Below are 144,179 nucleotides of genomic sequence, written 5' to 3' on the forward strand. Positions count from 1 at the left end.
TATTTTTTGGATTTAAGGTGAATTTATAATGAACCCACTATAATAGTTCAGAATGGAATTTTCTACTTTAAAGCAAACACTTCATTCAGTAAAAATCAGTGTTTATTTCAAAGACACAAACATTGCCACTTTAAGAGCTTATGCATGTGTCTAAAGGAATAAAGCATCCAGTTTCTAAGCAATCCATTAATATTTGCAATTAATTAGCGCAAAGAATAATGAGGTGACTGAGACCAGAGTACCCTTGCCTTAATTGATTGCCAGAGTTCCTGGATTAATAAAATCCAATTATTTTTTATGTAATTGGCACAAAGTTTATTTGTATCCCTTTTTTAATAAATTTCTAATGACATAAGAAAGTAAACAAAACAAACTAATTGTAAATGAATACCAGTTCAATTAAATCCCAGGCCTAACCAAATATCCCTGTATACAGATTAGTTCAAAATCCCTATTTATCTGTAAAACACACACCAAGTTAATGGCCCCTGTTACTCTGACTAGTATGTTGTAGTGGGAGCAAAATGCATTATAGCTTTTTAAATAGAAGTGAAAAATCATAACACTCTGGAATTAGAGAAAGGTCAATCAGAAAGAAATTCCTAGCTTTTCAGGGACTGAACTTTAACTAAGAGACTACAGTGGAGTGATTTTCTTGAGATTGATTTTAAGATGTCTCTCAAGTGACTCTAATGGTTCCTTCTGGAATCCTATACCAAATCAGTCCTGGTTTTTGCTGGTGGGCCATGCTTTCCCTCGTTGTCAGATTTACATACTCTAAACTCAGTTTTGACTATTTTCATATCGCTTAAGGTTGTAGACACGGGACTTGTCATCCAACATATGCCTGGAATCATTTGAGTTGGGGTGGTCCTAGGCCATCTCCATGCTTAGTGATTTTTTCATCAGCCCATCATTATCTTTTCTCAGCTCCTCTTACTTGGCTTCTGTAGCTTTATCACACTCAACCTCCATTTTCACTGTTTTAACAGCAATTCTTCTTTGACCCCAAGCCATTGGTTGAGGCTTAAACAAAGTTATAAGTACCTTATGAGATGTCTAAGAATTGTGAGGAAGTATGCTAGATATTATATGCGTTCTAAGCCTAGAAGACTCTTAAAAATAATGAGTGAACTATACACATTTATTTAAATTTAATGAATCAGTGTAGTATACTAGACCAACTGTATTTGAGAACCGTGACCTGTGTGACTGTAGCATTAAGCGTCATTCATACAGATGACATGTATTTATACCCTTGGCTCACACCTCCCCACCAAACTTTAGGCTTATTTACATGATTAGTCAATCATTGATATCTCCACTTCGAAAACATTCACAACAAAGTTCCTGGTTGTCACCAAAAGCCTAACCATTTCCACAGTTTTCCATGTCTAGCAATGGTTGCTTCTAAATCATAGTTGCTCAGATCAAAAATTTTGAAGGCAATTCTTCCCCACTCCTCTATCTCTCATCCAGTCTCTCAGCCAACCCTGTCAATTCTCCCTTAAAATAAATCCAGTCGATGATAACCATTCTAATAGATGTGAGGTGCTATCTCATTGTGGTTTTGATTTACATTTCTCTAATAGCTAGTGAAGATTAGCATTTTTTACTATGTCTTTTGGCTATTTGTATGTCCTCTTGGAAGAAGTGTCTGTTCAGGTTCTCTGCCCATTTTTTTAATTCGATTCTTTTTATTTATTGTTGAGTTGTGTGAATTCTTTATATATTTTGGAAATTAGGCCCTTATCGGAGGCATTGTTTGCAAATATATTCTATTTAGATGGTTGCCTCTTTGCCTTATTCATGATTTCTTTTGATATGAAGAAGCTTCTAAGTTTAATATAGTCTCATTCATTTATTTTTGCTTTTACTTTCCTTGCCTTTGAGATCAAATTAATAAAATCCTCTCTAAATCCAAGGTCTATCATTTAGTACCTATGTTTTCTTCTATGCAATTTATTGTTTCAGATCTTCTATTCATTTTGAGTTAATTTTGAGTTAATTTTGATGTGTAGTGACAGATAGCAGTCTAGATTCATTCCTTTGCATGTGGCTTTCCAATTTTCCCAGCACCATTTATTGAAGAGCCTTTCTTTTCTCCATTGCATGTTTTTGGCTTTTTTGTTGATCCCATCTCACACCTGTGAGAATGGCTATCGTCAACAGGACAAATAACAAGTGTTGGAGAGGTTGTGGGAGAAAAGGAACTTTCATACACCGCTGATGGGAATGTAAATTGGTACGGCCACTATGGAAAACATTATGGAAATTTCTCAAAAAAACACTAAGAATTTAATTACCATATGGCCCAGCAATTCCTCTTCTGAGTATTTACCCCCAAAACTTGAAAACATTTATCTGCAAAGATATATGCACCCTGATGTTTATAGCAGCATTGTACACAGTGGCCAAGACAGGGAAACAACCGAAGTGTCCATTGATAGATAGATGTGGTATGCATACAATGTAATATTACTCAGCCATAAGAAAAGTTGAAATACTGCCATTTGCAACAATGTGCGTGGATCTTGAGGTTATCATCTAAACAAAATAAACCAGACAGAAAAAGTTGAGAACCACATGATTTCACTCATATGTGGGATATAAAACTAAACACAGCCATCAGACATGATGATCAGAGACTCGAGAACACGGACAGTGGATTAGTAGTTACCAGAGGGAAAATGGGGAGTGGGGATATAAATAGGGGTAAAAGGAGTCAAATATTTGGTGGCAGAAGGAAATTTAACTTTGGGTGGTGAATAGACAATGAAATATACATAAGACATATAATTGAATTGTACACTTGAAACCTATTTGATTTTATTAACTAATGTCACTCCAATAATTTTAATAAAAATCAATCAATCAATCAATCAATATTTGGTCAATCTCTCACCACCACCACCACCACCCCTACTGTGGCCCAAGTCCAAGCCGCCTTACTACCTTTTCTAAATTATCGCAATAATTTCTCTACTTACTTCCTTGCCTGCCTACGTTCTATTCTCAGAACAAGCAGAATGAGTTAAAATTTACATCTCTTCATGTCACACAAACTTTAATTTCCTTTACTCTCACTCAGAGTAAAAGTCAGTCTTACAGTTGTTTATAAAGTATACATATGCTTTTTCTCCATTCACCTGATCTCATTTCCTGGTGACTTACCTTTTTTTGCATAACTTGACTGGCTCTGTTTTGGGGTCTTTGTATTTTACTGCTTTCTCAATTCGTAACATTAGCTTAAACCCTAATTTTTCTGTAGATACTGCCCATACCTCCCTTAGGCCTTTAGTTAAATGTCCTCTCCTTACTGTGTCTTTCTCTTATAATTCCATTTAAATCATTATTTCCTAATACTACTCATTTCCTTTCTCTGCTTATTTTGTTTGCTACAGTGTTTGTCATAATCTAAGTAATTATATTTTATATTCTCTCTCCCTCCCCTAAAATATTAGCTCTGTGAGGCCAGAGATTTTTGCATTTTATTTCCAGCTGTATCCCTCTGCCCCTATATAGCTTCTGCCATTTGTTAGTTGCACAATAACTATCTGTTAAGTGATTACTATTACAATTCTCCACCGCCTTTCAGTAACAGGATTAGCCACCATATCTTTTCTTATGTAAAACTGTAGTGTTCTCTTGTTTTGGTGTAAGGTGAGGGGATTTTCGATTCCTTACCCAAGGGCTTGACCATGTAATTTGCTTTGGCCAATGGGCTTTTAGTAGACACAGTACTTGAAAAGCTCTTGAGCAGTCATGCAGTCATCACTTACATCTCATCCAATAGCACATGAGAAGAACATTCCTCAGGTTAGTCACCCAAACCCAACTAAAAGCATCAGAGCTGCCCAGCTGAGCCTAGCTTACATCAAACTACCCCTAAGAAACTCCCAGACACATAAGCTAAATAAATGCCTATCATTTAAAACAATAAGCCACTGAGTTTAGAGGTATTTGTTATGCAGCAATTTAAAAAGTGAGCCACATGATAAATTTTTTAGAGGCCAAAAATGTTACCATGCCTTTCTAATGAATTAATGTGCTATATTAAATAAAACAATAAAGACTAAATAATAAATCATTTCTATTTTTACATGGTTATTATTATTTAATATCATACTTAAGAGAATTTATATGTTTATACTACAACATAAGGCTTATTAATCTTTAACCAATGTTATAGAGTCCACATTCTAGTCTATATAATATTAAGAGGCTAAATTCTATCATCCATTTCCTGTATCTTAATAGCTTAGATTTGAGCTGAGCAATAAAAAGCTCAAGACCTCTGAAATGAAACTAAATTTGTTACTTACCTTTAAAATTATTAATTTTCTAACTGGTTTCTATATAATAGTAGTTAAATTAGTTCCTATGATGATTAATATGATAAAACATAGTGTGACTGCTTGAAACATTAAATTCTGAAAGGAATAATAAATTACCATATGAAGATCTGTCACATTAAGCCCTATTCTTTTATGTAAAATGAGTCACAAATTTCCCCAAAACATTAGTTTAAAATAGCAGGCAGCCAAATGTTGCTAAAATGTCATATTAGCCTTTATTTTCCACAATTAATTCACAGCAAGAATTTCTCTTTATACACATCTCTCTCTGACTCTTTCACACATGCACACACGAATTAACTTTATCCAAAAAGAGGTTTTTGAAATTTCCTTCTTTTTGTTTCTGATTGATTATTTCTCTCCTAGCTATACTGAATAAATCTTAAGAACATATACAGAATTATTCTTAACTGCAAGTATATCCTTCATTTCATTCATTATATCAGCAGACTGAATTTGTGCATGTACAATATAAAATTCAATTCAGGAATTAAAAAATGAAGTTAATTAAACCAAAGGACTGAGTCAAAAATTTGAACCAAGTAACATATTATTATGTTGACTTTTTTTCAATTTAGTAATAGAATTTATTCACTCATTAAAAGTTTTTTTTAATTAAATTTACTGGTTTTGAACTTATTTTTAAATTCAATTTTAAGTTCAAAGTCAAATCCACTTTGTTTCTAAAATTTGATCAACCTTGGGCAGATTCTTTCAATTTGTAATGATCCATCTTCAGCATAGAGATTAAATGTACTTGAACATTTATATAACTCTTATCTTCTGTGTGAGTACTGAGCCCACATTTATGAATTTTGGTGGAAGTAAAAATGAGGCTGGGTAAGAGCAGACCTGAGGAATTGAACTGGAAATAGAATTGACCACCTAACTGTAGCAGCCAGGAATAAAACATATACACCTACATGAAGCAACTGGTGGAAGAGAAATAATGGCAGAAAATTCAAGATAGCAGTGATGCTCTAACTTTGGAGGGTGGATTCTCTATGCTTCCAAGTAATCTCTCTTTGGAGCAGGATCGCAGCCAATGATGTGATTAAAGAGTTCATGACCTAAAATGTGTTCCGCGGAATTTAATGTTCTACCCTAGTTCAGGGTTTATAGAAATAATAAAGCCCCAGTGGAAAACTGGGTACTAAAAGAGAAAACAAGATCTTATGAAATACGGAAGTCTAATTAAAAAGACAGGAACGACATGGTAGGCGGAAGGGTGGATCATGACAGAGTTGACATAAGTTGGCTCATGTCCTTCATTGGTGCTTCTTTTTATCTTGTTTTGTTTTTGTCAGTGAATATTTAATGATTGCTCAGATACAATGTTGAACAGCATGTCCATCCTCAGCATGATAGTTATTAAAGTTACTTGGAGTATGATATATACTGGTTCTTGATAACAGCAGTACTATTAGTATTAGATCCTTTTCAGTGTTGAAGTGGAAACTCCTAAAGCACTCTTTACGTTCACAGCCAGGAATTGCTCAGGAATTGCTCAGGAATTGATTCAAATAGAACTAATCTGGCAATGGTTCTATTTACTAGCCTTGGTAAATAGGTAACTGCTTTAACCTCAGATTATCTCATTTATAAAATGGTTAACAACATTAATTACATAGTTGAATTGCTGGTGATACCAAGTAGTACTGTGCATTGAGATGGATTAGCAGAGTGTCTGCACATTTTAATTGTGCAATGTTATTAGGATTACTATTTACAATATTATAATAATTTGCTGCAATTGAAAAAAGCTAAGGAAAGAGGGGTTCATGTACAATAGAAAATATTGTACATAAACTGCCCATATAATCTGGAAGGTAAGAGTTAAAAATTCTAAAGGAGTTTACCGTAATTCACATGAATCTCTTCAATGCTACAGAACAAAACTAATATTCTTCATAACCAGATCACAAAAACATCAATAAACATTTTACCATGGATTTGCATCCTTTATGTCTTTATTTAATTTTAGATTGCATAAACTATGCAATTTACTCCAACCTCTTTTCCCTCATGAATAAATTCATTCCCTATTTAACTTACTTCACATGATACAGCATATTACTTTTTGGAAATATGAGGTTCCAGAAGTGTCACACAAATATAGAGCTCTAATGCTTTCTGATCACCCAAAATCCGTAAAAAAAAAAAAACCCTAAATAGAGATGGATTGATACTATGCGAGGAGATATTGCTGCTGCTAAGTTTAATAAAATATGACTGACACGCTTAGATTTATCATGGGAAAGATCACACATTTTTATAACAATCCAAAATGACATAGAGCAAAACTCGCCGCCAGTGAGTGGAATGAGAAGCACAATGCTCTGTGTTCTACGGCAGAGCATTAAAAAGCCAGCATAGGAATAGACAATGTGTGTTTGTTGCAGAGGCCTCACTCCACCTTTCATGAATGTGGCTCCCAGGACTTGTCCTGATTGTCTAAGCCCCTTTGCACACTGCTTTGCACTCTACTCTCTCCCTTCCATTTAGGCTATTATAGCATTTGCTGGTAGAACATTTGTTCTGATTCCTAAAAGCTTTCAACTCAACAAGTCGATTTACAGAAAGATTACAGAGGGTTGAAGTTGCCAAAGATTGGAAAATATTTTGATGGAAGGTAGATCAAAATGAAAAGGAGAAGTCTTCTCTTTTCTCTTTTTAGTGTTTATGTTTAACTAAGAGTTTATTCTCTACTAATTCTTTATTTCCTAAAGGGAATGGAATTTAAAAGGAAAAAAAAGTGAATTCTTCCTAACTACACTCACTTATTTACACTTTACGCTTTTCACTGATAGAAACAGATCATTATCCCATCCTTCTCCTATGATATTGGAAATCCGACAAGAGTATTATATTAATTGTTCAGCTTATTATTTGGAGAATTAGATTTGCTGAACTTTTCTTCTTAGTACTTACTGAGAACTATTGCTGTATTTGCTGCCATTAAATAATTCTTAAGTGTAGGAAACATTTCAAAAATAGAAATATCTTCTGGTCAATTATAATAATAATTATAGGTGATTGATTAATAGAAGAAATGTAGTTCTTTAAAACACAGACTCTAGAGACAGAATGAGTTTTAGATGAATCACATTTGATTTATTAGCTGTATGAACTTGTACAAGTGACCTAATGTTTCTGACCCTTGTTTTCTTCTCTTCAAAAGACATTGATAATGGACAAAAGATCTGAGTAGATAATTCCCCGAATAAGAATGAGATATACAAATGGTCAATAAGCACATAAAAACATATGTGATATCATCAGTCACCAGGAAGATTCAAATAAATTTTATAATGCCATACCATTTAACATCAACTAGGATAACTTTAATCAATAATGTCATAATAACTTTTAGTGAAAATATAGAAAAATTAGAAACTTTACATATTGCTCGTTGAAATATGAAATAATTCAGCCAATGGGAAACAGTGTGGATGTTCCTCAAAAGGAAAAACATAGAGTTATCATACAACTCAGTAATTCTATTACCAGGAATATACTCAAGAGAAATGAAAACATATCCACTAATGTTCATAGAAGTATTACTCATGATAGTCCCAAAGTGAAAATAACTCAGATTTCAATCAACTAATGAACAGATAAATAAAATGTAGGATATCCATAAAATGGAATATTATTAAGCAATAAAAATAAACCAATGCTACATGCTACAATATGGATAAACTTGAAAACTTGCCAAGTGAAATAAGCCAGTCACAAAAGATCACATGCCGCATTATTCCATTTATATGAAATGTCCAAAAAAAACTGATCTATAGAGACAGAGAGTAGATTAGTGGTTGTCTAGGGCTGAGGATGTGTGTGGCGTTAAAAACAGTGATTGCTAATGGGTGTGGAGATTTGGGGAGGCAAGTGATAAAAATATTCTTGAATTGATTATGGTGATGTTTGCACAACTCTGTGAATATACTAAAAACTATTGAATTACACATTTTAAATACTGAATTATTTGATAAATAAATTATACCTTAATAAAGCTGTTATTAAAAAGACAGTGATAATAACTAGCCCCATTACTTTTAGTGAAAGTAAACAAGAGCATTTAAAATGTAGCATCATGTCTTATATATAATATATATATTATATATGTTATTATATATATATATAACAAATGGCACAGTATTTTTCACTTCTTTTCTAACTTCCTTGGGGATTTCCTTAGAGAACTCCAAGATAAGAAAGCAGTGGTTATATTTTCTTAAGGCTCTATAAACTGAGATTCATTGATTATGTTGTTATGTAGGGTCATGGAACTACCACATAATGGAAATTGATCTTTAATCACTTTTTCTGATGATACATTATTTGCTCTTTCCACTATACCATAATAAACCAACTCTAATACAAATGATTATTTTTTATCTCATGATTTTCTTATAATCCTAAAGACTGGTTCTTACATTAGTAATACAAATAATATTTTATAGATTTTCTACATTTCTGAAAATATGTACACTGCTTTATACATTTTCTCCTATTTTGCCCCAGATTTTACTTTAATAAATTATAACTTTTCTAATTTTACAACAGTAGTCCCCCCTTATTTGGACTTTGAGTTTCTAAGGTTTCAGTTGCCCATAGTCAACCTCAGTGCAAAAATATTAAATGGAAATTTTTAGAATTAAACAATCCATGAGTTTTAAATTGCACACCATTCTGAGCAGCATGATGAAATCTTGTGCAGTCCTGTTCATCTCTCCCAGGACACGAAGTATCCCTCTGTCCTGCATCTCCATGCCGTAGATGCTCCCATTGCTCTCTTAGTAACCATCTTGGTTATCAGATCAGTTGTCAAGGTATCGCAGTGCTTGTGTTTAAGAAACCCTTACTGTACTTAATAATGGTCTCGAAGCACAAGAATAGTAATGCTGGTAATTCAGACATGCAAAAGAGAAACTATTAAATGCTTCAAGTTAAAAGGTGGAATCTGAACTTAATAGGAAAACAAAAAAATCACATGCTGAGGTTGCTAAGATCTACAGTAAGAACAGATCTTCCATTCGTAAAATTATGAGGAAAGGAAGAAAAGGAAATTCATGCTAGTTTTGGTGTCGCACCTCAAACTGCCAAAGTTATGGCCACGGTGTGTGATAAGTTCTTAGTTAAGATGGAAGAGGCATTAAATTTATGGGTGGAAGACATGAACAGAAAATATGTTCTGATTGATGGGAACATGCGGCACCATAAAGCACTGAGCCTGTACAAAGACATCAGCAAAGGGTCCCCTGACACAAGTGACACAGAGCCTTTTCTTCAAGTAAAGGTGATAACACAGATCGAGGATTAGGTTTGGCATTTTATCATTTCACATCATCACTAGAAGGGCAAGTATTGTACAACAAGATATTTTGAAAGAGAGAAAGAGAGAGAGAGAGAGCACATTTACATATATTTTATTATAGTACAATAAGTTTTCACTTAAAATCATCAATAGGTTCTTGGAAACTGCAACTTTAAATGACATATAATAAAGTCAATTTTTTTCACAATCTAATTGATAATAAACAAGAGTTAAGTTCTTATAATTAAAAGACAAAGTTTAGTTTTAGATTATGACTGACATCTTCCCCTAAAAATTAAAATAATTCCCTAATGAAAAAACTGTGCAAAAGCTATTTAGCTTCTACTAATGTGTTATAACAATAAAAACAAAATTGAGAATTAAAGTACGAACTGCCATTTTAAATGATTTACATAAATTACCTTATTTAATTCCCCAAAAGTGCTATTGTCGGTCACTATGATTGTACCAATTTCAGGAAAAAAAAAAAAGAGCCATAAAGAGCTAAAGCAAATTGTGCAAGATAATTTATAATTAGTAAGAGGTGTATCAAGAATCATACTTCTGTTTGATTCATTTCAGACATAAAGTCTGTCATACACAGAAAATTGGATGCATGATGCTTCATGTAAGTCACAATTATAAAAAATTATTATGGGAAAACATCAAAATAGAATCATTCACCTATTAAAGAAAAACAAATATTTGCAAATCACCTTTGCACATTTAACTTGAAATTTTATACCTTCCTAGAATACAAAATATTAATAAAAGTTGTTACAAGAAGCAAACATTATTACTAAGTGAATATTACATCACTTTATGTTTTTTTTTCATTGAAACTATCAGTTACAAGCCATCGGTTTATGTGTAACTTTGATTTTAATATATTTTACCTGATATTCCTTATTTTTCATGTAAACTACTTGAGATATAAAAATATACACATTTTCACCTTTAACACATGGAATTTTTTAAAAAAATCTAAACTATGCTTTAAACCCTCATCTTTAAAATGGAGGATTAGTGAATATACTTACTACTTTTTAGATTTGTTGGGAATAGAGAAAGTTCAATCAGATAGCATATGTGAGGATATTACACAAGAATCTAAAGCGTTATGTTTGGATTCCTATGATTTACAACTCTTGCACTTATTTTCAGTTCACTCTGTTTCACTGCCCGAAGTGCTATGGTATAAGTAATTGAAACGATGTGTCTTAAGTGTCCACTGATTACTCTTTTAAGCAGCCAAAATATTCTACAGTTTCAAAACATTCATCCCACAACAGTACAAACAAATCCATGTTAGCAGTCAACTCTTACACACACAATTGCACACACACATGCAATTATAACTCATTGATTCATGTATATATAATTCTAAGTGAAATATTCAGGCAACAACAAATCTAGCCAATTTGACAATAGCCCAATAGCTAAGAATAACTAAAAAGTTTTATGTTTCCCTGAATTTTATTACACTAAAAATTTAGGCTAGATTTACTTATAAAGATGCAAGTTAAGTGCATTTTAGTGCTTTAGACATATCTTTTTCTTTCCAAGAAATACCCCACTGGGCCATAAAACTCTCAGTATTTGGCTGAGCATGTATAAGTTACACACAACAAGTGATTGCTATTTTCAACCACTAATATTCTTCTAAATAACTCCAACATAAATAGCTTTACCACCTCCAGGATTTTCTTTTTATCTGAATATCTTAATGACTGAGTTTTTAGGTGTCTGACCTAGTGGAAAAGCACTGCTGGAGGAGATAGAAAGAGGTAGCATTTTGGCTAGGATTGTTTCAAAATGACTGTTTTGTTGTCTATAATATGGGGCTATGATGCCTTCCTCAAAAGCCTTTTTGTGACTGGAGTGAGATGAGGTATATGAAAGAGCTCTACAAATGTAATGAGTTACAATGATCATTTTCGTTAATGCAGCATTTGGCAACAAAAAGTAGAAATAGCATGATTGATTAGCTTTTGAAAAAACCTCCACACCCATATAGCATGCCCTTTTATTTCTTTATCATTCTCACATATTCCAGAACTCATGGTAATATTACTTGAAATTGCCACATATTTGGTATAATTATCTTCCAAAATATCATGAAAGATTAGCTTTTTACCATCCTCAACAAACCATGTTTAATTTTTGTTTTCCTTATTCTTCATTTGTGACTTTTGAAGTTCTATAATGTAATGGAGGCAAAAATTAATACGATTGACTCTTCAAATCATGAACTAATTGCTTAAGTCTTCACATATGGAGACTCTCTATTTTTGTTACAGCATTCTACAATGGCTAGTATACTGGACATTCGATCAAAACCATTCAATAACAACTCAGATATAGATGGGAGTGTGGGTGAACACATATTGTAATGAACAAGCTATTCTTCCTCTCTGTCTGAATGTAAAGACTAATTTCTGAATTAAAGAGAATGGTATAATAGAATGAAGTTTAAACTAATTACAGAAGGTCTGGCAAAATAAAGTAGCAACCATGAGGGAAAATGTAAATGGATAATAGCTATATAAAATCACAATAATAATTTCATTTGTGGTCAAAAGTAAAATATGAATTAAAACATATGGCAACAGTTATGAGTAAGGTAAGGATATACACTGGTCCTTTTATAGTATAGGATAATGATAAAATGATTGATTATATTTTTATAAGAAAATATACATGTAATTTCTCAGATAACAATAGAAATAGAATAAATGTATTCTATATTATGGGTGGGTAAAAAAATGAATTTAAATTTTTTCAATCAATACAAAAGAAGGCAAAAGGAAAGAAAAAGAAATATAGAACATGCAAGACATATGAAAAGCACAATATATGATGATAGTTACCAAAATATATGAGAAATTATATAAACTTAAGCGGAGTAAATCCTCGGATTAAAATACAAAGATTACCACAAAGCGAAATCCAACCATATGGTTTTTTTAAGGGACAAATAAAACACACAGACACATACATTTTAAGTAAAATGAAGTTACAATTTAACCCAGGAAATGATAAACGAAATAATGTTGGAATTGTTCTATTAATGTCACATAAAATAATATGTATGGAACATTACTATAAATGAAGAGAATCACTGTATAATAAATTTACCAGGAATATATTACAAGTTAAAAATATGTATAATTTGACAATATCATCTCTGACTCTTTTGAAAGAAAATTAATCAAAATATATTTAAAAGTTGAAAAAATGTCTCCATAATGACAGATTTTTCATGTTCCTCTCTATAACTGACAGAACAAACAACAAATGTAACTATAAATCCATAACTAAAAACAATAAGAAACCGAGCCAAGATATACATTTCAGAAGCATAGCTAACAACCTTTACCTTCACACACACACACACACTCCAACAGCAATATACATTAGGCTGTTAAGAATAACAAGCCAATAGATTTAGAATAGTTACTAAAGTCTTTAGAAATAATTTACATTACATAAGTGATCTCTATTATTATAACTATTCTGGTTTCAAAATACTTCTATGGACTGTTTCCTACTTATTTTTCTAAGCTTTTCTCTTGTCAATTCATCTCTTGACTTAAATATTCAAGCAGATTTCTATAAAGTTTATAGATCTCTGTAATCACATTTTATTTCATGCTCCTTTGACTTTGTGTTTTCAGATCCCTCTGCCTGGATATTCTAAATTACTCCTATTCTTTTATACAGTGTATTATGATTCAGCCTTATACTTCTTTTTTTCCTTTTAATCAGCCTGCTCATGCATACCTTCATAACATTGCAAGTGACTTGATAGAAATGCCCTTTTAATACCTAATTTACCAGATAACTCCTAATAGTAACAGTTCATTAAAGTTGATGCTCAATTGCATAAAACAAGTTTTTTTTTGATTTGCTCCATCTCTGAGCTAAATTTCTATTCTTAGTACCCACGCTGCTCCCAAATTTAGAAAACTTTGTTCACACACGCACACGCACACGCACACTATAATTTCTATTTCCTAGATCCTTCCTTCCCCTCATGTCCAAGCCCACCCTTCTCTTTTAATTAAACACTTGTTTTTTATATTAATTATTTACTTTTCTGTCTTTCCTTCTAGAGCTCAGTAAGTTCACTTCCTCATACCTGAAGCTACCTCTGATTATTTGGAACATTGGCCAAACTAAAATGCATTCTGCCTTTCATAAGAACAGTGGAAAATACACATATACTTTCGTACCAAATACATGAAACCATGTTTAGTGCATGTTTATAACATGAATAAATTACATTACTTGGGCTGCAAATTTCTAAGGAAATAACAAAATCAGCTATACTTTAAATATTCCTTTAGAAATGTTTACTACATATTAAATCATTCAGTAGTTATCTAGGTCTTGTGTGCCAACTGTTTCTTCAGTCATTAGTTTTATCTTTATTCTTCTGATATCTCAAAAAATATAATAATAATGTGGTAATCCCTTTCTCTGCTGCTTATATTATTACCCTGCTTACCTTGTACTCTTTTTCCACGTAGTTTAATTATGATTTTAAGATAGGGTAGGTGAAATTGGAGAAAGTGAAATTTTCATGATTTTTTAAAAGATATTGCAAAGGTATGTCTGAGTCTGCTAGATAAAAGAAGCAAATTCATTTCGATTCATCAATGATAATTACTTCTCTTCAGTTAAAGTATATTGAAATAGTTGGGAACATTTCGTTATTATTCTCAAGTAGGAAATTGTGCTGTTTAAAATGCTAGGTTTTAATTTTAGAAATAATGCCAGGTCCTATGTCTCTGTGAACATTAGGACAGAGAAATCAATAGCTTCTAACAGGGTGATATGTCACCTGAGAAAAGTTATCTTTATTATGATACTGTGCCAAATATATTAACTAATTTTCTTTTTATTTTGGACCAAAACCATAATTAAGTTTATAAACCTATGGCAGTTGGTATGGTTTAAATTTAGTTACCCTCAGGCAGAAGTTTGGAGGATTATTCATCTAGTTGATTTTGCTAAGATATATAAAACATCAATAGTTCTATTTATCCCTGTATTCACTCTTAAACCTCTCTCTCCCTTGACTTCTCCATCACTATAGAGATTAATCATATCCACCCACTTGCTCAAACCAAAATCCCAAGGGTCATCTTTAGTTTTTTATATTCCTTCACATATCACATTCATTAGTAAGTTGTTGGTTCTACCTCCTGATACATACTGTATTTCATAGTTTCTTTTTATGTACTTGGCTACAACTTTAGCACAGGCTACTATCATCTCTCACCCTATTACACCTGACTCTCGACTACTCTCCATGAGCCTCTGTATGCCGATGTAATAATTACCTTTATTTATAAATAATTAAGTCACTGAATGTTCCAGTCTACAATTTTCTAATGATTTAACACATTTAAGATATAATTAAAAACTCCTTATCAAGCCAACAAAAGACTTAACACGACATGGGTCTAGCCCACCCATTTCATTTTATTCTGTCAGCCTCTTGCCAACAACAATTAGGCAAATCACACCGGTGTTCTTTCTGTTTCTTGAACATGTACAGTTCATTCTCATTTATGCCCTTCCTATTTCCTCTAAAGAGAATGCTTTTCACCCAGATATTCCCTTTGCCTGTTCTTTCTCAAATGTTAACACTTCATTTTCTGGTGACTCCATCTAAAGTAACCTCCCAGCATACACAGAGTAGCCCATTTATTTACTACATCACCCTGTTTTCTTTCATACATAGTGTATTTGATTATGTAAAGTCAGTGTCATCCCTCTTCATTGTCGATATCTCCTCTGCTAGAAACCTTGCTGGTCTAGGTACCACTTTATCTGGAAGCCTAGGATAATGTGTTTGTTGCATATGGCAGAAGAGCATCAAACATATCTTTAATGAATGAAGTCCAATATGTTTGATAAAAGTTATAATTTAACTTGATCTTTTTCAGTAGAAAGTGTAGTTATTACATGAAAAAGCTATGATTCTGAAAAATTCTGAAAACATTGAAATCTCAATTTATATATCCCCCCAAATGAAAACCTATAAATACATTTGACTTTTCAGCATAGGAATAATAGACTCTAGGATGTGGCTGCTTCCTTGAAACTTTGATTTCATTTCTATTACATAGTGAAGAAAATCATCATATAATGCATAGCATAACACTTTACTAGATTTGAAAATTGTTAATAAACCTAAAACCTTGGAAAAGTGGCAGAGAGCCTAATCATGTAGAACATGGTAAAACAGATGCTCCCTAACATACAATGTATTGTATACACTGTCACATTTTATTGCAGTGGAGGGCATTCAAATGACAAGTCTTGGCTCTTTTGGAGGTCTGGCAGACGATGACAAATAGGATTATGGGATGCCTCTCTTAGGATGGCGATATGAGTGATTACAGTCCAAAGTTCTGGTTCCCAGTTGTTCCCACTACTAACACTGAGTTCCTATGACACTAGAATTACTCGGTGTTATAAAACAACAGACAAAATTGCCAAAAAGAATCACAGATTTAGCAAATACTGTGAAAATAAAGCTGAGAGATCATGTAAAAGAAAACTTCACTTTGCATGATCAATTGAACTCTAAAGAAACTCAGATCAGGTTTTTAAGCTCTGCTGGTACATAAATGATACACGAAAAATTTCACACATTTAATATATACATCTAGATGACTTTGGACATATGCAAACACCCATGACATCATCACCACAATCAAGATCTAAATGTATCCATCATTTTAAAAAATGTGTGTATGTGTGTGTGTGTGTGTGTGTGTGTGTGTGTGTAGTGGTAGTGGTTGTGGTAAGAACACTTAACATGAAATCTATCCTCTAAACTCATCTTTTTAGCTTTATTATATTATTGACATAATATTTAAGTGTACAACATGATGGCAATACATATGTAGAAAGAAATGATTAAACAATAAGGTGAGTTAACACCTCCATTTCCTCACATGATTATTATTTGTGCATATGTGATGATAACATATAAGACTGATTATCTTAACAGCTTTCAAATATATAATACAATATTGTTAATTATAATCATCATGCTATACGTGATATCCTCAGAACTTATTTTTCCTCATTGTATATGTGTGTGTGTGTGTGTATACATATATATATGTGTGTGTGTATGTGTGTATGTGTGTACACACACACACACACACACACACACATACACTCATCCTTCAATGGACACTTAAGTTGTTTCTATACCTTGGCTATTGTAAATAGTGCTTCAGTGAACATGAGGTTGCAGTTATGTCTTTGAGATAGTGATTTAATTTCCTCTGGACATATACCCAGAAGTGGGATTGCTGGATCATATGATATTTCTACTTTTAACTTTGTTGCAGAACCTCCCTACTGTTTTTCATAGTGGCTGTACTAATTTGCATTCTCACCAACATTGCACAAGTCTCTAAACATATTTTAAAGTATATCTGCTGTATTATTAACTGTAAGTTCTGAGGGGTACAGTAGATCTCTAGAACCATTTATCTTATGTAACTGAAACTTTATACCCATTGAGCAATAATTCTCCCTCTTTTCACCCGCAGTCAACCACCATTCTATTCTTTGCATCTATGAGTTTGTCTATTTTAGGATAATCATATAAGTATTTGTCCTTCTGTGACTAGCTTATTTAACCTAGCATAATGTAGTCTCCTCCCAATTCATCCATGTTGTCACAAATAGCAGAATTTCTTTTTTTAAGGCTGAATAATATTTCATTGTATGTATATATCACATTTTCTTTACCCTTTCATCTGTTGATTGATATTTCGGTTGTTTCTATACCTTGGCTATTGTCAACACTGATGCAATACAATTGAGGGTGCAGATATCTTTTTGAAATCCAGATTTCAATTCATTTGGATATTTATTCAGAAGTGAGATTGCTGGATCATATGGTAGTTCTACGTATAATTTTCTGCAGAACTGCTATACTGTTTTCCACAGTGGCTTTACCATTCTATAGCCATTCTGTATTCCCATTAACAATGAATAGGGTTCCCTTTTTTCTACATTCATGCCAATATTTATCTTTTTGTTGTTGCTGTTGTTGTTTGGATAATAGCCATCCGAACAGATGTGAAGTGATATTTGATTATGGATTTGATCTGTCTTTCCCAGATGTTTACTGATTTTAAGTATCTTTTCATATTTAAGGTATGTCTTTTTGGAGAAAAGTCTATTCAAGTTCTTTGTCCGTCAAATCAGTTTCAAGTCAAGCCAGAATTAGCTTCATTTATCCTATTCCTCTCTTGGTAATGCTTTCCCCTTTCCCAATATGCCACACTCTAATATCTTTGAAAAAAATTAAACTTACAGTCACAAAAGAGCGAAAATAAATTATATGACCCACAGATAATTGGCTCATTATATATTACATTATTACTATAATACAGGGACCTAAAATGTCTTCTCATGTTTTAATTTGCATATAGTAAAATAAGCTAATCAACATGTAAACTCACTGGACTATATAAGTTCATCAGTGCTGATACATTAATTGCTAAGACCAAAGATTTCTTTTTTTCTTTCTCCTCCTCTGCTCATTAGTCCATCTTTCATGGGAATAGGTGTTTTCAAAGCAAGAATTTTAAAAAGTCGTATTTGTGTAAGAGCAATGGAAGTACAGAGAGATTAGATACTGGTGGTGGTGGCGGTGGTGAGGAATTAGGTAATTAACCAGAAATTGTGGGTATTGCAGGGGCTTGGAGCGGCAAGATATAGGTTAGCAGTTTGACCACTTAACAGTAATCCAAGGGAACATAATGATAAGACCAGAGCTTTTAAGAATCATTCTATTCTGTGAAAGTCTAGGGAATGAGGAAGGAAAAGATTATACCAGGAGGCATCATTTGCATATTTCCTTGAAAAGTGTATAGCAGTGAGAGAATGAACAGTGCTATCTAATGATCTGTATTCCTAGAGGATACTTTCATCAGCATTTTTAAGATTGGAAATTACGGAACTCAAACTGGCTTATGCAAAGGAAAATTTATCGATTTATTATGTGAAAAAGTCTAGAGTTAAGCTAATGTCAGAAAAGGTAGACTCCAAAGCCATTGATTATATTTTATTTACCTCAGTTTTTTCATCTACCAAATGGGAAAAAATATTAGTATTTACCTCGTGGCGTGGTTGAGAAAATTAAGTAAATTGATGTCTAGCACAAAATAAATGTTAGCTATATATGTATTTTTTAATTAACACAGATACTTTTTCAAAACCTGTAGAATAATTTTCACATGTTCTTTTTCTTTCAGGAAGGACTTTTCTAATAAGAAACTAAATATTTTAATGAAAATAAAATATAGAGATTACAATTAAAAAAGAACATTTCGAATGAAAATAATAAAATATTTAGTAACTATGCTATCTTTGTGGGATAGGCTTATCTTTCTTTGGTAAAAGTGTTAAGAGAGATTATAGCTCAATTTAAATTTTAAACCTGAAACATATCATCAAAGCATTCCATTTTAAATTATGCTCCCGTTTTAGTATTCACAATCATTGATATTTACAAATATGGAGAAAACAATGTGAATGAAACAGATGTGCAGAACATATTTTACTATACATGTTGTATACAATGTCAACAAATAATACAAGTAATGAGTCAGGTAAAGAATAAAGTACATTTTCAAAGCACAAGCTACAAGACTCAGTCAAGTGTAAAATCCCTTAACTGTCAGCTTTTCTTGCCCTAATCACAACACCTGCCTTGTGTTGATACCCAATTTTCCTCCCTCCTTTTCATTTTTTTGGAAAGTGATTTCTCTCTGCCTGACCAGGTTGGATTCTCCATATGTGCATTGAATCCAGTCTCCTCCCAGTCTCATAAAACATGATCAGCCTTTCTTTTCTCTTTCCCCTTGTCATGTTCCTTTAAATTCTTCCTCTCCATGTACCTTTCACCTTCTGCTAATCATTATACAACCTTTCTTATATTAAAAACCATTCTTCATCCTGCCTATATTGTGGGTATGTCGTTTTCTTTATATCGCGTTAAATCTAAATACATCAAAATATTGTTTATATTCACTCTCTCTTCTGTTCATGTCTCATTTCTCTTTCTCCCACTGCAGTCTGACTTCTATTTCCTCCATCAATCAACAAATGTACTCTGACCTTATACTATTTGCCTAACATCCTTAGCCTTAGTTTTGCCATTTGCAAAGAAAAATATCAGCACTTACTTTTTAGACTTATTGTGAAGATTTAATGAAAAAAATGAAAATGCATTCATATAAAATGCCTGGCATAGAAGCAGAATGCCAATAAATCTTTATTGTTTAATAATGATGTATTTACTGAATAAATTTAAAGTTATTCCTGTGAAATTTCACTAAAAGAATATAAGTGGAAAACCATACATGAGAAAAGGTTAAGGCATAAACATGAAGTATGTTTTCAGGAATGAGTATTTACTTCACGGTGGTGGTTGTAGGGAGACTCTTAATTTGGGTAGGTTGACACTTTATGAACTCTTCAAATTTCCACCTGGGGCAGAGACTAGCACCTGTCTAACAAAGGTTTATATTCCCTTACTGATTCATAGATATAAGTCTGAGAAGCATCTACCCAGGCTGGAACTACTTTAGGTTACACTTAGGGGAAGAATTTGAATGAATTTCTTTCCCAAACATTGAGAGCTAACATGATATATATTTTTTTCTTCTGAACTGACATGATTAAAAATTAGGTGTGCTTCTTCCTGCTCCTTCTTTCTCTTTCCTCTGCTGCTTAGAAGCTTTCTATTGAGAATAGCAGAGCGGCATCATGGGAGGTGTCTGGATCCTTGAATGATGTGCAACATCATCTGACATTCGCCAATATCTGACAGTTGTGGAAAGAAGAGATTAACTATTATATTAAATCTACAGAGATTTTTGGATGTGTCTGAGTAACCATAACTAATACATTCTTTTGATTGTTTTGTGAGAACATCCACATTTTCATGAATTCATATAAAAAGGCTTCTCTCTTTAAGCAGTAAAATTGAAATTGCTCTTGCTATCTCAATTGACCAACATAAGAAAAACCAGTAGCTCTTTGAAAAATGATTGAATCACCCCTTAAAAGTATACACCAATGTTATCTATACAAACTTAGATATTTGGACATTCAAATGAAGCAATCCTGATTTCTCTCAACTTTATTTCCTAGGAAATATTAAATTCATATTGTGTCTCAGCAAAGCCAGTGTTAAGTAGCAGAGACTGAGTGTTGCTTTTAGAAGAACAAATGTGCTTTCTTGAAGGAGGAAATTGAAATGGTAGAAAAGTGTTAGTCTATTGAAAAAATCATCAGAATTGACGGAGTGCAGTGAGCATAAAGCAGCAGACCGTGTAGTGGTTTATCGGCTTTTTTTTTTTTTTCCTAGTGAATTCCTGTTGGTAATAGAAAGATGGCATAAGTCCCATTTAAAAACAGTGAGAAATATGGAAACAAATATCATTTTCAAAATAAAAAAAATGCAAAATGTAAGCTATATGAGTGTATATTTTATAGATTCAAGTTTTTATGTTTTTATATGCAATCAGATAAATAAAATAAACATTTTTTCTGAAGTTAGGAGAATGGCACAGGACTCCTAGTCCCATATGTCATGCTGTTTTTTTTTCTTTCTTTCTTTCTTTCTTTTAATGTAGAAAGATCGTCCACTTGATTGAACTTGGTCAATTTTCTTTTGTGTCCCATATTTACTGGGTGATTACTATTCTGAGAAACAATGAAGAGCTCTATGCTTGCTTTCTAGTTCTGGATTCTCTACAAAATACTTTTTAGAATAAAATAATACAAATAAACAAGAACAAAATACAACTCAATTTGTCCGAAATGCTGTTGTTCACAGAACCTGTGCTCTGAGGAATAGGGGCTTCTTTATCTTCTGATCTTCTGTCATTCATGTGTCCTTTTCACTAGCATTTTGAGTGTATATTTATATACTCATCATGTGGCAATTACCCTGTTTGTTAATTTTGAATTTTGCATCATTGGTAAAATTTTTACATTAATTGTTCATGATATTATCTGCTTTTCATATCTCAAAGATAGACAGTCTGTAAATTGAATATAGAATATTCATCTATCTAAACACAGACTTAATGGGTGATATTTTGAAAAAGCTGGTGCTTCTATACAAATGAAAATATTACCAGACAGGGAATAGAGGGATTATTTTGCTACAGTTTATATTATTACAGGACTTACCATTGGTGAAGATATCAAAAATAAGTGAAGAAAAAACAACATAAAGTAGAATAGAAAAAATAAAATGATAAAGCAAACAGCCAACGAATCGATCAGATGTGGAAAGCTGATGTAAATCTAGTCATGAATGTAGAAAAATTTTTTTTTAATTAAATATGCAATGTTATTATTTAAAGTCATTTTAATTGTATTTTACAACTAATTTTATTATCTTATTTAATGCATAATGAACTATTATTATTGCTAGCATATTGTTATTTATTAAGAAACAAGAACTAATCACTTGGAAATTGTAATTCTGTTTTATTGATACAGAAAATAATGCCATATTTAAAACCCAATATTTAATGCTAAATATAAAGTGAAATTTAGATTTTATTCAAATTAATTATTTTAAAAAACATATTAACTCATCTGTTATTTTATTTGGCCTAAAAGTACGCTCTATGTTTTGTGTTTACTAATTTCTCAAGCACTTTGATTGATTGATTGATTAATGCATGTATTACAGTCTTGCTATATTAAATTTACAAAGTAATTTTAGATCTAGCCTTCAGTTATAGAAAATATAGAAGAATGAAAACAAGTAAAACAACACCCTTTAAAAATCAATGAGACAATATCAAAATATGGGACATTCTTCAAGGCAATTGGTATATACTCTAAAAGGAGTCACTGCCAGTTTAAAAAGTGAGGACTGTCCTAGAATAAGACATGAATATTTGGGGTATCCTGACTGGATAATTGTGGGAAAGAAAAGAAAAGCTTTACAAAAGACATGTGAAATAATTAGGAATATTTAAATATCAATTTTGCAGTAGAAGGCATTAGGGAGTTATAGCTAATATTCTTCATTTTGATACTATTTTATTTATGGAAAATAGCATTCTTATTTTTCAAAGACACATGTTGATACAAATAGGAAAGAAGTATTGTGTCTATAACTTACTTTGAAGTGGCTCAGCAAAATATACACACATACTTGTGCGCACATATACCTGCAATGGAAGAAATTATAGCAAAATACAAAATATTAAATCCAGATGGTAGAAATGTAGGTATATTATTCCTCTATACTTTTATTTTTCCAGGTTTGAAAATTTTCGTAAAAACTTGAAAAATATAAAGCCGCTGCTTAAGAGTTGAAACGAGTCGAAAAAGAGACTCTATATTAAGTACTTCATACAGCATATACCAAATTTACACTCAAAATGTTTGCAAAAGCCATTCTTAAAATTTTAAGATCAGTTTAGAAATTCTACACTAATGAAACTGTAACTGACCTTTCCAAGATGCCTCCTTATACATTATACGAAGGCAAGCTAATCTGTGTGACTATGACAGAGGAGAGGGAGAATTTCCCCTGTCTGCTTTTCTTTAGTTCTTACAGCTGGGCTAATAAAAAAAAAAGACACAAGACCAGATTAATAGGAGTAAAACCAATTTTATATGTGTGCAATGGGGAATCACAACATGATGCTAAAATCATAAAATGTGGCTCAAAAAATGATCAAGCACCTTTTTATACTTTTTAGAAAAAGAACAATAAATATGTGAAATTAGAACAACAAAAAAAATTTAATGGTCATTGGAAAGGTTTGAGTATTCACTAGTGAGGAATCTACACAAAGTTTGGGCTTAAGTAGTAAATTAATAAAGAGGCAACAAGGTTTGTTTGTATAGTCTCTTTTATTTAACTCTAATGATAAGAAAAGGGGTGTTTTCAGATGCAAGGTGGACTCATTCCACATGGGAGATTTAACACCTGCTTGTAGGAGAACAGAGAGGTCAGAGAGTTCTTGCAGTGAGAGTTTCTTAAGTAACTTTAATTTAAAATAAACAATATGCATTGTGAAATATATTGGGGTGGCTTTCCCTGGGCCCTGACACTGTCGTTGACCTTTCTTTAGGTCAAATTCCTCAGACTCTAAAATTTTTAATGTTATTTCCACTTTTAGTTTTAGTTTTAGACAAAATTGTCAGAAGGCATAGCTTTATGAACTTAAGTAATTCTTAAGTCTCTCTTAATTTGAGATATCTTATTTACATTCTCATCAGCTTTATTTCTGTCCTTTGTATCCTAGATGCAGTCTACAGCACTATTTTAGTGTACAGAACCATAAACATAAATGAATGGTTTTTCTCTTTTTTCTTTACAAAGTAGTTGTTTATCTATTCTCTTAAGAGAGACATATTCCTATGTAATTAAGAGAGTTTTATATACTAGAAATGTTAGAAACAAGATTATAAATCAAGCAGGGTATTGAAAATTAATCATGAAGAAGATATATAATTAAAATGACAGTGAACCAAAAAGAAAATCATTATTAAATCTCTCGTGACAGTATTTAAGTATAAATAAAATTAATTTATGTATAAATATAAATATAATTAAAAGTACAACTTTATTAGTTAATGATCAAAATTGGATTAGTAGTTTTATATGCTTATGATAAAAAAGAGAAATAAATACAAAATTATGTAATATATGAAGTAATAAATGGAAGTGGTAAATGAAGTCTATCTTCAAATAGCCATAACTACCAAAATAATCATGTCACTCATATTTATGGGTAAATTCCAAGATTTAATTTGTTTTTCTTTGCAATTTTTCAAAGCTTGACTGTAATCAAATAACTAATTGATTTTAAGGACTTTTTTCTTTAGTTCTCACATTGGTTCATCAATACTTAATTATTCAATTAATATTTGAAAATGCTTTGCTCATGGAGAATATATAGGGAGGAGAGTGTGAGTTTAATTCATTTTCTATTAGAAATTTTTTTTTTGGAAAACTGTCACTTGTTTTCAGTTACATTTTCATAATGGAAATTGGTTCCTGTCCTTAATCTGACTTAATGGAAAGGAAGATCAAGTTCTTGACATATCTGGTAGGATATCAACACAATTTGCTGGAACACTTGCCACTTGATGATGAAACTGTCAGAACTGTACTAATGAGAAAGAGATGCTTTGATTAGATGCCTTGTTGAATGTTAATTATGTAGTTAGGAAAATAGAGAGTTTATATTCTGTCAAAATTTCTGGTAGGATACAAGGGATTCATAAAGGATAAGAACCATTTATCTGATATATCGACCAAATTAATACCTTCCATATGACCTTGAAAAGTCATGTAATTTGCTAATATTAACAGAGGATGTCCATCTAGATTCTAGGTTATATTGCTCTGTACATAAATTTCAAAAATGCTGGTAACATATTCTAAAACTAAGTTGAAAGTTAATGTGGGGTCAAAGATAAACAAGATAAAAAATTTTAGCAAAGATATTACATAAAAATATAGAAAGTAATGTGATATATTTTTCTTGGATACATAAATATATGTTAGTCATCTTCAAATATTTGAAACTCTATCATGTAGAAGAGAGAAAAGGGTTATTCACTATTTGGGTTAAATTCACAAACATAACTGGTACTGAAAATACAGAAAAGAATAGTGACTGCTAAAGAAGAGATTCTATGTTAAAATGGGCTCCACTAAATTATTTCTATGACTTCTTCGAATTTGATTTTTTATGATTTGCTGGAATTAATAATCATAATCTATGTAAATTAAAACTAGATTGATGTTAACTGTTAAAATATGTCAAAAGTCAATCAGTTGACTATTAGCTTCGAGGGACTAGGTTATATATTTACCTGAAATTTTATCTTTACTTCATTCAGAAATTTCTCTTTGGCCGATTAAAACAATTTTTTCTTTTAAAAAGTAATTTAGTTTTCTATTGGTTGTACTATGATAAAGTAAGAGATAATGGTAAGACCTGTTTTACCTCATAATCATTCAAGAAAGACAATAAGATTGTATCTACTGAAAAAATTAGACAATTCTCTAATTCTATTTACAAACCACTTTTTCTTAACATTTTAGGTAACGGGAAAAAGCTATTTTATTTTCAATTTTACTTGTAGAAACATGAAGTCACTTGAATATTCATCGTTCCTTCACAGCTGAAGCTTTAATCAACTTGGATAACTTGATAATATTGTGCCTACATAGGGAGATTTTTCATGCATGCCTGTGAATGTTTTATTCTTGTTACTCTTGGTAATGTCTGAAATCTGAAGGACTATGCAAGAATTCCCATGTAATATCTTCATGTACACCTATTGCAGCAGTTCCATTTACATGTTCCACAAACACTAATTATTTTCATAGAATGCACTTAATTAACTCCATCCCAACTGCAGAAATCTCATCTAGAGGATATGATGAAACTCAGTTAATTGCAATCTGGGAAAGTATTTGCCTTAAACAGGTGCAACCTCCTGCATCTATTTTGTGACTCTGTTTATGAATAAACATAAATTTTAGGATATCATATTTAGTCTCATTCTATCATGTTCTATATACAAATGATAATTTATGGGTGTTTTCATCCAAGCTTTGGGTTTCTGGTGTCAGGTTATTATTAGAAAAATAAGTAAAACTAAATCATGTTACATAACCTATAACAGGTATTAGTAGTATTTTAAATTAAGCAAATTCCCTATCAGTGCCTGCTTTTAACTCAGAGTGAAAAATAATCAAATCAGTTTGCTCTAAAGTCATGGCTGGTAAATTGTTATTGCTCAATACATTTGGCAAATGTCTCTAAATTCCTCGCAGCATAGGACATTTGAAGCAATTGTGATCACTCTTCCACAAGAAGTTGGAAATATTTTGAATGCTTTTCAACATCTATAAATGCTATACCTTATCAGTTTTATAGTATATTCGATATCTTGACTTTATAGTCTGTCTGCCAGAGCAGAGTATATCTACAATCTTATTTATCTGTGCATAAGTGAAAATAAAAAGAAAGAAAATTAAGCATAATATATTTTGTAATATAATGAATATATAGCTTACCTACTGGCTCTGCAACAGTGCTGGAAATTACAATGTTACCTGTCTCCCACATATGTAATTTAAAAAACAAAAAAACAACCAAAGTAAAAGCAAAACAAATTAAAAGCAAGGAAAACCAACACACACACACACACACACACTCACTCACTCACACACACTAAAATAAATACAAAATTCAATAAAATCCTGATATTTCCTATGAAGATAAAGTAGAATATTTTTGACATTTCAAATTATTTCAAAAATATTTGTTTTTTATGCCTCTGCTTCGTTGACCCCATAGCCTGTATTAGCTAACATGGTAGATAGAATGCTAGAATAGCTCCCAAGATTCCCTGCTCCACAGTGTGCATGCCGCACAAATCCCTAGGAGGGTAAATATAATGGATTCAATTAACTACTATGATTAGATTATGTTATATGACAACATTGGCTTAAATATTATGCAGGTGAGCTGAACCTAATCACAAATTCTTTGAAAGGCAGTGAGTTTTCCTTGGCAGATAAAAGCAGAAGAGAAAGTCAGAGACTCAATGTGTGAGAAAGATTCGATATTCTATTGCTGGCTGGAAGTGTAGGTGGTCGTGTGGGATGGATTGTGGATAGCCTTCAGAAGCTAAGTGGAACACTTGGCCAACAATCATTAATTAAATAGAGCTCTTATTTTATTTATTTATTTTTCATTAATTTAATTTAATTTAATTTAATTTTTTAATTAAGTTTATTCGGGGTAACATTGGTTAATACAATCATATAATTTTCAAGTGTACATTATCATTTGACATCTGTATATTCGATTGTGTGTTTACCGCCCAAAGTCCAATTTCCTTCAGCTACCATATATTTGATCCCCTTTACTCACTTAAACCTCCCCCTATCCTCCTGTGGTTGACCCCCTTTACCCTGTCTACCTCCCCTCTCCACCCCTACCACACTAATAACCACTAGTCTATAATCCATGTTCATGAGTCTCTGTTTGTTTGTCCTGTTTATTTGTTGCTTTTAGGTTTATGTTCCTAGTCCTATAACAGCAAGGAACTGAACTCTCCTATTTAAAATGAATTCTCTCATTTAAAAATGATCCTGGGAGCAGAGTTTTCCCTCAGAGCCTTCAGCTCAGAATGCAGTCTGTTCAGCAAGCACCTTGATTTGAGCCTGAGACACAGTTGTGCTCATTGAACCCAGTGAAGCCTCCTATACTTCTGACCTACAGAACTATAAATTGAAATATGGATTCTTTGAGACAATAAATTTTTGTAAGCACACACAAAAAAATAGTTATAAAAATTACGGCAAAAAAAAAGCTAATACAGATAATGTTACAATACTGCAGAATATTTGATGCTATGGGTCAAGCCATTAGTTTTTCAATTTATTTTAATGGCATTATTTACTGCTGAGATGAAAATCTGACATGTACTCTCAATATATATAATAAATAAATGTTCACCACCATAGTTGAATTGAGACATCTCTGTCTAGATAAAGGCAGGCTCTGTTCAATATTAATTTAACACAGCTATTAATTTCACTAATATTACATGCCAAGTCATATTTTATTCCAAAAGTACTTAGCTGGTAATCTGTACAACATTCCCAAAGATTCAGATAATAAATGTCATGAAAAGAATAATATAAAATAATGTGATAAAAAATAATTAACAGTTAGAGGAATGCTTTTGATGGGATGGTTAGGGAAGGTCTGGATGAGAAACTAATATTTAAAATGAAATCTAAACGTGGAGATAAAGCATAACAGACAAACCTGATGGTAAAGCATTCTAGGTAATCTTCCACTCATTACTATGACATGCCTACTGTAAATTCTTCTTTCTTAAAATATGATAGAAAATCACTGGCTTAGGACAAGAAATAATTATAAGCATTAGGAACTATGTGTTTTCCTCTAGAACCTAACACAATGAAGGTCACAGAATGGTTCATCATTGACTATTAAGTTGGTCTCATAAACCAACCCATACATCCTGTCACTCTCCCAATGTTTTCATTGGTTCAGCAGGAAAGGAATGTAGAGGACATTTGACAACTGGAAATGTGTTTACTGTCAGACTTTTGTTTTCCATGACTCAGTGTGGAGCATGAACAAGTAAGTCTACACTGAGGAACTATAAATTGGATAATGTACAGAAAATGCCAGCAATGAATCTAATCTTCTACAGAAAGAGGATTAACATCTTGATGATAACACCATAAAATTTATTTTCTTATACCCCCTGTTCCACTTGAGAGAAAATAGATCATGCTTATCATTATTAGACTTAATGTAACCTTATCATTTTTTTGAAAAAAATGAGGGCTAGGCTCCTGTCATATTCACTTAGTCCCTTCAATGTGGAGAGAACCCATATCATCCTAGAAGGGATTTTTTTTTTTCTGTAGTAAATTCCATTACATATTATGCTAGTGGGAAGGGAAAGAAGGTTTAATAGAATCTCCCTTTTTTCTTTTCTTTGCCGTTGACTCCCTGTGGCTCTTTGTTCAAATGTATATCATAGAATATTTATTATAATTATTGATTTATACAACTGACCAACTCCCCAATGTGACTGTGCATGTTTCCAGGGCAAAGACAATATTAGTTGGGTTTGTTCCAGGATCCAGAATAGCAATTTAACAATACATGTTTGTTAAATGAATAAACCTCATCTGTGCTGTAATGTTATTAGCTGATGAGAGTTCCTTATGTTAATGCTTTCAGAGCCATGGTGATTGGTATAAAGTTGGCCCTTAATACAAATGTATAGACTGAATGAAGATAATGTAGACAAATATGGATCTTCTGTTTTTTTTCCTATCAACTTTATCTTGCGTGACACTTATAGAAAGACATATTTATCTATATTTCTTAGAAAGGTGATACAAGAAATTATGAATAAGCCAGATATAGGAATAAGAAGTGCTGATCATTTGGTATTTGACATACAAACATATTAATACTATACACGCAGAATTATCTATACCTGACTATACATAAATGAACATAGGTTTCTGTGTATTAATAACAATAATGCAATATTTCACTGCTAATCTCAAAGTATATATACAGTGATGCATGTATTCTAGTTTATTATAAGCCTATTTTAATTAATCTCTGATTAGAGCTGGGGTCATAGAGGTAGGGAAGTTCAACAATAGGAAACTATTTCAAATATATTTAGTACAAAATCAATGTAGAAATATTGGGAGAGGGTCAAGGATTCTTTGTCTTATTTTGAGCCAAAGCAGGGCAGATCTTAGGTGTCCTCATTGGGAAAGCAAACTAGGAAGCTGAGTGCTTTCTAAAGATCGGATATAAAGCATAGACTCTGAAATGTTTGCTATCAAAGCATTTATTCTCTTTATAAATAAGGCATTGTGCATGTCATTCATGTTTTTCATTTTCATTTAAAATGTCTCTGATTTCTACTGTTTGCCAAATGTTAGCTTCTCAAACATGTAGTACTTGATAGTCCCTCAAAGGGAATTTCATACAGAATAATCCACTAACCCTGATGCTGAGGGAAAAGTAATACCCATGTCAAAACTATAGAACAGAATACAATTAAGTGAGACAGCCTATGTATTATAAAATGAGAAATAGATTTTTTTCATTATTTTAAATCTTCTCTGTTGCAAAGCAGGATTTATTAGCCACTGTTTTATTTTCTGTGATGACTACAAAATACTGTGGATCAATGAGAAAATAGACAATGGCTTCTGTAACATCAATTTTGGCTACATGTTGGTATTCTAAAATTTCCATTCTTAATAGATTGTGTTAATTAAAAGTGAAGAAATTAGGGTATCACATGTAATTCATACATTAGTATGTTTTAGATCCTCAAGAATGATACCTGCACATGCTAGAAAATGTAGAAAATATAGAAAAGTGTAATGAGTCAGGGTAGGTGAATAAGCTTCAATACACAAACTAAGGCAAGAAATACTTCATTTTTCTATCTATTGTAAAGCAACATCTAGCTCCACAACTCAACACAGTGACGGAAAACATAACCTTCCCCTAGAGTTTCACCACAGTTTCGGAGATCTTTCATAAGATGAAATGGGGAGTGGTTCTGGCAAGTTGTAATCTGTCCATACAAGTTACCACTGAGGATTTTCATTGCCCCATGAGAAGGATTGGCATAGGTCCTGCACTTTGTTGTTAGTTCTCTTCGATCGTTAAACAAAATAATCATTTAAATGGCTGCTTCTTTTCCAGTCTTCTTGTCCAGGCATTCTTCAGCCAATGCAGCCAACTAACCAGTCTTACTGGTAGGTCTGTTGTCTCATCTCATCCACTTCCAATATTTCTTTGTCCTCTTCTAGTTGGGAAACCTTTCTTTTTGCATCAGGCCCCTTCTCTTCTTGACCTCTTTTATTCTACAATAGACCCGAATGGCCCATTTAACTCCAAATCAGATATTTACTGAACATTGTTTATTTTCTTTCCAGAGATAGAAAAGAAGACTTGACCTGTCAATATTACTTAAACAAAGAAAAAAAAAATGAAAAAGTGAAATTTCCATATTGAAATAAATGGACCATTTAGATCTTACCATTCAGGCTGCCTTGCATGTTTAACAACATTTTATTTTTATTCCAGTATTTGCTGCCTGAATCACTTCAAGTCTCCTTCATGGGGCTTGCATGAAGGAGGGACCTGCTTTTTGAATCACATAGGCATCTTTAGAATAGTAATAAGTTCCACATAAAGTGGCACATGTCCCTGTGGCTAGCATTTTCCCAAGGCTCCTGGTATATATTGTTTTATCCTAAGTTATAAATAAATTCTTTTTTCTTTCATCTTCTGGAATATTGACTCCTCTGGGTGATTTTTCTCCTTCTCAGTGTTACTCCATTTCCCAGGAATTTAAAATTTTAGCACAAGCAGAATTTATCATAGTTGTTGATTAGACTCTGATCTGTGTTACATTAAGTAAGGATTTGATTTGAGGCAGTTAGTATGAGCTGGCCCTCCATTTCCTGTTGCACCCTCTTCACACTTAGAGTCATTTTCTTCTCTCCAACTACGAAATACGTAGACTAGGATGCCATCTCTATTATTATTTGGCTACAATAGAGAGATAATCAGTGGCCAGATGTTATACGCCTGTCCATTTTCCTTCAGGTAGATGACACTTTCTGTTTCCTCCACTTCCCAGTTTTCAGGTGTCAGATATGAAAGAGATGTAGTGTCATCAAAGTTTACAGTCTTGTTGAACCTGAGGGATTCCTCTTACGGGTCTATCTATGCTTCCCAGACCAGGCAAATTTTATAAATTTATATAAAATTTGTATTTATTTTACCTTCAATAGTGTAAGAGTGGGTATGAACTGAGAATCTGAAATTTAAATACACACACATATATAGGTTAATTAGCATAATATTTAAAGAAAAGAAAGATTTTCAGATGTGCGTTTTTTTCTTGAAACAAAAAGGAATTAGCAACATCAGATTTGAGTTTGAGTCTTGCAATACTTAATGATAACTGTGTAAAGACAGCAGCCCATTGCCCCGTCTAGTTGGAGCATGTTCCATGAGCTTCCTTGTTTACCACAGTCTCTACTGGTAACATATACTCGCTCACTTTATCTGCATGTCCCATAGAGTTATTTGTATTTCTGATTCTTGTTATTCACAGGTTTCTGTAAAATGAAATATCTTTCATGAAAATGATGTACAGTGCACTGTGATGTCCCAACCATTCTGTAATTTTGTGTGTTATGTATATATAAAGCAGGGTTTCTCAGTGGGGGTTGGGGCATTTTACCTGGCCAGGGGACATATATCTGACAATGTCTGGAGACATTGTTGCTTGTATAATGTGGAGGGTTGTTGGACGATTGTACTAGAATCTACTGGGTAGTAGCAAAGGATGCTGCTGAATGTCATACGAAGTCTGGGACAGCCCACACGTCAAAGAATAATCCAGCCTAAACAATAATGTTGAAAATCCTTAATATAGATTTTGTACATATAGTGATTGAAGTCTTTTAAGTAATAAAGTAGATTCCTATAAAGCAGATCAAAGATTATGGACAGATTATATGTAATTGGCAGCCATTGTCAAATTTCTCTCAAGAAAGGTTTTCCAAAAGATATTGTTTTTATTAGTTTATTTAATAAGACAATTTATAAATAAATACATGCTAGAGTGTAATAGAATTTGATAAAAATAAGATCCCCCAGTATATAATCTTGCCTTGATGTACTTTTGAGCATAAGAATGTCTTTGAAGTACTTTTCCTGTACCCTCTTTATAGTGTTGAGGACACACTTCAAGTTCAATAAATATTTAATCACGATAATGAGACATTTTGAGGTTGCTTGCTAGAAAAACATTGTAGTAAGCAGTTTAGTGTTAATTAGCATTCATGGGCATTAACAATGCCTGGGGACTCCACATAAGCTGTGAAGTTATGACATATTTTAAAAAGTAATTTCAAAATAATATTAAAAGACTTCTCTTTCTATTAGCTTTTTTTTTTGTTTGTTTAAAAACATACTTTATTATTATTTTTTCCTAATGATAAAGTTCTGGATGTTCTGAAACTGGATTTGAGAACTAACCACAGATAAAATTTCAAGACTATGCACTTTACACATACAGGGACATTGAAGGCTAGAGAAATATGTTTCAGGTTCACTATAACCCAAACTTAGATATGGATTCAAATAAATTCAAATTAAACTAAAATGGAGGTGAGTAATAGGCCAGTGTTGGGGACAATGAATACAGCAACAACCTGGCTTGGAGAGTTGGAATTAAAATGGGGTGAGGAGAGTGTAGGGAAAGGGGTGAACAGTGACACTGCATGGCATGCTGAAGCTGAAAAAGGTTGAGGAGGACAGATCTGAGGGAGGGGAGTAGGGTTATAAGAAAGGTATCCATGCAAGTGTGGCATAATAATGATGACCTGGTGACAAGTGTCATAGGCCGAAGTGGAGGGAGATGGGTAGTGTGTTTGGGGCCAGTGGTCACGACTGTCTGGCTCAGAATTGCAGTTCAGTCTGAGTTGGAGGCGTTTACATTTGGGTGTGTGGTAGTGGCAGCAGCAATCCATCATAGTGTGTCACTGTATTGTAGGGTATGGAACTTCCTGGTTCCAAAGTTATTCCCATATTTTTAGATATTTGTTATAACCAAATGTCTAAAATCCGTATTAGTTATATGTTTGTGTGTAACAAGTCACTCTCATATTTAATGGCTTAAAATAGAAAATACTTATTATCTCACAGTTTCTGTGGTTAAGAATCTGAGAGCAGGTTTCTGGGTGTCTGTGGCTCAAGCTTTCTGCTGTAGTTGCAGTCAAGCTGTCAGATGAGATAGTCACCTCAAGAGGCAACTGTACTAAAGGATCTGCCTCCAATTCTCCCATCAAGTTACTGGCAGTCTTCAGAAGATCTGCTTCCAAACTCACTCATGTGGACCTCTACATAGGGCTGCCTTGTGATATGGCAGCTAGTTTACCCAGAACAATGGATCAAAGAGAGACTGAAAATGTGTCCAAAAAGAAAGCCATTACCTTTTTATAACTGAACATCAGCTGAGGCATTCAATCACTTCTTCCCTAGTCTCTTTGTCAGATGTGAGTAAATAAGTCCAGGTATTTATACCTGGAAGCAGGGGTCACTGCAGACCACCATAAGGGTTCCTTACCAATGCAAATTTTGCTACTGAAACATATGCAGATCTAGGTCCTATACTGAACAAATTCTGTCAATCTCTGTGTGTGAATCAATTTTAGAATTTTTACAAATTTGGGAGGACTGTCACTCAGAATGGCTATTTGCCCAATTGCCAATGTGAGCATGTGAGGTAATTTTCTCCAATGACCTAATGACCTCCCAATGAGAAAGAGGCAGTTAAGTCAAAAGGAAAGACTAGAATTTGTAGCCGCTCTCACTACCTCAATTGGTATCAAAAGCAGTATTCAAGTAAATGATGTGATTTCTCAGGCCTCACTAAAAGGATAGAGAATGTAGGAGGGTCAGATATCCTGTCTCTCTGCAGAGAATCCTTTCCATCACCTCTTTTATGCTAGAGAATAAATCTACTTCATATAAGAAATAGACAGATAAACCATGCAGAGAGGCAGTTGCCAACTATGTGGGTTGTGCTTGGGGGATGGAAGACAAAAAAATGAAGGAGAATTCCCTGCTTGCTGTCACAATGTTTGCACAAAGTGTAAGCATATCAGTTAAGAATTAGTTTCCACTGGAATATGAATATATATGTATATATGTATATATATATACACACACATATGTATATATGTATATATATACATATACATATGCTTACGGTATATATATATATGTATATATATATATACACACACACACATATGTGTATATATATACACATATGTATATATATATATACATACACACACATATATACATATGTGTGTGTATGTATATATATATATATGTATATATATATATTCATATTCCAGTGGAAACTAATTCTTAACCGATATGCTTACACTTATGCTCACATATACATATATACATATATATATAATGATTTCTGCTCTCAAATATGTTCTGATGTTCTGTACACTTAATATGATTTCATAAACCATAACTGTAAGCATATTAATGTGGTACACTATACATAGGATGCTTTGGAATATTCCCAACAGAGAGAGGTTGGGAGTTGATGTGGTATTTTAGGAAAAGCGATATTGTTTTTTTATGACAAGGCAGACAATGGTTTAAATTCTGGCTTTGTCATTTATTTTAAATAATGAATATTAGTGTTGGTCTTATAGTATGTTTTTTTGAGGACTAAAGCATAAAATAATATTAGAGTCCCAAATAGTGCTTATTATCTAGAAACCCCTAAAAATTACAAAGTACCTCCTTTGTTAACAAATCATTAAGAAAAGCTGCGTTCCTCTCTAGATGTCAGATTTTATTCATCTTTAAGTTCAATCGTTTTAAACATATGTGATAGTCCCTGAGAGATTTATCATTTAACTTATTTCAAGATTATTTCTATACAAAACAACAGTGCAAAAGCTAAAGAATTCTGAATAAAATGAAGTTAACCATGATTTAATTTCTATAGAAAGAGTAAGTTGGTATGTTTGATTGATTTGCATTGTCAGTGCTGAAAAAATTAAATCTTGGGATCTGGGGCGCTTCACCTGCAAAATAACAAAGGAACATAGATAAGTAAGTGTAACATACTTATTAACATAGATAAGCATGTAAAACACGTTTTTATATATGTATTGAATTATATTTGAGCTTGGATTTAATATAACTTCAAGTTTTAATCTACTTTAGGTTTTGAATAGGTAAATGCCAACATGAAAATGTAGTTCAAGGAAGATTTTCCTAGTAGCTTTGAGTACAATGAATTTGATAAAAGGCAAGAGAAAAATGGAAAGCTGACATATCAATACCTGAAAAAGAAAATAGATATAACAAACTCCTTAGTGCTTAAATCAGTGAGTGATTCATGAGCTTATTTATATCATGTTTAAATTTTAATTTATTGAAAGAATAACTCATATAAAGCATGTATCTAAAGTAGTAAGAACCGTGTTTATGTGTGTCATTTTAATAGATATACATTATTTTGTGATATCGTGTAATTAGGTGTTTTATTGGAAATTCAGTTATGACCTTTAAATTGCTTATTCGGGCAACTCTTTAACAGTATTTTTTATCTGATAAATTCTAAGAATTAACTACACGATTCACATAATCCATAATATATGTAACAGATTTTCAATAAGCAAACTGAGCCATTATTTTTATAGACTTCTCTGAGAGCGATTGTTGGTCCAAATTCTTGGCACTGTAAAACCTCGTTCACTCATTAATAGGCTGCTCTGCTGAATTTTCTACCAGGTTAAACTGTAGAGCAGACAAATGGGAAAAAAAAAAAAAAACAAACAACACAATGGGAGTGGATAAGATTGCAGATGATCAGCTGTTCAGAAAATATGCAAGGCATTTTATATCGTATCCCCTTAGAATGTTTTAAAATCATCTGTTTCTAGAATGCATGAACCTAACATTCTTGGGTTGCTACTCAGCTTGAACTGTATTCTTTAGATCATTATGACTCTGCTGGACATATTCTTTTATGCCAACAAAATGTTTGAGAAGTAATCTTTCCACACTCCCATTGAATTTTTCCATCTGTTTTTTAGCTCTGTCACTTTTTGTTGATAGTCACAAAATTCTCTTCCAGTTCTTTCTGGACAATTTCCAATAGCTCTTGCAAAGTATTTTCTCCTTCACTTGCTCTTGCTTGGCTCAACAGAAAATATCTTGGAGTCCACAATGGTTTTAGTGTTCACAGGAAGGCTTTTCCTTCCAGTTTTGAAAGCAATTCATATTACTGTAGTACCTTCAACCTTGAAAATTTTCTGAGTTATTTTCAACTGGATTTTTTCCTCTGTCTCATTTAGTCTTTCTTTATAAAGGCAAGTTGTAGAACTGAGCCCTTCTCATTCAGACCATAAGAGTAAAATAAGTTTACTTGTTTCCACAGTCCCATTTATTATACTATAATTATCTAGTGAAACATGAAATCATATCTAGATTTAAATACAAGAGCAAAATTCTAACTTTTAAAGAGTACTGTATCCCATCTGTTGAATTTAAGCAACTCAAATGCGATTTCTAATTCTAATCAAGAAACTGACATTTGGGTAAATTCCTTTGGTTATAGTAATGGACAATATTTTCTACTTTATATTATTGCAAATGTAGGTTATTCTGGGGAAACTCTAGTAGAGAATGTAAAAATTATGATCGATTTATTTTGACATAAGACCCTTCATATTATAATGGAAGCTTGGGGTCTAAAGGGACAATGAATCTATAATATTAGACATAAGGGGCTTGCTAAACATACAACCTGAATTAACTTATTTTGCAAATGAGGAAGTGTAGTCCAGTGAGGTTAAGTGATAGCCAAAGCCTATACTATTATTGAATAACACAGGAGAGACCATGACTTTCTGCTGATCTTTCCTCCAGGGCTCTTTGCCTTGAAACTTTTGCTGAGATTACTGTGTTGCAAGTTAGGCTATTATGGCAGTTTCAGTCCTCTGGAAAACTTAACTCTTTTTATTTATATGAAGGAAGACAAAAATCTAGAAAATAGCAGCTTTTGTCTGCTTATATTTATTACAACATTAAAGGGACTTACTTTATTGGCCAACTGCTTACACATTAACTCATATCCTAGTAAAAATGAGACTGCTTTTTGCTGTTTCAAGGAATATTTCTAATAAATCATCTTTTTTCCTGAACTCAAAGTATGGTCCTTAGTGTGGCACCTCTTTGTGAACTGTATGTTACTGGTTCATGCAAGACAAGTACAGAAATTAAAAGAATGCAGACAGAGAATTTATAACACTTTGTAACTTCCAGGTATACTATCAGAGGATTTTTACTGCAGAACAGAGTAAAGAATCAGTTGTCAAAGTCACTTGGTGAGGCATATGTAGTACTCATGTGTTAGAGGTCCATTTTTTTGGTCCATTTAAGATAGAATATTTTTTAAATGGCCCTTTACTGTGTAGTTTGAGCAGCATTGATCTACAGAAATGAGAATTCAGGGTTTGGTAACTTCTCTCGTCACTGAATGCTTAAATATTTATTTGGTTTCAATTCCCCATAGCCTTGTCTTCTCAAGGTAACACATAGTTCAGATATCTCTATAATTATGGAAATCATTGCCTAAAGAACAGAAAATACAATAACTATGGTCTTAGTTTGCCTATGAGTCCTCTGAAGTTACTTATTATTAATGGGTATATTGGGTGGAAAGCTAGAAAACTATAACACAACCAAGAGGATTTTTAAAAATTTTCTTGACTTGAAGAAAACAATGGGAAAAATTGTATTTATTCGCTAATTCCCAAAGAAAAACATACACTTTTTCTTAGAGGTGGGACATATTGAAGTATTTATAGTTTCTTAGCAATGTAGCTTCTCTTAGGGGATAAAAGAATGGAGAGAGAGACACAGAGAGGATTTCCCTCAGTGACAACATGAAACACATTTTGTATGACTCTGGAAATCAGGGAGATTGAAATATGCAATTTCTCAGCCATCTCTAAAAATGTGTTGAGCTAGAGGGATTGTAAAAATTTTCGAAATATGCTCTTGAAAATTAGGAAAATAAATAAATAATATAGCTTATCGGTACCAAAGAAACATTCTAAAATTACTGTGAAAGTCAGTGGGGAGGGTCAGGGAAAGTAATGAAACATCTTCATTGGAGCTGAGAGAGTTGGAAAAAAAATGTTTGCTTGGGCAGCAAGCACTTTAAGGGAGGTTGTTCAAACCGTTTGAGCTCATTGTGAATGTACTCTTAAGAATGAGACCTCAGATTGGAAAATTTAGGATTCAGTCTCCTTGAAATATCCACCTAAAGTTTTCCCAGCTCTGTAAAAGTAAATGTAAATTTTATCATAATAAATTTAATTTTTATGCCTCATTAGTTTGGAAGAGAGTTCACATTGATTTTTCTCATTTTGTGCATACAACAGATAAACAAAGAAAGTTGTTATTTGCATTTCTCAGTTGGAGTATCAGTATGAGTGAAGGAGTGGGACTCCATTTAACAAATTTTGTTTTGTTTTGTTTCCTATATAGCAGTGCCCCCCCTTACTAGTTTTGCTTTCTGCATTCCAAGTTCCCTATGGTCAACTGTGGTCTGAAAATAGTAAATGGAAAATTTCAGAAGTAATCAATTTATAAGTTTTAAATTGCACATCGTTCTGAGTCGCATGATGAAATCTCTCCCCATTCTACTCTGTCCCACCCAGAACATGAATCATCTGTTTGTCTAGCATATCCACGCTATACGTGCTACCCACCCGTTAATTATTAGTAGCCATCTCTGTTTTCAGATTGACTGTTCTAGTATCTCAGTGCTCCTGTTCAAGTAACTCTTATTTTACTTAATGCCAGACCCCAAACATGGGAGTAGAGATGCTAGTAATACATATATACCAAAGAGAAGCTACAAAGTGTTTCCTTTAAGTGAAAAGTTATATAGGTATGTATAGGGAAAAACATCTGAGGTTTCTGGCATCCACTGGGAGTCTTGGGAGGTATTTCCCATGGATAAGGGGAGACTATTGTAATATTCTTGAAGAGGACATAGAATATGATTATAGTTTTCTTACTTCGTCTTCTCTTCTAAATTTTGGACGCATGGCAGGTATTGGTAAATAACAATTCAACTATTCAAAAATACGTAGACTAAACTTGACTTATTTTTTGCTTTCTTATATATTTTTGTCAAGGTATCCTGCTTTCTGTCTGAGAGCATTTCTTCTAAAGACATTCTAAATATATTCAGTTAAACTAAAGAGATTCAGAAGAAATGCTCAAGGAAATATGATTTTGAAAATATCTAGGAATATATCAGAAAATATGTAGAGAATGCTTTTAACTTAGCATTTCTATCTGATTAAATAATAATAGGATAAAATAATTGTTTTGTTTAAAGGTTAATTGGGAAGTCATAAAACTTGCATAATGAAAGTTAGAAATATTTTATTACAAAGGAATTCATAAAACTCTGGCTTATTTTCCACTTTCACTTATATCATTTCTGATGCATCTGGAAATAAGTATTGAATGTGTTCAGAAAGTAACCCATAAGCATAAATAATTTGATTAAAGCCAATAAAATCTAGATGGTGTTTTTGAAATTTTATGTGAGAATTTTTGCTATCTCGCAATTTGTGATATTTTTGACAATCATCAATTGTATTACATTTTTAAAAATTTGCTAATGCTCTAATCATTTCCCTTACCCACTAAATGTATTATTTCAATGTCATTCTTTCTCCCCTAACTATACCAAATGGATGAACTTTGAAATCAATGCTTTGGAATCAACATTACCAACATGCTAACTATTCACAACTATAAACATCTATTACATATTTTATGATTGATTTATCAATCCTCGAGATACATCTCCAACAACTAAAAAATATATGACAGGAGTTTTAATTACCAAATCAGTGAATTTCTTTCTCCCAATAAAACAGAGGAAATTTATTCAGGTCCTTACCCTCATCTCTTCCATATGGAAAGTCAAGGTTAAGCACATTCTATAATTCCTAAGGAATCTTTTTGAAGTCTCTTTTTTATGAAGACTTGCCTGTAATTGTGTCTCATCTGTACTATGTAGAGTTCAGGAGCAAAATCCTGGAGTGGAGAGAGCAAGAAAGAGAAAAAGAATAGTATGTTAACATGACATGAAAGCTAAAGAAGAGTTGACAGAAATCTTTTATATTAAGGTGACAAAGGATGAGGAGGTGGGAGAATGGGGAACAATGGCTAGAAAACTTCTGTCTTCCATTTGGAAATCTCAATTCGTTTTTCCTACAATATATATTCACAGTCTATACTATGCTAAGCATTGTGTTAGTAATGGAAGTCAAGATTCAACACAGCACTTTTCCTCAGTTCTTACATCTAATTCGCATGCATTTATATCCAGCCTACTTTCATCCATTACTTATCATTTCAGTCAGTATCTGATCCCTCATTATCTCTTATGTAGATCATTATTACTCCTTATTTTTTAATTCTCCAGCATCTTCCCAGTTTTAATCTCTCCATCAATGATATTTTTTCTAAAAGACAAATGTAGTCATATTTGGAAGTATCACCTACTTAAATGTATATATCTCTTTATAAGAGCAAGGTCATAACTCTCAGTATTGTATCAGCAAGACTTTAACAACCAATCCTACTAGTTTCTTGATTCTTCTGCAGCCTCATTTCCAGGTATTTACCTCCTGCTGCTCTCATGCTTTGGTCACAGGTACCCTGGTGTCGGTTCCTTAGGTGACATATTGTTCTCTTTGCTGAAAACAATTTTTCCACCATTGGGCTTACAAATCACAGCATATGTCTTCTTGACAGTGAATCTTTTCTGATTCCTCACACAGTTAATTGTTTTATTTTACAGACTCCATAGTAATTTTGCTTATCTCTACTATACCAGACCACATTATATTATATTTACACTACTCGACTACTACAAATTCCTCTGGATTGGTAACTCCTTATTTTCTTTAATATTTCATTATATCTCACTTAGTGACTGATCTTTATCAGATGCCTAATGAATATAAAATAAATGAATGAACATTCCTTAAATCGGTAGCTTTAGCTTTTATGGCTGCATAAGTCAGCATCTCAGAAACAAGAAATTATGTTATTCCTTAAAATTCTCACAAAGTATGTAATTGAGTTTAAGATATAGCTATCATTCTATGTAGAGAGAAAAAACAAAACCAGGTAAAGATTTCCACATGGCTTATTCTACACACACACACACACACACACACACACACACACACACACACTCACACTCATAAGGAGAAGAACCATGTGGGGATGTCAGTCCTCCCAAGTTAAATTCTATCAATCCTGAAGTCTTAGAAGGTGAGAGGATGAGGAAATGTCTTTCCTGGAGAGATCAGTCAGCCCACAACGGTCTTCATCAACTCCTCTCCCAGCATACTTTTTATGTTGCCCTGATAACATTTTGCCATTGCCAAGAAAACAACTAGGCTATTGCTAGTGATTTCCCTGGTGAGGAAGCATGCAGAGGTTGTCTCGAAGTAACAGATGTAAGAGGCAAGAGCAGAAGATAATCATTTTCTTTCAATTCATCTCTTTTTCCTCTATGCTCTATCTGCTCCAAGTGGCAGGCACCACCCCACCTGTCCCCACCTACCCCACACATGCATCAGATTCAAGATAAACTTCAATCTGTTCAATTTGTTGAGTCCTGGAATTCATAATTCTGTTTCATGTCTCTAATTTTTTCTTGGATATATTTAATGAGAGGAGATGGCGGACCAAGCAAGATGTCTAGTCTTGAAAGAAACAAACCAAAATGTTAAAAGAAATGATGTGTGGGTGCAAGAATCTTAAATAAATTCATATATTTGATTTTTAAACAATTTTGCTATTAAGACAAATTATTATTTTTTTCATATTGTGAATTCCAAGGTTCTTTGGGGACTATTGAGTAGAAAATTTCACTTTATAACTAAGCTGAAGGGATAACATTACTTGGAAAAGGTCATTGAGCTAGTTGATGGCTTGAGCTTGATTTGAATTCTTTCCAGCTGGCCAAGAGCACTTTCCACTGCACCTTCTTACTTTCATTAAAATAAAATAAATTCTTAGAAGAAGTAATTTAACTCAGGTAACTAGGTAAAATGTGTTAAGCAAAATGAAGCTGTATGATAGTCTTAGACAAACAGATCCTTTGTGATCAAGATCAGGAAGCTTTTAGCTATCTTAGATTATGCTTTAATGACATCTTTAGGTTGAAAGGGACCTCTTCATTTCAATTAATTCAAATATGTAAGATTATTTATTTTGTTCAACCCATTTTAATAAGATATGAAGATTATAAAATTAGAGCCACTCAAAAATTATGATAAAAGCATCTTTGTTCTTGCAAATTTAACAGTTTAAAGAGACAGTTATCATCAGATGATGAATTGAATAAGCACATGTTACTCATGCAATTACCATCTCTTTGGTTTGATTAAATATTTATATGAGTTCCATTGTGTGGTGAAGCACAATTAGAAATCCTGAACTAGGTTATTCCCGTCCATCATGCTGGTTTTTTTGGGGGGTGTGAGGGGTGGGGGCGGCTGGTTTGAGGGTAATGGGAAATTATCAACTAGCTCTTTTTTAGGTGCATAGACCTCCAGTTTTGGGTTCATTGGAACTGATTATGTTTTATACAAATTACTGTGGAAAATGATTCTTTGATAGGTGATTGCAATCAGGATGATAATATATAATTTTGATTAATCAAGGGAGTTTGATTAATTTCACTGTTGATCATCACATAATCCCACACTAGAATGAAATGCTATTTACTGTCATTTGAAATGATTAATATTCCACAGTGAACTGAACACTTGTTGAAGTTCTCCAAACTTTGAACTGAAGTTATCTAATGTTTCTAGTTATTTCCATTGATGAATATAAATAATGTTTCTGTGTTTTCAAAAGTCCAAATCTCCAAACTCAGAATAATATATAAAAGCACACTAAGATATTCTCAAAAAGATACTAATATAGACCATTCTGTTTCCTTCCTCTCATCCACAAAAAATTTGCCTCTCCAAATTATCATTCACTTCCTAATGATATGATTGGGTTTTCACTCTATTATGTTTAATCAATCCATTATTATTTTTTTAAATCTAAAATTACAGTGCAGTTTATATTTCACTAGCTTCATATGTGACTTTCATCCCTTGAGATTTACAAGTTAAAGATCATTAACCCTAACAACTAATAATTGACAAATCCACTTTGCTTTTATTGCTAGACAATTGTTGCTAGACAATACTTTTATTGGTTTCTGGGTTTAAACTGTGTCAATCACCACTATATCTGTTTCAGCATTTCTTATATTTGTATTTTCATCTGTCACCAGATTCACAACTAATGACTCAATTCCCTATCTTAATTAAAGTAGCTATGCCTTGGAGTATCCCAAGGCCAGGTCTTTTTCAGGTCAAAAAAATTTTGTTGTTGTTTATAGTAAATGCATAATTGGTTCAATTTGAAACTCCGGCTCAAATTTCCTGAACAGGAGGCCTACTTAAGTTATCCAGCAGTTTATTAAGCATGGGGTTCACCTCAGAGTCACTGATACCTCTGCATATACCTGGTGGCCCAGTAGAATGAAGGTTGGACTAGTAGACTGTGGAGAGAGAAAAGTAATGTAAGTTGAGGAAAATATAGGCATGGTGGCCCATACTTTTGCTCACAAGAGGAAGGAAAGTTGAGGAAGAGAATAGCCCTGCACAGAAGGGCTAGAACTACACATTTGGTTCTCAATCTAATGATATAGGGAGAAACTGATGGGCTTCTCTCCATCTGTCTTATATTAGGAGTATCTCTCCATATAGTCTTCTGTCACTTCTGTTCTATCTTCCCAATTCTGTATTCCAAACTATGCAGTTCAAACCCAAGTTCTGCCCTCTGGCATTATTCATCTAAGAACTGCTCTTCAATACCAGAACTCCTGTTGTATTATCATTCTAGCACTTATCACTTCCATAATTAGTGCTTTTGTCAATTTTTTATTTGTTTGTATTTAACGTCTCTTTCTAAATATAAACTCTCTGAATGCAAGAAGGTCTCATGTTGTGTTTTCTGTTATATTTCCATTGGCAAGGGTAAGATTTTATCTATAATAGGTATTTTAAAAATGTTAAATGACTGCATAAATGTTCAAATGCTCGTTTATTAACCTTCACTTTTATTTCAATGATTCTATTAAAGATTCTGTGCTTTTAACTTCTAATAACATCTGAAGATTCTTTCAGACTGAGTTCATTGTACGTGATAAATCCAAATCTCCGAAAATAATGTCATTCATCTCATCTGTTTTCTCTTTTTCATGTTCTTAAAGCTCTCTCTTAATTTTTAAAAGAGTTCATAACATGGGCACTGGAGTCAGATTGCTTGGTATCGGATCTATTATTCCACCACTTACAAGTTAGTAAGCTTGAACAAATTTCTCAAGCTTCCTGAACCTCAGTTTCTCATCTTTTTTGTTGATGTTAACTATACTACCTCACAGGTTTATTCTGAGCATGAAATTAGTTCTGAAATGATCATGCTTAAAATAATACCCAACTTATAATAAATTCACATTAAGTGGGAGCATTTTTATCATAAGAAACTAAATTTTATATGCCTTCAAAAATTCTCAATAGAGAGGGAGAAGCTAAGAGAGTTGGAAAAAGTATATAGATCATTTTTTCATGGTAATAGTGTTCTCCTTTGACCCATCGGCCTTCCTCATTTTTGGATACATGAAATATCCCTGTGGAATCATAATATTCTTTTATTTTTCTAGAATAAACATGATTACTTTTTTTATTTGCAACTACAAGTGCCTAAACTAAACAATAGCTACCGGATTTTATTTAAGGCCCCATCTTTTCAATTTATTATTCTAACAGCCTACATTTTTTTTTACCAAACTTTTCACCCTTAGTCTCACATTCTGGCTTCTTTATCCATCAAATTAATTATTCTGACAAGAGTGTCATAAATATCTTTCCTAAAAATCCTAGACAGCATCCTTCTTTATCCTATCAGGAAGATAATGAGTACAGGTTAATGCATGAAACCACTGGAGAACAAGTCATACAGCTCCAAGGCTGAGAAAGAAATCACAGGCCAGGATATACAAGTGAGGTCCAGAAATCGAAGTAATGTTGAATTTAACTTAGTAGATGTTATTCAAATGGTTTCCTACTCCACATGTATATGAAAGATAGATTTCTAAAATATATATATATATATAATAAGAGTCAAATTAAAGAGCTTCATTGTTTCCCTACAATACTACTGAATTAATTAAAAGGCAAAAGAAAAAAAAAAAAGCTTAGGATGCAGAATAACACTACTGAGACCAAGTTGTAGAATAGAATTCAGATACAGAAGAGACTTCATCCCCAATTCAGCATAGTGACTTTAGCTGGCCTATACTAAGAAGTGGCAAAGAATATTTTACAAAGAATATGGGAACCTGTGGTACAGCCAACTCTACTACTGTCTGAGAGATGGGACAACATCAGCATCTCCTCTCAGAAGTAAATGCTTTGGATTTGGAGCACAAGGTGAGCCAAGCACTACTGTACAAGAGGAAAAATTGCACACACGAGGAAAATTGGTGACTATTTACAAACAAAATCAGTATACTGAATAGCAACATTAAGATGAGAAAAAGGATTGGGATAAGAGTATCCTTGTATTTGGTTTTTGGGCCTGAACTAAATGTAATATTTTATTGTTTTAGCTGTGAGTCTTCTCTTTCTTCCTTATACTTATTCTTTCATGCTGGTACAGCCTGTCAGGTTACTATTTTTCTCTTTCCTTTTGCCTAATAATGCTTTCTGGACTTTTTCTTTGTATTTCTTTTTTCACCTCCCATTAGAACAGATGATTTTTGAGTCCCAGGCCATAATCATTTACTCTTCTCCCTCATGAAAATCAGCCTTCTCTTGCTTCAAGAGGTAAGTCATTCTTACCCCTTAAGAATGACTAGCATGCTTAAATTTCTGACTCTGATGAATTTCTGATTGTATTTGGTATATTGTCAAGAATCTATTTCTTGCACAACAATTAAATATGTCTGATTGTTCTCTCTTAAAGTCATTCCCCATTTTCCCATTTCTGCTAATGGCCATGTTAGTCTCTGTCTTTTAAGTCATAATCCCTTGACTCAATTACCTTACTTTTCTTTCTACTTCACTTGCTACACATGGTCAATTACATCAAATCATCTTTTAGATGATTTCTCAAATTTATCTCTTCCTCTCCATTTTTTTCACTGTTTCGTAAGCCGTCTTCAAATCTGAAATGTCTTCTTCTCTTCTGAACCCAATAAATTCTTGAAATTTTAGTTCATATTCCATTCTTCTTAAATATCTTTCTAACCTACCTCCTAATCTGGCTTCACTTCTTCTAATTCCTTTTGACTTATTGATCGTATTTTTAACTTGTTATTCATGTGCGTGATCTTGTTACTTTTCATACATTGTATGTCAAAAAGAGTGAAAACTTTTTCGTGGGTAGATTTTTTATTTATTTTGTTTGTATTTCTCTTTATATTGACTAATGGATTTCAAAAAATTGCAGTACTTCAATGATTTTAAAATAAGAAAACAGGCAAAGATTTATTTAGGGTCAGTAATCACAATATAAAAAATATTCAAACTCATTTGTTCATTCATTCATTAATATAAATATAAAATATTAATTCATTTGATAAACATTTAATGATTCATTCATTTATTTTTGAAAAAAAATCCTTACCTTGAACACCTGCTATGTATCATGTACTGATGATGGCACACTGGGTATTAAAAAAAATAAATAAATAAGGCATAGATCCTGACCACATGATCTGCAATATCTAGTAAGGAAAACAGTAATTAGAAAAAATGATTTATACTGTCACCGTAATTAATATAATAGAATTAACAACAGAATGTTCTGTGACGGATGCATAGGGAAACTACTGAAACTTCTGATAAACATTTTACAAACTTTGATGATGTCTAATTAAAATAATATTAATAAAATTTATTATTATTTTATTATAAAAATATATGTATAACTGTAGATATCATATCTGTCAATAATTGATACCAATACATAATTGTTTTAGTATATATCTGTACTGTTATCATAAGTGTATTGAGGAAAACTTTACTTTCTATGGAGATAACTTAAAATTCAAACAATTATAAATCAGAGCATTGAATCATCTATTTTACTATAAATATTTAACAATTTTGCTATTATTACTTTTCAAAGTTTTTATTAAACTGCTTGTATTAAATTTAATAATCCATTGAATTAATTTATTTTTCCAATAGAGAATTTTGCTAATAAATTATGGAAATTTTTGAGATGGAAAACAATAGAATTTTAATCTCATGTTACCTTTGTTTTTTTCTAAATAACACCACGTTAATTATAATGATTCTTTACATCTCCAAAACCTTTCTTGGATTTGCACTTATCTGTTAACTTTCACTGAAGCAGCTAAAGGAAATTGAGGCATGTTTATGTTTTGACTCCAATAATGATGCAATTCCAAGAAGCTCTAAATAAATGAAACTGATTCCATTTTTCATTTTTGATAGAGCTAATTTGGAGAACATTTTTGTCCATCATTTATCTTTTTAGACTCAATCTCTTTTTAAAATTATTTTATTTTATGGTTTCTAGTATCCCCATCATGTTACTTTATGAAGATTCATCCTCTTAAAAAAATCGCTAAAATTGTTTTCTTTTGCTCATTTATATTTATCATGTGTGCTTCTAATGCTAAGTAAAACAAAAGGCATCTTTTGATCTTCATTATCTTTTTCTTTTGATATTCTCTTGTCAAAGGTTGTGTTAAAGAAAATGTAATGTATCCTATGTAAACGTTGCTCCTATGATGTCTCAATAAAGAAGAAAAAAATAAAAATTTGTAAAAAAAGTATATCTAATTACAAACAAAGAAATTACCTAGACAGAACAATATTCTTAAAATATAAAAGTAATTATCTTGGACATATAAAAAAAGACTCTTCAAGATAAAAGTGACTCGACCTTGTTCTCTTGTGTATATTATGCTGAATTTAACTACTGTCATCCTCATCTTGAAAATTTCCTCCTTTTTTCTTTTTCTTTAATTGATGAGTGTTAATTAATCAGAACATAAGTAACTCTATGCAGCTCAAGTCCAAGTTTTCCTTTATTCGATGAATCTTAAAGATGTTGGGTTTCATTTTATTTGTTGGTGAACCAATTTGTTCACCAATAGAGATCATCTAGCTACAAATACCCTTATATCTAAGAATGAATTGTTTAAAGAAATACCAGAGAAGACCCTTCCTTTGAGCAAAACTTTATAGAAATTAAATATACTATGAAACCACTAAGAGACACGTAATTTGTTTTCCAAAATATCAGATGAATTTATTATTAGCTAGTTTTATTTTTGGTGTGTTCCATAACTAGGGCCACAGGTCGAGAGTACAGTAAAATTTTACTTTATTCTTAAATGAGAATCCAGCAAAATGGAAGTGTTTGATTGAATGTCATTTTAAGTATATCTTTCCAGAGATAAAATACTGTATTAGAAATAAGTATCACTATCTGAAAGACACATTTTTAGTTGAGAAACTTGTTTTTTGATATAAGAAAAATGAAAAAGGACATAATATTACAATTAAAAAACTAAAATAAGAATGTTAAGATTTTACACACAAATAGATATATCTGTTTTCCACATATTCTTTTTTAGTTTGGAGCTGCTATTTCTCTGAACAGGTGATTGTCAAGCAAGGAAAATAATTTAAAAGGATATTCTACAATTTAAAAAGCAAATTTAATTGCATTTTCACTGTAGTAGTTTTATGAATGTTGTATATATTACCTTAAAATATAAAATATAATTGAACACAGAAAAATGGTCTTTATGACTAAATTATAACTAGAAAAATTGGCAGATGATTATGTTATAACAAAATTAAAACACTGAAAACCGTTTCTCCCCCTCTACACCATGAAATTCATAATTTCAGCGAAAAGTACAATGTCCTTTACGTCAGATGACTTTCCACTACTTAATTTGCAGACAATTTAACTGGAGGAATTTAAAGAATAAATAACTAGAATTGAAAGTTTAAGAAAGTATTTTTTCACATGATGTGTCAATAGGATCATTTTCAGCATTAAGGTAAATCCTCTTTTGGGCAAAAGAGATTTGGTAATATCTTTAGAAACTTCTAAACATATTGTAGTTAATATGTTAATTTCCTATTGTTGCTATAACAAATTACCACAAATTTAGTGGTAATTTGCAAATAATTATCTTATAATTATGGAGGTCAGAAATATGAACTGGGTTTCACTAGGCTAAAATCAAGGTGTTGCAAGCTGTGTTCCTTCTGGAGGCTCTTGGGGAGAATTCATTCCCCTGCCTTTTGCGAGTCCAGAAGTCACCCATAGTCCTTGGCTCTTGGCCCCCTTATTCATCTTCAGTGCCAGCAGTGTATGTAGTATCTTCAGTTCTCACTCTGACATTCCTTCCGTCATCATATTTCCTTCTCTGACTGACTCGCCTGCCTCTTTTTTCCCCTTATTAAGACCCCTCTGATTACATTAGGTTCACCTGGATAATTTAGGATAATCTCCCCATCTCAAGATTCCTAATTTAACTACATATGCAAAGACGCTTTGTCATATAAATTAATATATTCACAGATTCTGGGGATTGGGAGGTGGACATCTTTGTGGGGCCATCATTATCCTGCCTAGTACAGTTACATATGTAGAAAGATTGTTTAAGAATCCTTGTCTGTTTCATTTACTTAATTTTATTTTATGGTAATGCAATGATAAAGTATGATGAAAGGGAATATTGTCATTTAGATTGTCATTCTTGTATTCCTCAGCTGGTGACTGCCATAGAATTATGAATTTTAGTGCTATTTAAATGTCCTTGTAAATTTTCAGACAAATTTTAGTGGCTATTTTAATGCCCTTGTAAATTTTCAGACTAAGACAAGGGAAGGAAATAAGATATTATTATATTAAAAAGCAATTAATTATTAGCATTAGTATTGTTTCAAATAGCTTAAAGAATTGGTAAGTATTGTTTTAAATATAATAAACATTTTTCTGTTATTCTCCCCATTTTACTGATGGTAAAATTGAGGCTTTGTAAGATTAAGGAACTTACTCAAAAACCATAGAGCTACTAAGTGTAAGCCTCTGTCTACTGAACCTGAGTTTTGAATGACTGCAGCATACTCTGTTAACTTGATTTATATCTTCCCTCTGAATTTATTACATGAGTGAGAAACCCTGTCACCTTTGTAATTACGTAGTTTATGATGAGTCAATACATTTGCTGATCTTATCCATTTTGAAATGTTAAACAAATGCCTTAAAGCCCTATTACATTTGAATACTAATGGATCTCCAAAACCGATCTTAAATTAAGTGAGGAGGAGTTGCTCTTTTTAATTTTATGCTTATGATTATTTTTCTAACAAACATCCTAGCTGATAAGACAGAAGTGTATAAAATATGTTAATTTTAGAGTAGAAAAGATGTACTTCCAAATTTTATTATTTCCTAGTTGTTTTATCTTAGGTAAATTAAGATATTTCTAGGCCTCATTTTCCTCCTTGACATATGGCGATAAATAATACTTGTTTTAGAAATGTATTGCTCTTTATAAACTGTATAGTAGCAAGTAGTATTCTGTTTTCAAGATGATGTACTTGGCCATTAATTCTATCCATTCTCCATCCTTAAATACCATTGATAATGTAAACAATAATTAAATGTAGCAGAAAAGTTACTGTAGCAGTGCTGGGAAATAGAAAAGTTAAGCTACATGAAATTATCCTGTAAATAATTTAAAGATGACATTAAGGAAAAGAGATGACTACCAACCAGTTAAGAAAGCAATAACTAATATTGATTGAGTGCTGATCTGTATTAGGCATGTTCTAAATTCTTTGCTTGTACTATCTCATTTAATCCTTAAAACTCTGATGTAATTTAGATATCACCATTTTATGTATGAGGAAATTGAGGCAAAAATAAGTAACTAATGAAAAAAACACTGTTACTAAGAGACAACACTGAGATTTTTAACCCAGGAAGATTGGCTTCAGAGGCCATCATTTTAGTAAATGCTCTCTCACTTCCTCACTAACATATATGAGTGGTCCTGTTGGGTGATAAATGAACAGTATTATCCATCTGACTTGCAGAAAACCTTGATAATCAGAGAAGCATAGGTGAAGAATAAGAGTGTGTCTTAGGAAAATTGTGAAGGTGAGGGCCTTGCCAAACTCAAGAATTTGTGGACTATATCAGTGCCCTGCCTACACTGGACATTCTCAGCATCAGGATTCATTTTTAAGATTGATTGAACCCAGACTTTTTGCTAAGTTAAGTAGGAAATTGGCTGAGATGAAAGGCCTTGTGTAGAGTGTATAGAAAGATAAGAGGAATGAGAATAGAAAAAAAAAAGAGGAAATTTCATGAAACCGTTGTTTATTTTCTTCTACTCAAACATATCTCTCACCGTATTAATTGATAACATTTTTTAATGTATGGCATGAGTTTTAATAGCAAGTAAGGTATTCATGTAAGGACAGATTCACAGACATGCATCTCATAGGTCTCTGAATTCAGAAGAGCCTGACATTAGTTTAAGTTTCTGTGGTTCCCATTGTGTTTTTAATTATTTTACCATTCGATTTGTATTTTGTAAGTTAAGTGAGGTGGGGCAATAGATCATGCAGGTGAACAGAAGAAATCTGTGCAATGTGTGTCTGCTACCAGTCTCTCCAACCCCATTCACATAACATTCACAATGGCCCATGAGTCCAGAAATATGGTGTACTCACAGTGCATAAGGGTTTATCAGGATTCAAGTGAGTACAAAGTAAGTGTGTTTGTACCTCTCAGTGAGTGAGCTAACTCCTCCAAAAGGGCATGCTTCGTGTTATAATAAAACTTGCTAGAAATGCAGTAAGAAGGCAATGGCATTCGGAGAATCACAAATAACAAAGGAACCTTATCATGTTCTTTCTTATTTGTGTTATGTTCCTGTCTTAACCAATCAAATACTCTGAAAATGATGACAAAGGAAAGGGAAAGATAGATCAATCCATAGTTCCTTTTCCCTTCAGTCCTTCCTTATTCATCAGTAAGGCAGAGGTGGAGTATGTTAGTGGAATGTATCTGTATCGAGTGAAATAAAATCTTTGAGTTACTTTTATACAGTGTTTCCATTGTTCTGGTAAAAACAAACAAAACAAAACAAAACAAAAAACCAAAATACCAGTGTGTGTCAGTTAGAAAGATATCACTAAAAAAGAGAAAACCTTTATATTTTTGCACCTTTAATGAGAGTTTTTCTTTTGCACGTTGAACAATTTATTTTGCACCAACGCCCCATAAATTATGTAAGTGGCTTTGCATTCAGGAAATGCTGAGTCCAGGCCCAACGATCTCAGGAGAATACTTAACTCTAGTAGGTCATTCCATGGTCATTACATTATAATGAGTATTCAACACAAGGAATTCTGAATGAAAGAAAATTCTGCATCTATAGCCATTCTCATGGAGAAAACAAAGCGGACATTTGTAGTTGTGGGATTCAAACAGGAGCAGGATTGGGAGAGCCTGAAGTGCAGTGAAAGGAATAGGAGACAAACGGGCTTTCCAGCCACCGAGTTAGTTTAACAAGTTTTTGTTGTTTGGTTAAACTTATTTAAATGATCATCTTTTTCAAATCTATATCTATTTATCTGCATCTATGCCAATCTCTATATGATGGGAGAAGAACACCAGTTTTAGTGATATGGAATTTCATTGAATTAATTCCTTACATTGCTTACAACAAAGTAAGTGTTCAATAAAATTTAGTTATCTTCAATTACTTACTCTCAAAATATCTCTAAGGTAAGGATCATTTTTATCTTCATTTGATAAATGATAAAGTTGAAGATTAGAGAGATTAAGTACCTTATCCATGCCGACATGTCTAGTAATTGGTAGAACTGGACATCAAACACATATTTATGAAGATCCCTTGGTATTCCTTGAATTCCTCATCTGTTTTGATTTTGTCCTTCATGCTATCTTAGCCACTGACATCTAAGTTCATATTGTAGATCTATAGCTAATTGCACCTCCTCCATAGGCACGATTTCAAGCACTTCTGTCTTTGACTACTGTCTTCTAATTGTCTGCTCTTTCACTCCATGGCTAGAAAGTCTTTGAAGCCACTCCACTTAATAAATTTTTGGACCAATTCTATAATTTTTTCTTGTCCATTAGCTGCCTTGTGGTATCACCTCTCTTTTGCATACACTTATGGTTAACTTACAACTTTATTCCTCAATCCCATTCAACCTGACAAAAGTTCAACCATCTTTTAAATTTAAGTCATTGCTGCTACACACAGGCAATGCAATTGCATTTACCACCTCACTTTAAATATATCTTAAATTTCAAATTTCCCCTCAGTAATTCCTGATGATCTAAAGTCCTTGGTTAATTTGTTCTTTCACACTCCAGAGATAATCGGTTTACACCTTCTAATTGCTCTTCAGACTTCTAAAGTCACCTCCAACCTGTTTTCCCTGTTCTTGGTTAACCTTGATTCTTTAAAGAAAATATGAGCAATTGAAAGAAATGTTCTACATGTTACTGCAACTATCTAATCTTCCTACATCTGAATCTGTACCCTGTGCCTCACCTTCTGTATCTGTGGATATTCTCCTTTTCATCCTTCCATTTACTCAAAAGCTTTATTTTTAAAATAATTAATTCTCTTTCTTCATCTTATATTAACTTTTTTTTCTCCTTTTTACCAGATCATTTCTATCACCAAATTGTTAATCTCTAAGATTATTCATTTGATAAAAATAAAAACAAATAAGAACAATTGTTAAGAACAATAACAACAGACCCTTCATTCAACCTCACACCACCCTCCAGTTATTACCCCATAAACTCTTTTTCTATCTATAGCATAAGTTGTCTACATGTATAGGACAGTTGTCTGCAAGTGCTTCATCCACTTTTACTTTTCAGGTTGATCTTGAATACACTATAATCTCATTCGTATCTCCACCGTTCTACTAAAAGAGCTCTTATAAGGGCTATCGATTACCTCCATTTCATTAAATCCAAGGTATATGTTCAATCTTCATTTTTCTAAACTTGTCATCAGCACTTGACAGAATGGATCATTTTCTCATATTGATATTTTCTCTTTGCTTGACTTCTTAGTTTTCCTCATACCTCTTTGTCTGCTTTTTCTCAGTCAACTTTATAGGTTCAAACTTCAAATTGCTGGAGGGCCTGAGAGCTCAATCCTCAGAACACTTGTTTTCTATATATCGCTTATTGCCTAGATAATCCCATCTAGTCTGCTCATTGTCTTTAAAGATTATCTTTATGTTTATAACTCTCCGTTTTCATCTACAGGCTTATCCTTTATCCTGACCTACAGAATAATATATATACTGCCGACTTGATCCTGTGTTTAGATGCCTACTATTTACCTCAAATGTGACATGCACAAAATCTCTTGATTTATGTTCACCCAGTGTGTGGATCTCCTATTCTTACTCATCTCAATGAATGATCTTCCACTGCACACACCCAATTCATATGTAAAGCCTACTGAATCTAGCTTCATAATATGACCCATAGCTAACTACTACTCTCTTATTTCAGCATTTGTGTTAAATCCAATCACCCATAATTTCCTATCTTGTGGCAGTTGAACCACTTCCCTCTAATTATGCTGCACTGCTGTGAGTAGGTGAAGGGACAGAGGGGAGCAGAATGCTACAGAATTTCTTACTGTTTGGGGTGTCATTTTTTAATTTTTTTCTTTTCTGTTCATTACATGTTACATTTTTTATTAATAAGTAGGTTTTCTATTGTAAGGTGTAGTTTTTTCTTGATTAGGCATTTGCTTGGTTGCTTCTAAACTGGTTTCTAGACTTCTCACAAAGCTATTTTGGTCCTTATGTCATTGTTAATTTGGTGTCTCCATAGGGAAATGAGGGCCTGGAGTTTGCTAATTTGCCATATTGATGATGCCACTGTCAGGTTTTTATTTTATTATTATTTTTTTTAGCCATCCTAATAAGTGGTATCTTGTTTTTGTTTTAATTAGCAATTCTCTAGTGACAAGAGATGTTGAGCATCTTTCACAGGATTATTTGTCTTATGTATATCTTCTTTCTGAAGGGTCTTTTCAGATCTTTTGCCTAGTTTTTAATTGGTTTGTTTTCCTATTTTTGAGTTTTAAGAGCACTTTTATACAATTGCTTTATCATGTTTTTTGCAAATATTTTATCCCAATGTGTTTCTTGTCTTTATATTCTTTTTTCAGTGTCTTTCACATAAATTTTTAATTTTGATAAAGTCCAATTTATAATTTTTTAAAAAATTAGTGAGTTATGCTTTTGTGAGTTCCCTGATTCCCTTTAATTCTTAATTTATTATCTCTTGTAATGCTAGATAGTTAATTGTTGTTTGGCTTTCTCCCTCATTAAAATGTAAACTCCTTGAAAGTAAGTACATTGCTCTGTTTATACTATGTCCCTACATCTAGACTACAATGTCACATAGATGTATCCAATAAACAGTAGATGAATACTTTAATAATTATATGAACATATGAATACATATATAAATACCTATATGAATAAATGCATAAATACAAAGTTAAGTTCTAAGCCAATAGTTTCCAAAAATTTAATACACACCTCTATCAATTAAAAATTCAAGCTCACACACAATATGTGGATATGCATATACACCTGATAGTTTTATCTATTGTCGATTTAAATATATGTACTATCTAGTAGAAACCATTAAATCATAATAAAAACTATAAATATAAATTTCTCACAGACTTTGAAATATTTTCTCCTGAAATATCTACTTCAGAAAACACTGCCTAAAGCCATTATGTTCTACTATTTCCAATTTTATATAAAAGAGAGTACTATCACAGTCTTAATCTGGATCTTTCAACAGTGTAATTACAGATATCCCAGGAATAATAATGCTGGGTGAAAGAGAGATGTGGAGCATATTTCTAAGCCTTTTCTATGTAATCTGTTTCTAATTCCATACCTTTTATTTTGACCCCATGGTTTTTGGTCAGTGTGTCAGATCAGATAGTTACCTAGCCTGAGATCATTGGATATCCTCTTCCAGGTCACTCTACACATCTCAAGAATAGCAGAAGTCAACCTAGTACATTCGAAGAGGAAAGAATTAAAATTTGGTCAGAAAATCGTAAATCATTTTCCTTAAGTCTTAAGTCAGTTAAACAGAGATGCTCAGGTGCCTCTGCTTCACAGAAGGTTCTAGTGCTTTGGAAGTTAGAGTTTACAAAATATTTCATAAATTTTTAAACCATGCGTGTGTGTGTATGTGTGTGTGTGCGTGCATGTGTGTGTGTATTTAGAGAGTGTTTTGAGTAGTGTCCACCCAAAACCCATGTCTACCCAGAAGCTATGAATGTGACCTTATTTGGAAATAAGGAATAAGGTTTTGCATATTTAATTAGATATGATAAAATGAGTTTATACTGGATTAAGGTAGGTCCATAATCCAATGAAACTGGTGTTTCTATAAGAGAAAATTTGAGCACAGAAACACAGGCATGCAGGGGTGAAGAGGGAGGCAGAGATTAAATTGAAATGATGCCTCTACAAGCCAAGAAATACCAAGATGCCAGAAGCCACCGTAAACCGGTAGAGACAAGGAAAGATTCTCTTCAGAGGAAACATGGCCCTGCTGACAACTTGATTTTGGACTTCTAGTTTCCAGAATTGGGGGAATACATTTTCTGAGTTTTTAAGCCTTCCAGGGTTGCAAATCTAGACAACTAATTATATATATTAGGTTTAACCTTCTGAGACATTTTTGAACATTAGTTTTTTAAAATTGTTAATAATAGTAATTAGCAATAACAAATACCACTTAATGAATATTAAATTTACCAGGTTTTCAGTGTTTTTGTTGAGTGCTTTTATATGTAAATGTTATTTAAAGGTAACACTGTCCACTAAGGAAGAAGCTATTATTTTCACTTTTCAAGTACTAAATTGAGAATTAAAGTAGTTTAAATAATTTCAGAAAACCAGCAAATGGCAGAGGTAGGATTCATATTCTCAGGTTCCCAGTAGTAATAGCGCATTTGAAGTATGATTTTCATGATGCAGTTAAATATTCGTTTTACTTCATCGTGTTTAAATATATTACCACTCTTAATTTTTAGCAAAAGTTTGGCACATTTAGGCAGTCTATAAATACTTAATCGAATGAATGCATATATGCAGCATCACAGCAGTTTTTATATGATAATATTTCTAATTTTTTCTTTGGCTACAATATGTAGAAGTAAATTTTAAAATGGGAAGAAAAACTGATTTTATGTCATAGCATCTGTCACCCAAAAACCAAGCTCCTTTTCTAATGAAAGCAGCTGCCTCCAAAAGTATAGATATCAACATAAACATTTATAGGAACCTCTAAGAACCATAAACTACTCACTAAGCACGAAGAGCTTTTCTTCCAAGAATGCTCAAATAGATTATAAAACAATGCATTATTTTATGTTCTCATGGCCCATTAATCTTTTTTAATGTAGTGTTCTTTTGAATCAGTAAGTTTTGCATGTGCCAAAGTGGTGGCACTTGCTCTGGTGTTCATCGCAGTGGGCACCATTATCCAAGTGCTTCTATATTTTATTATTGCCTCCAAAAACAGCATTTTTCCTCAGTGTAAAAACATTGAAATAAGAGTATTTATTTTTTAGTAAAGCAAAGAATGGTTTTTAGCCTCACTTCTTTGAAAAGAATGTGAAATCTGACTGTATGCATAAACTCTCCTGTTCAAAATGGCAAGCAGTTAATCAAATGTTTGACTTTCTGAATATCACAGATTTAATCATTTAAAAGTGTCTCACTTGGGAATTTAATATAAGGAAGCATCTGATGGGGGGTGAATTATGTTCCCCGCAAGGAATATGTTGAATTCTAACTCCCGAGACCTACGACTATATCCTTATTTGGAAACGGGGTCTTAACTGATATAATCAAGTTATGGTAAGGTCAGTGTCTCGCTAGGGTGGGGACTTAATCCACAATGACCTGTGTTCTTATAAGAAGAGAAAGCAGGGACATGGAAAAGTGAATGCCACATGAAGACACAGAGATACAGAGGGAAGACAGCTTTCAAGACTCAAGCAAAGATAGATGTTATTCTACCACAAACCGAGGAACGTTTGGGGCTACCAGAAGCTAAGTCAGACAATGAGGGATCCTCCCCTAGAACCTTCAAAAGGAGTGTGGTCCTGCCAACACTTTGATATTGAACTTTTGGTCTCCAGAATAAATCTCTGTTGTTTTCAATCACTTAGTTTGTGGTACTTTTTTATGGCAGCCCTGGGAAACTGAAACAGCACGTAAACTTTTGCTTATAGTTCCAGATTGAGATGGTTACATAGGTCAAGAATCTGAGTGCACATGTTTTCTGTCATTCTAAAGAATGTGGTGTCTTAAATCTAACCAAGAATGTTTCTAGCTGCTGAACAATTTTTAGGTTTTAATCAATGAGTCAGTATTTATTACATACATATTAAGACCTCCAAATCACTTTAGCTATGAGGATGCATATATGTGCCATGGGACATCTTTCTCAGAAACATTATGAGAGACACACATGAAACATTCAAAACATCTAATTTTTCTTTAATCAATTCTCTTAGACAGTTTTCTGACATATTGCATGTGGCATAATGCCCTCTTCTTGCAATCTGGGCACTATCCAATATATTGAACATGCAGTGTTACTTCCAATTCAATTAGCAGAAGATACCTATTGCAGTTATATCAATCATATCATTTGAATGTACCCTTAAAGAAGATGGCAAGGTGATAGTGGTTTGGTATTTCAGGCTGTTTCCTTGCTGTCCAAGGAGGACACAGTATACAAATTGTATACAAACTTCAGTCTGATTAGCTATAGTAGACTCATCTTCCAGAGAATGTGTTCTGTTCCCTACTCTTTGTCTTCATACAACATCTAGGAAGATGGTGAAATGCCCTTAAGTACCCCCCTCCCTTTTTTTTTCTGTAAATGCTACTACCTATATTTTTCACTGTGGTGTCTTCTATTTTATACACCAACAAAGGTGGCATCATGGATTTCTTAGCAGGTTTTCAGTTCATACACCCTGTCACAAAATCTTTGGTGATTGTTGTAAACTCACGCTTGGTTGAATACTAATCTTTCTAAGTTATTTCATGGGAAAAGATGATTTTTTTAAGGTAGCCATTTCTTCTTACTCACATAAAATGGCCCTGTCCTCACACCAAGGTCAAGTCCAGGAATATGCACCAAGTTCAAGATGTCTCCATAATTCTTACATTCACCAGGAATTTGGAATTTAGAAACTGAAATTTTTTCTCCCTTTTGTCATCTAGTTTGGTAAACAGCAAAAGTAGATCTGCTTGAAAAATTAGAATGAAGACAGCATGCCTGGAAGCAGAGAGATGGGAGCAGGAGATACTTTCTGAGACCCAGCTACATTCCCTCTTTTATCCTTATAACGGATTCCTGAGTTAGCTCATGTGAGTTTCAGTAAATTGCAACTGACAAGTCTTAACTGATAATACACTGATTTAAAATAGATTATAGTGTATATTTTTAGCTGCGAGAGGATGGAACCTTACGTATTATTTGGATGTCATCATCTTTTCTCTATCTTTCTCCTATGACACTAGGCAGAAGTCATTTTGGTTACCATTCTCATGGTGGGAAAAGGGGGAGAGAGAGGGAAAATGATTGGTCTCTCTCTTGTTGCTTGTAGAGCATCTCTTTCCTTAACATTTCGCACTTCTGATCTCTCTCTACCCCAATTATCATTTTCATCCAGGATAAAGAATGACACCTGATTGGTAAGTCTGGAAGGAAAAAAAAAAACAGCATCTGTTGCCAACTCCTTTCTTTCCCTTTCTTTTTGTAATACATGATTTTCAGAGAATGCGTGCTCTCTACCAGGCTGTAAATTTCAGAGTATTAGGTCTTATCTTTGGGAGAGGAAGCAGAATACAGAAAGAGGGAGAAGTTGAGCTCAAAAACACCGGCAACTTCTATATTAAGCCAAATACTTAGAACCCTCAAAGGGGAATTTGTTTTTTGGAGAAATTAATAACATTAGGATATTGATGGGTCAAGGCCATTTAACTTTCTTGCTGTGCAATGTCATCAGTGTACATTTTTGGGAGATTTTTATAGGTGTGCAAGTGGTGCTCTGCTTATCTATTACTGCATTACAAACTATCCCAAAACTGTAGACAGTGTGTCCTTATGGCATCATCTAAGGCAACTGGGCCTGGAACATCACTTTCAAGAAAACATTTTCGCACACATGCCCTGTGCCTCCATGTTCCTTGGCCTTCCTCTCTATCCACATGGTGTTTTATCCTCTAGACCTTCTCAATATGGCTTGAGCTTCTTGTAGCACTATAGTCTCTGGTTAGTTATATTTTTTAAATAGTGGCTGGCTTACAAGAGATCCAGGTAGAAGCAACAAGCCTTCTCATAATGTAGCTTCAGAAGTTCTGAATCTTACTACTGTCATACTTTATTAGTTAGGCAAGTCACAGAAATTACTCAGATTCAAAAGAGGACAATTAGACTCTGCTTAATGGGAACATGGCAAGATCACAATGCAGAAGGGCATCTTAGTAAAATGCAATTGGTCACACCTTACTTGTAGCCATTGCAATCTAGGTGGCTTCCGTATTTAATGCAAGCCAAGGGGATTTTTATCTTGGTCAGACATTGTAGCATAAAGCAGCATTGTCGAATGTCAAACATTTATTTCTATAAGCCAAGTGGTAAAAGTTGGCCCTAAGTCTTATACAAATGCTGCAGTTCTCAGCAAAACTGGGGACTTCAGCAAAGGCAAAATCAAGGGCTGAGGACCTCATCAAATGTGGGGACCAGCAAAAATATAGGTTATATGGCCCTTAACTAAAGTCTAGTCTGATTTGTGGCCTCTACATATGCTGGCTGCAGAGTGGTGAGGATAACTAGCTTAATTGTGCACTTGTAATTTAAAGAAAAGACATACTTTTGTTTTTAATGTACATAAGTTGAATCTGCTTGACTTTGGACTATAGAAAATAAGGTTTTGCTAAGCAGATATGATAAAAGGAAAGAATATTGATTATCATGGAAATTATCTTTTCAGAAATAAGACTTTAAGACAATCGATACTAAAGCAATTTTTTCCACTTTTAACATGCAAGGCACCTGAGTTTTGAGTGCTCTACAGAAACACATCAAGTTTTAGCAAAGTCTGAGGTTTAAATTTTATGACTGTCCAAGATAGGTATAGCACTAACTCAGCTGACACAAATTTAATTCTGCACGTAGTATCATACTGGCAGTTTTCTAGAGATTAATTTTGCATTCAGGTTAAAGAAGCAGGCAGCCTTGTAACCTGAGTTGAAGTTAGCTCTGGATTTTTAAGGAGAAAAATCATCCTTAAGATATAGGTTTCTTAGATCTAAAGAATTTTACAACAAGATGCAATAAAAACACTCCCTGTAGCATAGGACAGAAAACACCTTTAAAAAAAAATTATAAAGTTCTGGATGAAGCCCACACAATCTAATACTGATGAAAGGACAGTGGAATTTAAGAATCAGACTGCACAGGATAAATGTTGAGGGAACACCTTTCAGTCTTTGACCATTAAATATGATGTTAGCCCTGGATGTTTTATAGCTTTTGAGTGCTTTTTTTATGTAAAGTTTTAGATTTTGTCAAATGCTTTTTCTGCATCTGTTGAGATGATCGTGTGGTTTTTGTTTTGTTTTTTTAATTAATACAATAATGTCTTACATTGATGGAATATTATAATTTGAACCCTGTGTTATAATCCAGGAGAAAGGATGATGTATTTGATGGGTGTACAATCCTCTTTATATGTTGCTGAATTTGATCAGCTAGTATATTGAAAATTTTTGCATCCATATGTACAAGAAATATTGGCCTGAAATTTACTTTTCTTGTGATGTCTTTGGTTTAATATCAAGAATATAATGGCCTTATTCAGTGACTAAGAAGTGCTCTAGTTTTTTAAGAGTTTTTGAAAGAATAGAATAATTCTTTTTTTAAACATTTGGTAAAATTTACCAGTGAAGCCAGCCATTTGTAGAAAGTATTTAACTTATAAATTCAATTTCTTTGCTTCTTATAAGTCAATTCAGCTATTCTATTTCTTCTTGAGTCAATTTAAGTAGTATTTTTTCTAAGATTTTGTCCATTTTATCTACGATATCTAATTTTTGTCATAAAATTTTCTTGTAATACTTTTTACATCTTTATGTTACATATGGATGTTTTTTCACTCATTCTTAATTTTATTAATTTGAGTCATTAGTTTTTTCTAGGTCCATCTAGCAAAAAGCTTGCCAATTTTGCTAATCTCTAAGAAGCAATTGTTGGCTTTATTAATTTTTTTGTTTTCTATTCTAGGTCTTAAGTAATAATTATCACATTGAACATCAACTCATAGATATATATAATTATCACATGGAATATATATATATATATATTCCATGTGATACTTATATATATATAATAGAGGCAATGAGTTTTTCCCCCCTGAAAGGTTTTAAATTTTTCAAACTTCAATTATTTGTTTCAATGTATTTTTTTCCACTACACTATGAAAACAAATATTTTATTTATCTTTATTTTCTCATAGCCCACACATAGTAGGCACTCAGTAAATTTGGCTTAAAAGAATTGACTAACTGAAGGGAAATAATCATGCTAATTACTGTATGCCAGATCCTCTTTACCTGAAGACTAAACAAGGTAGAGAAGCAATTATTAAAGAGACTAGAGATAACACCAAGCTTCAAGAAGAGAGAGAGGAGGGGAAGAGTTTGTCCTGTGTTCTTATGCTGCCTATACACCGACCTTAATTTATCTTAATTTTCTATTGTATTTTAGATACCATGCTGGGTTCTAAAAATATAGAGAATATTAAAAAGACATTTTTGACCTTAAGAAACTTAGATTTCTTTGATATAGAAATTATATTAAATGTAATATCCAAGAAATGCATGGCAATAGCCATTTACTAAGCAGTTTTTGTGTGCAATACCCTGTATGTGGACATTTAGAAATTATCTTTCTAAATTCACACACCAAGCCCATGTGGTTGGTAGTCACTCTATTTTACAGGTAAACTAAAGCTTATAGAAGTTATTGAATTTTCCTAGACTATGAAACTTTGGAAATGATTTAGCCAGCATTTGAAAGTAGGCTTGTTGGACTCCAAATTTAGTGTTTATTCTATACTACGCACTGTTTTCCATGAAGAAACTGTGACATGCCTTGGGAATAAAGAAATGAAAATAGGAAAATATAAGTTGATAAATTCAGTGTTAAGAAAGCATAGAATGATTTATACAATTTTCTTCAAAGAACTGTGCATTTTTAAAAAGGATCTTAAAGAAAGGTCAATAAATAAAGTAACCAAAGATACATTTCAGCTAGAGATTACTTGATAAATCCCTTCAAACCATTACCAAGACCCTATCTTAGACAATATCTTTCAGAGGCAGTAGTAATAAAGAGCATGGGGGAAGTCACATTGCCACCTGCATGATTCCAAGCCGTAGAGGTGGCTCATTAATCTGTCCTGAGAAACACTGGTGGTCATAGGACAGTGCCACCAGCAAGAAAAGTCTCTTCTCTCAGCCCTTATATAGAAATTCTTTCCTGGACTTCCTATGATAGTAACTGCCTCGTGAGGTACATAGTCCATTGTATCAAAGAACCATGGTCATCTTGTCACCTGACTTCTTCTAGGCTTTTGTAGAACACCAGAATTCTATGCCTAAAGAATACGCAAACCACTTCACCAGATGTACTAAGCAAGCCGTCAAGCACATCTCTAGGGCCAAGAAATAGCTCTTTGTGGAGTATGTGAGCAAATGGACTGTGGTATCTATGCATGTACCTAAAGCCCCTTGCAGTGTTGAATGCAGTTTGGGAAGCGAAGGAGAAGAGGGCATTTGAACCACAGGCTGAGTGCTAGCAATCCTTGGTTTACCTGCAGAAGACTGAGAATTCCAATTATAATCTTGAAATTTCAAGTTATTTTAAAGACATATTTGTAAAATATTTTAAGATTAAGATAAAAGATAAAATCATGTTGAGAAAGAGGAACATTTTACTTACTATTTTATTGGCTCGATGTATATTATGCATGTAGTATATAGGTGTGTATATAACATGTGCATGTGTGCAAATTGCATGCTTGTATCATGTTGTCCTACAAATGTCAAGAGCAGAACCGTTGGAAAGAATTCTACTCAGTCCACTAAGGAAACCTTACCTTGAACCTTAGAATTGAACTAGAGCGCCATCATATTGAAATGTTAAATGCCTGAAGGAGGGCTTTCTTAATTTTTTACTCCCTCTAGGGCGTGAAGTTTAAATCTATACCAAGGCAACATTTCTTGTAATTTGATTGTACTATTTTCCTTTTACTTCGCTTCTAAATTCTAAATTACTCTTTCCTCTGATTAATTTTTAATATGTTATTTACTTGAAAATTAAGTACAGTGTAATGTAGTTGCCAAGAAGTAGGCCAAAGGAATGAGTGAATAGTAAATTTTCTATTAACAATTCTGCACAATATATAGCATGGAAAAGTAATCAATTTTGATTGGAAATACAGTCTCCAGGGAAGCTAGTAAAAATGAACTTTCTTTGCTTCTTTTAGCAGTATTTTTGAAGCTACTAAAATTGGGGTCATAAAGGGTAGATAGTTATTTTTGGGGGGCTTCCTCCTTATTACATCCCCAACTCCACATATCTTTTCTAAATGTGTACTTGCAACATTGCTTCAGAGGATTTAAACATGTCTTAAAAATAACTTCAGAGTTTTTGATATTTTTGGTTTTCCCTTTACATATCAAAGTCAGGAACATATCAAAACTAAATTATTTACCATAGCATAATTTGTGACTAATTTAAGAGTCATCACTATTGGAGGTAAACATATGTCATAAACATGAAAATTATAACATTTAACTTATTTTTAAAGTGAGAAAAATGAGTTCATAGGTACATTTGTCCCAGATATGTCTTAACTAATAATCATTCATTTAGGTAGAGTTTCACATTTTATCCTGTGTTCTGTGTAGACCTTCTCTTCATCAACTTTATCACATATACAAAAAGGAGTCTCATTCTTTGCATCTGTACCATAATATATCTTCCTGATTTTTTACTTTTAAATTTCGTGAGGCCTTAGGTACGAAGCTCTGTCTGAAATATTGAAAAGGCATAGCCTTAGTCTTTGTCTATTATGTGCTCTGTGTTTTGGGACCAGTTGTTTTACTTCACTGAGCTCTCAGTCTCCAGCACAGTCATGTGCCACATAACCACATTCTGGTTGACGACGAACCACATATGTGGACAATGGTCCCATAAGATTATAATGGAACTGAAAATTTCTGTTGCCTAGTTACATTGTGGCCATCCTAAGCAGGAGCTTAAATGCATTACACGTGTGTTGGTGGTGATGCTGGCATAAACAAACCCACTTCACTGCCAGTTGTATAAAAGTATAGCACATACAATTATATACAGTACATAATATTTGATAATGATAATAAGTGACTATGTTACTGGCTTATGCACTTACTATTATATACTTTTTATCATTAATTAGAGTTTAATCTTTCTACTTATAAAAAAATTTTTGCCGTATAACAGTATGCCATGTTATGATGGCAACAGCCTCATACATCTTGTGTTTACTGCATCTCTTGATTGCGTCACCTTCTCTTGTGCTTATTTAATCCCATGTTGTTTTGTACAGAAACATGTTGTGCAAGCTCATAGCCTAGGAGCAATGGGCTATACCACATAGCCTAGGTGTGCAGTAGGCTATATCATCTAGGTATGTTTGTAAGTGTACTCTATGATGCTCACATAGCCATGAAAATGCCTAACAATGCATTTTCAGAATTTATTCTGTTGTTAAAGAGACACATGACTGCATTTAAAATCAGGGAATCATATAATATTATCTTTTAGTTCCCATCTAGGTAGAAATATTTAATACTGATATTTTTTATCTCTAGATTATGTAACATATCCTGAGTTGAATTTATCCATACCTACACATACATTGAAGGTATATTTTATGAAAGCTTCTGTTTGTAATTTAAAAACACTTAAAAAGTGAATTTAGAATGCATTTTGTTGCTTTCATTTGTTGTGTGAAGAAACCAAGATCAGAGAGTAAATGATTTACAGATCACTCAGTTTATAAGAAGCAGAGCAGAACTCGATATCAGGTTTTCAGATTCTAAATGTGTTACTTTTTTCCATTTTATCTTTATTTCCCATTTTGCCTGTGCATGTCATATATCCTGACTTGTTTTACAATTTTTTGGTGGCAGTAATGATGTATTGTGTTGCTCAGTTTTTGGATCTTATAGTATAGACATAAGAGATTACAATTTATATACTATTTTCATTGTGATTAGGAGCATTGCATAAGGATAGCTGCACAGCTGTGGACTATTCTTCACTTTATTCTGACACATCTTGAGTATTTACTTCAGTCTAAAGATATAGTCCCAGCTTGATGAAGGTGGGAATATAATCTTATGTTTGGGCTGAATTGATAAAATTTACAAATTTTCCATAGTCATAAAGAACTAAAGTTTGGAGACAAACCAAGGAAATTCCTTAATGATGTTAGGCATCGCAATTATTCCTGGCTCACATTAAATTTATTCATAACTTACCACCTATACAGTTACCTTTCCCCATCTTCAAAGTGCTCTTTAAACAAAATTTCATGTGTTTAGTTTCTTACTGCCTCTTTTCAATGAGTCCTTCTCAACATCTCAATCCAAAATAAAGCAATTCTCCTTTTCCCATACCATTATCATACCTACAGAATAATCCTCTTTATATTATTCATTTAATTTTTTACTTATACATTGCATGTCTTCTGCATCCTCTACCTTTCAAGAATTTGAGCTTAGTGATGGATAATGTTTATATTTTTTGCATTTAGAAGAACCTGCCAAATACTATGTGTTCAACAAATATTTATTGAATGAATGAATTAGGTTAAGCAGATATTTGCCCCTCTTATACACACACACACACACACACACACACACACACAACCCTTCTTCTATCCTGACCAAGGGACAAATAGCATTCTTGAGGTGAAGAGGTTAGGGCAACCATCTCAATCTTTCTGTAGAACCACTTAAAGGTATGCTCTCTTAAGTCAGCTTATAGTTCTCACAAGTGAAGTCATTTCTCTCATTGTTACTAGAGAGAGACATCTTTTATTTATCCTCTGGATGTGTTATGTGATCAGTGTTGATTTTATAGGCACTACCTTATAATCCAAGATTTAAGATGAAATATGAATCTCAAGGGGAAAAAAAAGGTGAGAAAATAGTACCAAGGATGCTCAAAAGCATACAATCAAGAAGGAAAGCCAAAAAATTATTATTAAAATATATATAAAATCAAAGTTAATGGAAAGCATTTTTGCAAAAAAATCTGAAAAACTGGTATTAATGCAGATTAAACAATTGTGCTAATAAAATGGGAGGAGGAACATAAAGTCCTTAACTATACTAAATACCATAGATGTCAGAGTTTTCAAAAATGTATCATCAATAAAATGCCAAAAATATGCTTAATAATGAAGAAACTATTTATCTAACCCATTTAGGATAAATATAGACTGGACAAAATAATATAGTACATTTAGAAAATTGAGCGGAATGCTTGTATCCTCTATAGAACAAATATTATGATCTAGTATGCAATGAGGGCTTGAAATAATTAAATGAATTATTTCAAATCTCTAATTGACATTGGATAAAGAAAATTTGGTTATGTCTATATTTAGGACAGTTTGAGACTAGTCATTTCGAAATGTATATATGTTTATTTTCCTTTTTTTAAAAAAAGAATGTCCTTTCATTTATGCTTGAATCAACCATTTATTAAACAAATATTTTTACAAACCCAATATGTGTCATGAAATATGAATAATAATGGGAATACAGAAATGAACATGATTATGACAAGAACTATTACCCAAGGAAGTTTCAACTCCATTAGAAGCAAAGAAAACATAGAATTATAAAACAAAGCTAAAAAAATAAGAAAAGTGCCCCAACAAGAGAGGCTCTTCCATAATATTATAGGAATTTTTTAAAAAATTTAAGTATAGTTGGTATACAATCTTATATTGGTTATATTAGTTTCAGGTGTGCAATATTGTGATTTGACATTTTTATACCTTACAATGTGATCACCTTACTAATTTTAGTAATCATCTGCCAATATATAAACTTATCACAATATTATTGACTATATTCCCCTTTCTCTTTTCACCCATTTTCCCCACTCCTTCCCTTCTGTTTCTTTGAGCCTGCTTTTGTTTTGTTTTGTTTGTTTTGTTTTATTTTTAGATTCCACATATAAGTAAAACCATATGGCATTTGTTTTACTTTGTCTGACTTTTTTCATTTAGCATATGACTTTCTAGATCTATCTATGTTATTGCAAAGGGCAAGATTTATTCTTTTATATTGCTGCATAATATTCCATTTTACATATATATGTAAATATATATATATAATACACTATATATATATATATATATATATGATACACATCTACAACACAATACACAATACTATATACTATATATTACATCTTCTTTATCCATTCATCTATTGATGGATACCTAGGTTTCTTCCATATCTTGGCTATTTTAAATGAAGCTGCAATGAACACAATAGAAGCACATATCTTTTCAAATTGTGTTTTCTTTTCATTTGGATAAATACTTGGAAGTGCAATATCTGGGTCATATGGTATACCCATTTTTAGGTTTTTGAGAAACAACCATACTGTTTTCCATACTGTCCACCAGATTGCAGTCCCACCAAAAGCACACAAAGGTTTCCTTTTCTTCATATCCTTGCCAACACATGTTATTTGTTGACTTTTTGAAAATAGCCATTCTGACTAGTGTGAAGTTGTATCTCATTGTAGTTTTGATTTGCATTCCCTGATGATTACTGATGTTAAGCATCTTTTCATATGTCTGTTGGCCATCTGTATGTCTTCTTTGGAGAAATGTCATTTCATGTCCCGGCTCATTTTTTAATTGTGTAGATGATGAGTAGTTAACAAAATGATTTTGAATTAGGACACTTTGAGTCAAGAGAGGGACTGAGGAAAATAAAGACTAGAGGTAAGACTTTCTAGAAAAAAAGAGATTAATTAAAAGCAGTGGTGTACACATTTTGCATTTGTAGCACACTTAAGAATACTAGATATTTTTAGTAGCAAATATAAAATGATTAAAAACTCATAAAAACATTATTTGAGAAATAATAAACATAATACAATCACCATCACACTATAACAGCGTCCCAAATTCTCTATAAAGAACCCATGGTTATTGCACTGTTAAATTGGTGGTTCTTTCAATAGTATATTCTTTTTTGAATTTAATTGTTTACTGCCCTGAGCAAACTTTGTTAGATACTCAGAAGGCAGTCATTATTGATCCCAGGAAACAAGGATTTGTCTTCAGTGGTAGTTTGGCATACATTTCCTACTTCTACCTTAAATCACACCTCACTGAATGATCTCCTTTGCTAAATAGTCTTTCTCAGAGACCTCATCATAATAGCGAGCATTCTTAGTTATGTGAAAATACATTTAAAAAATGTATCAAAGTTTGGCCATATATCTGTAAAAGATATGCTGCTCACTAATGAAGAAATGCTATAATGCACGCTTAACAGTTTATTTTATCTGAAATCTTTAAGAAGCGAAGTAGTTGAAGTTCACATAGAGTATATATAAACTTGAATGATAGGAGTTTGAATGAGAATAAAAAGGGATCAGATTGTGAAGTTTCTTGAATGCCTCACTAAGAAAATTAAATTCTCTTTACTAAGCAATGGGAAATAGAGTCAAGCAAGAAATCAATCTACCCAAACTATGCTTTAGACAGATTAATCTATGAAACTAAATTTACTATTAAAGCTAGAATGAGATGAAGAGGTCAAAGGCAGATTGTCCTATTAGAATGTTGTCTTGAGAGCAAGTACTGTTAGCTAAAATAGAAGAGATGGCTGAGGGAATAAAATGGAAGGACTTCCTATGAAATTTACAACAAACTAAATTCAACATTACCTGGGATGTTGATAACATGCAATACTTGTGTTTGGTAATGAAGTCTGAGATGATATAATTTTCATTATTTTAATTCCGTCTAAAGTTTGTCTAGATTATAACGAAGTTTGAAGATGTCAATAAATTATGCAAAGAATATTTTTTTCTATTGCTAAACTTTTCAGAGTGAGTTATTAGGTAATCTGTGGCCTAGGGGTTGCTGATCTTTAAGACTGCCCATGCACAAGCCGTTGCGGATTCCAGAAAACTATGTTAACAGCATTGTTTCCTCTGCCTGATGTGATTTAATGATAATCAATGTCACTTACCAACTCATTAAAAAGCCTTCTTTAAAGTTCATCAAAAACTAAAACCTGGGGTAGTTGAACATTTTCAGTCAATTAAAACAGAAAGGCAACAACCTTTTTCCAAATGTAATTTAAAATGAGTACATAAAATAATAGCTAAGTTAAACTATGTATTAGTATTTAGAAACTCTGCTTTAATTTGAATCAAGTTTTATAAAGAAGCTTAGTCTAAAAAAAATTATATATAAATTTCTTTCTATTGTTAAAAGAAACTCTAAACTTTCAGTATTACAGCTCAAACCAAGAAATTTAGAATAGTCATGCAAAGTGTTCCTTCTAAATTGCAAAAACATCCTGTTCTCATTTTTAAGGGCATTTTCAGTTTGATCTTCAAAGTGAAAGACAGAACTAAAAGACTATAATTGTATAATAAAAGAATTGTACAATTACCTATTGTTGATCAAAGCAAGTATAATAATCCCTCCCCCGAATTCAAACCCTAAAATCTGAATTAAATTTATTGACTAATTCAGTCAAGTTTACCTTTTCATGGTTTTGGCTTTTGTTTTCTCTTGTTTCTGTAACCTATATTATTATACAACCCACCATATTTTCTTGGAAATGTGATCTTCACTGGAGGGAGCATTTGTGAGATTTGTGGGAAAATTAGATAAAATTTGCTTTTCCTTTCCCCTGAGTCTTTATGAACTTTTTCTGAAGGGAAATAATTTTTTCAAAGTGTTGAAATAAAGGTATCTAAGAGCTACATAATTCAACTGTTTCTATGTATACCTGAAGACTCCCTGTTGCTTCCAAGAGAAGAGAATTACTAGAGACGAATTAGAAAGGGGATTTATTTCCTATATTGAAAGAGCATGCAGTTCTACAGCCAGTTTCACTGGAATAAATCATTCTGTTTTATTTGTAGAGAAAACTTAATTGCCAGGTACACAGGAAACTTTTTATGTCTTACCAGAAAAACAAAACAAAACAAAGAACAACAACAAAACAGTGTTTTCAAAATAACATTGATTCAGTGTCAAGGAAAAATTTCCACTTGTTAGGCTTTTCTTCTCTTTATAGCTAACAAAATTTTAAAGTAAATAAATAGAGAAAACTGTTACAGTGATTATGTTGATATAATTACATGTTAGGAACTTGTATTAGAACATTAACTTATGTTAAGAGAAAACCACGGGCTCAAAATGGCCTCACTTGTGCTAAAGCTTAAGATCCCAAACCCGGACTTAATACCTAACCTAACTGCAGTTTTGACCTTCACAAGAAATGTGATTTTTTAAATTTATTTTTTTATTTAAGTGTAGTTGGCATACAATCTTATATTAGTTATATTTGTTTCAGGTGTACAATATAGTGATTTGACCTTTTTTTTCCTTACAGCATATTCACCCCACTAATTCTAGTAATCGTCTGCCACCATGCAAACTAATCACAATATTATTGACAATATCCCTTCTCTTGTTTTACACCTATCCCTCTTTGCCCTCCCTTCTGGTAACCATCTCTCTGGTCTATGTTTCTATGAGGCTGTTTTTTGTTTTGTTCTTACATTCCAAATATAATTGAAACCATATGGTATTTGTCTTTTTATGACTGACCTTTTTCACTAGATCATTCTATGTTGACTCGAGTGGCAATATTTCATTTTTTCTTGCTGCATAATAGTCCATCACATGCATATATACATATGCAATATATATATATATATATAATCTCACAACTTCCTTATCCATTTATCTATTGATGAACACCGAGGTTGCTTTCATATCTTGGCTATTGTAAATAATGCTGCAATGAGCATAAAGGTGCATATATCTTTTTGAATTAGTGTTTTCATTTATGTTTTCAACCAGTCTAGAATTTTCTTGTCAACACCAATGAGGTAATATGTCACATGGGCCACCTCCATATCCCATAGGAAGAAGAGACAATCTGCATGATAAAACCATTGCCCATTCCTTTCCTCCCCCCGCCCCCCAAAAAGTTCTGGCTTAAAATCAATCTTTTCTTTTCTATTGCTAATAGCTTTCTTATCCCACCCTTCTTCCTATGAAAAACTTTCATTTTGTACAACCCCTTAGAGCCCCTTCTACTTGTTACATGGGATGCTACCTGATTCATGAAATATTTAATAAAAGTTACTTAGATTTTTACATTTAGTCAGTTGAATTTGGAGTTTTTTACACTTATAGTAATTATCTGTTTGGCAAATTTAAACAGATTTTTATTAAAGATTTCCAGTGGTAGCTCTTAGATCTCTAAAAGTATACCTCAAAGAACTGGTATTTTACTCAAATGTTTTTGAAGTTATCACTTTCTTATTTGTGTTACCTTATAGGTGTATAAAAATCTTTCAAAATCAGTATACTCTGCAGAGCCAGTTAGATGAAATGTTTTCACAATCTATTCAAATTCCCGATGAACACTGCTGATTTGAGTGATAAGATCACTAGCTAAAACAAAAATTCATAAGCCCAGATTAAAAAATGTTACATTGTAAACGTTAATAATCATAATCGTGATTTTTTTTGTTGTTATTGCATATGACTACAAAAACTGTGGTCTTGAAAAGGAGCAACTGGATTTTATATTTTCTAGTAAAACAAGAAAACATTCTCTATGACAAGTGGAGACACACTAACCACTCCTCTACTCCCATCCTCTGAAATCGGATCACACCTTCCACCATAATTAATTTTGTTGTTCAATAAGCTGCCTCCACTTTACATGCCCCCGTAGAATTGACATCCATCTGAAACCTCACAGTCTGGCCTTATTTGGAAATAGAGTCTTTGCAAATGTAATCAGTTAAGTTAAAATAGGTCATACTGGATTAGAAAGAAATCTAACTCCAATAAGACTGATGTTCTTATTATGAAAAGGAAATTTTGGATACAGAGACACAGAGGGAAAAGATGGCCTTTGAAGAAGGTAGCAGAAATTAGAGTTACACTGTCCCAAGTCCAGGAATACCTGGGTCTACGGGAAACAGGGACAAAGAAGGATTTTTCCCCAGAGCCTTTGGAGGGAGAATGGCTTGGCTTACAATTTGATTCCATATGTCTAGCCTCTAGAACTGAGAGTAAATTTTAGTTGTACTAAATCTCCCAGTTTATGTAATTTTTATGGTGGCCCTCAGAAACTAATACATATTTTGATACCAGAAGTTGGATAGTGGTAAAACAAATACCTAAAAACGTGAACGTAGGTTTGGATTTGGGTAATGTGTGGAAAGGCTGACATTTTTAGGTGCATGATTGAAAAATCTTAGATAGCCTCGAGAAGACAGTTTATCAAAGTATAAATGTTAAAGGCAATTCTGTTGCATAATCAGAAGGAAGTAAGGAGTAAGCTAGAGAAATCCATTGTCTTAAAGAATTACCTGGGTCGTCATCAAAAGAATGTTGGTAGGCATGAGCATTAAAAACCCTTCTCAGTGAGGTCTCAGAAGAAAAGAAGAGACTTATTATTGGATATTGGATGACAAGTAATCCCTGTTATAAAGTGGCAGAAAACTTGGCCGAATTGAGATGCAAGGGTAAAGAGATAATATGAGTAAAGGAGTGTTAAGCAAAAATGAACCAGCACTTGACTTGAAAATTTTTAGTCTATTCAGATAGAGTGCTCTGAAAAAAAAGTCCAAAGGTGTGGTTTAATAAACTTCTGCTGAAGAGAGTATGTATGTGACACATGATCCAATCACCCATCTCAGGAGAAGCCAAGAATAGAGATGGGTTATATAGGAAGGATGTGCGGATACCCTTTTTGTATAATAGTATGGATTCCCTTGACATACATGGAAGACTGACAAGGTTTTACAGAATGTTTTATCAGCAGAAACACTGCCAACATGGACTGAAGGTGCAGAAACAGGACAGAGTGAAGGAAGGCTGTTGATATTCTGGGATTATTTAGACAGGAAATAGGTTGCTAGAACTACTTAGGTAAAAACATGTGTTATCCTTTAAGAAAAAGGAAAAATGATTTTGATGGAAGAGGTAGAAACCAGGTAGGCAGCTCCAGAGCCATGGAATATTTAGACTTCAGTAGGCTCGAAGAATGAGCTGATGATGGCTCATGCCCCTAGAAGACAGCCTCCATGAACCCAGGAGTGGACAGAACCACAAAGAATTATTCTCTGGCCTTGAAACCTAATGGAATTTACCCTTATCATATTTTAGATCAACAACTTCTTTATTCTTTTCATTTTCTCCCTTTTAGAATGTGAATGTTTATCCTATGCCTGTCTCATTATTGTACTTTGGAATCAGATAATTTGTTTTCTAGTTTCACAGGTTCACAGATGGTGATGAATTTCGCCCCAGGATGTTTCATACCCAGACTCTCACCCATAGATGATTTGGATTATTTAGATGTTGAAATTTGAAACTTTTTGAGTTATTTATATGAGATTTTGGAGTTAGAATTAGTGTTCAAATGAATTAAGACATTTGGGATTTTGGATGGGATGAATGTATTTTGTATATGAAATTATGTGACTTTTCGTTGGCCACATCCTAGACTCTTTTGGGCTGAGTAGGATCCTCTCTAAATTTATGACTACCTAGAACCTCAGAATGTGACCTTATTTGGGAATAGGGTCTTCATAGATTTAATTTGTCAAGTAAAAATGAGGTCAAACTGGAGTAAGCTAAACTCAAAACTCAATAGTGATTGGTATCCTTACAAGGAGAGAAAATTTGGATACAGAGACACAGAGGCATGCAGGGATTAAACAGGCAAGTAAAGATAGGCAGCAATGAGAATTATGCTGCTCGAAGCTAAGGAATGCCTAAAGCTATCAGATGCTGGAAGAGGAAAAGAACGCGTCTTCTTTAAAATGTTTAGAGGGTATTGATGCTGTCTACACCTTGATTTTAGATTTACAGCTTTCTGAACTGTGAAAGAACAAATTTATGTTGTTTTAAGCCTCTAGGTTTTTTGGTAGTTTGTTACAACAGTCCACATAAACTAATGCTGTGGAGAATAGATCAAGGAGATCTTCATAGAGGAGGAAATATCTGAATTTGTCTTTGAAGGATAAATATATGTTTTATAGGCAAAAAGGAGTGAGCCGTATGAGATAAGTTATGGATAACACAGCATAAAAAAGAAAGAGGTTTAATTTCTGAGGCAAATGGTGGCTTCAGGAGTTCCACAGGAGTAACACATAAATTATCGATTGTTATATTTATGAGATTGAATACCTTTGGGGCAAATTTATTATGAAAACCCTAGCAATATGGGTTTTGCCTTATACACATCTAAAGTTTTCTAAGATAATTGCTATTATTGTTGAATCTGATTAGAAAAAAAGATATTTGCAGTTTTATTAAGATGTAACTGACATATAATGAACTGTACATATTTAGTGTAGAATTTGATGTTTTTTTTTTAAATAAGTAGATATCTGTGAAACCATCACCACAATCAAGATACTGTACAATACTATTACCCATAAATCAACACTTTTCATGCCTTTTTACAATCCATTCTTAATCACTCTCAGCTCCAATCCTAGGATGCCACAGGTCTGCTTCCTATTGCTATGGAGATTTTATATAAAAGAAACCATACAGTATGTACTCTTTTGAGTCACATTTCTTTCTCTCACCATGATTATTTTACAATTTATCAATGTCATTCTGCATATGAATAGTTTATAGATTTTATTGCTAAGCAGTAGTCCATTATATGGATTAACACAATTTGATTATACGTTTACTTGTTGATGGACATTGTTCCAGGTTTTGACTATTACAGATAGAATTGCTGTGGACATTTGTTCACAAGTCTTTATGTGGGTGTTATGGGTTTAATTACAAATGCACACTTATATTCATGGGTTTAACTCTTAACTCCTAGCATCTCAGCCTATATTTGTAAATAAGGTCTTCAAAGAAGTAATTAAGTTAAAAAGAAGTAATTTAGTGAGACTTAATTCAATATGACTTATGTCCTTAAAGGAAAAGGAAATTTGAACACAGTACCCGGTGTGTGATGATACAAGAAGAAGAAGGCCATCTACGAGCCAAGAAAAGAGGCGTCAGAAAAAACAATCCTGCTACAACTTTAATTTCACACCTCTCACCTCCAAGACTGTAAGAAGGTAAATTCCGTCATTAAAGCCACCCAATCTGTGGTGGCCCTAGCTAACTAATACAGTGCGCAAATGCTTTCATTTTCTTATATAATATCTAAGCGTAAATGTCTGGGCTGTATTACAGATGTATGTTTAAAATTTTTAAGAAACTACCAAACTATTTTCTTAAGTGGTGATATAGTTTTAAGTTCCTACCTGCGGTACATGAGAGTTCCAATTTTTCTGCCTCTTTGACAATACTGGATATAGTCTGTCTTTTTAATTTTAGCTACTTTAGTGGAGGAGTAGTATAGTGATTAGTGGAGATCTAATTGTTATATTAATTTGCATTTCCCTAATGACTAGTGATGTTCAACATCTTTTTATCTTTGATATTTAAAACAAAATAAAATAAGTTATATTCAAAAATAAGACTTTCACCTCATTAGAAATAAAGAAGAAAAAGTTTAGGGGGAAAATAAAGAGATGAGTAAATATTTTTACAATTGAATTAGTCTTATTGGAATCCACTAAAAGATCCTATACTTAAATTCTATTTGAGCCCCTTCTGTTGTTAGGTTATATTTTGGATTACATCTTGATTATATGATAGATTTTGGTTATAGTAGTTCCCATTTATTCTAGTTTTTTTGTGGTTTCAGTTACCTGTTGTCTACCATGGTCTGAAAACTTTAAATGGAAAATTCCAAAAATTGGCAATTATTAAGTTTTAATTTTATGTTGTTCTGAGTAGCATAACAAAATCTCATGCCACCCTGCTCACCTGGATGAGAATCATTTCTTTGTCCAAAGTATCCTCACTGTATATGCTACCTGCCCATTAATCACTTTGTAGCTGTCTTGTTAGGTCCACTGTCTTGGTATTGTAGTGTTTGTGTTCCAGTAACCCTTATTTTACTTATAAATGGCGCCAAAGCACAAGCATAATGATACTGGCATTTTGGATGTGACAAAGAGAAGCTGTAAAGTGTATGTATGTATAGGAAAAAAGCATACTGTATATATAGAGTCGATACGCTCCATGATTTCCACTGGGGGCATCCAGTGGGGGTCTTGGTATGTATTCCCTGCAAGAAAGGGGTGAAAGAATGAATATACACGCTAAAACGAATGGTGATTAATTAAAAGTAAAAGGAATGACAAATTTGTATTTTTACTTTTTTTTTTAACTGCATGGAGGGATCTCATCTTTTAATGGGTGATTGAGACAAATGTTTATTAATGCTGGTTGACAAATGTATTAAAAAAGAGAATGAACTTTATTTGTGAAATAAATGGAAACACTTCATATTATTTCTCCACGGGTAATTTTTACTTATAAAGAGTTCTGCAAAAATGCATTTTGCTAATTTTAATTATCTGACCATTAACAAGAATGGTTTTCTTTTGCAGGCAAAAAGAATTACCAGCACTTTAATGTGTTTTCAGAGCCCAAAACAAATTATTATTTTATTTTTAATTCAAACTTGGCTTGGATTTGGTCCTCTAGGAGACATATTAGAAGACATTTGGTTTTGAAAAATAATAAGAATAACAATATTAAGGGTTTATGTTATGCACTAATTGTTTTTTTTTTCCATCCCCTAATGTGTGAAAATGCCTCTAGGTGATTTTTCCAAATGTTTGCAGGTGCCGAATATGTCAAATTTGCACCTGCAGATTTACATGAATATGCTTCCAGTAAGCTTCATGCTGAACAGTATATGGTAAACACAATAAAAACAGATGGACCTAGGGATAGCTGAAGTCTGAGAAGAAAAATGAAAATAACAACAAAAGCAACAGAAACAAAAATTTGGCAAAAATTTCAATGTAGGTTTCTTCTTTCATTGGATTGGGAAAGCAGTGGGCATTTTCAGCATAAAATTACCAGTAGTTGAATTACAACTAGAACAGAAATGGCACAGTCTCCCTAAATCAATAACACAACTAAAGTAACATGGAATAGTGATATATAACTCCAGATGCCTTTATAATAAACTAGACAAAAGTCTCCCAGGGTCATCTCTTGAATTCCACCATCAGTCTTGACTTCTCTAAATCCATTATCTGTCGTATTCTTTCACCAGGTTCTATACTTTCTTTCTTCAACTTGATTCTTTAATTACAGATTTTTCCATTCCCATAGCCAACAATTAACCTCCTCATTATTTCAAACTTGAGTTATTGCAAATATTTTCTGCCACTAGCAAGGCAAGATGTTGTAATTGAGACTATGCATAATTTTTAAAAAATATACTTACTATTGTAACTCTATCATTTATTTGTTTAACCCTTCCAAACATTAGCTACCTGGTATAAAAATAAAACCAATCATTCCTTCCTCCTAGAACTGTGGAAGAATCAAAGGGATAAAACAAATGACATTTAAGTTGTTTAGCTAGTAATTCACTAAACTAGGAGTCAAATAAAAATAGTTTATATAAAAGAACCTAAGATAGTTATAGAACTTACTCTATAAATATTCATTCCTATTTCTGACTGAAGCCCAAGGCTGATTTCGCAAAAAATATTCTGTACCTTATTTCCTTTGCGGGTTAAAAAACTAAACATAGTAAATATTGACTAGGAATATAACAACATATGCTTTAGTTATCTCCTCCTGCCTTTCCAGATCCATTTTCTATGATTCCATAAACTCCTTTCTGCCCTAAGATAGGAAGTGAAACTGTCAAGATCAGTTAGAAAGATATTGTCATGGTTCAGATAATAAATAATGATAGTTTGAACTAAAAATGGATATGCTGAACAATGCTCAAAATTTAGATATTTCAAAGGTGAAGGAATGAGATGATTCAAAGATGATTCCTAGGATTCTCATTTAGGGAACAGAATAAAAAATCAAGTGATTTAGTAGTTTGAAAAACTCAGGAGAAGGACAAATTTTGTTGACAGATACATATAAAATCTAGGAGGAAATAGAATATACAATAATGTTTCACCCATAATAATATTATTTTAAATAGATTTTATTTCATTCTTATTATATCTGGATTTTCTGGATTTTATTAGTATGCATGTCTTTATATTAATATTAAAAAATCACTTCTTTTTATGCTGCCTACAAACAACTGACTTTAAACACAAATATAAAGATAGATGGAATATAATAATAAAAATATACAATGAAAACACTTATTAAATGAAATCTCGAGAGACTATACTAATAGCAGACAAGTTAGTCTTTGGAATGATGAATATTACTAGGGAAAAAAAAGGAATACTTCATATTTATAAAAGATCCAATTCACCAAGAAGACATAGCAATCCTAAGTATGTATAAGCTTAGTAAAAGTGCTTTGAGCTTATGAAACAAAAATTGTTATAACTTGAAAGAAGAAATAGAAAATTCACAATTATTGTATGAGATCTCATCACTTCTTTCTCAGTGATTGAAAGAACAAGTAGGTTAATAATCAATTATCATGTAGTACACTTGAATGAACAACACTAGCAAGCAATTTGACATATTTGATATTTACACTTTAGCTGACCATCACAGTGTAACACCCTTCTCTAATGCACATGGAACATTCACCAAAATAGATAATATCCTGTGCCATAAAAGTAAATCTTAATACATTTTAAAGGATTAAATCCACAGAGATTATATTCTCTGACCACAATGGAATCAAATTATGTCAATAGCAGAAAGATGACTGACAAAATTGAAAATGTGGATATTAAACATCTTTTAAATAAGATATATCTTAGAGGCAAAACACAAAGAACATTAGAAAATATTTTTAATTTAATGAAAATGAAAATACACCCTAATAAATTTGGATAGTCACCTAAAGCAATCTATATAGAGAAATTTATAGGAGTGGTTTATATTTAAAAAGAAAAAAAAACAAAAATTCTTGATATAAGTTTCTTCCTTAGGAAATAAATAAATGTAGGAAAATAATTTCAAAGTAAGCAGAAGGAAGAAAATACGAAAGATAACAGAAGATATCAATGAAAGAATAAAACAACAAAAAAGTAAATCAATGGAATGAAAGATGGTTTTCTGAAACAACCATAAAATTGATAAAACTCTAGACAGAGGTAATAAGAAAAAGGAAATGATTAGACAAATTAACAATATAGTCAATGAAATAGAAGAGATCATATTTCCTAGTTTGTAATTCCTCTAGATTGACTATTATAAACAACTTTATAGCAATATATTCTACAACTTAGAGGTTATGAAAAATTGCTCACAATACAAACTGCTAAAGCTAATTTAAGAGGAAAAATATAACCTGAATAGACCAGTATTTATAAAAGAAATTAAATATGCATTTAAAATTCTTCCCTAAAGGAAACCATGGGCAGATAGCTTTCCTGCTAAATTCTAGTTAAGGAAGAAATAATACCAATTCTATACAAACTCTATCAGGAAAAAAGAGGAAGGGACATGTCTTAATTCATTTTTACAGATATTACAAGTAAAGAAATTTACAAAACAATAGTCCTTGTCTATATGTATGCAATAATCCTTTAAAAATTTAGCCAATATTATCTCGCAATATCAAAAAAGGATAACATAACAAATTGGAGTAATACTAGAAATTTCTAGGGTGGATTATAAATCAATCAATACAATTCACTGAATATTAACAACTAAACATTTTTTTTAATCAAATGATCAAAATGGACACTCAAAAAAATTTTAAAAACTGTAAAAGCTCTATGGTTATTGTTATACTTCTGTGTATGACTGAATGCTTTCTTCCTAATTTTGGGAATAAGGTAAGAATATCTGCTTTCAGCACTTCAATTCAATACTGACTGAAGGTCCTAGCCAACATAATAAGGCAAAACAGAAAAGTAAAAAGCATGAAAACCAGAAAGGAAGAATTAAAGGTGTAATAATTTATAAATGACATCAAATTATATAGAAAATCTTAAGGAACTTCCAAAAATTCTCCAGAATCAAGAAATGTGTTTTACAAGATTACAGGATACAAGGTCAATATATATTAGTGCAGACCAATGACAATAGAAATAATAAAATAATATTTATAATAACATCAAACCCTCAAATATTTAAGGGTAAATTTAATAAGTAGGTGAAAAACGTGAACACTGCAGAGTATAAACATTGCTGAGAAAAATTAAAGAATCATGGAGTGAAATAATATCTTTATGATTTAGAAGATTCAGTAATTTCCTATTAATTCTCAGAAAATTAATGTATAGAGTCATCAGAACCTCAATTGAGATTTTAGTAGGTTTTCAAAATAGAAATTAACAATTTGATTTTAACTTTTTTAGAAATTCATAAACCCTAGAATAACCAAAACCAATCTGAAACAGAAGGAAAACATTGGAGAATATTATACTACTGGATTTCAAAGCTTGCAATAAAGTCACAGCAATCAATGTATTATGATATTTTTTTAAAGAGCGATATGCTGATTAATAAAATAAGAGACCATAAATAGACCCATACATATACAGGCAAATGTTTGTCACATAATGGAATACTATTAAGCAATAAAAATGAGTGAAATACTGCTATATGCAAAAAAAATAAATAAATAAGCGGATCTCTAAAACATCATGCTACATTAAAGAAGCCAGTCGAAAAAGATACTATTTATATGGAATTCATCAAATAGAAACACAGTAATGATAGAAATTATTTAAGCAGTTGCCTGAGTTTTGGATAGGGAAGGTATTGATTGCAAAGGGACATGAGAGTGATTGAAATATTCCTAATTTTGATCATGGTATTAGTAAGTAATAAATGACTACATACTTTTGCCAAAACTCATCACACTGTATCCTAAAAATAAGTAAATGTTATACATCAAAAAAGCCTACTTTAAACAATTATTTACATTATGTATTCAGGATATACGACCTTTATTGTTTATATGTATTTTAACATATCCTCACAGTCAATGGCCGTACTTTTTAGTTTACTATAATATTTTTAATTGGCTTTTTCTTTTAGGATAGTTTTAGATTTTTTAGAAAAGTTGCAAAGAGAGTTTCTATATACCCCACACCCTAGCTTTCCTGTTTTTAATACCTTACGCTAGCGTGGTACATTTGTCATAACTAATGAACTGATGTTGATTCATTATTATTAATATACTATGTATTCTATTCGTATTTTCTTCATTTTTAGCTGATGTCCTTTTTTATTAAATTTTTTGGGGTGACATTGGTTAATAACATTACATAGGTTTCAAGTGTACAATACATATGTCATATGTATATTGCATTGTGCATTCACCACCCAAAGTTAAATTTCCATCTGAGATACCATAGCACATTTAGCTGTCATGTTTGCTTAGGTTTCTCTTGACCATGATGTTTCCTGGGCCTCGATTGTGATGACCTAAGGAATTTTGAGGAGTACTGGTTAGGTATTTCGTGGAACTTGAGATTTGTCTGATGTTTTTGTCACAGTCTGAGATTGCTTTTTGGAGAAAAACCATAGAGGAAAATTCCATTTTCATTACATCATATCAAGAGTATATACTATCAACATGATTTTTCATATTGATTTTGACACATCATCTGGCTGCGAGAGTGTTTGTTAGGTTTCTCCACTGTAAAGTTATTTTTCCTCCTTTCCCATACTACTCTTTGGAAGAAAGTCACTCTCTGCAGCCCACATTAAGGAGTGAGAATTCCACTTGATCTCCTTGAGAGCAGAGTATCTACATAAATAGGAGTTATATCTCTTCTGCTCTCATCCTATGGTATGAGTATCTGTTACTACAAAATTCATATGTTGAAATCTTAATGTCCATTGGGATGGTTTTAGGAAGTGGGGCCTTGGAGAAATGCTTAGGTCAAGAGAGTGGAACCCTTGTGAATCAGGTTAGTATTCTTATAAATGAGACTCTACAGAGCTCTCTAGTCCCCTCTACGATGTGAAAACGATGTAGTGAAAAGACAGCCCCCTATAAACCAAGAAGTCTTCACCAAACACCAAATCTTCAGGTGCTATCATCTTGAACTTCCCAGCTGCCAGAACTATGAAAAATGAATGTTATTTATAAGCCACCAGTTTGTGTTATTTTGGCGTAGCAGCCTGAATGGACTAAGATACCCTCTTTAGTTATTTATGTATTTAGTCATTTATTTATATCAGTATGGACAACACTATTTATTTTGTTGCTCAAATTTTCCCAGCTTTGTTTGTTGGGATCTCTTTCAATTAATTAGCTCCTGTGTCCTTGGATCTACTCTTTCAATAGTGTATTTTTGTTGTTTCTTTTTGTTTTCTGAGTGCTTTCTTACTTTCTGGCACTAAAAGGTGCCCGAGGCTTATCTTGTATATTCGCTATCCCAACCCTAGCATCAGCTATTTCTCCAAGGAACTGTTTCTTTTTATTGGGAAATTATGTTAGAAACCAAGATCTGGGCACTAGTTTTACTCTGCTGCAGGGATGTTGTTGCTTCTGTGCCCTGTTAGCTGCCAGAGCAAGATATCTGAGTGTCTTTGTGACTTTTAATTGACAGAAATTTGTACTTTTAATTGTCTGAAATTCAGTTTTTTAATGTTCGGTGTAATAAATTTTTCACCATTGCAAATTCATGAATATTTACATTATTATTTAAAAACTATATTATTTTTTACTTATTTACATTTTGATTTTCAATCTTCTTGAATTTATTATCTGTATATGTCATGATTTATGAGTCAAACTTTATTTTTTTCCATAGGGATATCTAATTGACCTAGGAACAATTTATTAAAAAGGCTATCTTTTTTCCATACATAACTGGCAATGGGTTTGTATCCAGAATGTGCAAGTGAGAATATTAAGGAACAATTTTCATCTTAATCTATTGCCCCTAATGTAATATTAGATTAGGAACAATAACCTAAGAGAAATCTGGTTACAAAACTTGAATTGCATTTTACAAACAAGGATACCAAGTTATCAAAGAAATATATGAAAACATTCTCTATTTCATTAGTTTTCAATTAAATAAAAATTAAGACAACAATGAAATACCATTGAAATATGGAACAAAAAGAATTCTCATTCACTACCGTGGATGTGTTTATTAGTACAACTTTGAAATCTATTTGTATCATCTAGGAAAGTTGAACATTTTCAGGTATATATCCAGTAGAAATGAGTGCACCTGTAACCAAAGACATATAGAGGAATGGTCATAGCAGGTTTAATCGCCCCTGTGGAAAACGAAATAAATATTCACTAAGAGTAGCCTGAAAAATTAATCATGTTCTTCTCATATGATATAACGCTAAACTACAAGGAAAATAGTGAACGAATATCCTGACTTTTGAAAAAAATTACATACTTTATCATTCGATTTATATAAAGTTCAAAGATAAGTAAAACTTATGTTGTGTTAGAAATCAGGAGAGTTTTTCTTTGGAGTGGAAAAGAAGGGTAGACTTTAAGGGAAGGCTTATCTAAAGTGTTGGTAATTGTTTATTTCTTGACTTTGGTGGTATTCATATGCGTGTTTGGTTTATAATAATTCATAGATCTATGGACTTAAAATTGTGAACTTTTCTGTATGCATGCGATGCCTCAATTAAAAACATTTAAATGCATTACATAAAAATAGGGGAAAAATTAAAAGATCTATAAGCAAGGTAGTATGCCTTGCTATCACTGAATATCATGGGATTTGCTTCATTTGCAATTGAAAGAAGTGTCATTTGGGATAAAGACAAATTTAGGGCTTTGTGAAACAAAAATGCCAAAGGCATACTCTTTTAGGGTTAAGTTGTGCAGCAAATTAAAGTGTCAGGAATTAAATTCTAATTTAAAGTGTGCCTGTCTTAAGCCCTGGAAACTATGTTACATTCTTCCCTTTAAAGTGACTTCAAATACAGAGAACAGCAATAAAGGCAATAATTGTAACGGTATTTTTCTTTGCAAATCCATATTTCATGTGCATTAGTAACAATTTAACTTATAAGGATTAATGATATTTTGATGAACACCAAAGTAATTAGTGATTAATTTAGTTATTATAAAGTACCTCTGCTCGAGATAATGGTTTGTACTCCTGGCATGAGCACAATCCATCTGGTTCTTACATTTATGCATATTTAAATGGAAGTACATAGAATGTTGCATGCTAAACACTAATGATGTATTTAACAAACACATTATTGCCAAATGAAATGTTTTTACTAACTTGTTAAAAACATATCTCTTAGAAAATATGTTTGATTATTTAGTCCTTTCTAAACTTAGGTGAGTTTGAGTTTACTCATGAGTTTAAGATGTGTAGCAGTTTTATTTATGTAGTAGTATAACATTAGTTCATTTTTCCGATTTTTACTACATGGCCTAAGCATGAAGACCATGTAGTTAAACTACCAGTTAGAAATTATTCTAAAATATAACAGTAATCCCTGACTTTAACAAAATAGTAAAAAAAAGATTCCTCTGATACTCGTTAAGTGTGTATGGTTGTTTGACCCATAAAGAAAATATTTTATTAACAAAGTCATAACATAGAGTCATCAAAATTATAAAATGAGAAACAAACTAAATCACTATGGGAATGTGATTAATTAAATCATGGCTCATTTGCCAGATGGAATATTATATATTTATTAAAATAATTATTGAAAATAACATTGTGATGATACAGCAAAATGTTTTTTTAATTCTAAACAGATAATTATAATATAAAAGTTTTTACATATAATGACAAATTATGTAAAATATTCATGAAAGATATGACTGAAATTAAAACCACAAAATCACCAAATACAAATAGTGATGATTTTTAGTGGATTAGATTTTTTTTCCTTGCTTACTTAAAAATTTATTTCTAACATTTGCACAAAAATGCATTTTACAAATTTGTAAATATTTTAGACATTATATAGAAGAGTCAAAATCTAATATAAGAGATAATCTAATAGGGTCAAATGAGATACTCTTAGCAAAGTCCAGGAAAATAATGCTAAATACCAGTAAAATTAAAATATATTAATGAGTTATTAACATTATTTGTGCATATATTACATTATAGATGTCCTAAGAGTTTTTCATGTATTAGTTATCCATATTATGACAACCACACTATGACATAGTACTATTCTCTTTCATTTAACATTTCAGGAAAATGAAGCAATTTATGAATAAGAAAATTGCTCAGCTAGCAAGCGTTGGAGTCAAGATTCAAATCTAGGCAGTTTGGCTCCAATAAGCTAAACATTTACAGAATGAACTAGCAATGTTTGTGCTTAATATGCTCAATATTCCTCATAATTTTTCTTATAAGTAAAAACACACTAATAATATTTGAACTTTCAGAGCTTTAGTCAGTTAACTGATTTATACATACACACACGCACACACACAAAAAATCATAATGATTAATTTTCATGACTTTCTAAATGCCCTTTGTGAATAATTTACAATGAACAACTTATTTGCTCTACAGAAAAGATATGCATTTGTTAATTGAACCTGACTTTATGATTTCTATTTTAAGGGTAAAATTTTGTTGTATAGTTCATGATAATGAAGACATTCAGAACCTAGACAGTGATTTGAAAACTGTTAAGGACAGAATAAAATCAAACAGAAAGGCTCAAATATATTCAAGAATCTTTTTTAGACAGACACACAGAAATCATTATGTTAATCTTACAGTTTTTTTGTCCTAATTTACCTAATGTGTTTTGTAAGAACCTTACATCACTAAATTCTCAGACAATTCTCTTCCATTCTAGATGTGAATTCTTGCCAAAAAATGGTGAAAAAATTTGAAAATTCCATTATTTTAAAGGAAGTTCCAATTTTAATGAAAGTTGTTAATGTCACATGAAAGAGCTTTTCTTTAATAAGGAATTCATTACCATTTAACCTTGAATCTTACCCAACACATACACACACATTTCTAGATACAAATATTTATTGTCTAAAAGGATACTATTGGACTGAAAGCTACCAAAGTGACACAGAATGAGCGAACAATTTTTTTTGTTTGTTTGTTTTACCAATTGAAAGATTCTAACGGACTATGCAATCCCAAAACAGACCTTTAAAGAACAGCACTTGATATTTTCACTTCTAGTCAACACTGAAACATTGATTGTCAACTTCTTAAGCAAAGCAGCCATGCCAATTCAAATAAAAATACTATTTGTTTAGACAAAACTTCCAGCAAATTTCCCCAAACTTCTAATCCCAAGAAATGCAAAACTTGCAGACAAATTTCTGAGAAATCTAATCCACTATATTTGTTCTGTTATTAACCAGTGTTAATAATCTGTGCTTCCAAATTATACTTTTTTAAAACCTTTGCCTCATTCTACAAACTTTATTAAACACTAATGATATAGAGCAACACAAAAAGTGTCTCTTTGCAAGAAAAGAGAAGAAACTCGGAAGCCAGATTCTTCAGTTTTGTGGTCTTGAAAAAATAGTTTAAATATTCTGGGCCCTATTCTGTCATTTCTATAATAGCATGGTTACTTCTGTGTTCTTATCTAACATGAATGCTCAATAATGATTCTAACTGTGTGTGTGTGTGTGTGTGTGTGTGTGCACGTGTGCATGTGTGTGTGTACATGTCTTCTAGGTCCTACTTTAAGTTCATCATTCCATTACTCACTAACAAAATTGTTCTAGGTAATAAACTCATACAATTAAATATTACATGATCACATAAAGGCAACAATGGCCATCTTGCTTGCAGCAGTCTGATAGGGTTTATATTTCTTTATCAAGGTTGGTCCACTTCTGTTCAAAACTCTTTTACTCTGTGCTAACTTGGAACACAGCACTTCATGAAATAGTGAACACAGTATATACACTTCTAATGTCTACAGTCCAATTGTAATGTTGGACCAAGAGTCAGGAAAGAGCTTGGTAAACATTTCCATAATACCAAGTAGGGGAAAAGAAGAACTGGTATAATGTACACAACAGTGACACCGTAATGATACAGACACAGATTGGAACACTGATTTGCTGTCTTAATTTTGTGAACTTAGAAAACTTATCAACCTCATTTATTCTTGGTTTCTTCTGTTATAAAACATAGATGATAACAACTAATTGTATGTTTTTATTTAAGTTAAATGAAGTAATGTATAAAAAGTGTTGGCATGTAATAATGGTGTTGCCTCGTAATTTTTCTGATTTTCTCCATTAGAACTTTCTCTCTCTCTGTTTTTTTTTTGTTTTTTTTTGTTTTTTATCTTAGTAAATGGCATCTGCATCCATCCAGTTACTCAGTCCAAACCTGGACTTACTATTTGACTCCTCTTTATCACACATATTACTTCACACACACTGAAAACTTGTTTGTGCTACTTTCCTTGTACTTCTCCGTAACCAGTACAGTTTCTCTGGCCGAAACCTCACTCGTCTATCTAAGTGTTCTTCTTTCTATATAGTTTGTTCTCAGCACAACCAACAGAAGGACATTTTCAACATGTAAATTTGATCAAGCCACTCCTTTGCTTAAAGCACTTACCATCTTCTCAACTTACTTAGATTAAAAATCAAAGTTCTTAAAATTGCCTACAATGCTTTGCATGATTACAGTTACACTCTCAATATCCCATCCTTTTCTCTGGCACCATCGTCTACCACTTTATCCCCCTCAGTCCTTGTTCCAGCCAAGATGACCACATTCCTTAATAATGACTTCCTTTAAAGGCCTTGTCACAAATCCGTATGGCTCCTTTCAGGTACCAATTCAAATACTATCCAATACCGAAATCTTTTTGTGATCATATAATTTATATTAGTCATGTGTTCTATAATCACATTTTCTTTACCTGCTTAATTGTTTCCGTGATTCTACCTGACTTTTCTTTTCCACATGTAATATAAGTTGCATGGAAGTAAAGTATTTTGTTTTGCTTTTTTTCTGTATCCAAGAGTCTAACGAATGTCTGAGAGATGAGAGAAGTATGATAAATATCTCCTCTTTAAAGCAAAAGCAAGTGAATAGATCATATAGCACAATGTATGTTTGCAATAATGTTTCATGTGTAAAAGGAAGAATCTGAAACAAAATAACTCAGAAGAGAAAATAATTATCCTTGGAAAATATATTCAAGGGAATATAGATTTCAGAAGAAATAGTCCATCAGATAAACACATACACACATTCGCACACATCTACACACGTAACACACACACATATACTATCAAAATAATGTCTCCTTCTAAACACTAAGCACAGTGCTAGCACAGAGAAGATGCTTAATAACCATTTGTTGAATAGATGATTGAAGTAAAAAATAAATGGGGATAAACGGATGGATGGATGGATGGATGGATGGATGGATGGATGGATGGTAGGTAAACAGAAAAAAATAAATTAAACTAAAATATTCTTGAGTTTTAAATAAATGAAAAAGGTGGAGGCATGGTAGTTTCATAATCTCACATGAATAAGAACATTACTTTTAAACAGGCATAAACATAGAAAGGATACCGTTTTGCCTGCTGGAGGAAGTTTATAATAGGCCTTTTTGCACAGTAGAAAAGGTATAGACTTGGGAGATAAACCAACCTGGCTTCATTTCACAGTTCTACACCCTAATCTCTGGATAACTGTAAATACATTTTTAACCTATGAATTCCTCAGTGTTCTCATCTGCAAACATAGATACTTATGTTATATTATTGTCATAAGGTCTTGATATAACGTATGAAAGGTGTTGAAATATGATGGGTACTCAAAAATAGGAACTAATATTTGGTCAGGACAACCATTGTCAGTACCATGTTATCTTTGGTAAACCACTTAGCCTTGAACTCTGCAATATCCTTTAAAGAAAAACTGTAAAAAAAAAATGTTTTGAAGAAATCAGTAGAATGTCTAGTTTAAAAAAAAATCAAAGATCATTTCATATAATTTCACATTTTTTGAACAGATTAATTGATGCACTGCCTTAGAGAATATCATATTTTACACATCCACTAGTTCCAGGTTAAAATGTGTCATCTTGGTTAGAATAGAGGCTTTATAATCAGACTTGTGTTTCATGTCGTGCTCTGCCAGACACACCTGTTTGACATTGGACAAGTTAATTAACTTTCTAAGGCTTAATGATCTCATCTCTGTAATAAGGATTAAAAACACCTATATCTTAGGGTTGTCATGAAACCTGAAAAGTACATTTTACACAAAGCACTTAATCTTATGTAAATGAATTTATACTAATTTATTCTTCACAACCAGCTATGAGGTAAGTTATATTAGTATCCCCATGTGCAGAAGAAAATAGGAGCAACTGAGCGAGGCAGTAATTTGCTCAAAGTCATAAACCTAAGGAAGCGAAAAGGCTGGATTTGCACCTAAACAATCTGGTTCTAGAATAATCCTAACCACTTACTTATATTGCTTCTCTATGCTCTCCTTGTAGGAATATGCAATGACAATGAAGCCATTTGAAAAAAAAAGAGGTACAACTTTTTATATTCCTAGAAACTAGCGAAAGCCCCACACATACTACCTAAACAGGAGTGCTCTGAATTTTTACTGAAGGCTATGCTTCTCTAAGAGTTGGAAACTCAAGATAATGCAGATTGTTTTTCCCATGGGGAAGTATGTTCAATGTCATCTTAGAATTCAAAGGAATCATATGATTTACAGTAAGCTGTGACTTTCATTTAACTGTTAGATTTTATCTAGTCTGTAATATGACAGATATTCATACTGATATGTATAATAGCTAGAAAATGGGAAGTGGCATTTTTTGAAAGAAATCGTATCAAATTTAGCTTTATGACATTAGTATTTATGGTCATATTCTGCCATTTATCAGCCCTGTGACTTAGAGTGATTCCTTTCATCTCTTTGATCTCCAGTTTCCTTGTGCATCAAATCTGAACTTACACTTCACAGAGTCGAGACCGTCAAATGAAATAATGTATACTGATACAGTTTGCAAAATGTAAATATTAACTTAGCATGATTAGTGATAAATCATTCCAATTTCAGTTTTGAATTAAAGGCATATTCAACCCACAAATGCCACGTTACATCTCCATCTTTGGGACATGAATTTTATCTGTGCAGCAGTTCTCCAAAATACATGTAAGCCATGAAACTTCAAAGAAAGAATAGCTTATTTTCCCCTTGAGAGATATTAATATAATATTTGACATACTGCGATGCCTCTTTAAACATAATATATGGAACCCAATTTAGCTTTTTCTCAATGATTCATGATTATGAGAAACATGAGTGACTGACCTGAATATCATATAGTGATCTTGTCAGAGGTGATTAAATTGAGTAAGCTGCTGCTATGTCACTAAATATCCTCCTTATATAGTCTTTACTTTTTGGCATCTTTGATCAAATTGTCACCCATTTCATCTCCTGTGCATAGAATTATTAATACTAAATACAGCTTTTTGTCAATTCTTCTAACTTATTTTCTATAATACGCTTTGGAAAAGAATATTTCAAAACAAATGTATTAAGATTATTACAACAGAACCATTAAGTCTGGAGTAAGAATCAACAGTCTCTTCTAAAATAAGACATGCAGATTAGAGCAAAAAAATTATGTGTGTGTGTGTGTGTGTGTGTACACACACACACATACATACATACATGTATATATAGTGACTGGTGAATTCTCTAAAGACTGGGTCTTAGTTGACTAGTTGATTTTTCAGAAAACTGGGGCGTATAATGCACTCCCCAAATATTGGCAGTATCACACTTCTTGGTTGGGTGAAAAAGTCCATGACTACTTTTATCAAAGATTAGAAAGTAGTTCAGAAAGTAGATAAAAATTCTAAGCTTCATTACTAAAACTACTCATTTACTTTGGGCCAAAAAGTCCTGACATTCATATAGAAATCCCCTCCTCCAGCTGAAGATTGTTGCTTAAAGAAGAAACTAACTTAGTGTTCATACCTAGAAAATATAAAAAAGTGAATGAATTACTGATTTATCTTAAATATGTATGTTGCTTGCTTAAAAACAAATATTTTTAGATACTACAAACATCATTTTTAAAACATTTAGATATTTGTACTTACTATGTGCAAACAACTTACTGAATTCCAAAACAAAGAAAGCAGAGAAATATTTCGTTTAAAAATATATTCGACAAGTTTAGATTACTAGGAAGAAAACCCCTCTTTCTGGCTTTCGGAATTGTCTGCAGCATAAGTCTAATTACCCCCTCTCCAAGGAGGAGGAGGGTTTTGTTTAACCATATTTACAATATGTCTTACTTCTAAATTATATGTTTAACCACAGAAATGATAAAACGCTATGAATGTCACGTTACTTTTATCCCAAATAGAGAAGGGAATAAACCTAAAGGAGTAGGTAAATCTGTAGAGTTCACTTATCAGGCCAAGTTCTGATACTTTACTTTTTTTACACATTCTTCAACCTCTTCTGTTACATTCTGTGCCTATCGAATAATGGAATATTACCAAGCCAATTAATTTTTGTTTGTCAGGCTTATTTTAAAGGTACAGTGAAGCTTCCTGTGACTAATTTCCATTATAAAAATAGCTTGAACTGCAGGAATGATCTGAAAAGTTTGTAGATAATAAATGAACCAAAGATAAAAGCTTTCTCACTGATGAGAGAAAGAAATACTTAGTACTGCTGACCTGCAATGGGTTTTATCTTCTTTCAAGAAAAGTGATTTTACTTGCATTTACTTTTCAAGCTGTTACAAATTCTCAGCTCCGAAAGATTTTGGAAATTAATTGTTTTTGAGGTCAGTATGGTCTCAGAAGATGTTGCATTACCTAAAATACAATAGAAAAAAATCATATGAAATTACTGATGTCATGAATCTTTGCATCTCAGAGATATTGGTCTATATGTGATTTGCCAATAATGTAGAAATATCTAACTTTTTGTATGTTAAACAGTTATTTGATAAAAGTGGAAGTTTTAATAAAAAATTTTGAAGGTGGTAGGTGAATGTAGTGGGTGTGGCTAAAGCTGTCCTTACATGACCAGTCTGGGTTGGAAATCTCATAAGCTGCCCTCTTTAGTCATATTATGTTTGCTTTGTCAAACAGTTATTCAAGGAAAGATAAGGTAAATGCTGAAAGAAAACAGATATATTGAGTTGCTTAGTATTAGTCTATTTGTTGCCTCTTTCAGAAAACAAGCAAAGCGACATTACATATTATAACCCTCATGAAAGGAGAAAGTGAGAGAGCGTGAGGGGTAGAAGGAAAGACAGGGAGATTGGGGGAGAGAATTATGGGGAAGAAGTTGAACTGAGTACATTCTAAGAATATTTTATTTATTTAGTACATTAAACTTTAATATTTGTTCACATGTATTTTTTGTCTTTAATTTCTGCCAAGAGTTTTAAGGATTTGAAATATTAGGTTAGTAGTTTCCAACTAAGGTCACATAGTTGTAAAATTAAAGCTACAAAAGTTACTGTTTAAGTTATAGCAAAGTATGAAAAGATCTTTCTTACTTTTTTCATTTTTTATTATAGCAATAAATGACTATAGTGATTTTACAACTAAGCAGTACTTGTGCTGATGTATATCATTAGCCTCTTCTAGATTAATCTTCCCTAAATACAGCTATTACCTAAACAGAATTTCTCTGATTAAATATCTTCATATTTCTACTGTATATTAAGTACTCTAAAAAATAGCATATAATCCAAGCCTTTAACAATGTTGCCCCAATTTATCATCCCATTCTTACTGACCATTACTCTTCTTTTTATGGATACTGGCTCTCCAACTAAGTCAAGCTACTTCCCATTCTGTAAATGTACACTTTGTGTGTGTGTGCGTGTGTGTGTATGTGTGTGTGTGTGTGTGTGCGTGCTGCACTTCTACTTGAAATCCTCATACTATTTATCTCATAGCTCATCTCAGCTCTCGTCAATTCCTCTTGCTCTTTATCCTTTCTACCAGAAATAATCACCTCTTTCTTGAACTGTCCTAGTGCTTCAGTTCTTTCAAATAACATGCAGCATATTTTATTTATACATGTAACACATAAATATGTTTACATATATATGTTACATAGATGTATTTGAATATATGTGTGTGTATATATATATATGTTTATATGTGTGTGTGTGTGTATATATGTGTGTGTGTGTGTGTGTGTGTGTGTGTGTGTGGTAGATATATGTTTATATATGTTACAGTGTTAGGTCTAGAGTCAAGATTTAATTCTTAGCTTCTCCTCCATAACATATGAGTATTCTTGTATAAATTTTTTATATCTTTGTGCCTCAATGTCCTCATGTAAAAACTGTGATTGATAATAGTACTTACATTATAGTGCCATTATGGATATTAGGTGAGATAATATATGTAAAAATCTGAAGATTGTGTCAGGCATATGCCATGATCTCTTTAGTTAGTTCTTTTTATTATATGTCATAAATTCACAACAGAACTTTGTGTCCTCCATGGGAGGACCAACACTTGAGCCACCTCTGACACCAGAAGCCTCACCACTGTAACTAATCTCCAGGAGGCTCTAATTTGAATCAATTATTCATGTTTAAATAAAAGACAATTAAGATATCCTTGTCTTACATACTTAACTACCTCAGTTCTGACTCAACTATAAGTCATCGGGATTTTTGTCCTCTCTACATCTGCTAATCTCAGACTCTTCCCCAACTCCTAGAACCCTTCAGCCATGCCCTCCAAAACATATGGTCTGTCACCAGCCAGATCTTCTACACCTTAATCCTCATTTTCAAACATTCTTTCTCATAACACTCCTATGTGAAATCTGAGAGGCATTGCCTCTGTAGCTCTCTCAAGGGTGACTACTTATTTTTCTGATACCACTTTCCTTCCATGGGGCTGGGGCTGGAGTGAAAGAGTGTCTATTTGCTCCTCATTGTTGGTTCCAGCTCACTTTTCCTCATTACTCCCTGTCTTAATAAGCTAGGGCTGCTATAACATAATATCATAGACTAGGTGGCTTACACAGTAGACATGTATTTCTCACAGTCTGGAGGCTGCTAAGTCCAAGACCAAGGTGCCAGAAGATTAAATTCTTAGTGAGGACCTCCTTCTTTGCTTTCAGATGGCTGTTATCTCACTCTGTGCTCATGTGACCTCTTCTTCCTGTACCTGAGAGAGAGCATGCCAATTAGGGCACTGATCCCATTACAAAGGCACCATTCCAGTGGTCTTATCTAACCCTGATTAATCCAAAGGCCTCACCTCTAAGTACCATCATATTGGGAGTTAGGCTTCAACAAAAGACTTGAGGCATGGAGGACACAAACTTTCATTCCATAACACTCCTTTAAATCCCAACTGTTTTGAAATGCATGTTATCTGGCTATACTCCATGATCTTTCAAAATTTTATAGATAGTATAAAACATTCTTTGAAAGTTTAACACCTGACTCATTCTTCTCTTTACTGCTCATAATTATTGCTCATTATATGGTCTTCAACATCTGGTAGGTCGAAGTCTATGCCACTGAAAATTTCAGATCCTTGCATCCTCATTTGAAACAAATATTGTTTCCGGCCTGCATATCCACCCCATCCATCTCATAGTCATTTCTTGGACACTTTTTTACTACCAGTAAATATATGACATCCAATATCTTAATTTAAAGGAGACTCTCTTACTATAACCTTCTAACATTTCAATTCACTGAAATGTATTTAACAACTCCTTGATTTTTATTGAATCATACAATCCACTGACTTTACCATTTTTTTTTTTTTGAGTGTCTACCACCATCCCAGGTCGACAATTTACTCTAGTACACAGCTTATATTCTTTAATTTCAATCTTAATACAAACAAAATATATAACTCCCTCTACCTCTGTGTTTCTCACTTGGCAAACCAACTTTGATCACATGCAAAACTCTACCTAATTTGTAGAAACAAGCAAAGATGCTGACTTGCCTCTCTATTGTGACTACAAATGTGGCATGCATGATCATAGGAACTTGTCAATAACACTTGTTTTCATTGGTAATTCACTTTTCCATTATCAGAGACAATTATTCTATACTTTATCTTCTCAAGGAGAAATTTGTGGATTGATTCCTGGAATTATTCCTAATTGTGCAATATTTTCTCATATGTGTTTTGACATTGTGATTTCTTCTAACTCTGTATTTCTGAAGATTAATTGTATATAAAATTTCATTCCAAGAGTAAACATTTCTAGCCCATTGCTAATGTCTTTTCTTCATACAATCTTTTAAACCTCTCTTTATATGATATTTGCATCTCTCTCATCTCATTGCATGTGGAGCTGGAGAGTAAAAATATTTTTTCAGAACATCATCCTGATCCAATCCTTTTCTTTCCAGATTAAATGTTTTATACTTTAACATAATTATATATATGTATATAACTTTAAAATCTGTATTTTGAGCTTTGATATTTTTCCTGTCCTTCAGACCCTGTCCATTATAAAACGTTAGATTTTTTTCAAACATATCTTAAACCCAGATATCCAGAGATTAAACATTTTCTCCCTAAAGTTACCCGCCTTTAAAAAAATTCAAATTTCAAATAATGGTAATGTAATCGACCCATTTGTCAGTTCCAAAAATCTAATCCGAGCAACACCTTTGATGCCTTCTCTCTATCACCCTCAGTCAATCCCAGGCCACTGTCATATATTATCATGTCTCACCTGGGTTATGGATACAGCATCTAATTGCATACCTGCTTCTAGTTTTGCTCTTTTCTGCTCCATTTTTTAGAAAGACTATTCTAAAATAAAACTATCAATTTAATAATCTACTGAAAAGTTTCAAAGCATTTTAATGCTCTTAGTCCATCATGAAAAACATTATTGATTGCTAACCAACAGCTGTTTCTCCCATTTCTCTTGCCACCAGAGCTTTTCTTCTACAATACTCACTAAAAGTACTAGTTGCAGCTTGAGAGTAAGCAGACAGCTTCAACCTTGGCCAACTGGACCTGAGATATGACCTATTACAGAGTTCCTCACAAATATTTTACTCTAACAAAATGAGAGGGATAAGTAAAGATTATTGTATTAGCTCTTAGTGCTCTACTGCTTTGTCCTTTCTTCTCTTCAGTCTATTTAGACTATGGCAGCCATTTAAAAGGAATTCCTTTAAAAGGAAATCAAATATGACACTGCTTTCCTAACAACCCTCATTTGGCATCCTACATCACTCTAAGTAGCTGTCAAAGTACATAGAGTAGTGTATACATTTCTATATAATCTGTACACCCCTATTCTTGCCCTGCTTTAAGTCTACAACTTTACCCCCTACTTCTCTCCTCCTTTCTAACTCTGATCTCATTAACAGCATTCTCTTTACTTGTTCTTCAACTTGACAGGATTGCTACTCTACCTATTGGACTACTTTGCCCCTTGGTAACTTCATCGTACTTTCTTTAACCTCCTTTAAATTTTAAGTATAATGTCATTTGTTCATACTATCTATAATTGTAACTAGCCCCATTCACAAGATTGAGCCACAGGCATACTCTTCCAATTTTTAATTTTTCTTGTTGACATTTTCACTAACTAGCAGACTCTATATTTCACTTACTTATTTGTTTGTTTGTATTTCTCCCTACTTCAAATTCAAACTCCATGAGCACCGGTGTTTTTTTGTTTTGTTTTGTTTTGTTTTTGTCTATTTTTTTTATTGATGTAATCTTAGCATTTACAATAATGCCTGCCCACTGACTTTGATGAATGACAATCAAAGAAAAGTCCGTCATGTTCTAATCTGGGACACTTTTATGTGAAGATGAGACACTTGGCACTGTTGCCGCCATCTCTACCATGTGGAGACATATATTTAATAATTTAAGTATGGCAGGCAAAGTGGAAAGTTAGCAAAAGCTGAAGTCCTTAATACAGCCAAACATTTTAACCATTCCTTACACCACTTAATTTCAGCCATTTTTTTGTTATATGATGTTTAGTAATAAGTCCTATTTTAGTATATTACCTTACTTATGGTTTTTATTTTAGAAAACTAATCATGCCATAACTTATGAGAAAATAAGGTTTGCAAGATTCTTTAGGATCTAGCTTACATTTATATCTTACTATCTCTTTGCTTTAAGATTTTCATTTAATGCTCTGGACTTACTCAACTGTTTTTATTTCTAGTATAAACCATTTTCTTACTTCTGAAAACCTGCTTACCAGTCCTCTCTTTAACATATCTATTCTAGGAGCTTCATCTTTATAAATCTTATATTCTCTTCAAGATCTCACTTTTATGTCACTTGTTTAGGATGCTCTTGACTCCTAAATGCAAGTATCCTTATTAAGCATTCCTGCAATCTCTCAACTCTACCAAGTACTGCCTTTTAATTTCTTGTTTATGTTTCGCATTCACTATATTAAGCTACCACTGAATGAGTATATGTCTGTCTTGATTATCTTTTTACCTCTAGAATTAGTACATTGCCTGGAACAGAGTAAATATATAATAACTGTTTGTTAATAAATGAATAAACAGATTGAATGAATGAATCAATCAATAAGTAAACCCAATTTATAGGAATATTTTCATTTTCTCTATCAGCATATTATCCCTATAATATAAACAATTGTTATCATTTCTTAATAAAACCATCTAAATACTCGGCAATTTTTTTAATCAAAATGAGTGCATGTTATTGAAACATAGCTTTTAATCTGTGTGGTTATGAAAAAAAAAACATTATTTCTCAATTGCGAATAATTTTTCCCTCAGGTGATTTTTGGAGATATCTGGAGACATATTTTATTGTTGCTATTGGGAGTTGCTACTGGCATCTAATACAGGCCAGAGATTCTCCTAAACCTCCTTATAATGCACAGGACAGCCTTCTCCCTCTACCTCTTCAATAAACTATGATCTAATTCAGCATTTTAATAATGGTAGAAGTTTGAGAAATCCCGTATAAAATGCAATAGGTGACAACTTGCCAATTACCACATGGTAAACTTTAAGAATATGAAGTTTCCAATTTACATTTTTATTGAATAAAATAAACAGAATGTGACACTTTTTTTTTTTTAACCTGCTGCTGAATTAGCACTTAAGCCTCAACAGTGAAAACAAAGAACTTAAATTTCCCTGGATCAAGTGAATTTATGTAAATTAGCCAAGTTCCCTAGATCTTGCTGTTGCCACACCCAAGATGGTAGCTTCCTAGCTAAGAGACACATAAGTAAGCTGGGGAGTATTTAAACACAACCAGTATTTTAAGGAGAGCCACAAAAAATTGGGATCATTACTTTTTAAGACTTACTAAAAAATGATTGAACAGGCTCTGGTACACTTAAACATCAACCTAGTTTCTTCCACACCCTTTTTCTGGCCATCTGTATGAACAGAATACAGGGAAGAATGGAAAAATTTTAGACTCATATGTAATAAGTTAAGTGTCAAGGGGAAACTTGTGTTTCTTTCCTCCCTATTCCCATGGGAGATGCCCCATCCTAAAGGCAAATGAGGAGGCTTCAAAGAACCATTTATAGAAAATCGGAGTACTTACACAAAGGAGACATTGATATCTTTTCTCTAATTTGAACACTTGCTTATGCAGGAGACTTACCGATTTCTTTCCTATGCTTATCTAACAGGGAAGAATACTTTTAGACAGAAATGGCAGGACATGAAGAGGGGATGGCAGTGGAACAGCCTGCATACATACTTCTCTTCCAATATGAAGTGATAAGGGTGAAGTTCTGCATTGGTCAAGTGAAATTGCAGAACATATTGATATATTTGGCTGTTGCCTCAACCCAGTTGACCCATTTGATGTGAGTTTTCAGAATAAGAACCCAGGGAGTGCACTATGTGATGTGAATCGAAGTAGGAGGTTGGTGAAAGGTCCATGTTGAGCTAGACCTCTCTAGTCAGAGAAGCATGTAATGGGTTTTAGTAGGTACTTGCACATGCACTCACTGATAGAACAAGCTTTTGAATGCCTGCAAAGAATATTGACAGCGACTCTTTACCAAAATTTCTTTCTTATGACTCTATTACATGAAAACTTAGACTCAGAAAAAGGACGAAAGGAATGAACAAGACTACTACTTTTCCTAACAATGGAAGTAGGAAAGAAATTTAATAAATTAGATATGAAAGAGAGATTTAACTGAGCTAATAAGGACTCTTTAATTATTAAAATTACACTAAAAGTCATTTGATCTAAAAAAGCAATATTGAATTCTGTTTTACATATCAGAATTTTTGGCACAGATCAGTGTAATATAGAACCATTTGAGATTTGCATCACAATAAGTTTTCATGTTGCTCAATAGAGCAATCCTTTAGATAGACACTTTGTTTTTATGTTGCACCTTCCTTCTGCAGAGCTCAATGGGTTTTCTCATTTACCAAATAATCTTTTGTAGATGGAGTGAGGCTGAAAAAATTGGTTTTCTCCTAGAGAATAACCTGAGACTAGGAGAAGTTAACTGACCCAATAAAATCACATATTTAGTCATAAGCTGTCTCAAATACTTTACTCATTAGAATCCACACCTTTAATCTTAGATTGTAAAGAAGTCAGTTTGTGTGTGTGTGTGTGTGTGTGTGTGTGTGTGTAGATGTTGTAATAGCTTCCTTTTTACATAAAAGATTTTCAGATACTTGCAGTGAAAATAATTTTATTATTTAATTTATTTTTTCTTATAAATAGGAAGTCTACCAGATATTCTAGAAATTATTTTTGTATTTAACTGTGTTGGGTGAGATTGTATGAGACCAATGCTAACAACATAAGCAGCTATTTGAAAGAGTCTGAAGACTATTCATGCAACCAAAATTTGAGAAGGCAGGTAAAAGGGAAACACAAAATGATGATTAGTGCACTTAACTCTTTTTCTTCTTCTTCTTTTAATGCATCTGATAATTCAAAGAGATAGCTGAGGGACTGTAAAGATGAACAGAGTTTCTAACAGTCACACCAGATTGAAATTGGACATCACAACTGCTAAGGTAGAGAGAACTCATGAAACAACCCAGACCAAGAAGACTTGAAGAATTTGAAGATTATCTCTTCTGGAGGAAGATAACATGACCCAGAGCTTTTAATCATCTCCATAACGTTTTATTTAAAATTTATAATACTTAATCAAAATTAGCCTGGCAATTTGGAGTTATTAAATGGGAACATTAAAATAATTATGACTTAAATGTTAAACAAGATAGGTGGTGAGATGGAGAATTTCAGCAGAGAATGAAAATCTGTGAAGAAAAAATGAAAATCATGCAACCAGAATACCGATGCCTAAAGATAAGAACAAATTAGATGGATGTAATAACAGAATGGGCACAGCTGAAGAGAGAATTAATGAAATAAAAGACAGGTTATAAGAAAATATCCAAACTGAAATAAAGTTTGTCTTGTTTGTTTTATTCACCACTATAAATACAGCAACTTGTACAATTATTGAATGTAGCAAGTATACTAATATTTCTACTACTAGTATTTATTACTACTGTATTACTACAAATACAAATGTTTCTACCATCGAAAACAACAGTTAACAATTATTGAATACTCATTATGTCTTCAGCATGATATATAACATACAACAACATACAGCATGATATATAACATACAACGATCTTATTAAGAAAAAAACTAATATCCTCTCCATCTTCTAGATGAGAAACTGGAGCACAAAAGATTAAGTAAATTGCTTCAGGTCCTAGTGAATACTTAATATCGACTCAATACATATCTTTACTAATCCCTCTACTGATTTTCAAAAAAAAAATAAGTGTTGATAAGCTGATGAAAAGAAAACAAAAAGGATTGAAGAGCAAGTAGGAAAGAAAGAGGAATGGATTTATATCATTCCTTGCATCCTGTCTATTACCTTTAACAAGGTTAATATGATAGAATACGAGTTGGGTTAGGAGCTAATTTAAATGAAATGGTTAGTTAAGCCTTGCAGAAGTGGTAACCTTTGATCAGAGACTAGACTTGGCAAGAAGAAGCCAAGCAAATGAGCATGTGGTGGCAAGCACCCCAATAGAGGAACAACAGGTGCCACACCCAAAGGGGATTTGTACATTTAAGTAATGGAAAGAAAGTCCAGGTGGCTGGAGCACAGAGAGACAGCTGTATAGGGAGGCGGGGTCCTTGAAGAACAAGAAAGGGAGCAGTCAGATTTTGGGAGCGATTGTCATAGTCCAGGTAAGAAAAGATGACACATAGACCAGGTGGCAATAATAGAGATCAAACTCAGTAGTTGGCATTCAGAGCAGATTCATTTGTTGACTTTTAAGTCTTTAATTAAATTGAACCTCTGCAAGTATTTGCTGTTGATATTACATTTTTAGATTCTACTGTATCCCTTTAATTAGTTTTGATTCCTAATTAATATAATTTGTTTTTCATTTAATTACTGACAGCATTTACCAGATTGGAAAGAAAACCACATCTGGATCTTAGCAAATCAGTAAATCTGAGACTATTAATACTTTAACTTCTGAGCATGATGATAAAAAAGAAAGAATGTGGTTTTTTTTTAAAATATAATTTTCTTTTATATAAATGAAATATGGTCAGCGTGGCAGCTCTGCAAATGTTGGGTACCAATATGCTAAATAAGTTTTTTTGTTTGGATAAACTGACTGAAATTTGAAATAGAGCAAAGAAAGTTATTTGTGAATTCTTAGTTGTTTTTTTTTCCCTGAACAAAGGTTTCTAATTGCATCTTTAAAAACTCTATCGCCAAACCTTTAATAGATTGTTTTAGTGAAACAAATATGTCAGTATTACTGTACATAATTTTACTTTTCTTTAATGTACTCCACTGGTTCATTTATAACTTTTAATATTAGAGGATAGAAGTTCGTATTACATATAAAAGAAATCTATAATTATACCACATAGATTTTCAAACAAAACAGCAAAAATCATGTATTTGGAGATCTAAAATCAGCTTCAAGTCTATCTCTACTCCATTTCCTTCTTTGAGACAGAACTTCAAGCTATCTCAAATAGTTTTCTACTTTAGTTCAAGCCCTGCAATGCCTATACTAATGGCCATGTGCAAAATATTACCATTCTAAGTTTCCTTAACTGACTTTTTTTTAAATTAATTCAATGTTTAATTTAATATAAAGAGAATGTCTGGACAAATAATATATTTTTACAACCAAGCTGTCACTTTTATAAAACTATATTAACTCCATCTCCCACATTCTCAATATTTCCTATTAACTTAAATATCACATTGACTCTTTCAATAAAATTTCAACCTGATCTATATTTTTTTAAACTTATTTCAAGCTACTTTATCTAGACTTCATTGTCCTGTCTACTCAAACAGCTCTGGATAAACAAAACTGTCTCTGAATTGGTTCACTTATCAGTCATGGCTTTCACCTCAGTTTATCCCCTGTTCCTCTACAGCCTTCTAAATATTAATGTCAAAGTTGGACTAAGTTCTAACCTCATTGGGACACCTCTCTTGACTATTCAGTCAGTTGTGTCTTTCCTCCTTCTTATATTATTTATTCTGTAAGATTCATGTGAGGCTTTCTTAATAATGGTCCTTATTTGTTAGTTTTAGTATATGTTTATCTTCCACCTCTGGTCTATGGGAATTTTTTTTTTTCAATTTGAATGCATTCATATGAGACATGTACTCCCCATTTGAGCAGAATCCCTAGTACCTACTATTGACATATACCCATTTCATTCATTCTCTTTCTGAATACTGTGGGTACTTGATTTGATGACTCCATTCAGTACCCATTCTTTAGAGTACAGAATGGAGATAAGTTTCTCACTCAAGTAAACTTAGGGATGGAGTTTCACATTTTCCTCTAGTTATTATTCAATGGAACGGATGTAAAGAAAATTAGACTCAAAGAGATTAAGTGTCTTGCCCACATATACACAGAAAAATTGGGCCAGAATAGGGACTAAGCAGGTACTATGAGCCCCTTGCTTTTTGTTCATACTATTAGTACACCATTCATCTCACTATACGTATTTGTTCCATTAGAAAGAAAGCTATGTGTTCAATGTTTTATTAGCCAAATGCCCAGCATATAGCAAGTATTTAATAAACAAGTGTTGAATTATTTTTCTACTCTATCAAGTGGAAATTAATTTGCTTCAACGTTCCCCTCATTCTCTCAGTTATCCCTTTTAGTCATTGTTTCCATTTTTGAATGTTTCCAATTAGAGTTATATTTTCATTGACTTTAAGGTGAGGAGAAAATTTAAAAAAAAGAATTGCTAATTTATTTGGGGCCTTTTATCATCCTGGTGCATCAACTGGAAAAGGCCAAATGCAAAAGAGCTGCTAAAACAGCTATGTATGCCTGTCAATTTCTGCCTGCTGAAAACATACTTCTTTCACAGTAGCCAGCAATGAAGAGATTTGGAGCCAAAAAATCAATGAGTCCTCTTTTCTTTCCAACTTGTATCATATTGTGCATTTGGAACGAAGAGCTAAGATATTTTATTCATCTCTTGTCACCAGAAAAAGCTTAACTGTTTTGTGATACCTTTCGTACAGGTAATTGGTGAAGCTCAAAAACCTCTAAGACATAATCTGACTATCAAGTCTTGAAGCATTTCATTAAGTTTTCTGAAGATGCAAAGTTTTTCAAAGGGACGTTTTCCTTAGCAACCCCTTAAAAGACAGATTCTGTAAAACTTACTAATCAATAAGAAAACAAATAGGCAGTGTGAGTATGTAAATCCCAAACTAGACAATAGTTCCAATGTCGCAGTATACAAATCCTTGAGACCATATCTATTATGTAACAAGAAGTATGGACCTACAACAAGTGTGTGCTGCACATCATCTTGTGTGTCTGCAAATGAAGGAGCTAAGTTTAACAGTGAAAATGTATTTGACGCACGTACAATTCTAATAATTATAAACCATCTTCTAGGACCAATTCCAATGAGTTTATCTAACTAAAAATTACATACCATGTTTGCCAGTACACCTTATACTACTTGGGTGTACAATGTCACCCCCATGGAGTCTGGCTATGTGGTATCCTTAATGCACAGAACACAGGATTCAAAAAGCTTATACTAAATATTTTGGCATGCACACACACACACACACACACACACACACACACACACACATATACATATATATCCATATAGATAAATGGATAGATAGACACAGAGATTAGTATACTTATATCTATACCCATATCTTACCTATACTAAACCTATATTTATATCTTTATTTATACATTAGATAGATAGGTAGATAGATAGATATACACAAACATACCTTGAGAACCAAACATCCTGTTCACATTTCAACCTAGGACACTGTGCCTAATATAGTTTCTATTTATAATCTTTCAAATGTTATTTAAAAATTTCTCATTTAAATTAAGCTACCTCCAAATTTTACTCATTACCTTGTTATTTTCATAAAGAATCAAGCAATAGTAAATGCAAAGTACTTGAGCCAGAATTATACTGATAGTTAAAACTTATTACATTTATTTATTTCTATTAATAAATTTACCATAATATACTTAATTTTTATTGTGCTTTATTATCTTTCACACCATTCAATTTCTCATTGCTTTTAGGCTTACATTTTGAGGTAATTTTAAGATAGACTTAAGGATATTGCATAGGAATAAATCATTGAACCTTGGGAGAATTAAAATTGAAACAGACATTTAGTTCACATGTAAAGTGAGGAACATAATTCTTATGGATATTAAAACTGCTGAGACTACATATTAACCTTATTTTTCTTAGAGTTATTAAGAGCTAATGCGTAAGTTTAGGTATTAACTTGTTTTATTTTGTTTCTTGAGTCCAGAAAGGTATAAGGTTAATTTTTTCCAGTATTAAGTAAATGCTTAATGCAATATATATATACAAATTGCCACAATAAGAAAAGGCTTCATATTTCATCTAACATATATCTGATTATTCCTCACACCATTAATGGGTTTTATATTTTCTCTTTTACTAGTTTAAAGTTGTCTATAGTCTCCTAAAATTTGATGAAAGATTAATTTAATATTCAATTGAAAGCCAAGGTAAATATGATTTTATGACTACATAGCTCCCTAATGCAGTATTCAGTGTTTGTAATAAGCGCATGTATATATGGAGAAAAAATGAGTTGGATTAATGGTTCTCAAAGTTTGGTCCCAGATGACCAGCAACAGCATCACCTGGGAAACTGTGAAAAATGCAAACTTTCAGGACCCATTCAAGACCTGTTGATTCAGAAACTTTGGGGTGGGTTCCAGAAATCTATCTTTAAAAAAAGAAAGATGGTGATTTGTAGTATTTGCCTGCTTTGGTGGTACAAGTGCTCCCATCGTGGTAAATTTCCCGCAATGGCAAAAAACATCACTGAGTGCAGACAAATGATTTACACTACTGCCTGTAGATGATTCTGATGCACACTACAGTCCGAAAATCATTAATGTAAACCACAGGGAAGTGGATAAGAGCACAGGTTTGGATATCAGACAGCTTTGGGTTTGATAACATCTCTGCCACTTATGAGATTACTATCTCAGTCTTGGCAAGTTATATTATTTCTGTATCTATTAATTTTGTTTTCATAAGTAGGGTCATGACATATAAAGACAATGAAAATGTCTGCCTAATATTGTGATAATCAAAGAGGTTAATTTGAATAGAGTGGAGTTGCATCTTATACAGGGATTAAGTTCTAAAGTCAATATTTAGGGCATTCTTATCTATAAAAAAGAATAACCCTAGCAAATTCCTTAGGCAACTTTATATATCCAAGACAGCCTACTTCTCTTCCACTGTAAGAAGAGATATCTGTTTCCTCAATAAAGCACCAGATATAACCCTTTGCTTGTATAGAAAAAAATTGCTTATTTTTAACACCAGATTGACACAGAGTGCAGCGTGATGCTCATTCTGTGGGCAGCTCATGAACCAAGTCCAGTGAGGGTGTTTTCAAGTCACACTTTACACTCTTGGTTCCCTCGCTGACATAGTGGAATTGAAACTATTTTTGTTATTGTTGTAATTGTTGCTATAGTTGGTATAGTGATGTTATATTTTTCTTTATTTCTTCTCTCTTTTAGGGAATGCAGTGTACAAATTTTGAAATTCATTTAATTTAAATGAATGACTACAATAATAAGGAGGTAAACAGGCAATGCGACTGCCCAGTACTTTTGAGGCCAATAGGTTAAGCCTAAGGAGTTTAGCCAAGATTCAGGAATAAAAGCCTGAAATAAAATTGGAATTCTTTACACTAAAGTATCTAATACAGTTTAATAAATTCTGTTTTATTGCAATTTGAATAACACATGATAGGCAATCCATTTATTGCTTAATTAGTTTTTGTTGCTGAATGTATCTTGCTTGAAATACAGAATGAACAGATAGATTCTTAGAAATTTTTTAAAGAATCCACCACTCCCCACAAAAAACTAGTGTAACAATAATAGGGAAAAAAGCATACATCTACTTTCTGCCACTTCTTGAATAAAGTTTAACACATTTCTGAGAACTAGGTCAGTACATTTCAGTTTTGCTACTTTCCTACAAAGACTACATATATCTTACAGTTCGAATTTTACCAAAATATCCTTCTTTTCTATATATTTATCACAAAAATGTCAGCTGTATAATACCTTGTACCAAAATAAATATTTTACTCTGACATTGCTCTATTCAAATATGCGTACAAATGAACCTATTCCCCCTTCAGGTTAGCTGTAAATATGTATTCCCTTTAATCTTTCCTGATAAAAGTCCTCCAATCAATTTCGGTGATCTCATTTCAGAATTAAATTCAATCCATTCTATAATTTAACTTTTATGAGAGAGTTGACCAGACTGAATGTAATGCTTGCTTTTTAGTCTGAATTGGAAGGTTTGGGGGGGGCACACTTAGAAAACCATTCACTATTGTAAATATATAGTGGAGATTAACCCGAAAGACATTGATTTTTATATTGTTATATATTCTGAAGCTCTCTGGTGTTTGAACACTGTCAGCTTCTGTGTACCTAAAAGCAATAATACATTTTTTTTTTACTAGCCTCTCAAGAATTAATGAGGCTTCTGATATCCATCATATTTAAGCAAAATCAATAAACCTCAGGTTTTTAAAGCTGTTGTAATACCAGTCAGAGATATTGGCTATTTGGATGTTTCTAACTTGATCACTGGATTTGTTGGCTAATGATTCTCAAGAAACTGAGAGGTAAATAGAATCAGGAAGCTTATGTAGTAATTAGTAGAGTCTTACAATGAGATTTGTATTCATTTAATTTTATAGACAGAGATAATAAGAAATGTTTGTTGATACCTAATATTCTAGATCACCAAAACATAAAAATCCTAATAATGTCCAATAACAAAGTCTTCTTGAATCCTATTCCTTTTCAACAGGAATTTGAAATTCTTTTATTTTTGTATATTTTGTTATAATAACATCTCTCTCTTAAAAACCATCTTTTACTAGCCATCAGGAAATGTGTATACTTCCAACTCCCAAAGTAATTTATGTGTGATTGTGGGTAAATAACCCCTAACTAAAAAGTGTGTTCTGATTCAAGACATCTGTTAAGAATAAATTCAAAAGATTGCAGTAGTGCTCATCACTGGATAGAGAGAGAAAAAAAAAAACCCTCACTTTTCCTGAAATGACCAGGTTTGAGAATGCATAATTCATAACTAGAGAATGAGAATTAGTGTGGTAACAATGCATTTTAGAGTCAGCCTGACCTGGATTTGAATCCTTCCTTGGTTCTTCTTAGTTGTGTGATCTTGATATACAACTTACATTGTCTGATTTGAAGCTTTTTCTTTTTAAAAATGTGGATAATATTATTTATCTTATGCATTTATTAAAGTGATCAATAAGGAGAAGATCTAGGATACTGGCTTGTTCCTAATATATATTTAACAAACATGAACTGTTAATTTATCTCTGTCATGTTCTGATTTTTTTATAATTTGAAAATTTGATGAAATGTTATATCAAATCTCTGCATGCAAAATAAAAGCAAAGATCTTCTGAGCAGTCAGTTAAGGGAAACAGAAGAAGGTAAATATAAGGAATCCTAATTGTTCACTTCATTTTTGTCCTTGAGATGACTCCTGAAGAACTTCAGTGAAAATCTAGCACTCAAAAACTCATATCTCTTTATAACAGTGCTTCCTATTTATTAAGAGATGTGAAACACCTATATAAAGAGATACCGATAGGAAGATACATATATTAAAGTACTACTATTGACTATGGTTGTCACAATGCAATGATAATATGATTGAACGAATGACATCAATAGATAAAAGCATAAGATATAAGATTTTTTAATGTGGGTATATAGTTTTGGGGGGGAAATGATTTGTGTTGCATTGAATCTATAGACTAATTCAGAGAAAATTGGCATCTTAAAATTGACATTTCTCCAACTATAAAATGAAACTAGTTTTCCCACTCCGCTGTCCCCACGGGACTGTTGAGAGGCTTTGAGGGGGATAGTGTGAATTCCTAACAAGGGAAGAGGTACTAGAAGATGTCACCCCTCATCTTTCCCCCTCGCCCACTGCAGCCCTCACCATTTCCAAAAATACAGATCTCATGAATCAGATCCTCTATGCAAATGAACACTAGCATCTTTCTTACATACAGCAGTACTGTTAGTTGGGGGCCAAGCATCTCTGATTTTCAAGGTTCCAAGTAAGACATGCCCCTGCTAGCAGCATCACATTGCCATTCTTAGGATCCCATCAATCCTTAATCAACTTTTACCATTTCCACTGGGTTTTTGTCCTCTTCTTTCCATCTTATTTAGAGGCTCTGAATACCTGTTTGCCTGCCTATTTACCTGATAATACTTATAGTGTATTTCTGAGAAACTACAATACAAATAGGTGAATTGAAAGTCAATAGGTGAATTGAAAACAATTTTCTATGAGTATCATCTCTCTCAACAGGACCTGCTTTTAGGCTACTCCAAGTCTGTCATTGGAAAGTGGTTAGAATAAGTAGTATTATTGGAAGTAGTTGGAAAGTAGTTGTTAAAGAGTTTGAGGGAGCATTTTTTTTTTTTAAACAACACCACCTTAGCTGAAAATAAAGACAATAAACAAAAGACATAAACTAGACTGATTTAAGAAAATGTCTTTAATGTGGGAAGGAGCAGGAGGTTCCAGACAGTGAAATTCTTGAGTGTAGGAACTATGTTATTGTTCATACTCTGCATACAGCTGACACTTGGTTATAAAGAGACTGCTGTTGTTAGGGTGTAAGAGTCCCTTTTGTTCTACAGTAATACATGTTGCCTGCACTACAACTCTATTAATACACTTTCAAATTTCACCCTGCCAGGAAATGTCAATGTGAATAGAAGAAAATATTAAAGTCCTTGTACAAATTATACCAGTGTTCTTTTATCTGAGACAGGTACAAAAGACTCATCAGTCTTTCCAGGAAAAACTTTTAGAGATAGTCCAGGAAGAGATTTCTTGTGTAAAAAGGAAAAAGTGTAATATTCCAGAAAAATTAATTATTTAGAGAAATCACATCACCAAGTCTGTATTAGCAGCAGCAGCATGCAGCACAAGCAAAACAACAAAAATAGTTAAACTGAAATTATTTCATTTAATGGAGAGTTATTTTTTTATTCAAATTGTTACCACAGTTAATGCTTGTGAAGAATATTTTTGTATAATGACATGTGGAGGGAATCCTCTTCAGCTATGTTTTATGTATTGTTTTCTCAGTAATAAAAACTATCACATTAATTCCTAATGCCAACTGTTTTAAAGCATGTACATTATTTACTATAAATAACAACATTTTACTAATAAGTTTTTAATGAGAAGTAAATAGTTGTTCCATTAATATAACTACACTACTATTTATTTCTTGACCTTATCTTCAATTTTCTTGCAATCTAGTTATAGGATTCTAAATTTTATTTATTGGCTTTATAATATGCAAGAAATAATCTTATAAATACATTTAAGTTCATGAGCACTGTTTACATGGCCCAAATTGCTGTATATTTTCCAATCTTTGGAAATTGATCCTCTAATTATGTGATAATTACTATTCAGTGATAAGGTAATTATAGAGTAATTGCTAAGTCATTATTGAGTAATAACATTGTAACACCATGAAATTACAGGGTAGATAAATGCATGCCAATTTTTACATACTAAAGCACAGTACAGAAAATCCAATAATTATATTTTCATTGCATTTAAGGAAAGCATAAAATAAATCACACTAATCAGTTTTCGGTATTCATATGTATTAGCAAAATTGCTTCAAAACAAAACCTTTATTACTTCTCTGATGAAAGCAGCTGGCTTAATTTTTGTGAAAATGTTAATGGTAGATAGAGAATATGTGATAATAGTTTATATTTTGTCTTTAAATATCACTGCACATATTACCTTTTACATTTAAGTAAACTGTATTATATAATACAAATGAGATTTCTTAGGAAAAAAAATGTGCTATCTATTGTTTTTAATGTAGTTATCTCACTGAATTGGTCACAAATTAGAAATAATTAACCTATATTACTCTTATTTATATACTAAATTTACATGCAATTTCCTACTTATATGAAACAAACAAAATGTTTCTGAAGGAAAAGCAAAATTTGAAAACTGAATTATATAGTTTTTCAATGCTACAATGTCATGAAAAGCAAAAAGTTCTTGAGGAGAGGCTTCTAGATTACAGAAAAATTAAATTCATGACAAGTAACAGTAATAAAAGATTCTAGCTTAGATTATCAGTAATAAAAAGTAACAGCTATAGAATATTATTGAGAATGGGGAAATTAGCATTTGGGTTATATTAAGTAGAAGTTTTGCATCCATGTTAAGCTTGCTGATTGTATACATTATATTGATTTATGTTGGATAATATACTTGTTCATTGATAATACATGCTTTACTATTAACTGCACTGCTCTACTTGTCAGGAAAAATAATTTGTGGCTACACAAACACATATGCACATGTGCACACACATTTATAGAAAGATGAGAGGAAGGGAAAGAGAGAGAAAAAAAGAGAAAACAATAGTAAATGTTGACAAGAAATAGAGAGAATACACTGCAAAATACAGTCAACGTATTATAGATTTGTGCACTTGAAACCTATTTAATTTTATTAACCAGTCACCCCCCAAAATTTAATATTTTTTTAAATTAAAAGAAGTATAGAGACATATATAGATGAAGGATACATAAATGCTCATTATAGTATTTTTGCAACTTTTTAAGTGTATTTTTAAAAAATACACTTTAGGGGAAATGTTTTATATATCTTTAAGTGTTTGAAAATTTCACTTAGTTCAACCAACATATTTTGATTGAGTAGAAAATATAGGAATAAGACAGGCTCTTTCATTCAGGGAGAATAGTTTCCTGATTAATATAGACATGTACAGAAATTAACTAATTATACAGATTAATGCATTACCTTCTTCAAACTTGCAAGTTGCTTACATATGATCCCACAAAGTAATTTATATAGTCTAGACAATGACAATAGATCTTACAGTTGTATAAGAACACAAACAGTGAACAAAACCAGGAGGTTCAAGTTTAACTGCGATGTCAATGAAAAATCAAAAGGTGCCTAAATACACATTATTCTTTTTTAGATTTGTTTTATCATGTGTTGCAGTAATTTTATTGAAGTTCCTTCCCATAGTCCACATACATACACATAATATATACATACACATTCATAAATGCAATAGATATAGATAAATACATGTGATGTCAACTTTCTTCTATTAAAAAAATTGAATATGAATATTTCAGGAATCTCTCTCTCCTTCTGTCTTATTCTAACCTTCATATCTCTTTTGAGACTAAATTAACCCCCTTGTCAAACACACACATACACACACACACACACACACACACACACACACACAAAGACAAACACCACATGAAAGAGACATTTAAAACACTCAACAAAACCGCCTGTCTTGAAAAAACCAGCATGCCAGCTTTATATTTCTCAAAGTATGTTTCAAATTACAAATAAATTTAATACTTTTTAGTTGAATTAGCTCTAGCAAAATCAAATTTTGGAGCTATGGCTATATTTACCCTCTAATTCTCATGATGTCATTTAAATCAAAGGAAAAGACTGGTTTCTGAATAATTCTGTATTTATCACTTGGTACAGATGTTCATATATTGTAGGAAAAATATATCCTAAACTTGACTTTATATTGAAAAATAAATATTTTCAGAGGAAAATAAAAAAAATTGAGTTTCTGAAAAGCAGCATTTGAAATGAAAATTATTTCTTGAAATAATAAAACGTCTTAGAGTTTGACAGAGTCACACGTATTATAGAGAGATGATTCATTTAACCTCACATCTAATTTCTTAACATTGGAGGATGTAAGATGCACTTAGTTTTGATGTGAAATCTTCTATTGTGAACTTATTTATAAAATAGTATTAATGCTAATTTTATTTCATTTACTGATTATCATGCTACAAAACACATACTTTGTTTCTATTGCTATTTCTCTACTCATAATAACTATTTTTTTAAGAAAATAAGAATAATTTGTCAAACTAACAGGTTCCCACATAAGATAAAAATTATAAGATCCATGTTTTGTCCTTCAAAGGCAAATTCTTTACAGTAAATGTAGTGTTCTGAACCATTAGTAATTACTATTAAGATATCATTGCTAATATCCTGAATTAAATGATGATAAAATAGACATTTAATGTCATAAAGACTTATGATATTAATATTTTGAAAATAAAATTACTAATCAGTGATCATAGCTATCCAAGTTCTATTTCTTCCTGAAAATCTCATTTTTCAGACACAAAAATTTCTTATTTTCCCCTACTAATACATATTTTATGCATACTTAGCATCTTTTTTTCCAACAATTCAGTGATAATAAGCCGATATTTAAGTTTCTTATTTAAAAACAGTTTAATTAAGAACATCTTTTCACTTTTGTAAAACATCTTAGGAATTTATTCAATTTACAGATATGTAAAGTACAACATATGGAATATAGTCAATAATATTGTAGTAACTATGTATGGTGTCAGGTGTGTACTAGATTTGTCAAAGAGATCACTTTATAAGTTATATAAATAGCTAACCTCTAATCTATATACCTGAAACTAACATAACAGTGAATGTCAACTACAATTGAAAAAATATTAAGAAAATAATACTAAGGCTAGTACTAAGAAATTCACCCACAGACATCAGAAAGACAAAAGCAATGAGAGAGAAGATAAACAATATAGAGCTCTGTTAGATTATATTATATCTAACACACACATAAAATGTGAGTTCCAGAAGAAAATAAATGGTGAAGAAGCATTTGAAGAGATTAACAGATGAGAAATTTCCAGCATTAGAGTTGAGTTTTCCAAGTTAAAGTTCACTACAAGTACCAGTCAATATAGAAAATACATCCAGCTAGAAACAGTTGAGGAATTGCAGAATATTAAGCATAAAAAGAAAGTCTTAAAGCTGCCAGAAAGAAAAGACAAAATATCTAGAGGGAAAAAAGGATAATTAAAAGGATAGAAAATTTCACCTCAGCAAATATATATGCTAGAAGACAAATAAGTAATACCTTAAAAAGGCAGCATAAAATACTTGTCATTTTAGAATTTTATATCCATCTGAACTGTTAATGAAGAGTGAGGGCAAAATAAACATATTTTCAGGTATAAAATAAGTCCTCATCCCAGACCCTCAGTAAAACAATATGAAAACTAAACCTAAAGGAAATGCATAGTATACAAGAATAATGATAGGCACAGAAAATAATTTTTAAGTAGTTAAATTTAATCATTGATTTTTAAAAAAAGAAGACATCAGTTTTTATTTTTTGTTTATTTTCCACATTTAATATGAACAATTTAGGCAATAATAAAAATATTTACTGAACAAATATCTCTTAAAATAATAATAATACACTATTATTTTCCATTCAAATTTTCATTCATCTTCCACATACCACAGAGAATATCAAAAGAAACTTAATGTGTCTAAATATTCTGAATATGTCAGCTCTGTGCTTCCATAGAGCTTTTGTTTCCAAGTACTATATTTTCTTTTTATTTGTGACATATATTGATACATTTGCTCAATTTTGATTTTATCCATTAACCAAAAATAGTCACCCACTCTTTATATATATATCGAGATATAGATATATACACACACATACATACCACATGCTCCCACATACATACATATATATTCATACATAAAAGCACATCTCTGTGTCAGTAGATGCTGAATTGCTGAATACTGGTTATCTTTTAAATAAGTTAGGAAATTCATTATCTTTTCAATCAGAGCAAAGTATCTTTCAAGAATGATTAAAAGAAAACTAACAATTTTATTACAACTAACAATTGTAACCACTCATATTTTTTTAAATTTCCAACCAAAATTTGATTAAGTTGTTTCTGTTTAGTCCTGAAAAAATATCCCAATTACACTGAAAATGCTTTCTTCAGATTTTAAAGATGAAGTCATTAAATTCAGAGAAAATTATATCAAACTTCTTTGGGTCTTTCTTTGAAGATATCAAAGTTTTACCCATCATACGGAAAGAAAATGTAGACCTGTCCTATTCAGATATTCTGTAATCAGCAGAATATTGCTGCATCCCATAACAATGAAAAACAACAAAAAATATGTCATTACCCTACCATCTAAGAAATATAATTCATTTGGGGAAATACCATAGGGAATGCACTGTCATTAGATGAGTTATAGATGTTGATAAATATTTAAATAATTTATAAAATGTTTATTATTAACTTTTGAATTCCTAATAAATTTTTAGGCAGTAATTATTTTGTTCTTTAGCTTATGAATGTGGAATGAGATCCAATAACTTTCTGCAATCACACAGGCACTTACCAACAGAGCTAAGGCAAAAACTTATGGCTCTTGAATCCTAGGCAGAACACTCTGTTATATTACTAAGATATGATTCAGCATCAAAATTAATTCGACTGTGTATATGCCTGTGTTAATGCTGTTGTTTTGTTAATGTTTCTACTAGGAACTAAAAACTGACAAATTAATGAAATTGTATTCTCTAAAATATTTATATTTGTTTAGTAAAGCAAAGCCTTATTCTAAGATAAAAATTATTACTATCCTTATTAGAATTTTTAAATAATAAAGTAAGACATTCCCCAAAAATGAAGACTGCATCCACCTCTGCATTTTATCGCTAGCACATAGCATGGAGTAAAAGATAAATGTTTGTTAGGCAGCGCTGCACTTCTGTCTAAGCCTGAATACTCATGAAATCCGAAGTGCTCATCTGCTTTCACCAATAAATATAAATAGTCTGACATGCTAAAGGAAGGTATGCTTGCGTAGTTATTTAGGTAAAATATTTCTTCCATGAATTAACAGAATATTAAATATGCTTTGCTGTTGGTAGCCTAGCAGAGTTATTTTATTGGTAGGTATAGAGGATATTGCTTCATTTGTGTAATATCATCTACTCTGTAATGAAATATTTTTAAGATTTTCACAACACAGAAAGATTTTTTGAATAAAAGATATCTATTTCTGCCCAAGAACAGCATAATAATCCAGAACCATCTTGTATATCCCACTGTCAGATCAATAATCAGTCTGATCATCGTAATTGCACAGATCTATGTAAGGTAGACCTTGAAAAAACATTTCCCTCCTGGACCCCAAAAGTCTCCACTCTATAAGTAAGGTTGAGTGGAATAACATCAGCCTTTGTACATAGTGGAGTCCCATTTTAAATAATAATAGCCCAGGACGTCTCAAACCATTTGATTGGATTACGTTAAATAAAGATTCTAAAAGCCACAGACGACAGACAGAAGTAAATGAGAATCCTTTTGTAGAATAAAATATTATCATAGGTAACATCATCTTAATTCTCAAATTACTTTTGCAAATACTTTTTCATTTACAATATACTGCCCACACAATCAATTGTAACCACACAAAAGAGCTGACAAGATTACTTGAGCAAGAACTTCAGATATGAGGAAAAAAAGATACACACAGAAATTACAAATACAGATACATAGAAATTACAAATATTGGAATTATCGGACTGAGGCTGAAGATAAAAATATGCATTTATATATTAAAGGAGATAAAAACTAAGCTTCAACAATTGGGCAGAGAACCAGAAACAATAAAAAGGGACTTAAGAATATTGAAGAAAAATTTTCACAGAATTTAATGCAGTGAATAAGATAATAGTCTAAAATAAGGGCTCAATGAATGTACTTAATAGCAGATTATACAAAGTGAAAGAGAAATAATGAATAGGAAGTTTGGCTGGAACAGAGCATTTGTAGACAGAAATTTGGAAAATTTATATAGGTGAAAAGAAACAAAGAGGATATAGGAGAATTTCTAATAACTAATTAAATTCTAATGTTTAATTAGAGTTTCAAACGTGAAGAATCATATTAAGGAGGCAGAAGTAATACAGGAGGTAACAACCGAGAATTTTCTAAAATGCATGAATAGTACTAGTTCATTGTTTCAAGAAGTCTTATGATGCCAAGCAGGGTGAAGGCATAGAAATCTAAATATGTTATTAAAATAAAACTGGAGAAAACCAAAATCAGCCCACCATTGAAACCAGTGAGGAGGCCTGCGCAACAATGACAGAGAATAGAGAGGCAGTTCCCCAGCCACAAGCGTGGCCTCTGAGATAGACCTCTCAGCCACAGCCAGAGCTGTGGGTGGTCAGGATGAAGCTGCTGGTACAGGAGGTCACCTTGCCCTCCCTGAACATTCGGACAAAAAGAAAGACTGCCCCCAGATATGGACAGCTCGAGGCTGCAGAACCTGACCCAGCCTTACCTGGTGCCTGGCAGGACATGGGGGCTGTCCAGAGGAGACCTTTTGCAGCACTTCTGGCTGCCTTGCACGAGCTACCCCTCCTGGTTCCTGCTGTTGGTTACGGGCCTGGCGCAGGTGCTGCGAGGGCGGTGTACAGGGACATACTGGCAGTGAAGCAGTCTGAGCCCAAAGTTCTGTTTACTGCCTTTCTCACCCCTGGACCTTTCCAGGTGTGAAACCAGAGCCCTCCCTAGACTCCTGCAAATGAAACCAAAAGCCACGCAGCCATGTTCATTCCTCCCTGTTAATTCGAAATACTTGACAGCCTTCTCCAAGGCCTTGTGCGTGTATCCTGGTTGTATGTTTTGTGTTGGTGAATGAGGTCGGGTTTGTGCAAGTTTTGATAAATGAATACGTAAAAGTAAAAAAACAAAAAAAAGTATTGTCAATAGCCAAAATAAAAAAGGAATACTAAGCTAGATACAAAAAAATATATATGACATTTTAATTATATATAATATACAAATTACTTTCTAATGTCACTCGAAACTAGAAGCAAAAATTCTAACTAAGGTATCACTGAATAAATATGACAATATGTAAGAAAAAAATGCATTATGACCAAGTTAGAGTTATCACAGTTACAAAGTGTTTATTTAATGTTAGGGAAGCAATATATAGAATGCACCACATTAACAGAATAGAGAATAAAACATATGCAAACATACATAATAAACAGAAAACATATTATAACAACTAAGAATAGAATAAAATTCCTAATTCTGATAAAGAATATCTAAATGATACTTCTTTCACTAATCACGAATGATATGGTTGTATAAGTAAATCTAAAAGTAAAAGATATAAATATCATATTTTTTAAGAAAATGTTTTCTTTAAGCAGGGAAAGTACTTTCCATAAGGAAAATTCAATAAATTTGATTAAAAATTAACAATTTTCTCCCCAAATGACACCATTAGAATTATTAAAATACAAGTTAAGACTGGCAGAAGATATTTGCAATATATGCAGCTAATAAAAAAATCATATCAATAATATGTAAATTGTCATAGGTTAAAGTTAGGGAGAAGATGGAGAATCCAATAGAAAACTAGGGAACAGACTTAAACAGGCGCTTATGAAAAGAAGAACTACAAATGGCCCATAACTATAGACAAAAATTTCTCATAAAATTCAAAGTCACAATGATATATCACTATAGGCCTATTAAAATAAATAAAGACACATAATGATGCCAAATGTAAGAACATGAACAACAGGAATGTTCACCCATGGATTTATAGTTGATTGGTATGTAACTGTCCTACTCATTTTGGAAAATAGTTTGCCACTCTCCAGTAAACTTGAAGATAAACACTTAATGCTGTATTATTTCGACTCCACTATTATGTTTACCCTGCAAAAATAAGTGAATTTTTGTGCCATCAAACATACACAGAAATAGTTCAACTATATTATTTATAACAGCCCCTTAATAGAAATAATGTAAAAATTCATGAATAATATAGTTAATAAAACATAGTGGTATATTAAGAGAACCAATTACAAGCAACCCAACAGATAAATCTTAAAAATAATAGTTGAAGAAAAGAAGCCAGGTTAAAAAAAGTCCTAATGTTTGATATCATTTACATAAAATTTAGAATTTGGTAAAACTAAAAGAATGGGTTTCAGGATGAATAATTAGGTGGTAAAATTATAAACAAATAAACAGACAAGGAGGTTATTAATGTAAAACTAAAGATGCAGAGGAAGGAAACATTGTGTCAAGAAGGGGAATGAGAAGAGGCTTTGGTGATATTAGTAATGCTATTTTTCTTGGTTATGATTACATGAGCTTTCTCTTTAAAATAATGTTAGCTGTACATTTATGCTTTATGCACTTTTGTAAAGCTCGTATTTCACAACAAAATTAAAAAGATAGGTACACAATTACACATTCTACATATGTACATATTAATCAGTGTGTGTGTGTGTCTGTCTGTCTGTCTGTCTGTGTGCACGCATGCATATAGTGTATGTGTATCAAGCTATTACAGGCACTAGGTTCCAAAAAATCATTAAATTTCAACCAGAATAGCTTTTTGGGGGGGCAGTTTGTAAAGGGATAAATGAGTGAAATTTAAATCATAAGTAATATATGTCTTCTCTTATTAGGCATTTCACATTTCACTAGTCAGGAAATGCTATTCGCACTCAATTACAAAAAAAAAAAAGTTTTTCTCTTGAGTCTCTGATTTCGATGAATGCCAAACACCATGTTCATACCCCGCCACCCGTCTAATCCTCAGGCATATCTGACTTCTAGAATCTTGTCTTTATACTGTTAAATGGTTTATAGTCACATTTTGGTTGCCTGCCTATTGTCCACATGACATCATTGCCCTCCTTTCCAATCCAATTGGCATTCTTTGTTCAAATTCTCATCACTTCATATCCTAATTTCTACTATGTATCCTATATGCCAAGATCAATTATTCTATTAATATTAGTACTAATAATATGCATCATTCATTAGCTTTTGTATGCCAATTTCTGAGCTAAGTAATTTTATACCTCATTTTATTGAATCTTTAATCTTTTTATTATTCCAATGACGTTATATTTGCAAATGAGAAAAATAGAGAAAGAAACTGGTAAATGATAGAGCTGGGACTAAAACCCAAAACTCAAGTTCTAAGTAGTGTGATATATTTCTTCTATGCTTACAAAGCAAGGAAAAATAAAATAAGAACATTATCATGTGACCAGCATTATCCAGCACTCACAATCCTCCACGATCTGGTTCCAGTCTACAATTTCAGCCTTTGTTCCCAAATATGTCCTTTAACACAGACTCTTTATTTACAATCTAAGTTATATCCTCTTCCTTGCTTTTGTAACAACCTTTCTTTCCCACTTTTTGTCTCATCTCATTTCTCCAGTTACAACGACATCCTTCTGTCAAGGCCTTTCACATATGTGATTTACTCACTGAACCCTTCAATGTCTCATCAGTAAGCATTATTTCTCCTTGCACTGTCCTTCCCTAGGATTCTGCTATTGCCTTTATGAACATTATTTTAAAATGCATTACAATTTGTACACATTATCACCTAGATTGTTGAAAGGTGGTCTACAAAAGCCTTTCTGATCTACCCCTGCCTGTTCCTCCAGCCTCCTCTTACACCCTACATCCATTCGCTCTGCCAGATTCCCAACCTGTTGAATTCTTTCTGAACCTTCAAGACAGGTCTTTTGCCTCTAGGCCTTACATTGATCTTTGATCAGTACCCTGTCAGCCCCCATCATCCTGCCCCATCTTCCCCACTTGTAGGAGATTCCAACTTCTCCTACAGACCTTCTTGGATCGAACTGTTTTCCAGATCAGCCTTACTTCTTGTCTCCAAACAACACTGTCCCACATTCCCTCGCTATATACTCATATGGTACTTTGTGTTATTCCTTCATAAATTTTATCGCAACTTGTATGAACTACACTAGTTTGTGGAATTATTTATTTAATATATTTCTCTTTCCCTATATACTATAGCTGCATAAGAATAGAACCAGATCTTTTTCTCCTTTTTTTCTGATTCAATCCTCAGTAACTAGCCCGCATCAAGCCCATACTAATGACTCAGTCGGTATTCATTGAATGGTCAGTTTGCTGTGGACATGAACAGATATGTTTAGTATTGCCCTGAAATGTAGGACCTCTCAAATCGATTATCATCATGAGAGCAGCATGCTGTCTAAAAATTCAGGTAAGATTTAAGCAGAACAGAACTTGGTAAGATTTAAGCAGAACAGAACTGTTCCTTCGTAGGTTTAAAACTGATTTGATTTCAGTTCTTTTCTAAGTAATGGAAAATATTCAGGCCTTCTAAATGAGATAGGACTATCTATCTAAATCCTATTACATAGAGGACAATCTCCGTGCATCAGGTTTTATTCATCCTGTTTCAGATATGGCTCTTCTAGCAAGGAAACATAAAGCTTATGCATCATTCTATTTCCTTTTTTATCTAGTTTCCCTCCATTCTGTTTTTATCTACATTTCATATATTTGCTAATATCTGCCTGCTTCTCTTTTCACTGTCAGTTACTCAGCAATATAATCTTCCTTGCATTGTAATAATTTTAATACCTTCCATACCTAACTTGCAGGACCTGTTCATAAATTACAGGATTTGTGCCCTTGACATACTTGTATTAATACCATTTTTCCATCCTGGTTTCTCCATCTGTCTCCATCACCTGTCTTTTCCTTTTTTTGCCCCTCTATCTTGTCTGCCAGCTGGTGTTTTACTAATGTTTTTTCAGTCTTCTCTGCCTCTCAGAATAATCTATATATCTCTTCTTTGCTAGAAAATTGTCCAGCAATGGATCTCTAAATAGCAGGAACTCATTATAGGCATTTTAACCCAAGGCCCGGGAGTGAAACTTGGCAGTTATAGGCATTTTAACCCAAGGCCCGGGAGTGAAACTTGGCAGTAGAACTGTGTATGCTTAAATGCCTGTAGGTATGTTCTCAGATACACTGGAGCTTCTTAGACGAAAGTGTCTCTCATTGTTCCAACTTCATTGGCGTTTTGTGTTTTTTCTTTTTAAATTTTTTTTTATTAGGTATTCATATGACAGTTTTCCAAAGCATGCATAAACAGTGTATAAATGAAGCCTGTGCCATTTTGCCCCATTTCTCTACCTCTCCCTCTCTCTCTCCCGTTCCCTCTTCTTCTCTCTCTCTCTCTCATTAAAGAACTATACGTTTCATGCATTGACATAGAGCGATCCAAATAGCACTCTATTACTTTCAGAATAGCCTTCATTTTTAGATTTTCAAGAAAAAAAAATGAAACCACTTAATAAATCTGATCTCCTCTAGGACTAAAAATGTCTAATACTTCAAGACTATGATGAGGAAATAAATACATTGTTATCTCTTAGAAAAAGCATCAATTATTAGATTTTGTCACCAGATTCTGAGTTTGGAACAGAACTACAATGTAGAGAAATGAAGATAAAATATGCAAATGAAGCAAACAAGTATTAAATGGAGCCTGTATCACAATGGATCTGATAGTCAAGAAATGTGAAAGACTCAAGTTTATCACTCATATGTGAACAAGGCTAAAACAAGGATTCATGAGAAGTCATAATTGAATTGTGGTGTCAAGAAAGATGGTCATAGCACCCTTGAAATTGGGGAAAATATTGACCTGGTTTGAGCAAATAGAAGTCATTGAGGGCTTTGGAAGAAAAGATAAATTCAGCAAAGTCAAAAAGTATTCTAAATGTCCTTTCTTCTCCTTCTGCACTTCTCTCTTTCCATTTCTTCCCTTTCTCCTCCTCCTCCTCCTATCTCCTCTCTCTCTCTCTCTCCCCTCTTCATTCTCTCTCTCTCTGTTTATATTGATTAGAATTTTACCAACTTCCATCCAGTTTTAACTTATAGGAAGCATACTTTTCAAAAGCCGTTTATCCCAAAGTTAAAGCTCAGAAATAAACACCCCAAAATTCTCATACTAATATGGTTGATTTCCCTTGAGATAAAAGGTACTGTTACATTAAATTTAAAAATAACTGTCAGTCAAATGTTGTTTTTATAATTTATCGAAATGATTTAGTATTCTAGTGTCACAGGTTTCTCTTGTCTATTTCATGTTGATTATTGCATTGTCAGTTGAAAATGAAGCCAGCTGTGGCAATTAGCCTTATTTATTCTTGGGTTTTATCTCAATTGATAAGCTCATATCGTATTCTACGTCCTATTTACAGGAATAAAATCCTTTTCGGCAATCAATATGTGATTTTTTATAATCATATTCTGTTAATATTATTGAACTGTCTCAGACAATTAATGGAGGTTTTTCTGAAAATCCATCTTTGTTTTTTGCCAATCTTTCATGTAAGAAAGATTAAAACACCTATTTTAATTTCATTTGCTCAGTGGTTGCAGCAGATAAAATACTTACTCATTACATTTTGTCTTCATAGGAATTAATATTGCAGCTCAGAGGGCAATTTGAAAAAGTCTAGAAAGAGTCAGATCCTGGAAGTAAGACAGGTTTCCAGTAACATGGAAAATCCTGAAATTGCTATTAGGCAGAAATTCTAGTTAGCAGATAGGACACTGTCAGAGAGGAGGAAGGGAATGTTCTAGCAGTATGTATAAACAAAGAGTGAAGAGCTAAACAGACATTTTCGATGATACTGCCATAAAATAAGAGGAACTAAAAGAATAAATTTGAAACAAATCAGATTATATAAGATAATTTAACATGGTATATGATAAAAATATTTCATATATATGGGGCAGACAGTTATCTAATAAGTTACTTTAAAAATAAAACATTATATCATATCGAAAATCAATTCTAGATAAATAAATAATAAAAATTAAACTTTTGAAATGTAGGAATATTTGAGTAATTTTAAAACCCTAGAGGAAACTAGTCTCAATTTAAAAAAAAATCAAGGAAGTTATAAGAAAAAGCAATAACCACTGTTGATTAAAAAGAGAAAAAAAGGAATATGAGAACTTTTACCTAAATTCAAATAACCATGTATGTTTTCTTGCTTAGAAATTATCAAAGATAAAAGTTAAAAATATGTAATGTTGGTATAATAAATCTTTCATCACTGTAGGAAGGTAAATTAGTATAACTACTTGGGAAAGCAATTTTGCTGCACCTTAGAGATTTGCACTATTAACTCCATTACATAAACACTAATCTAATAAAACAGAATAGATCTAGAAAAACAATCTTTATATTCAAATTGTGTTTTGGAAGGTAATTTATAATTAATAAAAAAGGAAATCCCATATGTATCCAATCCTTGGGAGAAAAAGTTAGTTATATTACAGGAACACATTTCACTGTAAGTGATCCAAAAATCTTTATTTTTAAACAATGAATGACTTAAAATTTTAGATAAAGTATGATGAAATAAAAACCTAGAATTGTATCAGAATGTTAAAAGTAGTTCTCCATAGAATGTTAAACTATGATATTTTTCTTCTTTTTTGTGCTTTCCAGACATAATATAGATATGACTAAATATAAAATTTTTTTAATTCTAAAATTCTTAATTTTTAGGTAACACTCCCTGTCAGCATTTAATCTTGTGTTTGCTGTCAGGAGCATCTTTTCACTTTGTGGGTATAAAATAACATTTTATATCGAGGAGTCTGCCATAGACATATCATAGGAAGCTCACCAATAATATCTCGTTATCTACAGAGTAGATTTTCAAAGTTTATAATTTTGGCAACTAATTGTAGCTTATGCCATAAGGACTGGACTCATACAATATGCTACTCCTTCTGTTAAAATTTTATGTAAGTGATTATTTATCTTTTTCATTACAATCAAGGTTAAGAAACATTGGCATCCATTTCCTGAATCACTGCCAACAGAAACTATTTCACATTTGCTTCTGACTAATATTCTTGTCATTAAGATTTAGATAATTTTCTTTAATAAAGAAGTGAACATTCTAGAACTTAATTAGGAAACTACTTAATATAACACATGAATTAATACACTTAATTGTAGCTGTCTTAATCCACGCAGACTTGTCTTTGTTCCCTCTTTTAATTATTATTATTATTATTATTATTATTTTTGTCTTTGCTTTATGATTTTATCTTTGTTCTATGACAATTCTAACATATTGTCATTGTAGAGGAGAGTGAAAAAGAAGCACATAGTATAGCCAATAGCAATAATACGATTCTCTACATCTGTGGGTTGAAACAAAGTGAATATTTGGAGTTATAACTTAAAAATACCCATCACAGGCTCAAGATCCCACTAAGTTTCCTATAAATTAAATTATGAAAAAAAAAAACAGAAAAGCTGTTTCCCAAAGTTTAGGGTTACAGTAGGTGATGGAAAATGATATTGAAGGGCCCAGAAATTAAATTTAAATCAATGAAAGACTAGAATAATTGAACAGAATGGTTTTATAGAAGATACATGTAACAATTATTTGTTGAAAGGTACCTGGATGTTTAGATGACTGTTAGTCATTAAATAAAATATTTTTATCTAAATCTAATTGGAAGTTAGTTTTTTTCAGAGTTTAAAGATAAAAATCAACGTTTGAAAACAAAGTTTTAAAGTTCAGAATGCAAAATATTGCACGAAGAATTCAAATTATTCTTTAGATTTTTAAATATCAAAAGTTGTAATTTTACAAATAAAATAACAAAGGCGAACACCTGTAGAAATACTGTGGGGTGTAAATTTTTAAGTTGACTACCTTTTCCCTACCACAAATAAAACAACTAAAATGTGCTTTAGATTACTCACTTTTATGTCAGTAGAAATCACTTTCCAGATAGAAGTTGTGCCACAAGCAATAATTTTACGGACCAGAGAAGAGAAATAAAATGGAATAGAATTGAAGATTTGATAAATAACAATTTGACACAAAATCAAAATAGCTAGTTTCTGTTTGAGAAAAAGGGAAGAACATAACTTTAACTGCGTTAAAAAAAAAAAAAAGAGTCCTCAAAGCAAACATGCCCCTTCCTTATTTAATGCAAAAAAGTCATACAATAGGGCCCACAAGAATTTATATAGAGAGTTCAAGAGGCTAAATAAGTGTTTATCAAAGGCTGAGGGACAGTAGCACTAGAAGTGTCTTCCAAATAAGCTCATAATTCTAGAACACAACGATTTTAACTCCCCTAAGCAAGTGAGAGATGTGAATGACAATACAAATAATGACAGAAGAAGAAAGGCTTGTGTGGCTGTTGTTAAATTTTAATTTAACTAGGGGATACTAACTAACTAAAAGTATTTTACTTTATTAGGAAATTTATTGGTACTTAAAACAGCTTTGAAATTGATTGAGTTTTTTAAGTAATAATTCAAAATTATTTAATTTTGTGTTTCTTGAGACACTTATATGTGCATACTAAGTGAGAGCACTTTTTGGCAAACTGTTTACTTCTGATTATTTACTTCTGTTTCTTAAGACTTCCTCTGTCTCTTTTCTAGTGAAGCATTATTATACACTGAGCTCTCCAGAAAACTAAGTTAATGAAATTTCTGATGGTATATTGTATCATATAGGAATGTTGAGAATGACTAATGAGGTATGATTTTCAGTTACATGGCAAAAGGAAATGTATTGTAATTCTATAATAATAATCTAAAGAAACTATGGTCACGCATTGCAGAAGATAGCACAGAGAAAGGAGTCTGAAGATTGGTTGTGGAGAATGCTTCTCATGAGTACAGTCAAATTTTATTTAACAGTAAATTTTTATTACAAATGCAATCATTTATTATTATATTAAATCTTTGTTGAATGGAATATTAAGATAAAATGATCCATGTCGGAGAAAGAAGTAAGTAGGACAAGAGGATTCAAACTAAAAACTTATATTTGTGTGTATATATATATATTATATATATATGAGAAACATATAAATGATATAGAAAAACTTTGACTCCTGAGACCTTAAGTCATGAAAGTAAAGAGTTCAACTCCAAAAAAAGACACAGTGATGAAGAACTACCAAATAACTAGTGTGATCATTTTTTATGCATTTTTATCTCTTCAAGCATGTTATCATGCCTCTCTCAAGATAAAACAAGAGACCTATGGATGTCATGTCAGAATCGATCGGCATCAACAATGTCGTAAATATGATTCGCTCGAAAAAAAAAAAAAAAAAAAAAAAAAAAAAAAAAAAAAAAAAAAAAAAAAAAAAAAAAAAAGGAAAAGGAAGGAAGGAAGGAAGGAAGGAAAAGGAAGGAAAGGAAGGAAGGAAGGAAGAAGGAAGGAAGGAAGGAAAAGGAAAAAAGAAGAAGGAAAGGCAGAAAAGGAAAAAGAAAAAGGAAAAAGGAAAAGGCAAGGCAAGGCAAAAAAGAAAAAGAAAAGAAAAGGAGGAGGAAGAGGAGGAGGAGGAGGGAAGGAGAAGAGGAGGAGGAAGGAGGAAGGAAGAAAAAAGAAGGAAGAAGGAAGGAAGGAGGAGAAGAAAAAAGAAGAGGAAGGAGGAGGAGGAGGAGGAAAAGAGGAGGAGGAAGGAAGGAGGAGGAGGAGAAATTCCTCTTTTTAAAAGAATTTTACTAAATGAGAGTCCAGGCTTGCAGAGGAAAGATGCACGAGTTGGTTACTGGTCTTAAAGAATGAAAATAAAAGGCCTCACATCAAGAAAGGACGTTGTGCTGGGAAAGAATTAAGCCATTAAAATCTATGCACACCCACAAAATCAGGAATATAGCATCAAAGGAGAAGTTTAAAACACCAGCCCTGAATTAAATTGGCGTATATTAATTAACTTTACCAATGAGCTTTATAGTAGAATACATAGAGAGCTGAGGGAGGACTATATGTCAACTGTGTGACATTCCATGATACTAATTACCTGGGAAATATGTCTAAAATTCATAGATGTGGAAATTACAACTAAAAAATAGTTCTTACTTCTTTTATTACCACATGACAGCAGAAAGATTTTGAGGCTGCCCAAATTTAAAGTGTATCTCAATATTATTTCATAAAGAGAACAATTATAACATTTACTCATTTCTGGATGTATAGTGGATCTGAACTTAAAAATAAGATAAATGTGAATTACTTTATAAAAAGAGATCCTTATCTGATATATTTACTTGAACTACATGATATTTAAAATAAAAAAATATCGAGGTCAAACAATCACTTTTTCTTGTTCTCGCTTCCTACCATCCACTCTTATCAACACTGCTATTTTAACTTTCTAGCATTTCAAAAAAGATCTTATATAATTTTCTAAATATGACCTGAGTGTTATAGAAGTATCAGAAAATCAAATAATACAACAGTAATGGGACAACACATACTATATACTCCTAAAATTTCCTTTACCAGTTTTAGAATGTTATTACTGTTTCTACCTTAGTAAACTGGAAAAAGAGCAAGTTAAATTCAAAGTAAGCAGAAGGAATAAAAATCAGAGCAGACATCAATGACACTGAAAACAGAAAATCAATAGAGAAAATCAATGAAACCAAAAGCTGATTCTTTGAAAAGATCAATAACATCGATAAGCTTCTAGTCAGGCTGAGAAAAAGAGAGAGAGAATACGAATTACAATGATCAGAAATGAAAGAGGGAGCATCACTACAAATCTTGTGGACATTAAAGGGTTAATATTAAAATACTATGAACAACTCTATGCCCACAAATTTGATAATCTAGATAAAGCAGACCAATTCCTTGAAGACATAATTTGCCAAGAATCACACAAGAAGAAATAGACAAGGTAAATATTCCTGTATCTAAAGACATTGAACCAATAATTTATAAGTTGAACCAACTAAAGAAATTGAACCAATAATTAATAAATTCACAAACCTGAAAGCACTAGACCTAGATTGGTTCACTGGTGAATTATACCAAATGTTTAAGGATAAAATTATAACAATTCTCCACAATCTCTTTCAGAAGATAGAAGCAAAGGGAATACTTCCTAACTCATTCTGTAAGGCCAGCATTACTCATGGATGTTTATGGCAGCTTTTTCATAACTGCCAAAACTTGGAAGCAACCAAGATGTCCTTTAGTAGGTGAAAGGCTGAATAAACTGTGGTACATCTAGACAATGAATTGTTATTCAGCACTAAAAAGAAATGAGCTGTCAAGACATGAAAAGACATGGAAAAACCTGAAATGCTTATGACTGAATGAAAGAAAATCTAAAAAGACTACACACTATATATTTTCAACCCTGATTTTCTGGGGAAAAAAGCTATGGAAACAGTAAAAAAAAAAAAAAAAAAGTAATTGTCAGTGGGTGAGGGATGAGAGGGATGAATAGCAGAGTACAGAGAATTTTAGGACACTTAAAATACTCTGTATGATATAATAATAAATACACGCCGCTATGCACTTGTCCAAACCCATAGAGTGTACAACATCAAGAGTGAACTGTGAAGTAAACTGTAAACTTTGGCTAATTATGATGTATTAATGTCAGTTCATCAATTATAATAAATGTACTTCTGGTAAGAGATATTTATAATGGGGAGAGACACAAGGGAATATGGGAAATCGTTGTACTTTTTTTCTTTGAAGTTAAAATTTATCTTAAAAAAATAGTCTTTAAACAAATGTTATCATTAATTGTCACTTTCCATGGACATTTCCTATTCTACCACTGATATTTTCCATTCCTTTATTTTGCTGAGGTCTGCCCACAATACAGCTCTGAAAAACAGAAAGTTAAAAAACAGATAGAAAATTCTCATTATGGGTTAAATTGTGTTCCCCCAAAATGCATTACGTTGAAGTCCTGACCCCCATTACTTCAGAATGTTATCTTTTTTAGAAGTAGGGTTTTTGCAAATATCATTAGTTAAGATGAAGTCATACTGGAGTAGCATGGGTCCCTAATCCAATATGATAAATGTTTTCATAAAAATGGGAATTTAGAGACTAATATATGCACCAGGAGAACAATATTTAAAGATGAAGGCAGAGATCTACAAGCCAAAGAATATCAAAATTGCCCACAAACCACCATAAGCTATGAGACAGGAATGGGATAGACTCCCTTTTACAACCTTCAGAAATAACCAACCCTGCTAATGTCTGATATCGGATTTCTTTCTTTCACAACTCTAAGACAATAAATTTCTGTTATTTAAGCCATCCAGTTCATGGTACTTTGTTATGCCATCCCCAAGAAACTAATATATCTACTGCCCTATTTATTTCTTGCCTTGAATTCCCAACATTTCAAATAAAATTGTGACTTTATAACAATTGTAATGTAGTCACTGTTGCTCCAATATGTAAGGTTAAATGTAACTTCATTGATGTAGCAAAAATGCAATGCCACATTAAATGCTAGTATTGACTACTGCACCATTTAGACAGAAACTGTAATATCATTTAGACAGAAACTCTGTAATACCATTTAGACATTGATCCTTGAGATTTGTGTGCTCCTCTTTCTCTCTCTCTCCTCTCTCTCTCTCTCTCTCTCTCACACACACACACACACTACAAACAAAATTTTGTACAAATTGAAGAAAATGGAGGAGTTAATTCGAGAGTCGTTCTTTTTTCAAGAATGAGGTGATCCTTCTGCTGCGAAAACAAAAACAATAAAAGTTAACAAAACCAAACCAAAGAACAGGTCTGCAAGCCAGGAAGCTTTACAGTATTAAACTAAGTCTTAAAATAATCCTTTTAGTGTCAAAGATTTCTGGGCACTATAATTTCATTGCTTAACATGTGTAATTATGAAAAATAAATTGCAGCTATAAAATGAGACAAGCAGAGAGGTTTTATCTGGCTAAAAGTGTAGTTCATTCATAAATGAAAGGATTTGTCATATCACTAAAGGCAGAGAAGAGATTCACTTATTCCTTCCTCTACTGTTGGATAAATTATGAACTGTTTATTGATTCTCTGTACATATCATAAGAATGTGATGTAAACACTTCTTAATCTTTTATTTTTCTCCAACTGTAGATCCACAGTCCATAAATATTTGCAGTTGAAGCCTTTCCATTTATCTCAATGATATTTTCATATTTACTTCTTGATATTTTCATATCATTTTGTTTTTCTAAGGTGTATGGTATAGTTTCACAAGTTTAGAGCCTAGGTTCATTCTTTTGATAATGCTGGGTTGTTTTTGCAATGATGTATTTAAAAAAAAAAAAAATCAGGATAAAGCTTGGTTTCCAAGTCTCAACCACAAAGTGACCACTATTCATACCATTTCAGTAAAGGATTCATGAAAAGCTACCAATCAGTGAATTGGCAGAAATCTTAAGTACTTCAGAAGGAAATGTTTGAAAAATAAATGATGATTTTATGTCACATTATCATTTGTGTATCTCAAGAAGGACTATATCTCCAAAGACTCCTTGTGGTTAACTGGGCCCAGATTCATAATCAGAGTTTAGGAGCTATTTTTTACAGAGGCCTCTCACTCACAATTGTATATCAGGGAAAGTCACGGACTGAGCCTCCAAGCCTCCTGAAACGCGTTCCTGCAGTCTGAACAGAACTTTATAAAGGAATCCCTGGAATTATATTTTGACCAATGGGCAGAGTCCTATCCTGTCCAATCAGAGGGGCGCAGCTATATCCTTGTTTACATCTTTACCAAATGACAGGAGTGGCTCCACGACTATTAATTGGAATTTGCGATTCTAACTAATCAGGACAATGCTATTTGGACCAATTAAACTGTACTGATTTGAATTCTTCATTTTCATAAAAATGGACAAATCAAGGACCAGAATGGGCTTTGTGTCTATATAAACTGGCCTCTTCTTTGTCTTAGGGGAGTGCACATTGGTTCCTTCACAGGCTGCATTTTTCCAGTCCACAAACTGTTTTTTGAATAAAGTTTCTCCTCTTTATGCACCCCAGATTTGGGGTTTTTGTTGGCAGAAAACTTTTGTTGACATAACATAATTTTGCTAAAGTTGGCATGAAATTGTTAATTTAATTCAATACTGAAAATCTTTAGGACGTTTTAGAAATCACTGTGCTCTCCTAGCATCATCTTTACCATCTCGCAATGCTTACTGCTAGATGTTTTTTAAAAGAATATATAGTGATCAAATAAATATGTCCTGACTATATAAAATATTTTAAACTATTTCAAGTACTTTTTACTTTCCAACTTTCGTCTTCTCCCACTATTTCCAGGGAAACTATAATTTGAATACAATAGCTGGAAGTGACATTAGAAGTCAACTTGTCCAAATTATAGATTTTCCAGATGAAGACACTGGTATACAGGAATGCTAAAGGACCTGTTAATCCTAAGGAAAGCAATTTCAAATAAGGAAATAAAGTAAGTACATATATATTTAATACAATAATATCAACAGTAGCAAAAGTTTTGAAAAGATCAAAGTCTTTAAAAAATATTTTATAACATGGAATACTATAAAATACTATAATAAAAATAAAATATTCTATAATTTTCAATAATAAATAGTTATTAAAAGTGAATAATAAATCAATTATGCATTTACCATTAACCATTAATTATTTCATATATTTGTTTATTAAGAATTAATTTTTTAAAAAAAAGAGGAAGAGGAACCTGAGCACACTCTTGCTCATTCACCCCCCTACCACCTCCCTGCCGCCCCCATCAATCTCTCTCTCCCTGTGATGATACTAAGAAGGTGGCCATCAGCAAGCCAGGAGCCCAACCATGATGGCACCCTAATCTCAGACTTTAAGCCTTAAGAACTATGAGAAAATAAATTTCTATTGTTTAAACCATCTAGTCTCTGGTATTTTATTCTGGGAATCTCAGGGGTGGCAGGGTGGGTAGAAATCCATAAGGAACAATAAGTACAAGTGACTACAGTAAAATAGATATAAGACTTACACAATAGTGAAACAGTATAAACTAATAAATAAAATGACAGCTGTAGAAAAGAGACAAAATCGTGTCTACAATGTGTTTATAATTATGTGCTGTATTTGTTTATTAGACTGTTGTATCAAAATACTAATGGATAGCTTAAAACAAGAGAATTTTATTTACCTATAGTTCTGGAGGCCAAAATTCCAAAATCGGTTTCACTGAGTCAAAATCAAGATATCAATAAGTATTACCATGGTCCGTCTAGAAGGCTTAGGTTGAATTCTTTTGTTGCTTTTTACAGCTTCTGCTGGTTGTCAGCATTCCTTATCTTGTAGCCACAGCACTCTAATCTCTGCCTCCATCATCACATCCTCTCTTCTCTGTGTCTACTCCTTCTACCTCTCTGTTAATATAAGAGAGAGTATACATGTGATTGTATTTAAAGTCCATCTGGAAAGTTGAAGAGAATCTCTTCAACAATCTTAATTTAAACATATCTGCAGTCTTTTCTTTTCTTTTCTTTTCTTTTTTTTTTCTTTTTTGCTATGTAAGGTAACATTTACATGTTCTAAGGATTTTGATGTGGTTTTATTGGGGCGGGGAATGATTAAATTATTTTTAGCCTACCATAGTGAGTGTGTGTGTCTGTATGTGTTAAAATACTCCAAGGAAATACTACATGTTTATATTGTTATGTGTGGGTATATGGATTTGGAGGAAATTTTATTTTTTCATTTTATTTCCCTAATTTTTAAATGGCCCTTAATTTTTAAATTAAAATAGTAACAAACATTTTTACTTTCAAGCATTTATTTGCTTTCATGATCCAAATACTGGCTAATAGAACTAGACATGGAATCCAGATAAAGTCATGCAATATTTTTATAACAGTGGTTTAACTCATGAAAAAAAGTTATAAAAAAATTACATAAACATTTTTAACAGAGAATATCACCTTTAAGATGATAGCCAATAAAATGTGGAAACATTCAATCTTTTAGATTATAATGAAAACATAATAAAACAAGCTGATTGCTAAATCCTACATACCATAAAAAAGAGAACTAGAAAAAGGACCAGGAAATGAGAATTGACAAATATATTGTCATTGAAAAATAAGCAGAAATTGCTATTTGAGTTTTTCGTTTGTTTGATTGGTTAGTTGGTTGGTTTTGGTTTTAACTTTAAAATCCTAATATAGAGAGAATATTTTATATGTATGTATGTGTATATATATAATGTCAAGTAATAATCTTTTCACTTTTGAAATCAGGCTAACACAGAGCTTTTTCCAATGACCTTCACCACAAATATACTTTAAATTGCACCTGAAACAACATGCAGGTGAAAAATATCTAATTTTATTGTTTCAGTAACTCAAAAAATAGAGACTGGAATTTCACCAAATTTTCAATGAAAAGCCTCATTTAGAAATGAGGAGAAAAATGATGATGAATTTCAAGCCAATATATTTTTGAAAGCTAGAAGTGGCTGCAAATAGGACTTATCGAGAAATGCCTCCTTAGCTCCTGCAATAAAGCAGTGGCATAAAGCTGTAATAAGCACAATCAATTTTTATTAAACATAAATAAAAAAAAAAACCTGTAAGTTTTTTTTTTTTTGTCAATCACACTATTCCTGGAGTCATCCCCAGATATATAATCTTTGAATAGAAATGTTTTTTTCCAGTTTTAGTAATTTAGCTTTCACTAAGTGTTTTCATTAACAAATAAACAAAAACCCACTTTTAATGAACAGAACCACTGTGATCTTTCGATATTAACACATTGGTATATGACTAACAATTTGCCATGACTTTAATCATTTTTATAATATACATTTTTTTGTTGCCTCTTTGAAATAGCATCATAGATAATGCAAGAGGTTGAACACTGAGCCTTAAACATATGTTTATGTGTTTATTTTGTATTTTTACCTTTTTATAAGTATTACTGATATTTGTCCTTATCTAATATCATCATTATTATCATTATCAAAGTACTTAAATCATGTTTTTCATATTCACAAAGTACTTTAAAAATTTTTTCTATTTGGTATCAAAGAAAAACACTAACATCAAGCTCCTTGGACTCTATTTGTTTTTAAGTTTATTGGCTAACATTGGTTAATACAATTATATAATTTTCAGGTGTACATTATAATTTGACATCTATATATTCTATCGTGTGATTACCACCCAGAGTCCAGTTTCCTTCAGCTACCATTTATCCCTGGACTCTACTTGTGAAAGTCAAAGAGAAACCAGTAAAACTAGAGTATTAATTAAATTTACACCTAACAAACAGCAATGTTATTTCAAGGGTCAAATAAAAATTGAGCCTGATTGAGTTAAACAGATGAAAAAGATTTTATTTAATACCATTTCGGTAGGATTCAAGATGCGAAAGGACTGACAAACTGAACTTAACTCTGAAACAAAAGACTGGAGAATTTCTTAAATGCTGGAGTAAGATAATGGAAAAATACTGGAGGACTTCAGGGGTAAGATTGGCCAATGTAATTATTGCGTCTGTGTTTGCTAATTGGTGCTTACGGAAATTAGGCTTCTACTAACTAACAGAGATTAGGAGACAGCCTTATCTTTCTTGATGACTCTTTGTAGAGCGGATGGCTCTCAGGTCCTTGAGAAAGACATTTCTTTGCCATAGAAGAGATTTAAGAGGTAGCAGAAATAATTTACAGTCACAAGTTTTCTAAAGTAAATATATTCTTAAGCTGATATAGTCAATTAAGTGTTTGCTTATGATTGTTTTGTGTGTTTTAAATAAAATGAAGTTTGTCCTATAACTTATATTAAATTATAACTACTATAAGTTTAATAAAATTAGTAGATTATAGTTTGATTTATGTTGCATTTTTCATATGAGCTTGAGTTCTCTAACTAGATATAAAATAATTCATATATGTTTCCGTTTTTGTTTTTTTTTAATTTATTTTTCGAGTGAGACAAGGGAATAAATAGGAGAGGTAGGTCTTTTGACTTGATAAAAATTAGAAATAAAAAAATGATTTTGCTATTGGATTTTTTAAGTTTTCAACACATTGTTTTGAAGTTTAGAGATCTTTTCTTATTGATACAAACGGCTTACATCAGTAATAATATAATCCATGTTGTGTGAGAATTGACAGACTGGATTTAGGTTTCTTGAGATTTTTTTAAACCTGCAGGCTTCTCTACATAAAAGTGTGAAGCTTTGGGCAACTAGCTTTAATTTTCTCCCTTTAGGAGTCAATTTTCTCACCTGCCACCTCAGGGGATTGAACTAAATAGTCTTTGTTTATTGCAGATCTATAATTCTGAGACACTATGGGTTCACCCAAGATGCATGAGTTGGGGGAAAAAAAAAAAATCAAGCTAGCTGATTAGATCAGCCTAATCAGAAACTAACATCAGTAATGTGTTGTTTTCACAGTTGTGACATCGCTACCATAAGCTGCCTCTCTCTTTTAACAAAACTGCTTGATTTCAAGTTCCTGTAAAGACAATATTGTATTTGACTACAAAAGATATCTCAAGTATAAATCCTGAAACCTGGTGAACAAATCCAGAGTGAAAACATGTAAGAAAGTACAAATGGAATATCAAAAAAAACAACACTCAACAACTATTTCCAGCCATCAAGTGTGACACTTTGCAATTCTCATCGAAATATTGTGAACGTCACTAGATGTTTTAACATTTTAATGCCATGCATCTCAAACTGGGGTAACGTTAAATTATAATCTGGTACATCAGCTGGCAACATCAGATTTTCAATGATTCTGTGGTGAAATTTTGGACTTCACTCCTAAAATTAAATTAAGAGATGAAATTGGTCAAGCTTTCTTTTTGGGGGGCGAGGAATGGGGGGAAGACATCTATATATTCTGTGAGTGATGGCAAATGCTGGTACTTTTATGCCTTTGGGGAACCTATTGTTGGAGCTAATGTCCTATAGAGAAGATGTTTCTCAACACGTTTCAGAGGCCCATCTAGCCTGTCACTTTACTAACCTGTGAATTATTAATTTCTTATTATACAGAATCCACTGCTCCTCAGAAACCAATTTATTTTTTTGATGAACTAATGCTTGATTGAGGTTTGGCTTACAAAGATGGGACCAACTGTAGCCCCATTTCCTAACATAGTGAATTTCTCCATAAAACAAACATGTAAATTTTGGAAAATGATTTCTTATTTGTGTAACATTCTTTATTTAACCATTTATAGTGTAATGTGCTTTAAAGTATAATTTTGGTTAGAAACACTAAGAATTGAGGAAGAGGAAAATCAGAAAGATGTTAGTATAAGTTTGAAGCCAGTAAAAATTGTGCACGTGCTTACACACACACACACACACACACACACACACACACACACTAGTTCCCCCTTATCCAAAATGAAATAAATAGTTCATGTTAAATTGTGCACCATTCTGAATAATGTGATGTGATCTCATATCGTCTCACTCTGTCCCATCTAGGACGTGGATTATTCCTTTTTCCAGCATATCCACACCATCTACACTACCCATTTAGTAGCTGGTTCAGTTATCAAATGGACTGTTGCAGTATTATAGTGCTTGTATTTTAGTAACCCTTAGTTTACTTAATAATGGCCTCAAAGTGTAAGAGTAGTGATGCTGACAATTTGGATATGCCAAAGATAACCAGACAGTGCTTGTTCAGCATTGTCAGAAGGTCAATAGTAGCCTTATGCTATGTCACAATGCCTATGTCATTCACTTCATTCATCTCATCATATAGGAATTTTATGATCATTTAGGAATTTTATAATTACACATTATTGCTAGAAAAAAGAGTATAGTATAATTAGATATTTAGAGAGAAAGACCACAATCACATAATTTTTATCATAGTATGTTGTTTTAATTGTTCTATTTTATTATTAGTTATTGTTAATCTCTTACTGTACCTAATTTATGTTAAACTTTATCATATATATGTATGTATAGTTTATACAGGGTTTAGTACCATCCAAATTTTCGGGCATCCACTGGAGGTCTTGGAACATATTCCCTGCATGGGCAAAGGGGACTACCATATATGAAATTCAAAACAACCTGAAATCATTGAGAATTTTGATTTTGAGGATCTATACAGTGAAACTGACAATGAGCTGATGATATCCACCAGAGATAAATGTGTAGTAAGCCCCAGCATCCATTCCAAAAGCTTTGGATAGACCTGTTTACTTATTTTAGTTATGCACTTTATTATATTCATATCTAAAGATTCGGTTGAGGCTAAACTTTGCCAATTCTTATGAATTCTCCTGTAGCGACATTTAAAAATTACACATACACATTTTGAATAAAAATTATTAAAGCTGTTTGCAACTAAAGTGAGCATTCTTGGCTAGGGACAAGGCAAAGGGATTAAAATCAACATATAAACATTGATATTTTTTTTCAGATCACTTTCTGAATTATCTTTAAAGATGAAACTGAAGTCATAAGAGAAAATTTGGTGACTTTTGCTCCTTCGTAAATGCGCACAAATATGCTTTCACTCAAAATGAGTCATATGTAGTTTTATAAGCTCTATTCATCACAGAGCTATTCATACAATTGGGTCAGAATGAAGAGATCTATGAAGATGTGTTTACTTGTGAGAATTTCATGATAAAATAATGGTGAAGAGTTTTCCAAATAGATATGAATATTTTGGAGTACATAATATTACATAGAATAACAAATATAGACCTATATTATGACATGCAAAGTAATGAAATAGCCTGAATTATTAGAATTACATAGTTTGAAGTCATTATCAGTCATTCTATCATTCGTCTTTCTTTTTTATTTTTTCAAAAATCTTTAAAAATTTTTTTTCAATGTGCTCCATGGGATGGAAATGACGGTAAAATTATTCTAAAATCAGGATTTTGCATATTTTTATTTTAGGCTAATTTGTAATAAAATTACTAGTTAAGTAAACTAGTCCAGTGGCTAACAGTGTCACTGGAAGGTATTTTCCCCCAAGTCCAGATCCTCAAGCGAAACTAATATGGAAAATAGGTAAATTTTGGGACATTTATGGCCAAAAATACATTTTTAAGAGTTGGATAAAAAGTAAAATATTTTATTCAGAGCTCATTATGTGCCAGGCTCAGTAATAGGCACAAGAAATAGACTAATAAATAAAACAACTATTACTAAAAAATAGGTTTCTCCTGCGTAATAAGAGAAAAATATATTTAAATTAACATTTACATACTAAAAGTAAAAAAATATAAACTTTCAATATAGTACAATCACTGTAATGTTAAAAATGGTTATAAACTCAAGCAAAACAGAGCTGGTTTTTATAAGCTTTTCTGCAGAGATGATTGTTGAAACTTCAAAGAAGCAACTATAGAGTTGATTTTTAAAGCTCTGTTGAACTTCACCAAGAGGAGAAAGCGAAGAACGTTTTTGCATAACTGAATCAACAAAGACATGAAACAGCCCAATATTTTCAGGTAGTGCAAATTGTTTTTTTGTGAACTAGTGGACTCAGGAATAGAAGTCACAGACTTTTGAAAATTGAGTCTGAAAAACTAGAAAGATAGCCTAAGTGCCTCTGACATGCTAAGGCAGCTGAATCCTGAATGTCATGGGAAACCATAGACTGGTTGTAAGCAAGGAATAACATAATTAGATTTGCATTGTAGAAAGATCATTCTATCAGCATTTGAGAGAGCATGGGATAGGAGTTTGTTCCAATCACCCAGTTGAGCCCTCCTATACTCTACCACCTTAGCCTTGGTGACTTCATGATGGGCTTATTTACAGCCATAACCATGGCAATAGGCAGGTATCATAAAAAAATTAATCAGGGATCTTTTATGCAGTTACACTTTACTCCAGTGGCTCATGGAAAAAGATGCATTGCTTGACTCTTGCATTGTATAAGCCTCTAATAGCCTACTTAAGATATAAATCACATGGCATCAGCTTGGGTGGAGTTAATTACAAAAAATGCTTTTGAATATTATTGAAGACAAATACTGGGGCTGTGGTATGATAAACAAAATATGTATCATAGTCTTCTCTTTTTCATTTTTTATAGTCTTGCATTAAGCATTGAAGGGATCAATATATTATACAACTCTGCCTTAGGCAAAGGCTTTTCCACTCCATCTGCCAATCCAAATGTTAAATTATGTAAACAAAAACAGAATGGCCCTTGCAGAAGCCAAACTATAGCAGTGTTTTTTTGTTTTTTTGTTTTTTTTGTTTTATCAAAACACAGACTATTACTACATAAGGCAGTAGATATTTGGTATTCATTCAGTCTGGAAAGCAGAGCTCCAAAAAAGAAGTGAAAACCTAAAAGAAGGGGAGTCGACTAAACACATAATAAAGAAATTAATTTTAGAATATTAGATTTAAGTCTTTATTTCTAAAAATAAAATCACCATGAATCATATGAGCCCTCAGACCAGGAGAAAGTTAGTGAAGGCTTTGTGGAGGCAATATCTACACAAACAACTCCTTTTCATGTCCCTTGAACCTCGAACTGAAACGTGAAGTTGTAACAAATGCTGAATACCTTTCAGAGGTGGACAGTGCTAGCAGTGAGAGAAGACAAGCTGCCCTAACTCCTGTCCTGGCCACAGCTGCTCCCTCTTCCTCTCATAGAAAAGGACTGACTTACATGTTCTCAGAAGACACAGATCTGACCCTGCTCAATGACCTAATAATTCTGAGATGGCAAAGGGGTGGTGGCAAGCTGATGACTCATATCAAAGCAGCTATGAGCTAAGAATCATATAGAAATACGGATCAAATTATTAACTTTCAATATTTTGAAAATGACAAAATGTAATGGAAAAAAATCAATGAAAAGACTTTGCATTGTAATTTAAATCTGATCTGCTACTTTCTAAATTTATGTCTCTGAGAGAGTATCTCTCATTATTTTTTGTAACATAAAAGATATACCTGTAAATCTTAATTAATGTAATGGATTTTAGATCAAGAATTATCTGTAAATATGTATTTTAAAAACTAGGAACCTGCAAGGACATGAAAATTATAATTAAATGATGAAACTTTTATATCTTTAATATAATTTGAAGCTCAATTAAAAAAAATAATTAATATAGTTGCTAGTTATGTAGTGATTTCTCAGTGTACCAAGGTAGTTTTTTTATATAAAGGACCCATAAGAAAGCACAAATGGCCTCAAAAAGGCATATTTAAAATACCTCTCAGTGCCTCACTGAACTTTGAATTTTCCTATATTAGTTTTCTAATCCACGAAATATTAGAAGCATTAATTAATTCATTTATATGCTTCTTCATTCACTCAGTCACTTGCCAAATTCTTGAGTGCTTAGTATGTGCTGTGACTGATACAAAACTGAATAATAATATTTCTTTGATGAAAGGCACATTGACAACTCTGACCAAAAAAACGAACAAACAAACAAAAAACTGATAGCAAAAGAGTAGAGACAAAAAAATTAAAATTAAGAACAAGACACAAAGAATGTAACAAACAGAGTATTTAGTGCCAGGATAAGGAAAGTATTTGTATGTCAATATCTTGTGAGGGTAAACTTTCATATAAAAATGTGTTCAAATGGTGGTAAACTTTGCAGTCAATATTACAGGAGGGTGGGAGTAGCATTTAATTAGAGTTTACTATGTAGCACAGATATTATCCTAACTTTACTAAGTTTTGAAGAAGTTATATAATTTAGCCAAAGTCTCATAGCTACAAAGGAGAGTCAACCAGGATGAAAAGTCTAGATTTTCTGATTTAGAAGCTACTGTCCCTTAGGCACTCTGGCTTTTTTAAAGAAAAAAGGGAATCGTTTGGAATTTGTCACTATCTGAATAATTCACTTGCATAGAACTCCCTTCTTTCTGACACTACCAGATTAAAGAAGCCTAACATATTGTTTAATAATGTCAATAATAACAAGGAGTTTTTAAATGTCTTGACATTTAAGAAGGGAATGTTTCTCATTATGAACCCTTATGCATCTGCTAGAACTGTGAGTCTAGTGTAAAAGATTTCATTTAATTTCTGATTGGTCTCCTCTTTGGATCTCTGGCCTTCTCCCACCTCCTCCCTTACCTCTCTACTCCTCTTCCTCTCTCTCTCTTTCAACTTGCAATTTTTTTAAATAATTTTAGATATAAAAATATTGCAAAAATAGAGAATTCTATTTTTGAGAATTCTTGCAAACACTTCACTCAGCTAACCCTAATGTTACCATCCTACATAACTAGAGTACAATGACCAAAACCAGGAGAGTAATGTTGGTACGACACCGCTAACTACTAAACTACAAATCTTATTCAAAATTCACTGTTTTTCTTATAATTCCCTTTTCTGTTGTTTCAGGACCCCACATTATATTTAGTTTTCTGTCCTCTTCATTTCTGTACTCTAATCTG

The sequence above is a fragment of the Pteropus medius genome, unplaced genomic scaffold (assembly GCF_902729225.1).
Source record: "Pteropus medius unplaced genomic scaffold, Ma_sr-lr_union100, whole genome shotgun sequence".
NCBI lineage: Eukaryota > Metazoa > Chordata > Mammalia > Chiroptera > Pteropodidae > Pteropus > Pteropus medius.